Source organism: Aptenodytes patagonicus, chromosome 2, assembly GCF_965638725.1.
Source record: "Aptenodytes patagonicus chromosome 2, bAptPat1.pri.cur, whole genome shotgun sequence".
NCBI classification, from domain to species: domain Eukaryota; kingdom Metazoa; phylum Chordata; class Aves; order Sphenisciformes; family Spheniscidae; genus Aptenodytes; species Aptenodytes patagonicus.
Window position 1 is genome coordinate 148,174,627 of NC_134950.1, and position 144,179 is coordinate 148,318,805.

General features: G+C 40.7%; 1 protein-coding gene across 4 annotated transcripts; it reads right to left on the reverse strand.

Moving 5' to 3' along the window:
- Nucleotides 1-10,571: 10,571 nt before the first annotated feature.
- On the reverse strand, nt 10,572-98,660 carry FAM171A1 (family with sequence similarity 171 member A1). 4 transcript variants are annotated; one of them, XM_076331610.1, is made up of 8 exons: nt 98,323-98,660; nt 47,753-47,980; nt 42,237-42,329; nt 37,013-37,171; nt 31,775-31,951; nt 17,882-17,998; nt 15,268-15,322; nt 10,572-14,616 (listed from the first exon to the last, which is right to left on the reverse strand). In XM_076331610.1, the coding sequence occupies exons 1-8, from the start codon at nt 98,414-98,416 to the stop codon at nt 12,915-12,917; spliced, it is 2,625 nt and encodes an 874-aa protein (XP_076187725.1). In that variant the 5' UTR covers nt 98,417-98,660; the 3' UTR covers nt 10,572-12,914. The 4 variants fall into 4 exon arrangements, with proteins under 4 accessions (XP_076187725.1, XP_076187724.1, XP_076187726.1 ...); XM_076331609.1 differs by having other exon boundaries at nt 15,268-15,382; XM_076331611.1 differs by lacking the exon at nt 47,753-47,980 and having other exon boundaries at nt 15,268-15,382.
- Nucleotides 98,661-144,179: the final 45,519 nt, after the last annotated feature.

Genomic DNA, 144,179 nt, shown 5'->3' on the forward strand with positions numbered 1-144,179 from the left:
GCGTCCGGTGGCTGTCTGACGCACTCGTAGCCGACATCTGATCCGCGCCCCCTGCCTTCCCCGGGCCTCGGGTCCCCGCGCCGGGTCGGCGCGGCCCTCGCAGCCGGAGGCGCTGCCCACCGCCGCCGGGGGAAGGCCCGAGGCGCCGGCCCCAAGGTGGCCGTCCCCGGGCCGTGGGGTCGGGGCTTGCAGGCAGGCGAGGGCCCGCCCGGTGGGGCGGCAGCTGCGGGGCCTCAGCAGCATCGGAGCGCGTTTTGCCAGCTCCCTGTGTTTCCTTCTCACACCATAAATACTTCGACGCCAAAGTTGCCGCTGGTAGACGCTGGCGAGGCTGCCCTGGCGATCCCCCTGCACCGCCGTGACAACCGGCTGTTGCAGCACTTGGTGTTTTCCCGAAGCCTTTTGTATTTCTGCAAGCTCCATGCTAGAAAAACTGGAGTTAAATGGTAATGATTTGAACCCAGGAAAACAAATAAAGAGAAACTTGTATTAATTATTTGAACTCTTGTGATTTCCAGGGTCGCATCAAGATTTCTGGATGAGATTCAGAATTTCTGAGCGCTTGGATTGGCAGTGCTGCCAAACATCACATTAAAATGTAAGAACAGTATGCATTAGTTGTAATTTCTCCTTATCCCTACTGCCCTTCTGAAAGTCATTTAATGTGAGGAAGATGCTGCTTCCTCCCATTTTGACTTAAGGTGGTGATTTCGATTACTTTTTCCTATTTTTGATTTAAGGTGGTGTAATGTTTTGCTCTATCAGATATTGCAAGTGACATGTCAAGTAAAAGATCTCACTGGCCAAGCAGAACACAGCTAGGTGTCCCTCCAGCCGTGCCCTCGCAGTCAAACTCTGAACCTATGCGTATTGAGCACCAGCCCTGGGCCACTCTGTGTCACGCTGCACTTGGTCCTTTACAACATGTGAGTTGCCACAGGAACTTGTAATTCAAATGCATAAGATTTTTGAAGAGTCAGAGGCAGACAATGTAATCATAACAAATCCAAGGCCCAGGTCACCGTCAGCTGTACTTCATCTATAACAATTCTCCTAAACTACCTCCCAACTTCTCTTGGTCTAACCAAGTAGTCAGTTGTATCATATAGAAAGCGCTGCCCTTGTGCTACCAAATAATTACCGAATATTTGTTTCCTGCCGTAGATGGACTTGTGGAATCCCCTCCTGCTTTGTTGTGAAACGACAGAGGGAAAGACAATTCTGAATGGGTAATGGAGTATGGGTTTATCAGCCGTATGATCTATCATGGTACACTCTGATGTCTCGTGACTACGTTCAAACCTTCAGTAACTGCAATCTATGCTGGACTTCCACCACGTGACAGGTATTTTCTGTCTTGATGGTTTTGAAATACTAGCTGCGGTGATTGGAAAATTCAAGGGTACTAAATCAATAAGGCTAGAAAATATTCAACCAGCATATTCCAAATAAAATAAACTGTGTCATAGCACATGTATCTTTAAAAACAGCAGTTGTTCTGAATATGGCTAAATTGTTAAAGTGGTGTTGATCTTCCACAAATGAGTGAAGGGAGAGAGAAAAAAATTCTAGACAGGTGGCCTACCCTCAACTACTGCAAAACTGATGGAGTCTGTAATTAACACTTGGCCAAATACGACCTCCCAATGTCAAGCTGTCGCTGTAGTTCAGAGGGGAAATGTGCCTACCATGTTACCACAGTTTGAAATGACCTTTAGAAGTAAACCTTTAGTCAGTTGGAATGTATAGGAGAGAAAGGAAATCTCAAAACAAAGGCATAATACCCAATAGTTTTCAATAACAAAAAACAATTGTGAACAGCTGCCCCATAGCCTGGAGAGAAGTTAATCCAGTGATTACTAATGATTTTTTTTCCCCCTCATAATAACGTGTAGGAGAAAGTGAAGAACAGTATGTCAATGACTAAACAGTTATATTGAATCATTGTGTTGAAGAAACCGGGGGTTTAACCATCTTCTGTCCTTTACCACAATTTTCCTCACTTCATTGAGACAAACAGACTATAGGAAGCCTGGATCCTGACTCCTCTTGCGATTCACAGTGATGATAAAAGAGGCAATATGAATCACTCCCAGCAAGCTACCACTTGCTGTCCCCTGCTAGAAGGTCTCCCTGGAAGGGAGATCAGGAAGAGTATAGCTGCAGAACGGCTGCTATTCTAGACTTCATAGCATGCATGAAGAATATCCTTATGGATATTACAGTTTATCTCCTGAGAGGCACAACAGAGATTATACCCCAGATTCGACTGTTACACGGCCAAAGGACAACACTGAATTGTGCTTTGCGTTCCATGAATATGCAACTTTTGCTTATACCACAAGTAGGGAAGTTGACCGGAAGCGAGAGGCATGCATCTGTCCTGCACTGAGGATTTCTGATGTAGCTGTGCATTTCTGAAGTTACCAGATTCCCAGACTGTTTAAATTCACTCTACAGACACTGCTCAGCAGTTGCACTACTTGATAGATGTTGGCTATCGCATGTATAGATGTCTTCCCAAAATAGGTGAAAAAATGTACCCCTGAATTTCAGGAGCCCACATGCTCAACCACAGTGAGTTAATGGAGTATGTACCATTAGGACAGTAAGCAGCATGGATGGCACCTGTACTTCCAAGACCTCTGTTGTCGCAGGTGGGCATGTCTGGTAACTCCCCAAACTGCTGCATATGAGTGATGCAGATACAACCCACACACTCACACCCGTCTAAGCAGGCCATAAAAAGCTATCAGAAATGTTTCATTTTAAAATTACCAGGTAAAGAGCCTGTGTTTGTGAAGGTGTGAATTTACTGTTTTTAATTGATTAAAAAGACCTTTTCCTAGATATACTGGGAAGATAAAAGCCTTTTATTTTATGAAGATTAAAAAGAAGAAAGCACAGTCATTTTACACAAAAGCTAAAAAATGAATAATAAAGGAGAATAGACTTCCTAATCAGGAGATACACTCAACTTAATACTAAACAGCATATCATGAAATAAATTAAAATAATTCCAGCATTTGATGAATTACTCATTGGTTGGTTGGTTATTTTCACCGGTCTCCTTAGTGCTTTAGTAGTGAGTCTAGGTTTGCTGCTAGATGTAGCCAAATTATCCAGTTGCTTATGGCAACAAATTGGAAGAAAGGAAGAGAGAAAGGTCAGTGAAACACTACAGATGTAGCTCTGCCTAACTGCTCCCACCACTGTCAGCCACCGTGGAACAGACCAGTGTATAGGGGAGCCTCTACACCACCACAAATCCCAGCTTTCTGGATCTTTCCCCATCCTACTTCTTTTTCTAGGTTCTGTCTCTCTGCTTTCCATAACAGATACAGTCATGGGCCTGTCGTGGCTACACAAAATTAACCTGTGCCTACAATTCTGAGAGGCTTTGAGCCAGCTTGAATGTATGCATGCGAGTACAGGCCCAGATCCACAAATGGACTTCAGTGTTGCCACATTTAACTTTTTCCTAGTTGACTCCCACAGCAAAATCCAGGACTCAAAACAAAGCCCTACCAACACTCAAATAGTTGGGGCGTTTCAGTGGCCAACATGAGTTCAAAAGAACCCTAGGCTACCAAGGGAGGAGCCATCTAAGCTTGGCGCTAAGAAATACTGAGGATTGGGAAGCCTTCACACACACACCTGTAAGGGGGTTTGTCAGATCTTGCCTGTTGGATTAACCGTCAGGTGAGACTGTCTAGCACGTGGTCAGGGTTGTACCCTTCTCTTTGCTCTTCTGCAACTGAATAAAGCCAGCCAGTCACAGACACAATTCCCCTCAAGCAGCCAGGCATAATCTAGACTTGTTTACCTGCCTAGTGATACGTATTAATTACAACCCAGTGAGCTAGTGATATATAATACAGCATTCAGGCTATTGGCATCATCTGATTAGTTTATGTATTCTGAGTATTAAACACTGCAGAAGAAAAGTGCCTGAAATTTTCATGCAGCCGTAGGACTGCTCCTACCTTTACATGTCATATTAAAATATTCATAGCATTTATAATTTAAAATGGATTTGATATTGCAAGTAATAATAATAAAAAACTTGCTGTAAGCTTTTTGTAATCTTGTAAATAGGAAGCAAAACTGATCCAATTTGAAAATTAGCTAATAGTTTAGTGTTTTCTCTATTTTCCTAATAAATATTTTAAAAAAAAGTTATGGAGCAAACAAATATGTTTAGACTTTGCTTCATAGAAGTGCCTACTAGTACTACCTCACAATGTTTTTTTTAATTGGCTGCTCTTTATGCTGAGAACTTGAATACTGCCTTCTTCAATCCTGAATGAGATGCAAGGGTAAGAGAATACAGATTCAAAATACGCTGAACAAATGCACCAAAACACATCTGTGTATTTGTCACAGCTAACATAAGAATAGGTAAAAACGGTTAGGGAGTGAAATGAGCTTGTGATCCCATATGTTGCACGCTTGTATCCATGTGAAATCACATCTCTGATCTTTATGGTTTGTCTCACCCACTTTACATATTTTTAGCTTCCCGCCGCATACCACACTTTGTGAGCTGCAGCCCTGCCTGTCTCCCACAGCCCACTTGCTGCTGGCCTGTGTTGGCTGCAGCATTCAGATTGCGGGACAAGCACTCTTGAAACAGCCCACTCTTTCTGCTGCACTCTGACATTCTACTTTTTTTGTTGAATTCTGTTTTAAAATGTAGCTCATACCATACCTCTTCTATTTTACATCTTACCTTTTGCACTGAAGCATCTACTTCTCCATGCTGGTGCCTGCATTGGCAAGGTCCGTGGGCTACACAGCATTAAAAAAGGGTTAGACATTTACAAGCATAGTGAAAACATATCGTAGCATTAAAAAATGTGTATGATAAATACAAACCCTCATGCTTAAGGGTATAAGCGATAAGGATAGGAAGACTTTTATCCTGTGCGGTTATTATCACTAGTAGAGATTTCTTCCCCAGTTTTCTGAAGCATCTGTTTTTGATGATTGTTGGAAGCAGGATATGAGACTTTGATCAAACACAGGTTCAAACTGGTTCCGGCATTGCAATTCATCTGTTCTTAGGTTCTCTAGCCCCAAAAGGTAAAAAATAAATAAATCATGTTTTACATTACAAGATATTTAATTAACAGAACTGACTCTTAAATAATGATTATTACAAATATATACATATTTTGCATTTCTATGTCTATTTTTTTCTAACTCTTTCAGACCCTTCTCAAACTATATATGTGAATGAGAATTAGTGGTGACAGATTTATTGACAAAGATGGTGCTGACACTGGTGCTGCAGGAGCTCTGACCAATACTCAGCAATTACTTCTGTACATCCAATCTCCAAATCAATCCAATTTACTGCTGTCAGCTCCTAAATCAGTTCTCCCATTAGCCTTTTACAGTTCCTCAGTATCAATGCACCTGCTGTTTCCTTGTCTTTGCAGGGAGGCTGCAGGTACCGCCAAGATGCTTGCTTTCCCTGATTCTGGATGAAGGGAGCGATAGATACATGAATTATTCTTCATCTCTTGACCATTTCAGTATTTTTCCAAAATGAAAGTTTTCAGAGTTTTCTTTTTGTCTGTTTCTGATAGTTCTTTATCCCCAAACAAAAAGGCACTCTCTCCTGTGATAGATGTACATTTTTTCCTGATAGAGTGAAAAAGCTACAGCCTGACTACAACTCTCAGAGCATTTGTAACAGACTAGAACTATTAGGGTGCTCCTACATGTCCTGTTTGCCCTAGGGTATTTAACATTGTTAGACACCCTGAAATGGAGACTAGAGTCTGGAAACCTTGAGAATATCGAGTAGGATAGTTCTCAAAGTTTAGGTCCAAAGAAGGAAACCTGTAAGTCTTGCTATCGCCAAACAAATGGTATGTCTATCAAATATTTTAGTATTCATTACCTATTTCCATTAGCATAAACCACTTTTATTTGGAAATAAAAGTCTCTTCCAGTCTTGGAAGATTGCAGTCTAAAGACAAGCAGGCCTTGGATGAGAATAGTATTTTACGACAAACAGAATGCTCCTTGTGGTGACAACCTGCTCAGGGACAGTATGTTGTTACTTCTGGGTAGATGCTGTATTTCCCACATTTCCATGATAGCCAACAGAAAATAATTTCCAATGTTCTGTAGGTTGCTCCATCTAGAAGTATCCCATTAACTTACAAATCAGATAAATGGATAATGCCAATAAAGGTTCTGCATACCTTCTGGGTGGTTGGAAGCAGATTAACAGCATTGTTCAGGATGCACACCTACTGCATGGAGAATTACATTGAATTAAGAAGTGTCTCATGGACACAATGTCTTCCCTATGAAGAAAATGGGAAATCAGATTCTATTATAACTGTTCCATTTCTATGCAAAATTTTTGGAGATTTTACAGTAAGATTTTACCCTTCAGAATTTTACAACTTTCTGCAAAAGAAAAGCCTCTGTCAAATGTTGCAACACTTGCAGAGTAAATTACTTAAAATACAGACGTTAGACAAGCTTTAATCACAAAATTTAGACATCAGGTCTAGGCTAGTAGGCAAGTGTGAATAAATCTCATGGAAGTCGAGGGCATAGGCACAGCAGAAACTCAGCATCAGGCATGGCTTTGACCCTGCAATGTCAGACCACAAGGACAATTAAGTTAATTAATACAAGCCTTTATGAGTTCTTATGCCGGTTCTTCCAGTCAGCCTAGGTGAATGACCTTTAGCATCGCTTGATGTCGAAATGCTGAAAGTAGCATTTAAGCCAGCTTTTATATTAAATACATTTATATACATACATGTGAACGTGCATGCATGCACACGCACACATGCATACATTTATGTAGGTATACTTTGCTGATTTCAAGGAATAAAAGACCGATCCAACTCTCAAAAGAAAAACACTCCTCATATGGGGGAACTTGGCTGTCGCGTTCTGCTTCCCTCCTTATTGTGTTGTTTGATATAGGATTATGAGGTGTTAAATTCAAGGTAGAGCTAATGGCAAAGACACAAAGAGGCAGATAGCCTGAGAAAGCTCACTCTCACCAACACCTAAAAATAGCTTTACTGAAATGTCATTGGAGTGTCACATTGTATGTCCCATCGATGTTGACCTCACAGCATGGCACAAAACTGAAGGTGGAATCAGGGGGTTGGGTTTATAGAAGGGGCATTCCCTGAAGACAGGGGAGAGGGAAGCCAAGATCTGTAGCCTCTCTCATCTCCAGAGGCAGAGGACACTGGGAGAAAGGCCCTGCCCTAAGCACGTAGCGTGTGGGTGCATCTCCTGCTGTGTTACTTTCTTTTCATGCAGATTTTCCTGAGTTTGAGATGTGGTTCCGGCCTCTTCCTTTACTGAAGGAGAACTTCCAGAAGAAATGTGTAGGGAACAGAATCTACCTGGAGTCGCTTGTGGTGCGTACGCCACAGCCAGAGCTGTAAGCTCCAGCATAAGAGTTAGGACAATAATGGATTTCTACCCAGGGAGAGGAGAAGCTCAGGGGCCAACACTGCGGGAAGCGTGCTTGTGAAAATCTGGTGAGGGCTGGGGAGAAGACAGTCCTGAGCTTTTTTAAACTCCCTAAATCAGTAAATCACCAAAACCCTTTAAAACCAATGCTTGTAACAGGAGCCCTTTGAAATAATTTCTTCCAGCTTTGATGTCCAACATCTCTTGCAGTAGAACCAGCCATTCCTTTAAAAGTGGGATTTCTCATTCCACAGCAGTATTTCAGGCACCATTTCCTACCTTCATAATATAAAACTGGCAGAACCATTCCTCGGTTGGGTTTATTCAGGAGTCTCTATCTCCAGTCATGTGAACACAAAGTCCTTCTCTCCAGAATTACAAAAATAAACTGTAAACAAGTATTTCATTTGTACCTCCCTGTTGTCATCACTTTTTCCTTCCCTGTGGCTGTAAGTTTCCGAGGCAGAAGAGATATTTAATGCTCAAACATACTAACTGGCACTGTTTATTCCTAGAAGAAAAGCACATCAACAAAACAAGAAGTACTTCAGTTAAGTGGTAATAGACCAGGCACCACATTTTGCAAGCTAATAATCAGTGGATACCGGAGGATTGCTGCTAAGAAGAACTAGATAATCTTTCTGTTGTCACTATCAAATAGAAGACAGTACCTGGTGTCAGTTTATCAGTTGGAATTACATGAGCAACATAAAAAAAATGCCCCTCTAGTCTGAAAATGGCACTTGGCTGCTGCCTACTCGTCTACCCGAAGCTCCAATTCCAAATGATTTGCAGCCTGGAAATGAAAATATCAGACACACATCATGAAAATATCATGGTATCGTGAAAATATCATGTGTGTGTATATATATATATCATGATATAGGATATATTATCATATTATATATATCATATATATATGAGTAAGGTTAGCACTGAACCTGCCAGCTTACATTTGTCTGTAAGCAGAGGAACAGGAAAAGAATAATAATTGAGTTGCTCTTATTTTTCTCAACTTTTGAAACAATTAGTAGTTAAAATTGTTTTAACTATTTTAATCTAAAAACAAGGTGCTATTCAGGAGGTGAGAGAAAAGAGGCACGTTTACACTTGAAAACACTACGCCGCCATCAGCGATGATGCATTTTGATTTGAATGGATGATGTAAGCTGAATACTGCCTCAGCTAAGATGCTGGGCAAGGTCTCTCAAGCTGACAGGGATCTCTGCACTTGGACTGACAGCAGGCCCATGAAACAACTGATGATCTTGTGCCAGCTGCCTGCTGGTGTTACTGAATTTATAAACTGTGCTTATACTGAAATGATAAACTGTGTTTTATACACAGTATATATGGAGAAACGGTTCACCACCAGGTGGCAGATATTCCAACTTTAAGGATTTCAAATGCTAAAGAGACCCAAATCGCAGCACTGATTCAAAAAAACCTTACCTGTGGCCCATACATTTTAGAAAAGCAAACTGACATTCTTCTTCTCATTTGACCAAGTCCAAGGATATACTGGATGGATGCTACCGTGTCCCATGCTGCAGGTTACAGCCTATTGATAGTTTAAGAGGTACTGTGTTATAACAAGCTTTAATCCTCAGATGAATTTTCCTTGGTTAAGAAAAAAATGCTGCCTTTTTTTGGTTCACTAGGGACCTTCCTAGAGAAAGAGTAAATATCTAATCCAACACTTGCTCATTTACACCTGTACTATTCTATAGGCTAAACCCTACATGGGACATTGGTAATTTCTTACCAATTTCAACCATGTTGGTTTAGGATACTGACATAAAATTGGTCTTCCAGCACATTCATGGATAGAATGAAGGGCAGAAAATGAAAATACTGCCAAGGTATTTCAAGAGTGTTTAATTCACTCTACTAAAGCTACTCAGTCCTTCCCGTAAGAGAGAAAAGCATCACGAGCAATTTCTAAATGGTGGGGTTTCTTTGTAAGCTGTTCATCTAAGCTCAGTACCACAATTTTGTATATTTGTGTAATGTGTTAGCTTGCAAATGCTCTGAGGCAGGAACCATTTTTTTTCCTCTATTTGTAGAGGTTTTAGCATGCTGGTACCCTGACAAAGCACCTAATCAAATAATAAAAGGTCATTATCACAATGAGTCAAGGTGCTTTACAGACAGTTTAATAAGCTTTAAGAAGCAAGTATTTCAGCAGGAACAAAGTGGGAGCTGGGGGAAAACCATGAAGCGAATGGACTTTTAATGAGTGTATTAACTCCAACAGACCCTATGATATAAACGGTCTTTGGATAATACAACCTAAGATTTAAAAATTATCTTTACTCTTTCACTCATTATCCATTTGAAAATCCTGATTGCTGGTAGATTAATTGAAAACCTGTTCCTAGTATTTTTTTAAGTCCAATATATTTTCATTACTTTTGTAAGCTTTGTCATTACAATCTTTTGCATTTTTTCCCCACTAATACTTGCTGTCAAAAAATAACCTAGAAAAGCAGTTGTTTTGTTATCTTCTACATGGACTAAGATCACTTGGAGCTGCTGATGCCAAGACCTATGCCAGCTATACTTTGTTCTCTATGTTTTATAACCATTATCGGTACTTGCTTCAGTGTGCAACTGCAAAATATAAGCAACAAAATGTCTTCATATTTTACCAAAGTATCTTCCTCAGTATGTTTTTGAAAATGAAAACTCAGAACTTGGCACTGGACTGTAAGATTAGAAAAGTGTGTACAATGGACACACTCTAATCTCAACCCATAATGTGATCTGTGTTACTCTGTTACAATTTCATTTAACATGTGGCTCAGATGTGTTGGACATACTGAGAATTACATTTCATAAACTATATATTCTGCAAAATCAAACTACTACATGGCTGGTGATATCACAGCAATTTAAAAAAAAATGCTATTTTAAAGAAGATTTGCAAAATATCCACACTGTGTTTGTTCAAATGTATTTGCTGTATTAGGACCACAAATCATCAAACCATCAACCTATGTGTTTTGAACATAAAACCAACACAATTAAAGAAACAAACCACTGCAATTTAATAGCAACAATCTCACTTTACAAGATAATAACGATGGAAACTTTGCAAAGAAATCTGAAAAAGAATGTAATTAAAAGTGACAGATTTAAGACAACAGAAAGTTGAAAATTAAATAGCATAATAATTCTACTGTGCGGAATTTTTAACCAGAATATTTACTTGATGCAGCATTCTGATTAATAAGTGACGCTGTGTTACCAGCACTCACTGACATCTGATAAATACTATTCCTTTAAAGTAGTATTTTTCTGTTCAGCGACCTTGCACAGACTGACAATAAGTAACCCAGACCCCAAAGCCAGTTCACATGTGGTCAGTAGCAAAATTCCTAAACAGAACAGGAAAGGACCTGGAACGCATGTGATGACTAAAACATAACTTACTGCTAATACGGTGATTTCAATATTCAGTGCACTCCACAAATATTATTTAGATTTCTTTTACGACATATACCACTGCCAAACATGAATTAAAGCAAAACAGAGGCGATGTGGCTTTATGGATGGAGAGGAGCATTGGACTGGGAACTAGGAAATTGGGATTAAGTTCCTGGCTCGAGCCCAGACTCCCAGGTAAGACATTCAGTAAGATGGAAATTACAACACTGGCCTCCTAAGAAAACCTTGAAATCTACTGAAAAAAAAGAACAATGAATCCGAGTCAGGGCTTATTATTAAAAATTAAATAGGAACTATATAACACTTTCTCTAATCACTTTAGAGATTACATAATAATTAACTTTATTAAGCATGACTGCTGCTGATGCTGCGTAAAAATAATTGAATGAAACGTGATAAACAATGTACACAAAGGATTCCACAAGAGTGGAAGTCACATACTTTCCCTTCTTTGAACCCAACTCATGAAGAAGTGAGAAGTATGCAGTAAGTGTGAGTACCTGCAGAAATCTCAGAAAGAAAGCTGGTCCCACAGGAAGCGTGACTCCATAGAGAATTTTGGTGATACCAGGATTTCATTTCCAAAGTCTTCAGTGATATTTAAGCAAATAGTTACGTATTTATCAACATAGGGAGGATGCTTTTCTGAAAAGGGGTCTAAATTTCAGTATTGACTGAAGTTCATGAGAACTACATAAGAAAGTGTGTTAGTAAGTCACACAAGCATAAATATGCACAGCAAAAGTGAAACCAAAGTATTTTTCTTATTAAATAATATAAAATAATGTGATGACCACCAACAGAGGAAAAAATCCACAAAGATATTTTTTGCAGTTTATTTTCAATTATAATTTTTGGATAGCCAAGCAGCTCTGTATGGAGAAAGCACAGAAGAGTCATTCTGGCACTTTTGGATAGTACATTTCCCCCCCCCCCCCAAAAAAAAAATTTTTTTTTCTAGACACATTCAGTCCACTTGCTCGGTCTATAGTCCATTTTATATGAGCATGATTAGCTCATATGATTCCAGAGGAAACTAACAATATATACAGTCAATGAAACTATCTTCTTGGCTACTCTGGGCCCTTTAAAATGTCTTCTAAGTCTATCCTGGCTAAACAGAATCCACAATATACATGATAGCTACAGAATACACTGTACTGAAATGAGAAATGCTCAGCACAAAATGGGACTCTTGGCATGCAGCTTAAAATAAAAGGTAGAAGTTCAGAAGTTTATAAAATCCCAAATGGGGTCAATTAAAAGGAGTTAGCAAAAGAAGGGACTGTTCATTGTTACTGTAAAAAAGGCACTTTGAGTAAATGGGACCAGAATTGGAGGAATCTTAGTCGACACAAAGTTCAGTTTGGTTTCATAAAAAGGCTTCAATGCTAAGGGATGCTACTCAAGTTTCCTGCAGTTTTACATTAAAATAAATTGCTGAGTAGTTTATAATAAAGGACATAAAATGTTTACAACCAACTTGTAAAATTAAGAAAAGCATAGTATAAGCAAAATATTACTAAAAGCAGCAATGCATAGCCTTTCGTTGAGATAATGCACAATTTTGGACACCATGTGTCAAACTCTTGTTTTTAAGATACTTTCAGTAGCATTATCAACATAAAATTGGCCTACAAAACAAAAGCTTTACCAGCTCCCATTCATAAGGAGATTGAGGTCATAAACCAACCAAAACAATTTGTCAGTATTTTCAACATCCTGGATGACCAATATCAAGTATATGGAATAACAATCACACTCTTTGTTCAGCTATCTCACTGGAGGCAGCCGATAAATCAGAGGAATGATTTTAATTCTTTTCTAACATTTACACAGTAATGCATTTAAGTTCTTTCAAATGTTGCTCACCACAGTTTGTTTTTCTCTTTTCTCTCCACAACAAAAAAAAAAGAAAAAAAAACAATCAAGCACTTCCACAGAAAGAATATTTGGCAATTTTATACTGAATCCACTGAATGGTGGATTTTCACAATAGCTCACTTTAGATTGAAAGTCATTAGTGGTCTTTCCTCTCGTTTCTGCCAAGGACTCTTCTTATCTTCACCTTGGTCATCTTCCTCATCCTCCTCATCCTCCTCATCATCTTGAACTGATGTTCCGTGTTCAGGACTAGTTAATGGCTCTGGTTTGGCATCCACAGTTCTTGTTTCCTCCTGCAGACTGGGCAGCTGCACACCACTTCTCTTACTAGTGCCTTCTAGTAGGCATCGTAGAGCATTGTCCTCAGGGCTACAAACGGCTGTTCCACACTCGCTGCCACTTTGGTCCATATCATCCAAGTATACAAGTTGTGTGTAAGCTGTGCTATCTGAAACCTTCCGCTCTCTCTGCTGGTGCTCTTGCACTGGTGGGTGACTCTGTGGCGCAGACAGATGATCTCCTCTTCCCTTTCGGGCAGATTTTGGTTCATTCATGTCAACACCAGAGTCCAAACTGGCATCGTTACTCCCATTCCTACCAGCTCTTTGGAGATCGATGTATGAATGTCTAACGTGAGCATTTGAACGTCCATCTAGAGAAACAAACCATGCTCGAGGATGAGGCAATGGCTTTCCACCTCCTAATTCCATCAAAGCCTTTTCTGTAAGAAGCTGTACTTCACTATTCATTTGAGCCAGGGATGCATCATTAAGTGAGGCAGGAATGGAAATAGATTCAGACATGGAAGCATTTTGTTGACTCCACTCAGCTGCACCTGCATCTTGCAAATGTTGCTGAGATATTGCTTGGGCTGCTAACTGTTGGGGTTGCAGCTGTTGGGGGGGGTGTGGAAAGAGCCGTGCATGAGGGTTAGGAAGCTCAGCCTGAAGTCTTTCTATATCAATCTGCTGGTCAGCTGGGACAACCAGTGGCTGGCTAACAAAAGGGTGTTCTCCCGGCAATTTCATGTAATGACCTGGGATGACCAATGCAGGCAAAACTTTTCTGTAAACACTGTCATTGACTTGGTCAACAGAATTGCAGCAGATTAACTGACCTGGTCGAGGGAAAGATGTAGGTCTTTCAAGGTGGTCAACCGAACGAGACATCATACAATCAGTAGGTCTGCAGTCCAGCAGCTCTTTTTCAGGGGCTGAAGGTGTGGGGTATATTTGTTCCTGAATATTGTATTTACTTCCAGTAGCAACATGGTTCATAGATACTTGAATTTCTCTCTCTTGCTTTTCAAATAAAGGCTGAGACAACATAGCATTGTAACTTCTCCTATACTCATCTTTGATAGGGGACTCATAGCCTTCAGCTGTTTCTGTAGATTTTCTTGGCTTTAAAGGAAAACTGTCTGCTGATTTGTGGTAGCCTTTTCTTAGAGACCCGCTGGGAGTCAGGTCATCCAAGGAAATTCTGCTCTTGTCTTTCTCCTTGTCAGAGAGCAGTTCCTCTCGGGAGCTAAACTCCTGGGAAGTACTGAATGAGTGTTTGAGCATAGGTGTATGTATATCTGCTTCTCCAGTAGGTGATACCATCTCCATGTGAACAGCACTGATTAATTCCTTTGCACCTGAGTTTTCAGTGTGTCCATTGCTAGCAACAGACAGCCCGCCAGGAAACTCTGACTCGCGACGTGAAAATATTAAATTTATATGAGACATAGAGGTTGCTTGATCCTTCTTAGAAGTGTCCAGTGCTGTGGAAAGTTGCAGTTTCTTATGATGCTGACGCGGTCTTAAACATTTTCTTCTATAAAAGCCGGTAACAAAAGAAGTTACACATTTATGACTGTTGTACACAGAAACAAGAACAGCAAGTGTGTCTTAATAGGAGATTTTTAAGCAGTGATTAATATTAGGGGAATTGAGCTTTTATTACATAACCTAACAATTAAAAGCTTATCCCAGTAGCGAATATAAAATTAAAGAATAACTAATGTCAATTGGGAAATATCTCAAGCACCAGTTACAAACTGGAGCAAATGTCTGGAGGAGGCAAATACAAAATCACTCATTAATATACACTTGCTGATAAAAGTTTAACATTCATTTTAACATAAGACTAATAAAAAGATCACTTGCAAGTGCAGAACAGGTACAGTGACAGAGATCTTGGACCTATGCCTATGTTTGATAGGAGATTTTAGAACATCTTACAAGGAAAACACAGGTACAGGTGTGTGCGCTTCATTCAACTACCATCTTACCAAAAGCAGCAACTGTCTATGCCGCATGTAACCAGGAACATAGGAAATTTGATCTGTTTCTTTCTTTTTCAAGTGCTTACTTGCTTTTTTTTCCCCCAAGTAAAAATGTTTCAATACAAAATCTTTTAATTTCATGAGCACAAAAATGCTTATGTTTCCAACGTGAACTAAGTAACCAGAATGGTGAATCTTACCTGCAATAATACAAAAGCAGACACAGCAACACTAGAAGTATGAGAGCCATCCCTCCTAAAATTGCCAAAAGAAACATTGTGTGATAGCTGGTAATGTCGTGTGTTACAACGGGACCTGGAAGGCCAGAAAAGAGAATTTAGACCTGTAGCAATCTGCAAACAGGAAGAGGAACAACACTCTAAATAAAGAGAGGGACATCTTCCCCTGTTATCAGGGTGCTAAGTGAGCAACGCTGCCACCCATAGCCCTGGTGCCTGTTGAGCAGACCATCTCTGGCGAAGGGAGCAAGTTGTGGAGAAAGCATGTGCTGGTTTTCATGACTGCAAGTCCAAATAGATCATTCTGTGGAAAAGCAGTTAGTTTCAATGGGAGCATGCATCAGTGAATGCTGCCTTCCAGGTCCTGATGCCGACACAGTGCGCCAAAGCTCTCATCACTGGAGAAAAGCCATCACAGCATCTTCCAGCACTGTAATGCATGTAGCAGCACTGTGGCCAACAACTTCTCATTAACATTTGTGATGCTCTGCACTAAACAGTACATACAGTGCAGTACAGGATTCATTGGAAGATGTGTTGGTGCTCTTAAGTCTAGATCAAGCCAAGCCAAGCACATCTTCAGTAGCTTTAAAAAACAGGCCACTAGTGAAACAGCGTTGTAACTCCAGGTTTCAATAATGCTTAGTAACTGTTCTAACATACAAAGGAATGCACACATGTGGACAGCATCTGTTCACAATTACGCGTGTGTAACCCTGTTGGTTTGTAAAATCCTTATCATGATTTTGAAATAAAGGCCCGAATTTCCATCTGCAGGCAAGGAGGTACAGCACCAGCTGGCAGAGTAACATGCATGTACTTTGAAGGACAGGAAACTTGGCCGACATTAAGGTTCTAGATCATGAGGTTTGTAAAACCTCATCTGTGGATCTTGAGTGGTCTGTAGAGCCACTGCTAGGAATACAAAGCTCATTTTTGTCCATTTTTTGAGATAAGAAATGAAATAGATTCAATGAGGAGATAAAATAAGCAAAAAGACATTAACCTGATTAAAAATAACATCAAGTATATTGCATTTGGGAAGTCTAAATATTTATACATTCTGTCCCGCCACTACCTTTACATAATTGATTGATACTGTTGCTTCAGGACATTAGGCAAAAAGAAGAAGAGATAAATCACTTGAATTTTTCATTAAAATGTTGTTCCCGTTGCAACAAAGTTTTAGGAACCCAGATCTAGCTCTCAGAAAGAAGAAAAAATAAAATACAAGTAGAAATTCTGCCATACAAGTTAAACTGCAAGGACAAATAAGCCTTCTCCTGTTAGAGTTACAGGCCTTCTAACCTTGGAGTTACAGACACAATTTTATGACTAGTGTAACTTCCTTGCAGTCTGGGACAGAGCTGTACTGGGAAATTTATGGCTCAGAGCAGTTGCTTTTTCTTAAAGTACAATTATATTGTAAAATTCCATTAAATTCAATATGATAGTTTATTCAGATCTGCACCTGCCTCTAAACTCTGTTCAGCAATGAATCAGCTGAATATTCCAGCAGTTTCATTTAATATAACCTCAAATAAAAAGCTTGCATAAGGTATAATGCAGCAAACCCCTCCAAATGCTCTGCAGATCATGAAACAACTTCATGGCACATACAAGCAGACTTTAAAAACAGTCCTCATGTTAGAGTTTGCTTTGTTGGTTAGATAGAGTTTATTTAGCTTGCACAGCCAAGGCAAGAATGTTTTCATTCCTACTGTATTTGGTTTTCATCCAGAAAACCTAATAAAGAAAATCTGTAAGAGGAGGAGTTCTTTGATTGATTGGCTCTTTTATACACAGAGGTATCTCTGATTATTGGTGCCTGAAGAACTAATGTTAAGAAATCTGAGGCAGCCACAGACAGAAAAAAGGAAGAGCAAGCTGCAACATTAATAATCTCCACAAGCATAGAAGTACATGTAATGCCTAGTTCAAAGTGATTTTCTACAGTTATGCCAAGAGGCTTGCAGATGGCAACCAGTCAGCTCATCTACTAATGCCACTCTGCTAACACATTTCCTAGAACTTCTACGCAAAGTTATTTGCAGTATAAATTAATCAGTCACCAAGACGATGCAAAGCATAAGTCAGGGCAAAATGGGCATCTTCAGCGTAAAAGAAAAAAAAAGTTACAATCAATCAATCCATTAGGAAACGTCTAACCCCCGATGATGTTCGTCTTACGTGAATCCTTTTCTTTGGAAGTTCCTGTACAGAAACTTCACAGCACGTATTTTTCTACCTGCTGGAACACTAATACACTGATGTTATAACTCCCCTCATTTTCTAGCAATGGCTCTACCAGGCAGTGGTGATATAAATGCATCAAAGCAGGAACACTTTAAGAAGTTTTCCATTGAAATGACTCAGAGATTTTGAGCACAAGAGTTACCCCCCACAATCCCCAAAAGATTTTAGCCCTTTACTTTCAGATTTCTGTTTTCTAATAATCCATTATTGATCAAGCTGTGGCATCTCAGATGAGGTCATTCTGAAAAATATAAATGTTATATATGAATAAATAATCACTCAATGCTGCGAATAGCAATAAAATTCAATTCCATCTTACCTGGAATAGTAGGTGACATAGCTGCAACCCAGTAGCCCAGCTGAGGTGCAATATAGGTCCAAGTCAACTGATTGCCTTCTTGTTGTACAAGGCCCAAACTACTCTTCAGCCATGTCCCTGTAAATGTAAAGGTTGTAGGAAGGTGTTACAGATAAGTCACACCTTCCTCTGCAAACAAGTGGAAAAGCAAGCAGTAACAAAACCTATCAGTGTGCTGCAGGGGTTGTGTACATTGCTGCGAAGTGGGAGATCGTGCCTTATTGTCACTGGCATCTGAGAGCTCCTGCAAGCAGTCATCCCCGTGGCCTTCTCAGAAGCTTTGTATACAAAAAACATTTAAGATTAAATAAAACTAATAAATCTTCAAAAAGGGTTAAAAGAAGATAATTATTGTCATATTAGATTCCCTTTTTTTGAAGAAGGATATTCCTGAAGCTGATTATGTGTAGACAGCCCACTTAAAAACTGTATTTCAAGAGACATCATATCTCCCAGACCACACGTGAGTGCTGCACGCCACCTGTCTATCAGCTCTGGCTGTCAACTTCTAGAAGACTGAAGAAAATACTTCCTCAAAATGTTGGCTTTCCTATGCAGAAAACAAGCTTATGAATGTTACTACATGTATGTTACTACAATAAATGTAGAATTAAGTTGCACCATCACTTTGATTCAGCAACGTTAGTCATTCAAAATGTGTATACATCCAGGAATACTGTTTGGTAATGGATGATGAGTTTTTAAAAACATGTTTCTCAAAGGAAATGTAATAGATTTTTCAGAATTATCAAATGATCATTCCAAAATAAATAATATTTACAATTTTAAAGCAATGTGTTTAAGTACACATAACTCTTAAGTAGTCCAGATTGACAATCTGCACTAGTTGAGAGCTGTTCTACTTTCAGAAGATAAATTTTGTTGCAAGAATTGGGCTATGAAAAACCTTTACAACTCAATCAGCTGTATGCCTTTTTGTAATTCATTAAGACCCCTGATTCTGGCGCTGTAGGAGAAAAAGTTCACCTTAGTTTCTGATATATTAAATGTCCAGTATGGCTTGTAGACTGCTCCCATATTTATTCTCTGTGAAAGAAACACAGAATTGCTGGCCTGGACACTGAGGGCAGTCGCTGGGAAGCCACCCCTGGCGCCAAGCAGTGTTTCCTGAACCTGCAGTCCTGGCTTGGCATCTCCAGCGGGTGCCGTAACAGAGGGCATTAACTCACTAAGGAGGTTCTTCACACACTTTGGTGGCCACTACCAGTATAGCTGATCTCTGTACAGAGAAGGGATAAACCCCTCTGCACTTCTGTAGCGCAGCTCTGTATTTCTGTGCAAAACAGGGACAGAATGCTGCATTTACCTTACTCAGCTTCAAATGCTCACTTTAAAGGCAAGCTGCATCTTGTACTTGTGATTCCCTTTCCTTTAAATAGTCTCCTGCATGTAATTCTGGAAACGGTGCTTTTCATCAGATGGCACTCAGGACTAAGCACGAGCATTTGTGGATGACAGTTGTCTGAACCCTTAGCAGTCAGTGCAGAACATACAGAAGAGATGCTGTTGTTGTTTTGTTTTTCTAATACCACTGAGATCCTGATGATTTCCTCTGTGTTCCTTAGATTATCCATCTGTGCAAACCCTGTACATATGAGAATGGCTTTTCTGAGTATTTATTTCCTCTCTACTACTGATTTTTCCTATGTAAGTACACCCTTAAAGTCCACCATCTTTGGCCAATAATAAACCCATCTGAATATAGTGAAAGGTTTAGAAAAATACACGTTTAAGAGGATTTCTAGATCTAGGTGACTATTATTGCCAGATAGTGACTCTGTATTTGCAACCAAACTGAATTTGTAGGCAACAGGGGAAAGGAATTATTGACGTAATTTTCAGTTTTCCAAGTATCATTTCCAGTCTGTATAGGGTAGCAATAATCTGTTATTTCACAAAGAAAGTCACACAAGATAATTTTAATTCACAGTACCAAAAGGACCAAAATCTGTATACACAGATTTGCACGTATGGCATCCATAACTGTCGTATCAGAACACCTTGATGTAGCCATTAGTTTACCTCTTTTAGGGAAACATTATCAGGTTGATTGATAATGATTCAGTAATGATTGAATTGTCCAGAGTTACGTGTGAAGTTTCTGGAAAAACTAGGAAAAATTAGATTCATTTTCTCCACTAAGATGGCCACTGTCCCTTCAGATTTTCTACGCGTGCACTTTTGAGGAAGATGTCATACTAATAGCCCTGAACCACAGGGTGAAAAATAGCCCATAGGTCAAAAACTGCTTCTATCTTGTGCCTAAAATGCCATTTGGTAAGAAAACCCCTGTAAGCTTAAACTTTGCCATTTTTTTTTCTGCAAGGTTCGGACAATGAGAATATGCACCACCTATTCAAATACGCAACTATGTGAAACAAAAGTTTAAAAGAGATATAAAAGTGCTGATGAAAAAAAAAGAATGGAGGGACCCGTGTTATGAATTCATCATGCTTTCCATACTTCTCTTACCGTCTCTTAAGCCATCTAAATTCACACACAAGTAGAACACATGCATATGTAATTTAGCAAAGTTCATTATCTTCGTAGTCTATTTTTATAGTTACCTCCTTGAGGTGAAGCTATTATTGATTCCCTCACTAGGGGGAACTTGTGTCCAGTTTGCCTTGTTCACATTACACTGCACTCTAATGAACACAATCCTCCTAATGCCTCTTTAAAAGCCTTTTGCTCAGTAATACCCTGCTTGCATAATGCAGCGATCAAGAAGCTAACAGAGGCTGCACTCTTATCGCTGCGAGCAGAGCTCAGCTGCCATCCTGTCAAACAAGCAGCAGCTCAGATTGCTCATATTTTAGCAACGAAAGGAATCCCGGTATTTGCAATGGAAGCAAACAATAGAGTCTACTGCACAAGGTCAGTCAGGTTTCATGCTTGTCTTCTGCTCATTTAGGCCACCCGTTTTTGCTAACCACTGGGTATACTCGAGGAAATGTATTGGTCTGTATAACACTAGGGAAAAATGTAATTCCCTCTCTCTGTTATGGGCAGTTAAGAATTTCAAAAGTGTAAGAGATGTATCCGATATTGGTCATCTTTAAACAAGAGTAATGAAGCTTTTGTTGACCATACCCCACACATTAGTATGTGATGACAGCTAGAAAATAATTACTTTTTAAATGGCACTGTCCCAAGTTCATTCATCAGGACAACACCAAGTGTGGGTTCCTGGGAACCACGGGTACACAATCTCATCAGCTGCCTTTTTTAATACTTTCCTGGTCCAACACTTTGGTGATAAACTCACCTCTTATACTTCCACCATCTCTTACCAATAGTCCACTAATAAAACAGAACATCCTCCTGCATGGTGGGATGGAGAGAATAAAGAACTCCATCCTTCACAGCAACAGCAGCAAAACAGGTTTGAGTGGAAATAGTCAAAACACAAAGTCCTGTATTGTTTCTTGTAGCCGAAAGCCAACATAGTATTACTAGAGGGAACTGATGTGCCTTCAGTATTCTGCAAATCCATCGGGGCATTTCCAGGTCTCTCTCATATTTCATGCTTTATAGGTTCCGATATCCTGGTCGCTTTTCAACTATCATTAAACACCAAGCAGTGTTCTTGTAGCTCCCTACATGCAATGCCTTGCTGTAATGACCTAATGTTGGACCTTCTACTGAGCAAAACCCAATTGCATTGTATTTACTCGCTATGCTCCTAGCATTTCAAGCTGCCTTGAGTAAGCAAGGGTTCATTGCTGTGCAGCCTCAAGAATAAATTCCCTATCTCATCCCAGATTCTTCCTTGCAGTGGGAAACAAGATGTTTTCCTGTTCTAAAAATGCAGCTAATCACCCTCTTCTGTGTCCTCACATACTTGCTCTTGTAAGCAAGGGAGGAGACTGAGGGGCAGTGAGTAAAGAACTTCTTCCATTTTTCTGTCCTTTCCTATCCACTAGCCTGCAAATGGAGTAAGGGCAAGCAGCATTCATTTTTTACTATGCAGGCAGGATTACAACTGCAGGAGAACTAAGCAGAAGGATTTAGGAGGGAAGAGGGGTCTTACCTCCCTGCATGGCTGTTATGATAATTTAATTTGTTATTCTCCAAATATCCTATAACATCTACTTCCTCGCCCCACCCAAGTCAGCACAATCAACTAGCTTCACTGCTTATTAAGTTTTATACATGATGTGCAATAACTGTTAAGTGACAAGCAATACAGGATTATAAATAAAAAGCAGTACAAATAACTGGGTGTAATGGAACTGATCATTTTTGTTCAAGACTGATTATGTAGTTCCAAAGAAAACACGTCAATGCATCTTTGGAGCAGAAACAGCAAGTTCAGTATAGTTTGTAAGCACTGCATGATTTGGGCCAATTTGACATTAATTCTTAAAGAGCGTCTGGTGCTTCATGGAAAACTTCTATATATAGAGACATTCTTGCTTATAGATCATTTTTACATTTCTCTTCCTCTTTTTCCTCTATTACTGCTCAGTGGAGCCAACATGCTGATCCAGGATTCAAGTCAGGGGAGCTGTCTCCTGGCTCAAACTAATGGCAGGGGGAGAACCAAGAAGTTTCTTAACTCTTTCCTCACCAAAATTATATTTAGTATTACTGACTTTTTAGAATAAATGGTGTTGTTTAACAAATTTCTTCTTAAAAAGCTTATAAAACAGCTACCCGGCACTCCTTTGTATATGTAACTTAAAAGCAAGGTAAGAGAACAACCATCATTAACACTACAAAGAATATAAAAATGAGAGTACTTTAAAAGAAATACAAATCAAAACACAGATAAAGAAAGCTAAGCTCCATCTGGCTGCAAAAATACCCAAATATCAGAGACAAGCTGACGATTTCAACAGAGCAGGAGAAATAAATTGCTAGATTTATTTAGAAATAAGATGCTAGAGAGAAGCATCTTAATACTTTGCAGTAACTTTGATTCTGATGACCATGCTTATTTATCTCAGGCAGCTTTTAGGTCTTGCCAATGGGGGCAAGAGGGGGTTATCATGAGTAAATTTAACAGCAAAAGGTTTGCACATTAAATCTCCATTTCAACACACATTCTGCACTAAAAATGCCTTTTTGTAATTTAGTTTACTTCTAAATCAGATTGAAAAATGGCACTTTCAGCAAGGAGAGTGTCCAGACAGGCAGCTATTGCAGAAAAGCCATTACAGAACAGCTATTCTAGACTATTTCCCTGCACAATCAGGTCACTGCAGATACGGCCAGTCTGCCCAGAAAAGAGACGTCCTATTGTCTTCAAAGACACTAACTATTCAGTGTGACAGCTTGCTGGGTCCAGGCAGCACGAATGGATCTGCTTTTGTAGTCTAGATGCACGATGCCTCCGAATAAGACATTACTTCCATACTTTAAAGCTACTATTTTAAATTAAGCTGTAGTGAAATCCAGGGAATTGTACGCCTTTCTGGCTTCCATGCGCGTGACTGTGCATGCTGACAATCCCGTGCTGCTCCGGCTCGAGCAAATGGCAAACTTCCTACTGGCCTACGTGAGGCAGGACCGTGCTTCGTTCAGGCAGGACTGCCACACCAGGCCATCTGCTCTAGAGAGACCCATGTGACTCCTATTAAAGTCAAGAAGAAAGGAGACAAATTCCCCTCTTAGCTGCGTGTGCTGGCTGCGAGAGGAGTTTGCATGCTGGCACCCCAGCACAGAACTCGGCTCTCTGGGAGGATGTATAATACTGCTTACTTCAGGTTTAACTTTCCAAGCTGACCATTTCAGAGCCTCCCAGGTCATTACTCCTGCAGTGACTTCTACTGACTTTGATTCTGTATTCTTCCTATCACTGATCAAAACAGTTCTGGTAAATGACTGTCAGAGGAGTGTGCTGTAGCCAGCAGCTTCCCCTAAGGGCAGTCATAAAGTCCAAATATTGCTAGTGTTTAAATATATGGTAGCTATGGTGGGTTTTTTCCCATAAATTACTTTTACATGTGAGCTTTTGGTAGAAAACTCTTCCATTGATCAAATACTGTTCACTTTTTATTTTGTTTCTTTTAACTGGCGATAGGATCATCCAATCCCACTCAAGCAGGGAACCAAAATTGTGCTATTTACAGCATGAATTATTTCCATCCAATAGGTTTGACAAACAAGAGGGTTTAATTAGCCAGAGAGCAAATTAAGCATAATCCCGTTATATGAATTTATTTTTATTCACAAGATTATCTTCTCTGGACAAAAGAGTTTTGGAAAGAAAAGAAAGATAATTTTAACTGTACTACTTAATAGCATAGATGTTTTAAATAAATATTCCTTAATGAGAAGTGCTTTTCTTTCAGCACAGATCTCTTCTGTGATGTCTACGATGTCTTGTAAGATTGCCCTGCTTAGGCAGAGATTCACAGTTAAATGGAGATATATGTGTCAAAAGGAATGAGGCAGGTTGTTATCAGACAGTGTGGGACAGCAAAGGATATTCAAAACATACTAACAGTATTTCTAGAAGTAATTGATTTCGACACTTCAAATGGCAATGTTATTATGGAGAGTTAATCAAGGGCAAGTTTGTGAAAATAACTTCCTAAAGCATGTTCTGACATACATAAATTGCAGCTTTTCATTCTACCAGCTGAAAGCTGCTTATCAGATTTCTTCTTCCAACTGAAAATCACCTCTAATCTGCATCGGCATGAAAGTTTTACTACAAAAGGATGGGTTTTTTGGTTTTACTTTTGTTCATTTTCTAAAAAGCTAAAAGCCACTGAAATTGGAAGTTGAAAAATTCCTTCCTGAATATTGGTAGAGGTTAGTCTCCTCCTCCCTTCCCCCTAATACACACGGGTTTAAAAATTCATAGTATTTCAGTTAATATTACAATTTTGTTTTTGGAGTTGCTAGGCAACATCAAAAAATAAATGTCCCTGCTCTGAGCTCATACCTTCATTATTCTTCCACTCTTACAGAATTTGTTACACAAGCCTTCCAGGGCTAAATCCTGCTACTGTTTTAGCAGCACCACCATTATTTGGTGTAATGTAAGGGAAACGCTTTTAACATCATATCTTGAAGATTTTTGCAAGGAAGTCTAACGTTCAATTTACTACTAGTGTCTGAGAAACTTTGTAGTTTTTGCCATCTTTACTCATTTTTCCCCTTAAATCACCTGCCAAGTGTTCAACAAAAGAACATGCCAGTTTTCATTATTTAATAATTTTAATTACGCCTGGGCAGAAGGCAGGGCACATTGTACAGAGAACTGCTTGCATTGCTTTGGTCCCCTCAGCATTTCCTTCCAGAATACCAGAACAGAAGAGACTTATTAAAGAAAATTACTTCCATATGTAATTACTGGTTAATAATTATATTTCAAAAGGAAAAGCTTAGTTATGCTTGCTGGACCACCATCCCTAGTTACCAGTGTACGTGAAAGATACTGCCTTTAATATTCGCTTTATGACATTATTAATCACATTCAGTCAGTTATTGACAAAATTATTAGAACAAGTAATAAATAAAAGCACAAGGCGATTCAGAACACTGCATGCCTTTTCCTTCATTCAGCCTCACACCACGCTCACGTTCAGTTTCTGTTTTTCAAGCTGGAAGTGGAAGCAGACACACACTGGGATTTGATCCACCATCCCAAGGCCGCAGAGGAAGACTGTCCCAGGTCCTCCTCAGCTTCTTCCAGCCCCACCCAGACACTTCACACTCCTGCTCTATGCACTCTTGCCTGTATTTCCACCAATCGCCAAGTCCTCTCCAACTCAAGCAGCTGCACAAGCACAATAGCCTTTTCTCCACTTCCTGAATTTTGATGTCCACCTCGTCCCGCCTTCTGCTGCATGGCTTCTGTAGGTGGAGCTACAGGGCCATCTACACGATACAATGTATAGTCTGTTCTTAAAACCTGTTCCCAGAAGCCATACTATTTGTTTCCAGTTTTATTTCCTTGACTACATAATAGTAGATTGTTTGCATGTATCACTACACTTTGGCACTAACCTGATTCCTTCAACGTCCTCTTAAGCTCCACCATCATGCCATCCCACGTCTGCTTTGCCACAAATGCAGCTCAGATGGTATATGAGGTGGGGAGAGGATCAAACAATCCATTCACATAATTTTCACATGTGTAAGCCACAACATCCATTTTAAAAACAACATACATGTTGATAAACAAGCACAACTGCCTCCTGTGATCCACTACACCTCTCCAGAGCAATCATGACAGAGAGAACATACCTCAGTGAGCTACACTGTGAAGCATCGGAGGAAGAGCTTCTTTTCCTTTCAATGCTGAGGTCTATCTACTACTCTGCAATTATATCTGCACCTATTATGTAGACATCGTACACGGTAAAAAGCTGGGTTTGGTAGCTGACATTTCTATGGCAACACACAAAATATGAAATTCTTTGAGAGCAGTTAGTTAAAAATCTGTATTCCTCAGTGTATTTAGTCTTTAAGAATAATTTAACCTTCACAGCTGAGATGAAAAAAGGAAGTCAAAATCAAATTGTCAAGCAACTTGTAAACTACAGAAATAGCGTAACTATGAACTTTGTGGAGGCTTGGTCTTCTCCTTGCAATTTGCAAATAAATCTCCGTATTACCAGTGAATCTGATCTAGAACCAAATGTTCTAGATCTGATTATATTAAATTCAAACTTGTGGGGGCAGGGAATGTGTTTTCCTGAACATGTCCATTTCTCACATGTAGAAAACCCAGTAAAACCCATGGAGAAGTGCATGAAGTCCCAGGCCACGTGCGCAGCTGCATGTATTCCAAATGCAGGCCATCTATCCAAGTTCAGAGGCATGTATTCACACCCAGTGTCAGATCAAGCAACAGACTGCAAAAGTTTTTTGTTAAATGATTATTTTCTGTCTGTCATGCAGTGTATGAATGCGGTGGCAATCAGAAGTTAACCAAATTCACAACAAAAAGGAATAAGTTTTATTTTTAAACTACAAAAATATAAGTCAATCTTTTCTTTGGGCGAATAATCGTTGCTACCACATGGGAAGCTTAAATCAGAGACTTTTATAAATCATCTTACTTACAAATAATGTGCAGTGAACTAGACAAGCAGATGTACAGTAACCCGCTTACATTTTCTGCCTGACAGTAGCTGTCGCTCTCTCCCTATAAACACTATGAACAAAACCCAAGCATCATTTCACCTCCATGAAATACAGCAAAACCATATTGCAGTCACGTTTAAGTAGGCACCAATACTGTTTATACATAAAAATATCCTCAAGACTTCTTTTGAGCACAGAAAACATTATCTTCATTTTGCTGAGGAAGGAACATCAGGAAATTCTAACTCTACAAAAATCAATGGAAATTTTACCACTGAAGGCAGGACGTCACCCAGAAAAAGTAAGTACCAGACTTTCAAATGTATTTAGAAATCTATTATGGCATTAAATGCAGTCAGAAAGCACTGACCAAGCACAGCAGAGTACATAAAGTATTGTGCTTTATAAAGCTATAAAAAGAGTTCCCCAAGATACTCTTCTCCATATTCTGCCATCACTTCACATTAATACATGGTTGTGATTTCAGGCACTGGGGAAACATCCTCCTCTGCAAAGCAGCTAGTAATTTAAAGACAACAAGGTCACGTCCAAGATGTACACCAAGTGTTCGGGGAGGAGGAAGAACAGAGAAACAGTACTCTGAACTTCATTTACACGTAGTGCACAAGAAATAACACATTTTAAGGAGAAGCAGCAAAAGGGTGGAGGTTTAACCCCTTCAGTCCAGAGTCCTTTGCCACACAAGGTTGAAAACAGTATTGAAAATATTTTCCTGTTATTTGGTGGGATCAATAGACCAGCAGCTGCATCGATATTGTCACTGAAGAATAAATGCCATTTCCATATTATGCGCTCTGGAATACTTGGTAACATTTTGAAGTCCTTCATACAGCTCTTGATGTGGATCTATAGGTCTAGGTGCAACATAATGCCTCCATACCACATGGGATGAAACTGAGGACTTAAAATGGAGAATGCTGGTCTTACAGGTTTGCTCACTGAATCCAGTGAAAAACAGACACCTTAACATAAAGCATAAACCATTTAAATGGGGGCTGAGGAGAATACAGCTGAGCAAGTGCTGTGTTATTCAGTCCAGCTGGCGGGACCTGGAAATGATACAGGAGGTACAAAGTTTTGTTTCTACTGGGATCTGTAGTACTCATTTCTGACTGAAGAGGACAAGGCCAGAAAGAAGTCTTGGACAGAAATTTGGTGTCCAAGAAGAGAGAGATTAATTATATTGTTGTAAATCCTACTGACATCAAGGCAAATATACAGGGAGGAAGTCATGATCCCAACCATCTGTTTACGGATAAAGGAAAAAAAAAAAAAAAAAGTTTTTCAGCCCCTTCAGATTTGAGAAAAACAAGACAGCACTTGGGGGGAAAAAAGCCAACAACCCAGAAAACCCCACTGAGCAATCCTGATTATAAAAATGAGAATCCATATCTCTTATGTTCAAACCTTTAAGCGTGTACTATGAAATAAAACCACTCTCCCATAGTTGTGTGAAACACAAGAGATATGGGTATGTCAACAGCACAGAATGATTAAGTTGCGTTTTAGTGTATATGTCTCCATAACATCAATGCATCTGTGCTTATTATTACCAACACTAAGAAATGCTGCAGAGAAAGGTGGTGGAGTGCATCTCCAACAGAAGAACAAGGTTGGACGTATTCGTTTACCCTAAAACTTCTCCAGGGCACAGATAGTTGCTCTTCATTTTATTAATTATTCAAAAAGGTGTTACTGCTTTAATTTGCTTGCTGTGCACACAAGGCAGCAAGTTTGTTTTGTAACGAAAAATCTCATTTGGAACAGTGTAAAATAAATGCAGCAGATTGCCTTATTTTGATGTCAGCCTGCTTCTTCTGGCTGTCTGTTTCATCAGTGTCAATGGAGCCACCCTCAGCCTTAAGTAGACTATGCTGCTTCTCCCCCTTCTCTCCCCAGTTCTCTCTCAAGGACAGAAACGGTGGTAATGAAAATACAGATTGTTTATGGTAAACATCCTAAAAAGCCATTAATTATTTTTAGCTGCCGTAATATGCAAATACGCATAATTTCTGTAGAAACTATGAAAATCTCTGCACTTCCCATCAGATGGCACTGGGTTTATATTAGTACATCATAAGCTCAGCAAAGTGTATGAGATTCTAAGGATTAAAACATATTTCTAGTATTTCTGTCCCTTCTCCACTCCCTCCCCTAAAAGTGAAAAGTATTCTGCTTTTTAGAGCAGAAATTATACTTCATGGAGTAATGATGACAACCACATGGATTCTAAACAAAAAACAATAGCTTGCACTAACAAGCACCCACTGTACTGCTAATATGCTAGAGAGAAGCTCTGCATTATTGCCTGGTAATACAATCATAGTTTTCCATCTCTGGCATTTACTCATTTTTCAGATACAAGTGTGAAAATTTAAGCCACTGAAAATCTATTAAGGAGAGACCACAACATAACTAGCACTGAAAAAAGCAGCTCCTTAAATGAAAGACAAAATCAGAATAATGAGGTTAGAGGGCTTATCCTGACAAGGCAAAGATCTGGCAGTGCAAATGGGTTACAACAACTTATTTGCCAGTTAAGGATTTCTCCAGCACGGAGCCATCCCAGTCATCATCCATCCCTCTCCCTTCACAGTCCAAGCACAACAGGGATGGGGAATGACAGGGTACTACCATGTTTGCACTACATATGATTCGTCTGACAGCCCTTAGGGTGCTAATGTAGCCCACACAAGATAGAGTGGCTGCTCTACTTATTCAATTAGGCTACTCTAATTTAAATTGGTTGGGATGTGGCCAAAGTTCTGCTAGAACTGGCATGCTGCAGTCAGGGCTTAAATGCACCTTTGTTCAACATCTTCGGCTGCACAGAAAGATGCTTACTTTAGCTGAAGTGTGAGCTGGAGCCTAAGCGTAACGTCTTCAATACCTTCCTCTCCATGGCTTGGTGAAGCTGAGTGGCCTGACAAAAACCCCTTTTTGTTCAGTGGTCCTCATGCCTTTCCCTCCCCACAACACAAGTGCTCCAGCACTTTATCATGAAGCAAACAAGGTTGAACTTGTCTCAAGATTGGGAGCCTCAAGCCTGCAACACTAATTAACTAACCCGTACTGACCTATACTAATATGTACTGCACACAATAGGGTAACTAGCTCTTTATATGCAACAGTAAAAAACATATTCCACAGTAAGAGAGAGCTTTTGTGGCCCCACCGCAGCGGCATGGAAATTTGGCCATAAATGAGAAAGCTCCATAATCAAAATCAGAACCATTTTACTAGCAGTGAGTAACTAGCAATGAGGCGGGCTGCAGCTATAACACAGCTGACAGGAAGGGTTGGGGATGGACTGCTTCTTGTGGAGCAAGTAAACATGAGTCAGTCGTCCCCATCTTTTTTTGAATGAGGGAAAATAAAATAGTTTCTAGAATCACAAATCAAAATCAGTTTCAGGAAGAATGTAGTGAAACTTACTACCATGGCTCCACACGAAAACTTGACGTTTCCACAGTTAAGGAAAACCCTGACTCCATTCATCGCACTCTTTTTCTACTATTCAATTTTATATCATATTCAAATTTAGCCTTTATTAAATCCTACTGCTTTACTCTCTAACACAGCCAACTTCTGACAAAAGATTTATCAGGCATGTTGTTTGAAAATACATCACCTTTTTCAGCAAACAGAGGCCGGAAGGAAGCAAAAATGTTATTTCCCCCTTCACCTCTCTCTTCCCCCCTCCCCTCCCCTCCCTCCAATACGCTGGTTTCATGCTTGTTGTTCTACTTCTGGATGTGATCATAAACTGGCTCAAAACGTTTGCCTTGCAGGGACAAAACCCCACTGACCGCCTACACAGATCCACATTTCTGGCTCCTTTTTCTTCCTCTCTTCCTCACAGTCTCTGCCTTTCTCACCTTCCATTCTTCTTTTTTGACTTCTTTTTCTTAACAACCATCTGGTACATACTTCAGAGGGCACAGTGGAATAACTGAAGGGGAATCACCAGGACAAGACTTATGCACCCCTTACTTAATCCTTTACACTTTGAAGGTGTAAAGAAGGCCAGCATGGTATACCAACTAAGCAATGAAAAAAAACAAGCCAAAACAAAAATAGAGAGCCTAAACCACATATTTCTGGAAAAAATCCTCTTCACAACAGCAAAAGTTATCCTGCAATGTAAAAAACTGAGTGCATTTTACAGCTTGTATTGATTAGTCATTCTGTCCTTTCAAAATATTTCATGAATTTTGCTTGCCTTTTTTTTTTTTTTTTTTAAATCATTTACGTATACTTTCCTTCTTGATAGTTATTAGTCAATCTCAAAGTGATTTACAAAAGAAGTCAGTATTATGTTTCCTATCTGACAGGCAGGAAACTGAGCTAGAGACAAGAGATGGACCAAAGGTCAGATATCTGGCTGCTGGCAAAGATAAGGCTAGTTTCCATGTCTCCAGACTTCCAACTCAATGCCACAGAGAATATGTCTTTCTGCTTCTCAGTCTCTGGGTGAAATCAAGTCCTCTCAAGATAGTTTTTACATAAAATATTTAATAATTGCAAAATATTACATTTACAAAAAATTTGTCTAGAAGTAGCACACAATGCTACTCAAGTATATTTGCATAAACACTATGCATTACTTGATCAATAAAACTCAGTCTTCCCTCCTTTTAGACAGAAAACAGATTTCGGTACACTCCAATGAAGATCTTACTATATTAACATAATAAATGCAGCGAGACAATTAGTTTCAGACAAATAAAGCCATCTAGGGAATCACAATTACGCATTACCTACCAAATTTTTGGTCAAACCTCCATGCTGGAACGTGTGCATTGTGCTTCAAGTTGCTGTTTGTTGGCAGAGGCACTGTTACATAGATGGGGCCATTCACGGGGATTGGAGTCCCATCGCCGTTGAGGAGATGAACGCTGACTGCAGTGACAGGGGTGAGGTCATACCTAGTGCTGTTTCCTACAGAGAGAATGAATGAACATCGAGACTACAGAATTTCCCAGAATTTAAGATACACCCATGTGGTTCAACACCGCAGTACTGCACCAACATATTTCTCCAGGGATGGTAGTAGCAATCCTCCCTGCCTTACAAAATTCACAACAAGCAAGACGTATATGCTTCTGAATTTTTCACTTAATTTTGGAAAATTCTGGAGACAAGAAAACTACAATGCAAAAATCTCCTGTACATATATTCTCATCTTAAATAAATACGTAGAAGTATCACAGCCATAATCATGGCAAAAAAAAAAGTATCTCCCGAGCCTTTATTATAGCCTCACATGCCCATATGATAACTAACAAACACCCAAACGTGCAGTGACACTGCAAGGATGATCAGTCCTATGTTTAAGAACGCCAAGATGTATTTCCTTTGGCCTTTCACTGAAATAAACCAAGATAAATGGATTATTAGGATACACAGCGTTATCTTCTTATCTATGTAAGATAATAATTATTCTTTATGTTTAAATTGCATGCCAGTGGATGCTACTTCATGAAAACTGATTTAAAAAAGCGTTATAACCCTTCAACCATTTAACCAAATGAATCAGTGACAGGGAAAAATATCACAGATATATATATGTATTCAGGGGAAAAAAAAGTTGATGTTTAAAACCAAGGCGATCTGGAGCTCAAAGCAATAGCGGTAGTAGTTTAAATCAGAAGAGATAGAGCTTCCAGTTTTGCAAGGGGCTTTGACCCACCTGGGTCCACACTGCTGCTCAGGGCAGCAGCCCTGCTGCTTCCTTTGTGCTGGCTCCAGGGGTCGTGCAGCCACTCATCCTGCTACGGGGCTAATCTGAGCGAAGGAACAGGGGTGCCTGGCTGGCAGAGAGAGGGGTACTGCCCCTCCTGTAATCCTGGTGCCTTACATCAGCATAAACTGCTGTAAAAGCACATTCGCACCCAACAGTGGTATGCCACCTGCGCTAAGGCACAACAAGGGGTCCTGAGGAATACGCAGTATCTCAGCACCAGTGTCCATTAGGATGAGTACATTCGAGGGAACAGTGGGAAAGCATTAAGACCTTTATAATTTCTCTTAACAGTGGGTAAGTCTCAAGGAATGGCCTTTAAATTCGATGTCTCCGAGTAACAGCTCACCGAAATTAAGACATCACCAGGAAAGGGGGGAGGGGGGGGAGTGGCAAAGGGAAGGGAAAAAAAAAAAGAGACAAAACTCCTCAGAATTTTAAATTCTTTGGATTTTGCAAGAGGTGCCAAACTGAAGACACGGAAAATAACCAGAAGTAACTTTGCATGTGTCTTATTTACTATAGCATCTACTCTGACGCACATTTTCCCCAGATTTCAAGGCGAGTGTCACTGTTGCACAGCTGACAGGCCAAGGACGGATGAAAGCACATGCAAGGGGCATACGCTCTGCTTTGATCTACTCTGAACTGAGGGGCAGAAGCATATCTTCCAGAGGGATTAAAGTGCTGAGAAAACAGGCATTCTGAAGATGGCCATAAGAAAGCCACAGAGCTAACTGAGAGAAAAAACAGAAAAACAAGGTTTGGAAATTCAGCTAGGGCATAGGGGAAGGTTGCCAGCCCGCCCAAGCATTTGTATTACAGGCTCCAGTGGTGCACAATATCATCCCCTTACAGCCTTAGAATATAAAACAGAAAGACAGAGGAGGGAACTGGTGGGGAAAGAGTTGTTCCTTTACTCCTGATCGTTCAATCCACTGCCTCTGCCATGCACCTATAACTTCCATCAGATTGATGCTTGTCCCCAGGTCACTGGACTGGGGCCACTAAGTTTCTCAGGCTGGTATCAGAGAAATAAATTCTTGTAGCTAAGTATCATAACCTGACCACGTTCTGGCATATACAAATTCCTAATGACAAAAGGTATAACTTCAGATTTTAGAAACGTTTAGATTGATATCTAGGATTAAATTATGTTTTATATTTTACTTATTTTTAGGTATTGGAAGTTTTGAATTTTTCTTCCATTACTGTCTTGATAAAGCATATCTGCCTAATATCTGCAAAAATGAGTTTTCAGCCCCAGAAAAAGCATTCTCATGGTGAAACACTGTTTGCATCTTTTCTACTTAAGACACACTGACGCTTTGCTCAGTACTGGGCTGAACAAGTTATATTAGAAGATGAAGAAATTTCTGAAATCCACTGACATCTGGCAAGAAGAAATAATCCTTCAGTTTGCCATCTTGCACAGTATGTTAATGCTCATTAAAAAGATAAATTCTTCTCTTTTCTGTTGTGAATGTAAATTAAAATCAATGCTTATGAAACTCTCACACGCTATAAAACTGATAAGCACATGCACAGATTAAATGGGAATGGACTTCAATAAATGTCAGCTTTCATTTATTTCTTGTCATTTTTGACATCTGGTGACCTGTGAAGAGCTCTAAAAATAATCAGAGGAAAATCCACTGTGACTTAGACTTGACTCTTCATAAAGAAACAAACAGCCTACAAAACCAGCAGGAGTAATGGTTATTAGCCAGCTTGGTCCATTACTGCAGACGATGGAAAGTTTTGCTTAGTTTGGTTTAAAGGACAAGATTTTGTGAAACCATCCTACTGCTCTCCAACTGGTGATTAATACAAACAATAAGCTAACACTATACAGGCTTGTCACTACTTGCAGTTAAATTCTTTGAATTTTTATGTTTGGAACATGCTGATTCATGCAATGAATTTTCACTGCTCCATATCACTACTTCAACACCCAGCTGGGATTTTGTGAAAACTGTTAAACTCATAGAGAATAGGTTTTAGTTAAAACAACTGTAAAGTCACTTTGAATAAATACTAGCCAGAGAACTGAGCTGATTGAAACAAATGGGAGGACCTCTCCAAAACTGTACAGACATGTAAATAAACCGTGAAAGAATTGAAATGTAACTGGGGGGGAGGAGAGGTGGGAGAGAGGGGAAAAGGGGCAGTGTTCAGGAACACTCCAAAATTTCCCATGCAAATTAATGCTAAGTTTTTTCAGAATTCTAAAATGTGTACATATTTTTCTTTCTCTCTTGAGAACAGAAATACTCAAAAAATCCCCAGCAGGTGGTGATGTCATTTTTTATTCCTTCAGAAATTTTTCAGGTGAAATCTTAACCAAGTCGCTTGGAGATGAAGAAAAGGCAGACAATCCAACTTTAGGATTTTAAAAAAGTTTAATATTTCCACAGCAGGAGAAACTTCTACTAAAAATAGAGGACACTTCACCTATACTATAGTGCATATACAAATATATTGTATTTGTAGTCTGTATTATACTGTACTTAATACTACAGTATTCAGAAAACAAGGCTCTTCTCAGCCTCTTAAACCCCATTTCTTTGCCGGTCACTTTGGTCTTTTGTGACATACTTTTACTTGAAGGCTAATAAAAGTCAAATCCAGGGCTTCCATGCTCAAGTAGAAAAGTTCCCGTCATGCAAGCATACAGAATACTAAAAAGACCAAGGGTGTGTTCATCTGTTTTGTAGCAGGCTAGGAGGTAAAACAGGAGAAAGATGATGTCCTGGTTGTGTAGTTTCCATGACAGGCGATCATCTGAAATCTTGGCAATACCTGTTTTCACTAAATGCATGCAAGGGTGGGAAGTTGGGTTGCAGAGTACTAAGGAAAGATTTGGGAGAGGAATCCCACACACATTGTCAACAGTTTGTTCAGTGGGTTTAGAGATAAAAAGAAAGGAGATGAGGAAGTAGACAGATGAATGAGATCAAGTGCATTCCTTCGTTTTAAAAAAGATAAGAGATATTTGATCATGTCTGAGTATGAAGAGCCCGAGAAAACTGAAGGTTGAAGATGAGAATAGAGAAATGACAGAGATATAGAATGAGACAGGACTGGAGCAGACAGAAGGATTGGAGTAAGGTAGCAGACACATTTCTAATTGTAATAGAAAAGGAGATATTCAGACTTGTACAAAGGGAAGGGGAAGTTTATTTTGCCCGCCCCCCCCCCTTTTTTTTTTTTAAGGAAAAGCTAGAAAGCTCAGTACATACTGTTTACACACATGAATTCAAAGTCACCTAGATCAACACATCACAAGTAAATGCATCCTAAGAAACAGCAGGGAGCAACCTCAAGGAGTTATTTAGCCTGCTTCAAAGCAGGCTCAGCTACGCCTGTGCCATCCTCACCAGTGATTGTCTAACTCTGTCCAACACCCTCAAGCAATTGATTCTACAGCTTAAACTATCCTCACCATAGCAAGGTTTTCCTAACCACTAGTCTGAATCTCTCTTGCACCACTGCAAAGGCCACTGCTTGCTTTCTAACCCAATACGGACACAGAGAAAACATTATTCTCCTTTTCACAGCAGCATTTTAAGAATTTGAAGACTTCTGTGCCCAATTTTTCTATTTTTCTGTAGCCTACACAACACCAACTATTTCAATCAAGACTAAATGAGAAGTGGAAGAAGACTAACAGGCAATTGTAGTCATAAAAATGTATTACAGCTTTGAATTTAACAGTGGTTGTGTTTCTACTATGAATTTTCATTGTTTTCCCTTTGGTGCTAAATGAATTTGCACATTTTTGGCTTAAGCTAGATTCAACAGTATTAACAAAGCCACTGAAACAACTCTTAGCTGAAACAACAGAGTATTAAGTCCTTGATATCTAGGCATTTTATTTATTTTTAGAAAAAAACTGAACAAGAATTTATAGCATCCTCAAGTTAAACTTTCTTTTGTCCCTTCACATCAATCTCCATTTTTGTATGTGCACATGCAACACATTTGGAGACTTAACTCTAAACTACAAGTGTAGCAAACTCTTCTCATCTCCCAAGGCCAAGGAGTCTTCATCTTTGCTATTTCGTGGCCCCATTTAAGGGATAGCGAACCTTGCTCTCTTGCTTATTGGAACAGCATTTTGGTAGGGCAGCTGAACCTATCATGTCATCCAAATTTTAAAGAATGTTTGCTGGAACAGGGAATGGAAAAAATGATATGGTCAAAAGTTGATCCCTGGAGCAAAATGAAATCAGAGCAAAACCAAAGTAGTGGGTTACCTGTTCCATTTCCATCTAATCCCTGCAAATAAGGAAAACTGTCCACTTCCCAGGGTGAACTGGCTGCAGTTAGATATGCTGTCAAATCGCTGTAGCTAGTGTTCTCTGGTAATTTCACAGATCTTCTCTGAAAGTGAACTTGTGGCTGAGTCCGTGCACCTAAAAAAATTAAAAGTGACTTTATATCCAAGGTGGGCAGCATATTTAGGTGTTCATATTTATGGAAGCACATTTACAGGTTTTTTTCATTATAAATTGAAATAGCTTGAGAAGGACAGAGACATCAGAAGGCTATTACAAAAGAGGACGAAACCCAGTATTTTTACATTTATTGCGCAGTTGCTATTATTTTTCCACAAGTATCACTGAGCAAAATTGTGAAAGCATCTAATGTCAGAAGCTTTTCTGACCATGTTATTTCCCAGGATCACCTCAAATTTCATTAGATGCTTCTTATAGAGAATATAATTGAAACTAAAAGCAAGTTCAGAGGTAGGGCATGTGAAAGCTTAGAAAAGCATCCATTTCACTGTTTTTGTTTAAATTTAGTTTTTCTTGAAATAGCAAGATAAATTTAGCTTACACTCATTAAAGTGATTGTCTAAGAGACTACAATTCTACCTGTAGTCCCAATTAACTTGTGTAATTTCTGTATTTAATTTTTACAAAGCTTTGGCCACATTAACTATCACTAGTACTGAGATAATAGTCACTTTTTATTTAAACCACTGGATAAAAAGATTCACTTGACAAAGCCTGGGTGAGAAGAGTTTCCATATTTTCCCACACAAAGAACACATCTAAACAGAACCAGATTACTTGGCATGTAAGATTTCTCTCTTTTCCTCTGTCTTGTACAGTTTTAGTGTTTTTTTCAAGATCACTAGGTGTTAATTGAAGGGTCTTTGCTGCAACATGATTTAAGACTGTCATGTACTATTGCATTTCATGTCTCATTTAAATCCCAGTTTATAATGTTTTTTTCAATGGATGCTCGCTATTAATACTGTTTAGCAACACACAGCAAGACTCCATCTGCAAGTTTGTGTGTGCAACATGCAAATTAATTTTTAAATCAAAAGCTATTGTATTCTCCAGAGCTCATTTTGAGTACTCACAGAACACTCCCCACACAGCACAAAATCAAGAGGCAAGCAGGTTTTTTTCTTAATTCAGATTTGACTATGCGGTTCAAAGATGTCAACTCAAAACAATTTTGCTTCTTTTCCCCTATTAGTCTCTGGCAGCGCTTTTAGGTTACATGTAACTTCACTGCGAGAAAGATTACAGAGCTTGACTCAACTCCTAAGCTTTTGTAACTGCCAACGTCATTAACCAGGAAACTGGAATCTTTTCTTGCATTATTTTCTAGCAGGAGCTCTAGCTATGTGAAAACATAAAATTCTACAGAACAGACTTTGTATTGGCCAACAAAAATTGCTATGTAGGCGGGTAAGTATCTCCAAAGAGCTGATCATTGTCTAGCTGTCATTTCTTTGGTAATTCTGCAAGAAAAAGCTATAAAACCGCTTTTCTTTTTTAATTTCCGAAACATTTAAGTATTTACAGCAGGCTCTCAAGACTGGCAGTATCCTTAAATGTTTAAAATAGTCATTAAACAACACCCGTGTGAAACAGGAAGAAATCTTCCTTACCCAATTTCTAGGCTTAAATGGAAACAACGTGAAAGACTAAATAAATTGACTGCACTGAACTCAGGGAAGACTTATCTCCCAAGTGCTCTGCAATACCGTAGTAGTTTGCTGTACCTCAGGGACAGATCTGCTCAAGCACTTGGGAACCTCTGAATGCACTGCTGAGCGGGCTCCTACGGCCCGTAGGGATAAGCATCCACAGTAACGAACCAGAAAAAATCCACAACAAAGAAACCTGCATTAAGATTATCACTAATAGTTCAATGTAAAATTGTCAGGTTTTCTGCTGTCTAAATCTCTGCTTAAGATGAATTATTTAAGTTACCAAGAACCGGTATTATATTTCCGAAGAGCTGAGCTAATTAAGAATTAAAAGCAAAGTAACTGTTGTTGAGTCTGTAACACAGTAGTTTATGTGGAGGCTCTGGGGTTTTCTATTAAAAAAATGGTTGTTTTGTAGCACTGGGAGAGCCACGAGCTGCCAAATTTTAACTAGATAGGGAGGACTCAAAGCCAACCTCAGTTTCTTGAATCCTACAGGCAACACAAAGCGTTCCTATGGCTGAGCCCCAAACCTGGCAGGAAACCTGCACAGCAATCAACTTGGATGCAAGTTTTAAGGTGGAAAAAACAGCTTCCTCTGTAGATAGTGCATATACATACAACAAATCAGTGCAGAGTAGTTAATTCACACCCTAGATTAAACAAACTCCTTGATTTTGATATTCACCTGAAACCTGCTACTCACCCTGACTCTCCCCTCAGCTGGGTCTCCCCAAACCCGGCAAGAGACTTCAAAGGGGTAGAAGACTAGGAGCTACCAGCGAAAGGCTTGTGAGGGAAGCAGCTACCAAGGCTTTCACCTTCTCTCACCACCTTGCTAGAAGATAATCCAACGTACTCCTTTAGCAGAGGTCATAGAGGATTTTGGGGCATATGTTTGGGAATAGACTTATTGAGGGAACTGGAACTGGTAAAATGAAGAGAAAGACTTGTGCTGACCAGACTCTTAAGAGTATTTTTCAACAAGTCAACACTTATCACTGGGAGTGGATTATTATTATTGCTTCTATTACTGAAGATATCTAGTTTGACTTATGAAACCCAAACAAAACCCAAACCCATTCAAGTATAAAACTGGCATGTAAGCTCTTTCCACCTGGCGAGTGCCATGAGGTAAAGGACTGCTGAGCACTGATCTTATCTTCTTGAAACATCCTCTTGTCAACACACTGGCCATGATGCAAATGCTGTCAGCTCCAGTTTGCCAGTGCACACCTGAAGATGTAACCATCTCAAGGAGTCCCTGTAAGGCACCTCTTGCCATGCCGGATGCGTGACACGTGGCACCACACCGGCATCTGAGCTTCAATCTATGTGAAGTAACGTCTCAAGTATCATCAGTTCATGCTCTGATTGCTCATATGTCAGAGGGAGATAGAGGGTACCCATACAGTTCCCATTCACTGAATGCTGAAGTTCAGCTCGTCACTGTGCCAGTATTAAATAACTTAAATGACCCAGTAGTTGGCAAGTCCATCCCTCACAATTACTGACAGAGCAGCGGATTGTAATGCCATCATGAAAATGAAGCTGGCTGCATCAACTCAGACAAACTTCTCAATTGCATAGTAAGTCACTTGCTTCATTAATTATTCAAAAGCAACCGGTAACTTATTGTACTAGACAGGCCTTTCTTTCCCTTTGACTGGTGCTTCAAACACCAGTGCTCCCAGTCTGTTCCTGGTATAATGAGTTCTGTTTTGCTCTCATTTTTGCACTAAGGTAACTCCCCATCAGCTCTTTTGAAGCAGCGCGAAGTTACTGGGAAATAAATTGGAGAAGCAACAGAGAAAAACTAGGTCACAAGGATTTTGGATTGAGACTGGAGAAGCTCCATTCAAACGCTGGTACAATGTCTAGGCTGTCTTTCATTTAGGTTTCATCACAAGAGAATTTCCAAGAAAAGGACTGTGGGCTGGTCCCGTAAAATAGTTTTTACTGGGCAAGACTGAGAGTTCAAATTCCAACCCTCCGAATACTCCGGGTACCATGTTCTTCCGTTAACCTCTTTCTTTGCTATACCAGCAGAACCAGTTATATTATTCTAATTTAAACATATTGGGAACACCTTGGATCAATTCACTGAAGGGAGCAAGATTATGTGGAAAATATTTATGAGTGTCACTCAGCTGTTACATGTCCCTCTAGCTCTTTAACATCCCCTGTTTTTTGAAGGAAGCTGTAAACATGAAGAGATTGTTCTTTTTAAGTTAATTGCATAATATTAGCACATTTGCATAAAAATAAGAGTATTTAATACACCATGCTAGTAGAATACTGTTGGTAAACAACATTTCATGTTTTGTCTAATGGAATCCCTCGTGGTTTAACACAGTTCTCTGTCCATCTAATTTGCCCCATAACGTCAGCTCTCAAATTGCAGAATATACATACGGCAGCTGTGCTGTTCTCCAGCTCCTTCTGAGCGTTCTGTCAGCTACCTAATTTGTTTAGTGCTTTTTCAGCTCCGGTCGTATCCAGTGCTATCATTAATGAAAAGCCCATTGTGTCTGGATGGTTTCTAACCGTAAAAAAAGATGTCAGGAAGGCATAATTGTATTATATTCCCTCAGATAAAACAAGGTTATCTTGGAATATTATTGAAGGTAGTATTCCCCTGTTTATTAACTATCTGGTAGAGTTTAAAATGATCATAATCATAATATATGTGAATAAGACACAGTTTATGCACAATAAGAGTGCTCACAGGAAGGACGTCCCCTTGTTTTGGCTCGTCAAGGTATCTTTAAAAGCTTCGTTTCTTTTGTTAACAGACTTACCTCAGCTATCACATCAATTGGGCTAAGATAGGTCAGATCCCTAGGTCAGATGAACATTTTATTCTTTACTGTGCAATTCAGAAAACAGTGTTCATCTGACTGATACTACAGTTGCTTTAACTTCTGTGTTTGATCTTATGAAAAGGTGATTCAAACTTTATTCTTCTAATACAGGGGGTTTCATCCTGTAGCATGTGGGTTTGCAGGCAGTCTGATACAGGGCCCACAAGAAGTACTTAAGAAAAGCAAGTTTATATAGGGTATACAACAATGCAGATATGAGAAATTTTCAATTTTTCTATGCCCTAAATTTCTAAGGCATCCACAGTAGGAAGCAAGAAACAAAATAAAAACAGAGAAAATTCTTTGACAATAAGAACATCAGAAAAAGTTTACTGCAAGGATGGTTAAATGAGGCTAGACGAAAAAACATCCAACAGATAGCGAAAGAAATTTAATCTCTAGCTCTCAAATGGCACACTAAAGTCCAAACTTGTTTATTACCAAGTAACTCGAATTCCCTAGTCACAGCAGTTAGGGATGAACTTAGCTATTAATCAATTTGGTAAAACCATCCCACAGAGGAGCATTCCCCGGGGAACTCAGAAGAACTCCCCACAAGATACCAGTCTCACGCACGGGATAGAGTTCAGAAAGCATCAGGCTGTCAGGCTTTTTGTTTAGTGTCACTCAAATTTCAATTCCAACTTCCAAAAACCAGCATACCTTGAAATCCTGAGACTATCTGGACTACATCATCATAGACCATTAGAGTAGCTGAGCGTTCAGGAAGAAGGCCGAGACTCAGTGAAGAGAACACTGTGGGAGAGAAGTGGTTTAAGTGGGATATATTTGGATTCTTATAAACATAATCCAACAATAACAGCACTTACTTTCTTCTACATTTTTGCAAAAGCAGGCCACCCAAACTATTAAAATCATATTGTATACGTGACAGAAACCACGTGCATTTTCTAAACCAAATAATTAAATTGCCAAGGTAATTATTATTGAACTAAACAACATGTTCTATGCTTTGACTCCTGCAAGTCATGCATGGTAGCTCGAAGTACAGAAGAGTGCAGTGTAAAGCAGGGTTTCGGGTTATAATTCCCAGCTCCACAGAAAGACTTGTCGTTACATAAAGAGGAGTGAAACACTAACTCAGTCTGACTGAATTATTTGTCTGTGAAACTGCTATACTTCTTACCTCAGGAAGATTTTAATGAAACTTAACTTTTAAATACTGTGAGATGCTTACATAAAAAGTCATACAGAAAGGCAAAGTATGATGAATAAGTCTGAATAATCTGCTTTAAAATACAGCATGTCCTTACTGAGTCACCACCTACACTACAGAAGTGCTATATATAGCAGAACTACTGTCATTCTACCAGTGGTGCGAAAAGGGACAGATAAATGGTATTTGCTGCAAGAAATCTGCCTGCAAGGACCTCCTTCGCCACTGGGTACTGACATTCCTTACAGGGGGCTGTGTCTGTATGCACACACATCTTTGGAGAGTGAAGAACATGATATAATTTCATGCCAAGTTCTTCAGACCCAGAAGACCAGAAATATGTATGGAATTAGCCACCAAGCACACCTGACTCCCGCACCCATGAAAACAGTAAGAAGTAGACCTGCCTGCAGTCCATGCATGGCTTTCAAAGATAGGAGAGGAGGAGATTAATGCAGACTAGTAATTTTTGGTAACTGGGCAGCATCCCACATTTGCACGTGGAAAGTACTCATCCCATTCTGAAGTGACCACAAGCTGAGGAAGACATTTCCAGAACCGATTAATAAAAGAACAGTGCAAGCTCTTCTGATTTTCTGGAGCTTCATAAATTTCCTCTAAATTAATATGTATTACTTAATCCAAGAGACCATATAGACGTTAGCTACGAACAGGGAGACTTTACACTATTTCTGTTTTAAGAAATATATTCTCTTTTTAAAGATCAGAAATTTTAGTATTTGGGAGAAATACAGGAGAAAGAAGAAGAAACTAGAAGAAACACACTGATAAGAACCACCATCTAAAAGCTGGTCTTAATACCATATATGAACATTAAAAAAAAAATCATGTTATTGCAAGTACAGCTGAGAATTTTCTTTCCAATGTTCTACATGTGAAACAGATCTACACATCAGGCAACATAAGTAAGAAAGCCTAGTGTAAGTAGCACTAAGGCCACACAATTACAAAATTTGTTTGTCTTTACTCCAATAACTTAATTTGTATGAAGAAAGCGAATATAATTTAGACACCCTGGGGAGCTCAACAGAATAAACCATGCCAACATCTTCTTCCATATATGCCAGACTATAATGCATATATAACCTTTAAACTTCCCTTGGGCTTTTCTACACAATCTTTTCTCAGCATGACAAAGGCAGAAAGTCATAGTTTTTAAGGCCAAAAGGATGACTGTGATGATCCAGTCTTACTCCTGTATAACTACAGCCTTCCCTGAATTAATTACTGCTTCAGATCCAATAGCTGTGCTTAAACTAGAGAACTTGTTGTAGAAAAACTATCCAATTTTCTTGTAAAGGTGTCCAGTGGTGAAGAACACACCGCGACATCAATGTTCTAGTAAATAATTACGAGGGCAGTTAAACTATGTGCCTTTTTACCCATCAAAATTTATTGAGGTTAGACTTCCAGCCATTTGATCTTCTTTTTATATAAGTCTGCTAGACAGAAGAATTCTCTCTTACCCGTTTCCTGTTCTCTATGCAGGTACTGACAGACTACGATCAAATTACCCCATGAACTTTCTCTCTGGTGAACAAGATAAATTAAGCACTTCCAAGTCTTTCCCTGTAAGCTGTATTTTCCAATCTTTTAATCACTCCTGATATAACCCTGCAGTTTTAAACATTTTTTCTTGAAGCGTGGATCCAGAACTGGATAGACATTACCCTGAGTGGCCGCACCAAGGACAAGTTCTGAAATACTATACTCCACCTTCTCAGCCTTTACCGTATTTTACAGCCAAGGATCGGATTATTCTGCTTTCTTGCAGTGCTGCATTGGGAGGTTATAGTCAACCGTTCATCTACCATGACTCACGTCTTCTGCAGAGTCACTGCTTTCCAGATGAGCTCTCCTCTCCCACGAGCATCCTCTGCTCCTAGAACTACATTTCACCACAGTGAATACCATGGTTTGCTTTGACTGACCCTACCAGCTAGTCTGAACTGTGCTGCCTCAGCAACTTCCCTCTCTTCATTGCACACACTGCTCCAAAAACATCCTCTTAAATATGGACTACCAGTCAGAAATTTTTTTCTTCCAAATTATTTACAAAGAAGAATTTATGCGTCGCTAAGAGCAGATAGATGAGCATATCTTCCATCATGAACACTTCAACTCAAGTGATGTTAAATTAATGAACTGTTAATAAGTGGAGTCATGGCTCTGCTGATAAATAGTTTAATGGCGAAAGAGATCTTAATCTTTTCCTCCTACCATTTATCACTATGTAAATAAATAGTCCTCCTGCTTAAGTGGTAAGGAGCTAGTAATTATTTTGGTTAATATAAGAAAAGTTCATTTCTGCTGAATTATGAGAACAGAAAACCCTCGATGCTTACTCCTTAAAGCTATTAATGATAATATCACGAGTTCAGTGGCTGCACAGCTTTTCAGTGTAAGATTATAACTAATGCATATTGACTGTGATGGAAGAATCCTGATCCTTCGGCAAAGTCCTGTTATGGCACTTTAAACATTACCACCCTACAGGTCTCAAACCTACTCCCTGCTCATGATTATCATTTCCACATTTGAAGTAAACGTGTCCTTAGTTCATTTACCACAGCACACAGGACAGCACATTAGCTTAAACCACTGATGTGGGTGGAACACTGCTCAGAATGATGTATCTGCTCTGTCGGGTGACTACTACTAGTCCTGCTAAAAGGCATTTTTGGGAAATGAGGATCCCGCTGTACGCCTGTGCCCAGACTGCTCGCTGCAGAATCAAGATTTAAATATGCTGCCTGTTCCCCATCATTCAACCTGGATTAAAAATAACAACAACAACAAAACTTCCATGGTTTTCAAAACTTCTATACTGTGCTGGTTACAAGCATGATAGGCATTTAAATACAAGGCATTTAAATATGAACAGTTCTTGTAAAGTTTTTTTTAAGGAGTATAGGCAACTTAGTCAATACAAAAAAATAACAGCCTAAGTATCTTGGGCCTGAACTTTTATGTCATGTCCCTTTTAAGGAGTAATTCAAAGAACAACCCTATTAAATCTACATGGGGTGTATCAAGTTGTAACTTGTTGTTTCTTTAATCAAAGAAAGGATTAAGTTCAAAGTACAGAAAGCAAAAGAAAGGATTCTACTCCCAATTAAATCAATGGCAAACTATCTACCAGTTTCAATAGGGGAAGATCAGAGTTGAAAGGAATCTATTTTCTGAGTTAAGCTCACATTTCAGCCGTGGTAAGAAAGACTTTGTGGAAACTGTATACAATTACTGCTCTTTAAACTTCAATGACTTACGAAAACAATAATGCCTTGTTTGATTCCCTTTCCTCAAAATCAATATTTAAGAAAAAGCAACAAGCAAAAAACCTAACCAAACACACTCCAGGCCATGGAAGAGTAGGTCACATTCTGACTCATACCCTAGATCTTTTGAAAGACACGAGACATAAGGCAAGAAAAGGGTATTGCATGCTTTAATCATATATGATTTGTCTTAAGGAAGTACATGAAGTATGCTGAGGAAGCTGCACCTCATCTTATTTAAACAGAAAACAACATCAAGGAAATTTCTAAACAGAGTCACAGAACAATTATGGTTGGAAGGGACCTCTGGAGGTCACCTGCTTCAACCAAGCAGGGGGGGTATCCAGTTGAGTTTTGAGTATCTTTAAAGATGGAGATTTCACAACCTTTCTGGGCAACCTGTTCCAATCTTTGACTACTGCTGCTGTAAAGAATTGTTCCCTTTTATTTATTTGAAACTCTCCTTGCTGTAACTCATTTCAATGGCTTCTTATTCTTTCACTATGCACCTAAAAGCCTGGCTTAGTCTTCACTATAGCTCCATTAAGTAGCTGGAAAACATGGCAGAATACAGTAGAGGAAATGTGGAAGAAGTCACTATCTTATCTGAAGCAAGCGAATGCAGATTAGTCAACAGCATGTTGAAATACCTAAAGCATAATTCTGGGTTTGAAGAGATTCAAGTTCCTTTCCCCATCTGAAAATACATTTGCTGCTTGACCTTGCAGCAAGTCACACAGTCCCTCTGGCTATGTTGATATTATTAAATAAAATGGAGCCAAGGCATGGGATTGAACACTGCCCTGTGATCATTTAGACTATTTAAATATTAATGCACTTAAAACCTGGCATGGCTTTGGCCTGGGCTAATTATCAAATCTGAGGTGATATTTAGGTGTGATTTGGGTATAATACAAGCCTGGGACCATTCCCAAACTACTCGGGACCCTAATTGTGGCTGGGGATTAGAGGAAAGGCAGATGAAAACTGGGGATGTGACCTTCACCTAGATGTTATATCTCAAGGTCTGAAAGCCACCCTCAATCTGTTCTATTTAGCAGTACAGAAATAGTCTGCATGACTCAGTTTCCCCTCCTGTACAGCTAATGTAAAGTCTCCCACTTCCCATAAAATTTTGAGGCATTCTGATAAAAACTAACATGCAAGTATTATTGTTATATTTTTTTGCCTGCGGAAGAAACAAACCATGCTAATTAAGTTAGAAAAAAATCCTTACATCTGGATAACATAACTGCAGATTAAAACTGTCCTATGGACACAGCAAAGAACTGAAAGGCCAGGACTCTTTTTGTACACTACAGCCTACGGTGCAACAGTTGTTGCTACACCCTGGGAGAGAAACGAATGAGTACATCACAGCTGCTGAAACAAAGCACTTGGAAACAGAGTTCCCATAAAGAAAAAGATCTGGAATAGATTTGTATTTTCTGTGGAGCTGTAAGAGCACCAACAGTTGTTTGAAAACTGACGTAGCACTGTATCAAGGACAGCCAGGAGAAGAGCGAATCTCTGCACAGCCCTGATGCCACAGTTTAACTGAGAAAGAAACCTTGCTTTTTTTGAAACGCGCAGATGTTCTTCCTCCCACCCAGGATCACAAGCTTTAAAACACATCATACAAAACTGTGTAACTTCCTTTAGATGCAAAATCTTACCTCAGAACAAAAATAAAGATCTCTTACCAGGCAATCTTACAGGTTTCCATGGTGCAGAATTTGGCACATATGCATGTTTACTAGCAGTCACTATCAGTTGATTGCCCAACTTATACTGAAACTTGAGGAAGGCAGTGCCATCTGCTCCTGAGGTTCCAGATGCAATGGAGATCTGGTTGGTAAAAATCTCAATGAAGGCTTCAGTTACTGGCTGATGTGTGCTGGCATCGCTTACATGGACCTTCAGCGTTACTTCTGTAATGACAAACAACCACAGCAATTATCGTCCAAAAAGCTTCTGCAGGAGGCAGCAGTTAGAACATGCTAGCACACTAATGACCAAAAAGACACGGGGCTCAGTGCTAACCTCTGACACTTTGATGCCAAATATGACCTCTTGTCCCAGCCTGCAGTTCTCCATTTCAGGCAGTCACTCTTTAGAGACACTGCAGATTCTGCCACAAGCCAGACCAGGTCCTGAATTATTGCCCTACTGCTAACTCCAGCTGTGGAGGTATCTGTATTCCACCTATGACCAACATGCAGCTGGGCAGCACATCTCCAGGGGCAGGCAATACTCCCTTCGATGGGCAACGTCAGTCTCACAGTAGCATCATAATTTTCAATGTGTGTGCTATCGAACATCATGTATTAGTGATGGATAGCATGGCACCATAACTCTCTGTAAGGTCCCTGCCTCGCTGTGCCTCTGCTCCAGCCAGCCTTCTCCACCAGCAGTGGGGAGAGGGAAAGGCTGGAAGTGGGCTGTGCTCCCTTCTCCCCTTCCCCAATACATTTCTCTCTTTGTGTAGCAAAAGAACAGAGGAAATCTGCTGTGATGGAAGCCCGGGAAGAAAGTGGGCAACGGAGCAGGCTGTGTTACAGTTGGAGATTTTGAACCCCAGTGGGAGACATTGCCCCAGCTGGCACAGGACTTCCCTGGTGATGTCTAACCAAGATGGTGAAATCCCACAGGATCAGGTCCTTGTCCTCAAAGCACAGGATGACCAGGTGGGATGCAGAGTGCTAGCAGCGAGGAACACTTCCCTCCCTGCCTCCCTGTTCACTGGCCCTTTTTCTAAAGGGGCAAAAATGTCACAGCCCCTAGTGATATCTGCTTGTCAGTTCTGACACTACTGTATTACCTGTCCCCACATACAACTGGTGGGTATAAGAAGCAAAGAAGTGATGATTAAGGCAGTCAGGAGAATCATACATCTTGTAGACATGCAGTCAGAAGCTAACACAATGGACGGACTACATTTTCCTTGAGTAATTTGCCGTTTTTCCAGAAACCAATTACTTCTTTAAATGTTTCCAGATGTACAATATTTGTCCACTCCGGGGCACTCCTATGACTAAACCATGCATTGTGTCACCAGGCTTTTGTTACATAAAGTGGAGTGGCTTGTGCAAGACAGTCCCTCTGGAAGGCATCCCTCTATACCTATGATTATTTTTCTGCCCCTCCAATAGTTCCTCTGCCTCATGCACTAAAGTAGCAGCTGTTGCCTTTCTTCAGTAACTATGACTTAAATGCAATGCTGTGTTGAAAAGACCCAGCAACGGTCCAATGCCTCCACCAAGCCACTCCTTGGATTTTTTAATTTACAGTCACCTTGTTCTCCTAAATGAGTACCCACCTCCCCCTGTTCTCTTCTCTTCTCTCCCACTCTCTCCTTTCCCTCGTTCTTGCCCTCATCTTTGGAAATTCTGTTGTTCTTGCATGAAGTCCCCTACCTCAGCTTACTCCATTCCCCAAAGTAGTAGACAATATTTTGCAAACTCCCTTTTTGTGTCAGGGGAATTCAGCCGCTAACAAGCGAGATGCTCGCACTCCACGTGCAACTGATTTCTTCATGTGCTGCCCAGAAAAGAGAGCATGACCTCCTTTTCATATATATTTAAAAACAATACACTGATTTCTACAGAACAGTATTGATGGTACAGTTCTGTTATATTACTACTGTGCATTAGGATTTTAAGAACTTATTTTGGTGTAAGCCCTGAGCCATCAAGACATAACACCAAGAACACCAACTTAACAAAGTCTCTGTTGTGAATTTCAACAGTGAAATGACACAGCTGAGTATGCTGAGAAACATACTGTAACAATATAAAATTTTAAAAGGATGTCAGGATCTAATACAAAAGTATCAGCACCTCTGTCCCAAGGGCATTTCAGCCAGAAAGATACTGGGCCCTTTTATAAGTGGAGACCTTCTGTCTGAATCCTACAGTACAGAAAATATAGATCTCAGGCAGCCCTGAACAAAAACCCCATTAGAGAAATTCATCATCATCGCAGCCCTCACTTTAGAACTTGGCAATGGAGGATGCCAATTTAGAGGGGATCAGCATGAAATACATTCTAGCTAGTAAAGATTCTGGACTTGTTCCCAGTTTTGCATTTAGTAGTCAAAGAAAACAACGTATATTGAAAAACAGTGTCCATACACTCTGGTGTGCATGTACAGAATGCCTCCTTAGAAACCTTGCCTTGACCACCAAGCAACTCGTGAAATCTTGTGCATGTGAAAGGCAGCCACATCAAACAAAGGAGGAACGCACATGTATTTACGTACTTAAAAACTGTACATGTATTTACAAATGTGAGGGCAAAAAGCAGTATAAGTTTTTATTTTCAAAATGTGCAGGAACAATATGCTTAGATCCAAAGCCAGATAGCTGTGCTGTTAATGTTTCCCACTTTGAATTGCCTAGCAAAGAATGCTGAAGAACAGATGCGGTTAAGAATAATGGGTCATGCATTAAAGAAAAAGCAAGGAAACAGGACAAGCTGAACATTGTGGTTAGCAATTTCAGTAACATGAAAGTTTAGCCTTTTCTAAAACAACCACATATAAGGAGGAACCAAGGAGCTCTGGAATATTAAATACTGATCAAGGAAGAGGATAAGAAAACAACAGAAATATCAAAACTATTTAATTCCTTATAGGCATCCAAAATTCTAGAATAGAGACTACTACTAAAATTGATCAAGAGACAAAGACTGATAAACAAAAATTTTCCTGTATATACAAATCCAGCTCTCTTCCCAAACAAGAGAGCTAGCCATGGGTATCTCCAGTAGGAAATTCTTTTATCCTTCACTCTGTAGCTATATAAGGGCTTCTGTCTGCATCCTTCTCTCATTCTGATAAGGACGGACAAGGGTTTCCAAAATCCTGTTTCCAAATGGAAACGACAAAGGCCATCACCCAAGATGGAAGACTGATGTCCTGAAAGGCAACAAACTGGAACTGCTGTTCCAAACCACAGTCCCTAGATCTGACAGTGGGCTTTTTTTCTCCTCCTTTTTTAATATTTAGACTTGTTTTTTCCTGAGAAGAGAGAGAAAATCCTAGCAGCCTGAACAACCCTAATTCCTTTTCATGTGTTATCTTCCCTGACATACGTGTGAAATGTATACAACTTGCTTAATTCAGGGCGTTCTCCCATGCAACAGCTCCTTTTTCTTCTTATCTAATGCAGCAGTGAAGTCATGAACACTAAACCTGCATTATCACAGTAATCTCCACAGCAACAGAATGATTACAAGCTTTAAACTGGAGAAAAATTGTTGAAGAAAACCTCCTCTTGAACAGTGAGAGTGATGAGAACAATCTACAAAGAGAGACTACTATGAAAACTTAAAGCTATACAGTAAGTTTCAGAATTGTTAGGAGACATTCGGGCACTTCTTGAAGAACAGGACTGAAGAAGGGAAAGAAGAGAGCAGAGTAAGGACAGCAAGTGATCCAAGATCAGTCTGACCTCAGATTAATAGGGAGCTCTTAGATCAAAGCATTAGGTATACTAAAAGAAGTATTTAATTAGAAAAAGCTGCTTAGAAGACTCATTATTAGCTAAGGAATAGAGTCTTTAAAATATCTGGCAAACTTTTTCGTTGGTACTCTCAGCAAAACAGTGGGGATAAAGCAGATAACTTTATTCTTGAGTTTTACAGCCTACCACAGCAAGGAGCTCACACAGAATTAAAGACACATGGACTCAGAGAAGGAAGGACATCTGCAGTAAGTGGGGAACACAATGGAGGCAGGGAACTGAAAGCACCACAGAAGATGAACTCTGAGAACGTGAACTGCTGAAGAGAAGCGTGCTTCACTCTTTCACAGCTTTGTGATACTGTTGTGCTTTCTATTATTTACTACAGCAGGAATATTCAATTACTAAGTTCTGAAAGAGCTTTGCTCTGTGCTACTAGTGAGGTCCTGGAGGAAGGAAGGGGACATAAAGGTGCACAGTGCTGACGTTTCCTCACCACAGAGCAAAGCAGAGATGGCTAAGATGACAGACCCCAGGTTGATGAATTCACTCAGGGCAGCTGTGATCTCTCTCACCTCCCCAGACAGGCCATCCACATTCAGGACAGGCTATGCCTGAGCCTATAGCCCTGCCTAATATACCTGGCTCCTGACCAGTGTGGTGTGAATGTGACTCTTTCAGACCTGGGCTGTCTGGCATGTGGTTCCCTGTTGGGCTTGCAGCGCAACGCTGGTGGGCACAGATAGAGCCAGAGTAATTTGCCTGCACCACTAGCACATGTCCTGCCATTATATTCCTTTGTCTTCTTTCAGCAGTCTTACTTGTTTTTCAAATGAGTGCAAACCAAAACTACTAGTTACAGTGAAAACAGCTGCTTAAGGGTAACTTCCTCCCAGTTTTCTAGTACTAAATTTATTGTTAGCTGTATAAAAGAACCCTAGCATCTCCAAGGTTATAATTTGGGACAGTGAAATAAAAAAAGAAAAAAAATCCTTACATGTTAGCATTCCAATCCAGAATCCCATCTGTCTTCTTAATCTGATTTTTGAGATTTTACCAAGTCTAAACTTTCTCTGAGCAATCCTTCCCGTGCTATCTGCTTTATGAACCATACTGCCTCCTCTGAAATACAAGTAACCTTAAGACAACTATTTCTGCAGTCGCAAACCCTCTTAGACTCACAACTGCTCTTTATATTGCTGTGAACTCCCAGTTTGGGAACAGTTTCCTTCAGAACTGGTATCATCAGCGTTGCCTTCTATAACCAAACTCCTGAAAAGTGAAAAGCACTGTTTTGTTTTGCCTTTTTTTTTTTTTTAAATTAAGACTGTAATGTTACATAGAAAGAAAAATCCTGAGCAATCTGAGTGATGGCACACTGTCAGATCTCAAATACTGAAATAAACAGAGAAGTCATGACACAGATTGGAAGTCAAAGATCACAATCTTATTTAGATCCCAATCCTGCAATTTGGTTTCTGTGCACACACCCCTCTGTCAGGCAGACTCCCACTGACGTCTGCTGGACAGATGATCTCTTTTGGGAACAGGCTGACACAAGGCAGCCGTTATCACTTATCTTTTCCTCTGGGGGTCCCCTATCCATGCACAATGTCAGGATATTACCAAAGAAAGAGATATTTAAATTATCTAGGTTTTGATTAGAGAAAGAAAACTTCCTGCTCATTTAAAAAATGCCATTATGAACTTTATTTAAAATTGTATCCTCCGCTCTGATGGAGCTTACTGGCAACATGCCTCGTTTTGAATCCTACATGCCAAAGGGATAAGCCTTTCTGCTTCTTAACCTTTCGCCCATGTGCGAGGTCACTCCTCAGCCAAACAATAGGGTTTTCATTTATCTAAAGGAAAACATTTTCCTAGAAAAAGGAGTGTTCCCCATCCCCTAGCCACAGATGCCAACTCAAGCATTTACATATCATCATATCTTTCTAATGTACCACATTAAGAAGGCTCTACTGACAACCACGCTTCAAAATTGTAGCAAAGTTCATATGAAGAAAAAGGAAATGTGTATGTAAAACTCCTCCAGAAGCACACTGACTCTGATCTTCATTGATGTTGTCACCTGAAAAGTAAGTTCACAAGTACCACCTCAAATGGCAAACTAGGCGTGTTTGTAGAAGATTCACAGCAAAGACAATGACATTCTCTGTTCAGAACAGGCTCTTGTCTATGTTACAGGAAAACCAGTGGTGCTACACAGCCTTCCCCTCCACCACAGGTGACCAAGGTTTCAACTGGAGTGAGCATCTGCCACTGATTTCCAGGGAACCCATCCACGCAGAGGGTGGGATGCGGGAGGTCGTCTTCTGCTCGTTGCCTGTTCAGCAATTCTCAAGATTATACCAGGGCTGCTGCAGTCCCTGGCATCAAGCAGGAAGATCCTTACTTCTGTCCACAGCACTGGTCAGAACTCTAGTAAGGACCACATAACAGGGCTTGGTTCTCAGGCCCAAGCTTGAAGGATTTAGAAAGCAGAGGGGTTCAGAGAAGAGCCAACTAAAAATCCAGGGGACAGGGAAGCAGCATTGGGACTGGACATCTGAAGGACCCAACCTCTTCAGTTATTGCAAGAGAAGGCTGTATCACTGTGCATAACAGGGAAACTGCAAGAAAACAAGTCAGCTGAGGAACTTTAGTCTTGCTGACAGAGATAGAGTATGACCCAGCAGCTGTACACTGAACTTAAGCAAATTCAGGTGTCATTTCTTAGAACAAGAGAATAGCTTACTAGATGGCAGATTCACTCGTGCTGACAGACTATGGGAAGATTTATTTTCTTTTTTTTTTTTTTATAGCTTTAATTTTAGTTCTAGGTGTTTAATTAAGGCTTACAATTATTGTTTAATTCTGGAGTTAAGAGAATTAATGTTTGATTCTAGGACATTTATGAAGCCAGCCCAAATGGTTGTCTGCAGTGCTTCTTTTTAGCACTGCAATCTGAATTTGCTGAACACTTTTCTGCTTTACAGGTCATGGGGAAGACTATCAGTATGGTCCTCTGCACACTCTGAGCACTTGTAGTGTGATGACTATAATTAACTCTCACACCTCAAGTCAAGAAGGAACTTTTTTCCCCAAATGCACAACTGACTGATTTCTGAGTTTTTCTTTTATTCCTCTCCCTTGTTCTTCCTCAGAAACAGCAGAGATCTGATGCAATGGGAGCTGCACAGTCCAGTCTCTTAGCTGGCATAGAGAAGCCCCTCTGTGATGCCCGATCAATGCGTCTTGCTCACCTCATATCAGCGGACAAGCAGGATCCGGGGTTGTGGAGGAGGCTGCTCTCGGGTGGCACTTGTGGCTTTTTTGCCCTTCTCTGCAGCACAGTTTGATTCATCTGCATTTCTCATCTAACATTCCTTGCCACTGCAAGTGCCTCAGGCATTGCTGGCACTGTGGCTGGTTCCTCTACTGCACAAGAATTTAATTTCCAGGCGACTGAAATGGTTTATCTTAACTAAAATAATTAAACTCAATCCTCAATATTCAAATAAAGCACAGTGGTCTGTGATATGAAAGTCACACAGGTGCCCTACTTGCCTCTTCAGGTTTAAAAATCTATTAAACAAAGCATTTGGAAATTAAAACGATAAATACGTTAGTTTATCTCAAAACACATTATCTCCTAGTGATAATGCACACAAATTTTAATAAAATGTCACAAAAGGAACTCTAGTATAAGAACTAGAGCAATTTATGCCATCTCCAGTGACAACCAGGCTACTACACAACCATGTACTCAAGGGGGAGGGAGGGGCAGTTAAAGGATATTAAAATAGAGACATTCATCACACAACTGTCCAACATTTAAAAGAGGATTTGCATATCCTGACCTGTGAAAGCCTAGAGCATTACCACCAAAATTAATTTCTTGGGAAAAAAGGTAGGAATTTGCTTTAATTAAAAAAAAAGTGTGAGCTATATGCATAATGCCCAGATGAGACTCTGATACCCTATTGTTAAGTGATTAAACAAGCATTTATAATTAACTTGAAACTCACACGGCTATGAAACTCATGAATAGCAATAGTTGCATTAACAGGTCTGCCTTTGATCTCTACAGGAACTGTGCATGACACAAACTAATTTCATTTCCAAACCTTGTCTTTTAGACATGGAATTATATAAAGATACTGCCATGGAGCACAGATGGAAGTTGAGTTTCAAAGCTTTAGCTTGCCACACGCATAATGCATTCTTTACAAGACATGAAAAAATAATCCCTGCTTAAAACCTTCTTTTTTTCCTAATAGAGTCCTTTGAAACTCTGTTTGGAGATCAATATGGAATGAAAAGTTAATGCACTGATATTATTCAGTTGCTGAGCATTAGAGTTCTCCACCGATTCAAACAAGACCATGGCTGATTTTGCAACATCAGCTCTGAGGGTAACACCACATTGAGCTCAGCCACTGCATGGCTCACAGGGATTTTAAGCCAACTTTATACCTACTGCATCACCAGTCTAGTTTGGGGGAGGGCAGAAAGGGAAAGCTTGGATTTGCTTAGCCATGAATGGATGCATTACATTTTCTCGGAACAACTTTTTCCTAACTCCATTAATAACTGTATGCATCTGATGAAAACAATTTAAAGCAGATGTATTCTATGTTTAAGTGAACCAGTGTATGTGTAATAGTGCAGGGAGAAGGCAAGCACTTTTTTTTTTCCCCTCATTTCCAAGTAGCTTTAATCTTAGGTTTAATCGCTACTTATTTCCAAAACCTGTTGTGAAAGCAAAGCTAGATGTCACTTTGGAAGAGTGTATTTTTACTTGAGTTGTCTTTTTTTTTGTTGTTTTAAATAAACCACTGTAACAATTCAAACAAACCCAACTCAAGTGACTCTACATTTCCATTGCAGTCTGCAGTGCAGACTTCCACTTTCATCTCAGTACTCCACTGACATCAGCTAATACAGGTACAGAGGCAAATACTTGCATTAAAATTTTATCTAGGCACTTGCACGTTCTCTTTTTTTCAAATAACTACATAGTCAATGTATATTCACTTCATTCCTTGAAGAGGTTATCCCCAGCTGGCAGACAGGAAAACTAAGCATAGGTGAAGCTGCACATGGTAACAACCTCATTCCTCCAGCCCAGCCAGCCTGAGCAGAAAGCTCCGCAGGGTGATGAGGAGCTCAGCACTACTGCTCAGCTACTCCAGGGCAAAACCAGGAGCATCCCCCTTCCCCTCCCACCTCCATGGCCTGGCTGTGGACTCCTGCTCCTTCTCTTGTGCTGCTCTGCTGCTCCTTGGACCTGTCACCTTGTCAGTTCCATTTACTAACCCAGCACAGCACCAGCCTAACAAAATGAATGGCTTGGTGCCAGGTTATCAGGTTGAACTGCTGAAGCAATGCAGCCCCAAGTGCCAAAATCAGCAGAACGGGCAGGTGTGGGGGCGGAGAGGCATGAAGTCTTCTGGCCAAGTGCAACACTGGTGGAGGAAAAGAAGGGAATCAGGACCACCCCTGCTGGTTCATGGGCAATTAGGTCAGCTCAGCTGTACCACTGAACCACACCCTGAGAGTCCTCAAGTAACTGCACCCCTACGGTCACTTTGGAAGTCTGCCTGTCCCTCTCCTGACTTAGACAAGCTTTAGGTCAGTATTTGAGATGAACAGTTGAGGTAGACCTTTATTCTGTATTAGTCCCAAATCCCAAACTGAATTCCAAATAACTTCCCGACTACGGTACCTCTACCACTGCATACCAGCACCACAGCAGTAAAATCTCCTGGCTCCATAAGGATAAGATGCTTGTGACAATGCCAGGGAATGGCTTGATTTGGAGCAGTGAGGACTTTCACACAGGCACTATGCAGGGTTTACAACCACTCTTGAACATCCAAAAACCTCTACAGCCACAGTTGGCATTTCTGTCTGGGTGGACGGAGGAGGTTACTGTTGGTTCCTCCTGACCCTAAAAAGCATGCTTTCATTAACATCTCTACATGCCAGTTGCTGTGACTTTTGTTTTCTCCTCACTATGGCACTAGGCTTAATTGCCCCCCAACTTGTCTATATTGAAACTTTCTTATCCTCCAAAAATATTTATTATATTTCCAAGTTTTTGAGGTTTTTCTATTCAAAACAATGTTTATACTTCCTCATTTGGAATAACTAAAAATATTAATTAACTTGTGATCTAGGTGTTCTTCTAGATAAAGAATAAAGACTTTAAATAAAATAGGACCCACTACAGTTCCCTTCATCCTAACACTGTAAAGCATTCCCAGCTTGACACACAGCCATTTGTCATTACCCTTTGTTTACTCCTTCATCCAATCTCAGTCACACAGAAGAAGCCTTCTCATCCAAGTCAATTAATTTTTCAATTAATATTTTTGAACCAGGCTACTGTACTGTCTGTATTTCAGCTATGATGACTGCATATATATGCAGAGCATAACAACTGACTGAGCGACCAAAACTTGCTTCAGTTTAAATTATCATAACAGCCATGGTGATCTTAATTCTTGGCAAGGGATTAATTTTAGGGCTGTTAAGATTTCATGAGAAAAAAATTTCTAATCAGACTAAAATTGTGAATTTTAAAAAAATACTTTCTATTCCCCTACACTGGAAGTCAATTATGTAAATCAGAAGTTATTGGCTCTTCCACAAATTCACAATAATATTTGGAAAGTACAGTTATAGTTAGACTTGCAACATTCATCTTTCTTACAGACTCATTTTATACAAAAAACGCAAAGCGACAGCGACCAGAGTTTTGATACGCTGCTCATCCAGCTTATATTGCTTTCCATGATTGGGAAGAGCACTGGAGCATACCTTTATATTTCTTGGGTCACCTTGCAGCTCTGATTCCCAGTGGTGCTTATTACAGTCCCAGGACTACCACGGTAGCTAGGAGGTCCCTGGTCCAGGCTTTGGGAATGTGTGAAAGTGACTTGAAGAAGCAAGTTTGTTTAGGTTGTATAATTGCCTGCCTAGGGGGGGCCTGAAGGGGAGAGCACTCTGCTGAAGAACTCTTCAGGTTCACAAATCAGAATATTGAAAACCAAAGAACCACAGCAGAAATGACTGATCAAACAAATCGGTGAATTATCTGTTCTCTTTTGAGATAAATCTCAAAGTAAAATGCTGTGACTGGCCTATAAATGATGGAAGAAGGCTGAGAGATGGGCAAGGGCAACATGCCCTGAAGCTCAGGGAATAGTGTAAGGTGTGACTGACACAGCTGCTGCAAACAGAGCTGACTTTATCTCAACACAAATGGGACCCGAGGGTGGCCTTTGTTTTAGACGAACAGCTGTATCAGTTGAGTGGATTAAATCTTTCTCCCCATTCATTAAAAATCTTTCTCCCAGTTCATTAGAAGAGTGAGAATGTCTCCCAGGCCAGCATGGGGAGGGGGCGTATACGTGGCTAAGCCCAGCATAGAGTATAAAAACTGAATGACTAACAAAAGAAATAAATACTTTCAAAGAGAGCAATGGACTGGAGCTGGTTTCAACCCATGTATTCCTTCTCCGTGGCTGGTATTGCCCAGCATCACGATGGTGAACATATTCTAGAGATCAGCAACAGGGATCACGTTGGTGGTGACACTGAACTGTTATTGCCATTGCTATATTTCCTATTTGCTAAGTGCAAGTTACATTGGTATTGTGATTTCAGTATATTTTGTGTCACTGTACTAAATCAAAAATCCCATGTAATGTTAAATATCTCCAAACAAGTACATCTGATATTAAACATTATACCCTCCACGTGTGGCCTACCTAAAAGAGCCCAGTCAGAAAGTACTGGACTCTGACAAATGCTCGTATTATTTACTAGTTTGTCCATTTGACAACAGAAAGGGGTAACTGCTTACACTCTGGCATAAAACCATTTTAGATATTTATAGCTGTAAATATCACTCTGCTTAAGCTCTCTCCCACAGCACAGAATCCCTCAGATTCTTTCATTTTACCTCTTCTGTTTCTTATACTCATGCTGCAAAACACACATCTGTTTAAAAGTAACACTATCACGAAGGGCTGCTGGCATTCTTAGTTTGACAAATACATCCACTTTCCCATTAACAAGCAGATACGTAGAACTGAAAACATTCCAGCAGCACTCTCTGCTTCCTTGGCGCAGACATCAACATGAATATTTTGTAGGCCATTTAGTCTATACATTAAGTGAGCATTTTAAAGTAGTATACAGGTTTAAACAAACAGCTGTATGTTTGGAAAGTGATCTATTGCATACAAGCAATGTTTAAAGGGGAAGGAGAAGGAAGGAATTTCTAAATAACCAAATCATACAGACACTAAACTTATATACAGAAGCTGCATTGACAGGATGTGCTGAGGAAATTTGCTGGGAAGCAAATGAAAAAGTACATATACAAGACCAATGGTCAACTTCTGAAAGGGCAAAATATGCTCTATTATGTTGTGCCTAAGATGAATATATGGTTAGCAGATGAAGGGTTTGTGTATGTGATGCATACATGTACACATATACGTATGCTAAATTAAACTGAAAATAAAAGGTACAGCTAATCACACTAAAAATGACAGCATTTACTTAAAAGTTTCCTCAACACTATCAGTCCATATCACTGCCCTGAAACCCATTCTAAAAAGAAGTTTACAGCTACTTTCTTGAAGTTAAGAAAATAGGTATTTCACACAGGGATATAACCTCTGGGGTTTTTTTGTTTGCAATTAATTCTTCTCTCACACTTACAAAGGAACTGCTAAGAAAAATACCAGTATACAACAGTTAACCAATATTTTAAAGGAACCATCCCAATAAATTTAAAACCTGTTCTCCCATATTTAGTCATAAATACAATTCCAGTGAGTACTATAGGAGTGCTAACCACCTTGCAAACATGTATACTAGAGATACCAGAATCCTCATCTTTCCTTCCAAAATTTAACAGCTTTAAGAAATCTATAAATACCAATTTTTAGCACTGTCATGCTACGTATTATTTTATTTGACATCCACTTCTCTGAACTACTATACACTTCATTTTAAAGTTCAGATAATTTCAGTATGTCCTGGGATTTGTGAAATTAACATTCTGCAATACAAAAATAAGGTATTCTTCCTGCTTTGCTGAGCATATGTTCTAAATCAAAATTGCTCTTCACTTCCCCCCTCCCCCCCTTCACATTAGGCCCTGGGAAAAAAACCTAAACACATAACCCAACGTATGTGTGTGTGTGCATACACACACACACACACACTCACAACCCACAGCAAGCAGTTTTACTGCTTTTCAACAACTGGTCTAATAACCCAAGTAGCCAGTTGTTCTCTTGAGGTTACAAAATTACTTAAGGGAAGAGTGAAAGGAGAGAAGATTGCCATTATTGCTCAAAGCCAGCCCGAATTCCCAGGCAGCCTCGTGCTACCGTACTAGCACTACGGAGACTTCTAGCCATCAGCTGACAGAGCACAATATGCATCATTTTAGAGAGCTTTCAAAGTAGAGAGGTTAGGAAATCTAGCAGCACTCATCCAGTAGGAACTGGATGTCTACTCCAAGGATGCTGATGATCAGCTGAGTTGCCTTAGATGTTTACAAAGACAAAAGGACCTTTGGGTCCACTGCTGTAGTACAGTATCAGCCAATGCAGTGCAGCAAAACAGTGACAGTTCCAATGCTACGTAGTTAAAACAAAATTATGCAGGCACATTAACATCCTCTACCCACACACATGTGGATGCAGTATAGGAGAGACAAAATAATTAAAAATCAATTTCACATTGCCTTAAATGGCAATGTAAAACAGTGTATCTGCAGACTCAAGTTTCTCCCAGAAATGGCTGAGTTACACTAATGCCAAGATGTTCAGTGTGAGCAAGAAGGATTTTAACTTTGGCTTTGGACCATTCAGTCAGATACTCCCATCTGAGTGGGTAGTTAACTAAAGAAAAAGGGTGGCAAGTAACAATCATTAGTAGCTAATGTGAATGAAACAACCTTTAATATTTGACCTTTAAGTTCATCTTTCTGGCCGTTAAATGAATATTAAAATTGGGCTGAAATTATTTTGTGGTTATATTCACACTGACCACAAAAACCCTGGGATCACAGCATGCAGTATGCAAGATAACTCAGGTGATTCTTATGTTACCTGCAGTACCAAAGCCAAGCAAAACACATTTCGTATTCTTTTAAATGGGTATGCTTATATATAAAACATTGCTGTCTACTTTGAAGGCTGCTTGTGAACTTAATTTTTGTTATTGCCATGTTAAGACTGTAGTAAGGTGGGTGGAATTTCTTAAAAATCTCTTTTCAACTAGGAACCTCACCAAACGTATTTTCGAGAGCCACCGCTCCAATTCCCTTGGTAGAAAGGACTTTTAGAAAATCAAATAGGTACCTGTGAAGCATAATGGGTGAAATTTCATGATTCACTTAGGGATGCAGTGCTAAACTTTCCATCAACACAGACAGCGGTAGGAGCAGATGGCTTTGTGGGCCACAAGCTACTTTTGCACCATGCCTACCCTTTTCCACAAATTAGAGGGGTTTCCTGGCAAAATGCCCTAGGGACTACCTGTTACACCAGCCGTAACAAAGCCTGGACCCTGAAGACATGTGGCCTTGGCCTTAATGGTTCTCTCATTTCTGCTGCCCAGGCTACATTAGAGGGCACGGGGAAAGGGTCTGCGAAAGGTAGCTGTACTCCAAGCCAGGAAGCCTCTCTGGCAGGCAGAGCAGTTGCAGAGCATCTTCCCCAGCCCAGGTTCCTGGAGCAGCATAAGAAGGTGCACGAGGCTGATGGTCTCACCCAGGAATCCCAGTCTGGGGATCCACTCTTGTGCTGAAGTCTTAGAACAACCTCGGCTTAAAACAACCACTTCTTTGGCCTGATGAGCTACTGCTGAAATAACTTGGACAAGATGACAAGACGTGTTTAGTACCTCAGCTATGAATTTTCAGAGCTGTTTGTCAAACACCTTGCTTCATATTTAGGTACCTTTGCCTTGCTATCCTCCCACTCCAAAATTCCATCACTTACTGATATATATGTTTTTAAAAGGAAAAAGAGAAAGCTCTGCTAGAGATGAATTCAATCAAGTGATTAAAATTAAAAACCTGAAAAAAATGCATTTACATTACAGCAATATGTCTTGTTTAAGCTTAGTTTTATTTAAATAGCAGTTATAGCCAATTACAGCAAATATGTTTGAATAGAAGTCCTGCCACAGTTAAAAAAACGTAACAAAACATATATTTTACTTGTGGCTCTCTTTGCAGAAGTTTGAGACAACGCATCCCAAGTTTCACGTGAGATTATACCACCGTGCAGAGAAAATACGTTTCAGAAGTTCACGCTACAAAGTGCACAGGAATTTGAAACTGCTTTTTAAATTAAGACTACTCATTTTTCAACAGCTTAATTGCAATCCTTGCTAACTTTGCTCCTGAAAAAAGTCCTCTTGAAAATACGCATCCTTTTTAGATTGCTTACTGCAGTGACAGCAGGCACGCTGATTCCAGCAAGTGTGGCAGCTCAGTTCTGAAGTTAACAAACGTTTTTCCCAAATCAATGAAATCCAGAGTTAAAAGCAGCCCACAAAATCATGTAGCACAATATTTTGAATATTTGGAACATGGTATGACCATGAAGTTCAGAGCAGCAGGAAAGCTACTTGATACACCAGAGTCCTGGAGCTCCCACATCTAGGGTGAGGAAAACACAGGTTCCAGAAGACTCACAACAAAAACAGCATCTTCTTCGCATTTTGTGTGGGCAGCCCTAATTACTCTTGTATATCACTCATTTGCAACAGTTAACAGATGGGTACTTGACCTATTCCCTTTCAAGGAAAGCAATCACCTACTGGTCTATTATGTTTTTCACTGCAGTATTTTTCAGGCTCTGTACAAGGCCCTCGAACCTACAGGTTACATCAAGAAATTCACAAGTGATGCCTGAAAAAGAGCAAGTCTTAAAAAAGAAGCCATGAGGCTTACCGGTGTTATACTGGCATTTTTACTGTTACTGGAATTTTTTATATTTTTAATAGGATCCATAAAAGCACAAAGGCTGAAAACTATTGCTGAATCATAAAGGAAGTCTGTTAAGATGACAGTGGGTTTGCTTCTTGGTTTTGGGTTCTGAAGCAGATACTCACAGACTCTATTTAGGAAAAGGAGCTTCAAACTAGGAGAAAAATTGTACAATAACAGAAGGTGAAATGTAATGAAGATAGGCTTTAGTTTAACTCATGCAAAAGCTAGATGCTGCCCTATGAATAAATTTATTCTAACAATTTGTTAGCTTGCAGAGGATCTACACAAGGTTTCATGTTCAGTGGGACTTTCACCTCATATTAGATAAAAAAAGATGAGTGAATGTACCCTTGTGAAGGGAAAGGCCTTTGGGCTAAGTTGGTGTGAGCAATAAATGGACTTTAACACCCACAGGCAGAGACAGCTAACACAGCTGGGAGCCTGCCCGGTTACCTACCATGTCTGTCAGCTTGGGTAGGATGGGAGGGGACAGGAAGACATGGGAAGAGGTAGACATTCTCCATCCACTGCAACAAGGAAATGAGAACAAGGAGATATGCTTATGGGAAAGGCATAGGTCTGCAGATGCTGTCCCTCCGTCTTGCTGGAGTATTTAAAAAAAAAAAAGATTTTCTCCCTGAATATTGGAGCCTCCTTCCTTTGTAAGTCTTTATCATAGTAATTCCCATCAGTTCTAGATTTGACTGTTGCAATTTGCTCTTACTTGGACCTGCCTTAAAATTGATCCAAGAGCATCAACAGAAGCAAGACGCAGAGAAATTTTTTTTCCTTGGTGTGGTAGTAGAAGTGTAACACCCACAGGCTAGAGGCCCTGATCACTGATACACTCATCGCTCCGTGTTCCTTACCTGCCAAGTTCTTCAGGACCGAGGTGTAAGGCAGCAGGGGCAGGGCACAGCTATGTTCCCTACAGATAGCAAAGAGCAGCTGGGCTTCCTTAGTGCTCTGCGGGGGGGTTTGCCCCATCCCCCACAGCTGGACCTACTCACTTCATTGACATCATCCAAGACTCACTCCTCTTCCAGCATGTCCACCCTAGATACTGCCAACATCTGCTTTGGGCCAGAACACCTCGGTCTTTTGACTCCCATTTCCCCTTTCTCTTTGGGATCATTTGCTACGTTTTATTTATTACAGCAGCTGGCTGTTCAAGTTTAAGATCGTCCTACGCATGTGGGGTTTGTATACGCAAAGTATCATCTCCCCCTGGATGTGGGAGCGTTGGGACAAAAAAAATAAATTTGAGTATTTCAGGCTGCTGTCTTTGATTTGCACAGGACTACATTACTGCTACATCCCAAGACGCTTCAGTCCAAGGGCTGTATGCAGCCGTGCTGTCGTGGAGCCAGGCTGCAGAACAGGGTAGCTCTGCTCAGCAGCTGGCATACTCTCCTGCAGGCCCACCGGGTCATTTTGGCCTCTTACCTCCCACAGATACCACCCTCAACCCTGCCACCTCAGGGCTGTCAGCTAGCTGGTAAGGAAGTGAGGTGGAGAGGGGAGAAAAAAATAATCCAAGGCTCTGCCTTCTCCCTTCGCAGCAGTCAAGACAGGCTCTAAGAGATTCAAACACTTCTCTACCCACACACTGTGCTCTGATGGTGCACAGGGACTGCAGGAATATTACAGACATCTCCCCCTCCCTCCTTCCCCCCAGAGACACAGAGTGACTCATACAAGTACTGACTTCACATCATGCAAGCATCAAAACCAGCAGTAGGGTACCAGGGGATGGGGGGGAGGTTTGTCGAACAGCATGTCCTGAAACCACCTGAGTTGTGCAAAACCACCAATTCCAGTCTTCCGCTATGGGACCTAGGGAAATTTCTTGGCTCTCAGGTCTGTATGCACTGCTTCAGCTGATCCCAGTCCTGTGCTGGGAGGAGACTGAGGAGTATGCCATCCCCTCTGACTCCAGCAACTTGCTTTCCACAAGATGAAGTTTTGGAATAGCTGTAAACCATCCGGGTCCTGCCCTGGCCAGAACTGAAAGGCACATGATGGACCGCTCTCCCCCCCTGAAGCTTTGGCATAGCTTGTGTGACAGCACTGAGCATCTGGGGCACTTGCTGCAGTTTGCAAGGTAAAACCAGAGCAAGCTGCAATGAGAAAGGCATCTAACATGGCTCTTGCAAACACTTAAGTAAACCGTACGTTAAGGCAGCTAAATAAGTGCTAGAAGATGATCTGCACATTGCTTTATGGAAAAAAAAAACAAAACAGTCAAATGGAACAGATGTGTGTCACAGCGATGAACGGTGGTGGAAGACATCTATGCATCTTTGAAACACATCAGCAATCAGATATGAAGCAATATCTAAAGTGAAAACTAGTAAAAATAGTATGCTTAAATGCAAAATATGTGTCATAGCTGCTTTTTCTATCCCACCTTAACTCCAAAAATCTGTGGTTTTTTGGATGTGAAACGACTGATTATTTTTTTTGTAAATTATGTTACTCATGGCCAGTAAAATTTTTGCTAGCTTTTACACAGAAATTTTCCGCTAGTTTTATTTGAAATGCTCACTGGTGCTGCAAAGGACAACTGCAGGACACACTCCCTTCCAGGTTAAGCTACTTCAGAAACCGCAAGCTTTAACAAGTCTGGAAAAGGAAGTTTTCTGAGTAGTCTGTATACACCTCCACAATTCCAGAGGCTGTAGGGATTTGCGCTCCTATGTCACCAGCACACCTTTGGGAAAAAGTCAAGGAACATTTGGAGTGCAAGGTTAGGCTCCTATTTTTGAATGCTCTGACACATATACATCTAACAAACTAGTTCTGAATTGTTCAAATGGTTAGTACACGAAGAAAGTAAGTAGTTCTTAACACTAATGCAATTTCACTTTGAAGTGCCAGAGACCGTACAGAATATAGAAAGCGTTTACCAGGCAGTTCTTGGTTCTACACCCTACTCACATCCAGCTACCAGACTACCATAAATGAGCACCCAAAAAAGCAAACTTTTGAGGTGCAAGCACATGGACAACACCACCAAGGTCAACAGTACTGGAAGTGTGAGTAGCATTGCCTATCATACCTACGTTCTACGGACTCATAGGTTTCATTTGCAGTATTTTGGCTTTTGCTGTACTGGGATTTTTGAGATATTCAAAAGCACCATTAGTGAGGACAGCTTATTAATAAACAGAGTTGTAACTCAGCCTTGTACACTACAATCTGAAGATTTAATCAACCTGTGTTTTTAAATAGAACACACACAATACATTCATAGTTTACAAAAGAGCTTCAAAAAACCGACACAAAATAGCGTATTTAAAATTATTCTTACTTATATCTGGTCTGAAAAATCCTCCATTCATATTTACAATTCACATCTAGTACAAAAAGACTCCTTTTTTAAAGGTCAAGTTCTGTGAAGAAATAATAAAAAACCTAAATCACCTGACGTCTATGAAACTTAATTCCAAGAATACCACTTTAATAGTAGCTTTAATGTAGGAAAACCAGCTGTTAAGTTCACCAAGTGACCAGAGCCCTCCAGTTTCCAGCCTGGGTTCTGCCCAGACTTGGAGACAGAGTCAGGTAGAAAGGTGACTGGCTGAAGTTTTATAAGGAAGAAAGCATAACAAGCACTCCTGGGGTTTGAGGGAATAGACTACGGGCAGACATGGAAAAAGTTTCTCAGTTCTAGATACTCCTTCATACCAAGGAGCCTGACTATATTGCACGTCTAGCCAACATGCTCTTTCCCACATTGCTCCTCCAGGGAAGTGTGACAGATGCTACAGTATGACACATGGGACCAACAGAGAACCAGGTGACTGCAGGGGAACAGATCTTTCTATTAACCTTTTTTTTTTTTTTTTTAGTTTTTAATAAAAGAGATTGATAAGGGCTTGATATTTTGTGAACTGCATGGTGACCACATGGAAGTATTTCTTCATTGTGCTGAAGGGGAGACTGCCTCCCCAGCAAGTATGTTCACAATGTCTCTTTTATTCAAAGCTAGCTCAAGACGGCTCACAATGGGGTGAGTGGGCTGAAGATGACAACCTCCTTGTGAGAACAAGCAGGCATCTGTTGACGCACTAATCGCTGCCTTGATTTTTCACTGCAGAACCCCTCGCGTGCCTGTTTCAGAAGCCAACTCTCACCCTGCTCTGCTGCCACAGCAACACAGGAACCATCATATGGGAGTGCTGAAAACGGATTTCCTTGCATTCCTGAAACCAAGAGACCCAGCAGCAGACAGGGAGCCAAGAACTGCTCTTCTACCACCTTGTGGGCTCACCACACTCAAGTCCCAAAGACACAGTTTGAGGCTCTTCTTATTCACACACACACACCCTGCCCACCCCCCACCGCCACCAACATGAAAAATCTACTAAGTTGATTTCTACCTGGTAATGTTTTAGACTGGGTTCATTTTGATCAGTGGTTATTGTCTGATTTGTGGGCAAGGATGAGTTGCTGACTCTCTCTTTTTTAAATTTAATTTGGCAAAGATATCAAGAGAATAATAAAGGAGTTATTCTGGGTTTATCATAAACAGAAATAAACATTTCTTTATGCAAATCTTCTCAATGAATCAGCCTCAGCAGCACATAGAGCCCCAGGTTACACTGCAGAACCTGGCAAAAGGAAACAGCCATCCTGAAGCCAAGGCCATACTAGACAAGAAAAATATTCTTGACTTATTCTCCTTTGAGGAGATCAGTGCTTTCACAGCAGGGCCTTAGGCTGACTGGAAGACCCATAAACTTACACAGCACCTCAACGGAAAACAAAGGTTGCTATTGGGGTTTGGGCCAGCTTTGCACAGAGATGCTGCTGCCTCTTTTCACTTTACCAAAAAAAAAAAAAAGTGGAGGGCAAAGAAAGGCCATGCAAATCACTGAGACATCTAATTATGCTTTGCTTTTCTTACTTGTAATAGATTTGCAGCTTTTTTGACACATCTACAAGGATACAGTTTTTAATTTTGCATTATAAACTTTCACAGTCAATACCTTGACAGTTAGTGAAACAGATAATAGGTTGCTGACATTTTGCAATGTAGAAAATTCAATCTGTGGGTGGTGTTTTAAAAGTAGCAGTTTCCCTTTGAGAAAGTTACTATGGCATCTGTGGTTCTAGGGAGAAGGCAACAGTTCACCACAGCAGGACATGCACTAACAGCCCACTGCTGCACACCAAGTGCGTTTGTCACGCTTTATGCCAGAGGCAGAGTAAAACCTGGCTGCCACAGGAATTCAACCTATTTTATTAGTTACACCCTCATATAGTTTACAGCTATTAGTGATACTACCACATTGCCTATCTTAAAATTATATTTTCATGCAGAAGGAAAGAAAGCTTAAGATGAGTCATTTAATAAAAACGAAACAATTAAATGGGAAATTTATAATTTCCTTCAGCCTAGACACAGTAGAATGAAACATCTGAAAATTAGAATATCACTTAATTTCACTGCCTCAGTGTATTCTCTTAATTAGGAGATCATTTTCCTGCAAAACTTTGTGGGTTTTATGTATTACATCTTTAATAGAAGTATTGCCTCAAATGCATAAAGGGCAGTGAGGACTAACTTCCTTGCAGTTAATCAAGAAACCACAGTTTCCACTTCACGTGGGCTTTGTTTCAGGGCTAGAACACTTCATCATATGGTATTAATATAGGGCTAAGAAACCCAACCAGAAAGGCCTTAATCATACTACAATTTTAGGCAAACTTTAGTTCAGCACCATTCAGTCTGACAGTCATTTAATTGTAAGTGGCAAGCAAAAACTTATTGTATCTGACATTTTGAGGACTGGAAGGTTCTCAGTATTGTAGCTCAAAACCAGAATATTTATTCAGTACCATATGAACACAGTATGTTTAAGAACTGAAATATGTCACACCTCAGGATGGATCCAGCAATGTGGTGTGGCTGCTTGAATGCATGCCTTGCAAAGCATGCCCACTGATAAAAAATTACCTCGATGTAAAATCCTACTGCAACAGAGCCAGAAGCAGAACTCTGAAGATCCACCTTTCCCCCTTGTCAACCAGACACCATGTACCGGCAGTTGACAGTGCTATGAGTGGCTACCCTCCAGGCCTACTGGGGTTGTTCCCCATGACTACAGCTCCACAGGGGCTCTGGAGATTTCATCACCAGAAGAAAACAGGACTATTCAATGCAAGACTGCTACTCCCTGGCATTTGACTTGCCTTTCAGATCTTTTATCTTATTCTGACTTCTTTTCTTTGCAGATCAAAAGTGCTGCAATTATCAGATAAAGCTCTAAGAGTGTAAAAATCCTGCACTGGAGACATAATGAGGGGGGTTTATATCATCTGTTTTAGGCTGCCAGAAGCATTCAAATCCAACACCTCCAAGGAAGGTCATGACAATGCAAAGAATACAGCATGCTTATTTGGGTACTTCAATTTGCAAGCAAGTTAAATGCCCATACTAGCTTAAAATTGATATGGAAGAACATTCCATGTACCTACATGAAGATTTATGCAGCAAAAGCACGTGGCAATTGGAAAAAAGTTTGTAGTCAAACTGTCTCTCCAAGAAGTACTTGGTAAGCAAAGGGGAAAGGGAGACTGATTAACAGAGCAGGGTTCCCTTTAGTTGACTTAAATTCAGCTGTATTCATTTAACAGATGTCAAAGACAGAAAACCATTATTTGTCAGTTTAGAGCAACTTCACAAAGCAATATTTAACCCTCAGTGGTATTATCTCCCTTTGCTTTCTGACCACTACAATGTAGTTCATCACCCTGTTATCAATACTGATACCACTATAAGGGTGAAAGCAATGCATAAACCCCACATAGTTTTCTAGGAAAATTGTCTCCTAATTAAGAGAATACACTAAGACAATGAAATTAAGTGATATTCTAGTTTTCAGATGGTCCAATTCCAGCTTTCCTAGAATCTTCATTAAGTCAATCCACAAACATATTGGTAATAAATAAGCCTGCCTACAAAATTAGGACTCCTGCATTTTATATGCTCCCCTGTCCTTTTAGTTACACCTAGAGAAGAATGGTGTTGAGACATTAGTCTAGATGTCCCATATCTTGCAGCCCTATGTTTTTTGCCTGCTGTCTGCTGTGTTTAAAAGAGAAAGCAAAGTGGATGCCATACAATTTTATATGGCAAGAAACACTCCCCACTCAAATTGTGCTGCAATAAATTACCTTATTCTAAACCATCTTCAAAGAGCAATCTTGCCAGAAGATGTCCTTTGAGAAAATACAGTGAAAGAGTAGTATGGAAAAGACATAACACTAAAGCAGCCTGGAAACTGGTTTAAGAAGCAATCTGTTTTTCCTCCATGCTTAAAAGAGAACATTATCATCATCAAGCCACTTTTTAAAATCAATTGGATTCCATTTCTCCTTGGAGTGCTTTCATTCCTGATGCCTCCTCAGGATCTTTTCAATAATGACTGCATTTACACCTCAATTTCATTTGACATTTGAGTTAACATACACATTAAATGTTAGTTGAAGGTAGAAAGTACCTTACTTAACAGTTCCTATATGTGAATATAATGGATAACCCCTTAATTACTGCCAATCCCCTCCTTCCAAACAAACAAAAACAAAAAAGCCCAGCCACAAGCAGAAGCCAGAGCTGTAACACTGCATTAGTTTACCATAGCATTGGAAACAAAGGATAGTAGTGGGCAAGCTTTCAAAATACAAATTTTTCTACTGTGAGAGTCCTCCTGTTTTCAATCTGTTAGTTAAATGCGCATGCTCATTAAAAGCATGTTTTGCACAAACAGGGCTTGAAGAGCAATGAAGCGTTCACTTTCAAGTACAGTTAATATGGTTGCTCACAAGTCAACATGATACAAGCAAGTGAAAAGGCAATATGGTGATGCAAAAGCAACACCACTTACCTGCCAAGAATAACATAAATCAAACCTACATTGCTTAACCGTATTTTTTCCAAATACTGCATATAATCTTTCACATTTAGCCAACTTAAATTGGCTTAGAGCACTACCTCATTTTTTGTGGGCTTTTTAGAAAGTTTCTTTTTTAAGGCTGTTAGCTGATTTAAGCATTACGGTAAATGACCAAAACTTCCACAATTTTGGTAAATATTTACGGAAGTTACTGGATGGATGCTTTCAATTAGACTTTCTTGCTGAATGTAGAAAAGGCTCACTAACCACTTCAGCCTGTGTTTATAAGCTACATAGTACATGTGACTTCAGACAGCCTACTTTTGGTAGAGGGGAAAAAAAAAAAGCTACGTGAGTGAAGAAAGAGCAAATTTATATCTTCAGAAAATGTCTTCAATGATCTGCATGAACATTTGACTGAAGGGATGTTTTTTCCTGGATATACAACATACAACAATACTGCAGCTCTCAACCCCTTATTCCTCATCTGCCTTTGTGCATTGGGTTGGGGAAAGGGACAAAAGGAAAGAATATGCACAGTTTCCTTCTCCTGAGGACAGAAACGTCCTCTTGGCATGCACCACTGGAAAACAGCATTGATGCAATTATCACGTGGAAGTAAAGCATACAGGATTTTGAGGTATAATTCAATTACTTTCCCATTTTTTAAACTGGTTGCATTTTTTCCTCCAAGATATTGATGACAAAAAGCACAAACCCAATTGGCATTTTATGCAAGTTAACTTGTAATGGACAGAACCCCGTATTCAGCTGTATCAGAACTATTCTGAGCTCCTTCTGCAATAGCACACAGTTGCCATCCAGTTTGGGACTCCAGATCAGGCAACACACACCACAGAAAGGACAAACATCAAGAAAATGAACCATTAAGGCAGTCCTTTTCTCTAAAAGAAATTTGGTTAGAAGGATCTAGAGGGTCTGCAGGTCTGTCCATTCAGCACGTGCCTTGCTCTAACTTTATCAATGCTATCTGAATATGACTATACTATCTGGATAAGAGGAGGAAAAACTCCATTAAGAATGTTAATATTCATGGGTACTTTAAGTAGAAGACATTTATCCTTTTAGTAGCCTCATAATCCTATGAAGTGATTCTCCAGCTTTACAGGAAGTAACACTATGAGGAGAGCTCCACATCTTGGATTCAGGAATGCCGGTTATTACTTTTTCCAAGCCCTGGCTTATTTCTAAAAAGAGTGAGTGTGTGTGTTTGTAGGGGGGGGAAAAAGAAGGAGGGAAACCTGCTATGAATACTGATGCATGATGACCTTCATGAGGTTCCAGATGAGATTCCGACTCAGTCTAAAGATCCTTCATTTTTTCCAGATAAGAAGACAGAGGAAATAGCTTATAGTTGGACATAGAAAAATCTATTTTTTTTTCTACTTCTTCGCAATATCATTTACATAAAAAAGCAGCAAAGAGTCAAGCTCTTCCTTGGTTTTACTCAAATTGCTGCTTCCCTGGTGTCGATTCTACAAAGAAAGCCCAATTTCTGTACTTTAGGCACATACATATTACCAAGAGACAAGATGGGCTCAGTATCACTGCAATATCTACAGTATATCCACCAGAGCTCCAAAAGAGCCGAACAGTTGCAAGGATGGGCAGATGAACAGTCATTACAATTAACTTCAGTAACTTTCAACTCAACACCTGGTTATCAGAAAAGAATCCGAAAAAGTATCTGATGGGCTGCACCTTTGATGAGCTACACAGATAAAAATGTATCAATAGTCCTCATGTGTACTCTGTAGATTTATGTCCCTGTTATGAGCCATGATAGCTGTTTTAGTGACTTTAAACATCAACTTTTCCATATTCCACATCCTAATCATCTTGCCAGTGAATGTCTTCAGCAGGTTAGAGCACAAAATGAACACTTTTGCTGGTGTAAGGAGACAGCTGGACATCCCAGTTCCAGTCACTGAATCAGAGTAAGGTTGTAGCCTCTTGAGCCATAAGATGTTTGAAAAAGGCTTTTTCTCAAGATAAGAAAGCTATCCCCCAGGCAGTCCTAGGAGTGTATGAAGTCAAGTTCAATGTAAGTCATTGTCAAGCATGGTAAGTTATACCTTGACAGCAAAAGCAACATCTACAATGGAGCATGAATTATCATCAACCTCCTCAACTAACCACTTAAAACCAGATATCCTCTTAACTGGCCAGTCATTTTATATTTGTCAAGGTATTAACAAAAGTGATGCAAATTATTAGAAGTAAACCAACTCCACTATTGAATGAACTTTTTGAAAAATAGAACTGTTTTGTCCTCAACAAAACAAATATTTGCCAATTATTCCCCTACTATAAGGCAGGGTACAGTGTCCTTTAACTGACAATATGCAAGGCAGAGAATTGACTAATCCATTGATTTCTCTTTGTGTGTTTGAGATGGGTTTTAGCCATACAAGTTTAGGGTTATCCAGAGCCAGAGGGTAGGTACACAGTCCACCTGACAGATCCTCTGTGACAGAACTCAGTCATTGCTTTGACTAAAACCAAGTATCAAAGCTGGGAAACAAGGCTGAACCACTAGAATGTGCCTTTGAGCAGTCTGGGTGTTTTTTATGGTAGCAGCAAATATTAGTTTACAGATCAGGGACTCCTGAGTGATGTATACGGGCTGAACTTGAACCAGTGATCCTATAAACTGCGTTATCTGTTGTTGGGTTCTGCAATTTACTAGTATGACTACTGAAATAATTAAACCTATTCACCTGATTAAACCATTATATTGACACTCCCAAAGGCCATATACTCCTTCTATGCTTTCAGACACAGCTTAATCTACACTCAGCCTCAAAATAAACAACTATTACAAAATAATTAGCGATATTTCACTGTGGTTTGGATTTAGGTAAGTCAGATCTTACGCTAACAGATATATTTTAAAAAAACCCATTCATTGAAGACTGGAAATAGGGTTTGCCACACCAGATCAGGCCACTACTGTATCTAACACAGTATTTGCCTTTGGCATTGGCTCAATACCACAGATTGGCAAGAAAGTGCCAAAGTCAGCCTAATTAATGATTAAAAAAAAGTTGCATAACATACATATATGAAAGTGAAAGAGTAAAGGATAGGGGAAGTGTACTGTCTTACATAAAATCATGTAATAAATTATGCCGTTTCCCAAGAGTTAATTCACTGTTCAAAGTTATAACTCTGCAAACAGTCCAAGGAACAATTAAGAACAATGCCAAAGTGTTCTCACAAGCACTACAAGTGAGAGCAAATTTAGAAATACAACAGATAATGGTATAATGACAGATGGGGCTCCGTCTGCCAAGCACTTATATTTGATAAAGGAATTTTAAAAGAACTGATGGAGGAAAAGATTTTTCCAGTGGGTGCAAGAAGAGACCTTCTTCAGATGTGGTTCCAGAAGGGACTTACCAGGGTACAGTTGCACTTAAAGAGTTTTGTAGGGAAAAACTCTGTAGACCTTTGATTCCCTCCACTTCCCCACATATATAGGCTGGTTAACAGACGCTAGTTAAAAAAATTTGACTAAGGAGAGGATTTGTTTTTAATCCAGATCAAGTCACTGACCTGGTGTGGTGGGTGGTAGTGGTGCCAGTACAGCCAAAAGGTGGTAGAGAAGACAGATGAGTGATTGGTGTCAAGAACAGTGGAGTTGTACCCTGATTTTCACGTATGCAGGAATACCAGTATATTCATTTTTCTTACTCAGTTTTACATTTTGGAAGATGAGAAGAGTTGCTCACAACATATATCCTTTAAGATGTTTCATGGTTATCGAGAAACTCCCCATAAGGGAGTTATTTGGATAACCAGGAAATAATTCCCACATACATTTTATCAGGCTTAAAAAAAAATATATATATATATCTTGGGCAAAGAACTGCTCAGTTCAGACTGATCTTGGTTAAAAAAAAAATCTACCTTTCTTGTAGATAGACACAGCAGCTATGGGATGGCACTGTGTGGTCTGTTGAGGTCCAACAAAATTCTGAAGCAAAGGGAAAAAGAAAGAAGACAAAGAAACCAGAAAAAAACCAACCCATCCCCTCAAAAAAGAAAAATCTAGGAAACTGCTTGAGAGAACTATCCAGGAAAAGATCAACTTGCAGGCAAGTCATAGTGGACTGTATATACCACACTGGAGCAGTAAACAACGCACAAGACAAGGCCACACAGCAGAAAAAGGACTTGTTCCCGGTATCTACTTTTATTGCCATTTCACTTGGGATCGGTTTTCAACTAACAACTGATTTTGTCAAACCAACTGTAGAAACAGAACATTCTTTGGCTGAAAAATAGTTAAAACATTAAATATTATTAAAACAGTTAAATAGTTATTTGCAGTAAACTTGGACAGACTTAGCTGTCTGGGGGACTTTGTGAAGAAGGGTATTCCATAACCCAGTGCATTCTTGCAAAATACCAGAAGTACAATTCCCACCAAGAACCATGCAGAAAAGTTGAGCTAAAATAAAATATGATTAATTTTTAAATGTGGATGTGAAATAAAGACAAAGGAGCATGGACACTAGACTGAATTTCCCAGGACAAAGTACAGCATTTCAGAGGGAAAGACTGACATCAGCTATTTCCGAGATCATGGTTTTCCATAGACAGAAACCAGATACCTCTGTTGCTCTTCTGTGACACTCAGCAATACAATGCTCCCAAGTCAATACCTGTCCCAGGGTCCCATCTTTGGAACTATGAATGGTGAAGAACAAGTTACCTTCAAAAGCTTCTTGAAACAAATCAGACTACTTCCTCTCAAAAGCAATTTGATTTGTATACTAAATGAGCTGAACTTTATTAAAACTTTAGATTTTTTTGATGCAAAATGTATAATGTTTCTAAAATTCTGAATTATCTTGGTTGCTGGTCATAACATTGAACTACAGCTAAATACTGCATCAATTAGCTCTCTAAACTTAGAGTAGCTCTCTGTTCTCATCCAAGTGTTGAGAATACTTGGATAGTCTATTTAAAGATTCAACTTTTGCCACTTTATCACCCAAGTCTTTTACTCTACAAATAAGCACACAAAGAAACCCACAGACTGATGTTCTGCAAGCAGGTTTGCTGAAGAACACAGCCACCAAATTTAATTCCATCTACTCATTAAGACAACATCTGCAGTAGTCACACCTTTGTGTTGCCATAGAATAGGCATTTAACTGCCATTTAACTTTTCCCTAAATTAGGAGCTGCATTTACAAGTTTGGTTTGTTTTTCATATTCTTCTTGCTATCCAGTGGTAGGTTTGTATTAGTGATTAACAACCACCAAACCCACCACAAAAGAAAGCAAATTCTTCCATATTCAATAGTCATTCAAATCAGCACTGAAATGCAGTTACAGTATTTTTCCTTTCAGTCCCTTATCCACACATTAATGACTTTCCATGTGCACTGAGAATAAAACTGTAATTATTTTCAACAGAGTGTGAGTTCTCTTGAGTAAGAGGGGACAAAAATGACTTATGCTTTAAGGAAAAGTAATCTGTACAGAAATTACTGAGAAATACTAATATACAATCCCTAATAAACTGCAATACAAGTACAAAAGGAAGTGCAAATCTAAAGAAATTAGAGAGTCACTTTTTCAACTTCTTGTGTTGGTTTTAGTTTTTTTAAATACTGAGTCACCTCAGGCCATTTTTACAAAAGGATCTTTTTTCGATATTCCACTGAAAAACAGAAGCAAAAAAACAAAGGAGAAATATTTTAGCTGGATCTTCACTGTACTATTACATCTTTTCTGTGTTTCTATTCTTTTCACTTGTTCTTAGTAGGAATGTTTTAAATTAGAATAAAGGACACAAAGGAATCTTGTGGGTAGTCAAATCTAGGCCTCTGTCACCACAAGAAACATACATAATAAAAAAAGCTCAAGCTTTTTTAAGTTCCATCTTAAAAAGGTAATTACACATCTTCCACTCCTACACAGTTGGCTGCTGTGTCAGAACCGCATTTCTCAATGGCTACTTCTTTTACCTGCATACTTTTCTCATGGCCAAATTGTCAAGTGTTATTCTTTCCTTAAACAGGTCCTTTCTATACCTGCAGAGAGCAAATCACATTTCCCTCTTCGTTTTGCTAAGACCCCTTTTTTTTTTTTTTCTTTGTTCTCCACTAATTGAGATACATCTTCTTTTCCTTTCTCAACTTAAAAAGTATTTTCAAATGTTTGAACTAATCTTTTCCAAATAAGAAACAGAATGGAAGCCAGAATTTCAGAGGTGCTGCCAATGTCTTTACAACAGCATTAGTATCACCCTTTCTGCTGAGAACTCGCCCAACACATTCTGCAATCACATCTGCTTTTTCCATAGCAGAATCACTTTGGTGGCTCATAAAACACTCTGATTGACCAATACTCTTGTATCCGTTTCCTCCTCTGTAACTAACAACTGATGAGCCTCCAACTTAGAAATTCTTGTTATTGGTCCCAAAATACACAAATTCGTACTGTAATATAGTTGCCTCATGTTGTAAAGAATGTTATAAAATTAAAGCTTTAAGTGTTGTTGTTATTAGAAGCGTGAATAAAAAACCACTAGTAAAAATATTCAGTATCTATTCCCAGGCTAGTGTGTTTGGTCACACAGGAATACTTTTGCAATGCCAAATGGAAAGCAAAATCCTTATGAAACATTACTAACAGCTTTGTTACTGCAGGTACAGTAAGATTTGGACTCCATAAGCTTAAGAGGAACAGCACTATTATCCCATTCAATATTAACAGAAGCTTATGCGCAATGTTAACATGTTAGAAAGAAAGATCCAAAATAGCTTTTACAAGAGTATCTAAATTTCAGCTTTGCAGAAAACAACTGGGAAACAGTCATGAATCTTCTTTGTCACAGCCATTTTCCGACTCTTACAAATAAAAGAGCAAAAGTAGTATAAAATGACAGACAATTTCCCTAACAAAACCCCCCCAAAACCACCAAAAATCCCAACAAAACCCCCCAAACCCAAGGCATCAGTTCTGGAAGTCTAAATACAAATGCAATCTGAAGACATGTTGAAGCCTTTATCAAGTTAAAAGTTAAATTTTTACTCGTAATCTTCTACCTAAGATTCAAACTTTGCTAAAAAGTGATCCTGATAAATATGATGCTTTCTCACGTTAGTAGGTTACTGCACGCACCATGAAACCATTTATTTCAAGACCAGTAAAGTATATACTAAGTGGAAGATAGGGATATGACTGGATATATTTATGCTGTTTAATATTAATATTATGAGGTTCATTTTGTGACTGCCATTAACAAAACAGCATAAAGCAAGCACATACTTTGGTAATCAACTTTGAAAAGAGCATTTCAACTCCATAAGAAAAGCAGAACTGTGTAACTGAGACCACAGAATGTGAAGGACGGTAAGGTAAGCAAAAGAATACAAAGATCTTGGGATAAAAAGGTTTAGGAAAGTTTATATGAGAATTAGCTTCCTATTTGTAACAACTGAACGTACAGCATTACAGTAAAAAATGCTGTAAATAGGTTGAACTGTGATGTTTCCATGAATACAAGTCTTGGGGATTTACAACCGATAACAAGAAGAAAAAAGTGCTTTTAAAAGGTGGTCTGGTCTCAAGAACTGCAAAGGCAGGGTGTAACCCTGAGAGAAGCCCCCCGTGCCAGGCCATCCAGCGGCCGGGACACTGACTGAAGTCCCTGGCTCCATGCCCAGCACCTGAGATGGTGAATTTCCAGCTAAACCACCTACTCTTGTGCAGAGGCAGTGACAATAATTCCTACTACGCTCAGGAGCTCAAGCACCTGCTATTATCCAAAATCTTTTCCAAAATTCTTCAAGAAAGGCAGCAGGTCATATGGATTAACCTGGGGATGGCAGGGTCTGGCCTTCAGACAACCAGCTCGATTAAGAAATCTTCCCCCCCTCCCCCTTTTTTTTTTTTTTGAGGGATAGACAGCTAATTTTTGCAAGCACTGGGATGCAGTGTTAGGTCACAGAAAGCTGAAAGTCAAAAAAGAACGCAGTGATATACTCTGAAATGCTGATACAATCTATCATATAAAATTTATGTGAGCAATCTGTACTAGAGGAAAACTAAGTTAATTATGCCATGAGAAAAAAAAGTGTGATTGAGCAAGTTCATCTGTAGTTCAAAAGCTAGGTAGCAACAAACACTATACAAACAAGAAATGAAGTTTAATAATTCGTTTATTATCTCCAGTCATCACACACTGATGTTTAGATGATTATTCAGGGCCTGAAGCGCCTGTTTCCTCCTTTCTGAGAAAGGAGAAAAAATTGAATGTAATGGAGCTGTGCCAGGTGGCACAAACTGACATCAAGAGAATAAACATAGTCCCACATGGCTTCACAAAGCTGTGAGCTCAGGCTAGCAACAGCAACCTTTTCTGTATAGGTAAATAACATTCACTTATGATTAGCTAAAAGAATAAGACTGCTTTTTGAATGGGATCAAATACTGTTATAACAGCTACTCACCATGGATACCGAAGGTGTATGAAACGGTGTAATCACAAACATCAGCAGCAGATGAAAATGCTCATACCCAAGCTGCCTAGCACCATCCCTCATCTGCATATTATTACCCCTACAGCTGAAGGATTGCAGAGCATTACTTGAGCACACCTCATCTATATCAGTGCAAAAGCAGCCAGGCAGTGACTCTATCCACCAATACTGCTGACAGGTTTTTGGTGAAAATCAATTCAAGTTATCCAAACTGTAGAATAGCAATCTTTAACTGCTGCAACATCCGAAGTCAATTCTGCTAGATCTGGAAGGATAATATGATCATATCTTAACTGTAAGGAGGAAACAGTATAAGGAGTATTTGATAAACAATTTTATAACATAAGATATAGATGCCAACACATACGGCACTAAAAAAAAAAACCATACAAGCAGGGTACTACCACAACTCCCTGTATATGAAATTCTACATAGCCAGAGCTCTGGATAGACAGATGCAGTGTGAAAACACTGTCCTTGAGACATTTTAGATCACAGGCAACTGTTAAACATCCAAAATTTCTGGCAGTCCACCTTGTATCTTTACTGTTCATGTTTTAACAACAAATGCTATGAAAGCAATACAACTCCACTCAAAACAACCTGGCATACTGGCAACTTCTTGGCTCCGGTATGGAATTAATAATTTTGAGGAAACATGCAAGGCTTGATTTCCAAGACAGATATCTTCTACTGAATGAATAATTAGTAAAAGTTTTGTGTTTGAAAAATTATCAAAGTCTTTCCACCCTTTCTGGTATTTTCAGTAGCAGCACCTTCCAGCCAAGTTCAACTTGGAAAAGACAGCTTTGAATGTGGCATAATTGTGCTAATACCATATGTCACAGTTTTTCCTCACTTCCTACTTTATTGTAAAGAGGGCAGAGCCAGGCTCTTCTCAGTGGTGCCCAGTGACAGGACCAGAGGCAGTGGGGGCACACCGAAACACAGGAGGTTCCCTCTGAACATCAGGAAACACTTTTTTACTGTGAGGATGACTGAGCACTGGCACAGGTTACTCAAAGAGGCTGTGGAGTCTCCACCCCTGGAGATACTCAAAAGCCATCTGGACATGATCCTGGGCCACTGGGTCTAGGTGGCCCTGCTTGAGCAGGAGGGTTGGACCAGATGACCTCCAGCGGTGCCTTCCAACCTCAACCCTTCTGTGATTCTGTGATCTTAGCCCCCCACTATTACAATGCCTTCCTTTCCCCAATTTGATGGATGTTAACCATCCTTCCCCCCCCTTCAACTTGTCTCAATATTAACTTAATCAAATTAAAGTCAGAGCAAGTGTACTGAGGTATGTACAGTTGGAAAGCCAACATTATCTGAGACATGGATAAAATCTTTATGCCTGCAAGCTTGTCTGCTGTTTTTCTATTTCACAAGCTGGTCTAAAATATTATCGTTCTAAGAAACAGGACAACATGCAAGCTACATTCATTTGGATAAGACTGGAGAAGGAAAGTATGAGGGATTATCAGGTTCAGACTAGCTTACCACTACAGTTCAGTCACCTAAGTTCTCATGAATACCAACTGGATGGGAATTAATTGCTTTCTTCTCTGAACACTTGTGGCTCTGTACTGCTAAGGGTTTTCAGCATCGCTGTTGGCAGTGACCCCATGTGCCCCATCTTCAGTTTGTAATTTTTTTTTTTTTTTTTTTAAAAAAAAAAACATTTGTACAACTGCGACTTTCACTGAACTCGGATCAAGCTGTTGGGTCACTCATGAGCTATGACCTAACTATTTTAGTTGCTGTTGCAGGTAAAAAGTATTGGAAAAATTGCACAGGATAGTACAGTATTACTAATAACAGTGAAATGCTTTGAAACATCCTCTGATTCACAAATGGGGGAATCAAGCAGAACTCAGTTTTAAGATGAGGTCAATCAGATTCAAGAACAGCTCACATGGCACCTGCTATAGAGATGACAATCCAGTCTGTTCCAGTCCCATACTCCTACACTTTCATCAGGCTCACAATTCATATTCAAAACCACATTCCAAACATATTTAGGTCAAACACAGAAGTTAACATATTGCTGCACTTCATTACCTCTCTCCGTCTACAAAGAGTTGTGGACACACCACCTGTAATTTCTGTAGTAATATGTTCGCAGATCGGATGGCAGAAGGGCTCTTTGGTATGATCCACAATATAACACTAAGGAATTTCACCTAGTCCCCACTTCTTTTTTGCATACAAGCACAAAGTGCAACCATGCAGACCAAGCTACTCATTCTGAAAACAACATGCAATCATTTTGCACACCAAATAGGAGAAATTAGACAGCCTCCTTTTACTTTCAGCTAGCAAATATTTGCTTTCCATGTTCTGCAGTTAATCATCCTGCTCCAGGCTGAAAGCAAAGGAGACAAGATAAGACCTATTAGACCAAAGAAGCGTAGGGAAAAAAGTTAAAAAATAAAAAAACCCACAGTAATCCAAAAATCAAGTACAGGCTATTGCTGGTGCTTATAATAGCTTTCAGAAAGTCAAATAAACACAGATTACTAGCAAGGAAATCTGAAGTTTATGTAATACACAAAATCTTGAGACTATTACTGAAAGTTATGAAGTGCTCCAAAGACTACAAATGGCCCCCAAGGAAATAATTCTAAAATAATAATAATAAAAAATTAACCAGAAATCACAAATCGCATTTATTCTGGCATAAGACCTGTATATTTCTTGGAATTAAATATCTGTCTTTTTATTAAAAACATCCATGTCTGTTCATGCTGGGTTTGAAACATGAACAGAAGACATTTGCTAGATTAACACCCTTGCTATCATGTTTTAACTCTTTAAAGAATCACACAATAAAAAGTTAGCATCTGAGTCTTATCAGTTCACAATGCAGTCCAAATTTTTTTTCATTAAAAAATATTAACTTTATTCCTCACTCATAATATAAAACAAGACAGAAAGTAAAGAGTTAAAGTTGTTTGGCAGCTGTTACTTAAAACTCCTTTGGGTTTTATAATTTGCAGAGCATGTCAGTTCCTCCACCCTGGAACTTTTTTAAAACACCCAAGCAGAGGAATGTCACAGCACGATCATCTGCCATCAGTACAATAGTCAGAGATACGACACAGCAGAGGACCTCCTCCTCCTCCAAATCTGTCACTTGTAATAAATTACAGTGTAGCCAGCAGCTGAGTGAGACCAGACAGATAAATCAAAATTAAAAGAGTATGTAGAATCGGATATGACCTATATAGAAGTGATGGGTAAGGCTGAAGAGAGCAGTATTTCTTAGAGGGAGAGGATATGCAGAGAGGAGGGACAGGGACAGAGCCAAATGGCACTCTACAGTGAAAGGGACAAACAAGACCATAAAACCTTGAGCACTGTTATTAAAAAGGAGCAGTTTGAGGCAGTATTCAAGCACACAACACACCAGTTTCTTGTTAAAGGTGCTTAGAAAGTAAAGACCAATGTATAGCACTAAAACCCAGCCACAGTGAAATCAGATCAGAGACGAGGTCAGCATTACAAGAGCTGAAGGGCAAGCGCCACATAGCAACCAGAGACTGTCTTTGAAGAGAATACCTAAGACAGAAGCTTTTGCACAATTGAGTAAGAAAGAAATGCTTGTGTTTATAATTCTTCAAATAAATGACCTTTTTCCCCATAAGCTCCTCTTTTCTGCACGTATGGAGAAAGGCTATTCCATCATACAAACATCATGTATCACCACATCAAGCCCCTATATCTGGGCAATACAAACCCCCTTAAAGCAGAGAAACCCAAAGCAGATAGAGAAGCTAACATTTAAAGATAGATAAACTGCTACTGCATCATTTCATAACCTTGCACTAAATTTACTTCCTCTAAAAGTATCCACTTCCACCAACCCCAAGCTGTCAGCAAGAACTAATGAACAGTAAACTACCCACCAGCTCCTACCCAGTATTGCAGGATAGTAGTTCTGAAGCAGTCCTGAACACATCAGTCTTTGGCAAATAATGGTGGGCACATTTTTCTCTTACCAGTTTAGAACAAGCAGCCAAAGCCAGTAAGACACAGATGGGTACCTTTCATGTATCTGCTTCTATTTTGTTTACCTCTTCCAACTACTTGCATTTTTGTATGAACTTCTTTTCCTCTGTTTCTACCTTATTTGCCTTGCCCTACTGCACAGCTTACAGCATTAGAAGGGGTCACAAAGCAGAACTTCTGCTATTTAGCTCCCTGGCAATGGAAAAAGGAAAAAAAATGCAACAACTTGACAGGTTACAGCCCAGCAGAACCCCAGCCACAAGCTGGGGTCCTCATGCACTACTGCTATTTGCAGATATATAATAGCCAAGTAAGAAGTTACAGCAGTGGTAGGCAGTGCAAGCCCAGCATCTGCCTCCTGCAAGTACTGAGAGCAAAACAATGAGACATTTGTTCCAAGCTCATGCAGCAAGGCAAAAACAACTGCACAGCAGCCACCGTTCTTCTGAACGGAAGCCAATAAGATGATTGTTTTTTTCATTTCCCCCCAACGAGTTCACAAAGTGTTCATAAGAATCATCCTTTTCTTTTAATTATTGCACAGATCCATATGATCTGGATGCAGAGTTACTCAAAAAGAAGCAGCAGTGGGGCTGGGATGAGTGTGAAGAACATGAGCACAGCCTGCTCGCTGCTGTATGTTCTGCCACACCAGCCCATGCTGAAGAAGCTGCAGTTTAGGATCCTCAGTTGGCAGAAAGCCAACACAACAGACTTAAGTCTGGACGCAATGTGTCAAAAAGAATACAAAGGACCGGCCAACACCACAACAGTTAGTAGCCATGAGATGCTGCCATGGCTGTCAAGCTAACCAAGCTTCCCTCAAGTAGGAAAAGCACACACAAACACGCTGTTCTAGCTACAGCCCCTTCTATGCACATCCCTGCATGGTAGTAAAGGCCAGCGAAATGCCTTATTCCACCTACACATTCAGCATCTCTCTTAAGGAACCACTGAGCAAACAAATCCTTATCAATCACTTCTGATGGGGATTAAGAATCTGGGAGAAGAACAAGACACATGGATGAGAGTATTTCAGAAGCTGAAATGCAGCTGTATTTCAAGCAACTGGAAGGACAGGTTGAAACATTGCCAAGTTGTCAAGGACAACTGACTCATGAGTAAACACCCAGGTAATACAACTTTTATAATGCACAGTTGGAAACACTGGTCAGAGGCAAGTTCAGGTGAATCTGACAAAGCATAAAATGTCTCCAGAATTGCCACGAATTGTTTCTGGACAGCCTCCAGAAGCAAGAATCAAGAAACAACTAAGTAAGTCTTAGCACAACTCCCTGATGAACTATGCATCTTTTTCATGCTTTGTGCTCCTTGCTCTGAGGGAACCATAGCAGCATGCTGAGGAGGACACATGTTCATCTCCTCTGAAAGTCAAGGTGGTCACAACTGTGTGAAGAAGTCACTGGCCACTCCACCAAGGCCAATTTCTACACCACAGCTGCTGGCAACAGAAGTCCTCTTGTCAAAAGTGACAAGTGTGGCAGAAGATTCAGCCACCAGACATATTCTAAAAAGATGAATCAGTGTTTACAAACTGTACAAAGAGATCAATGTAGAAGACACATTATGTTACCTAAATATGCATAATTTTATTCGATACTTTATATTTCTGATAAAGAAAAACGACAGCATGTCAGTTCCAAACAGGTACACCGAGAGTACAGGAGTAGTTAGAAATCAAGGACCTACTATCACTACCAAAGAGAAGAACCTACTAGTATTGATTTTCAGTAGCATAACTTGCAGCATAAGACATTATTCTTTCACTTTTACCTATATTAAAATATCCACAAAATTCCCATTCTCTTGTTAGAAGGTATTATGGCTTTAATTGAATGTCTTACCTTACATAGGGGTAATATAATCTCGGAAGTATGTGGTTTTTTTTTCCCCCCCTTTGGTTACAAAGCACCAATACAGAATCACACAGGCTCTAGCATAAAGCACCACTGAGTTGGGAAGAAGAAATAGAAATACATGGAATTCACTGGTTCTGGGTAAACACATTTGATTCAACATCTGGCCAGTTTTTAGGGTATCTTAACCACCTCTGGAACCCTACTAATCTTAATACAGATAAAAAGATATAAAGCAGGTCAGGTCTCCATTTTAATGCTAAGCATATTTGTGTTTTTAGAAAGAATAATTTTTAATAGTATCGAAGGCACTATCACAGACTAAAAGTTGAATTGTCTTGCGCTACTAGAATGAGAGAAAAAAATTCTAAGCAATATAGGTTTACATAAAAGATTTAAGAGTCTAATATTAAAATCCGCTTTTTCTGAGAAAGTTGGAAGTTTGTAAGAACTCCTGATAATAGTATGCAAATGAAAACTGCAGGAAAAAAAAGACCAGAAGCCAGTGATGCTTAATTAGAGGCCTCAGATTGTTTAAAAATCTTGAACAAGGAAGTACACATACTCATACACTCAATTAATTCACATGCCTTCTACCTGCTAGCAAGGGTTTATTTCAAATCTATTGCCATGAACAAGAAAGAACAAATACATCTGTATACGTTTGCAAGCCAAAGCTGCTTTGAACAAAGCAAGTGAGCAGAAAAGACGACGCAACTCCTGGTGTTATTGAAATAGCCACAGCAATCCAAGAACAAAATTGAAGCCAAGTATCCTGGATAACACATTAATTTCATAGAATAATGACCATTTACAAAGGACAATCACTCTAAGTTGTTCAAAGTACAGACTATCATGCCATGAACACATAACTGAAAATGGTGGAAAATGCATTACAGTTTTACTACTGTGAGGTAAGCTTTGATTCATACCATATGGACTTACAAGACAAGCATGTGTGCAGGTCTGCACATGTGTGGAAGAACACTGAGGTCTCCAACCCACAACTGTATCCATCCCAGTTTTCTAGCAGAAGTAAGGAGAAGACAGGAGGATTCCAGTAAACACTAAATTCAAAGTTTTTCAGAGTCATTCAGGAAAGCTAATCATACTGACTCACTATTTATGTCTCAGAAACCTGGTAATTAACACAAACTGAAATAAATTAAGGTGTGAAGATAATACCTACTATCAATATAATACCTAGTTAGGTTTGTATTTGTTCTCCTCTTTACAAGGCCTAAAAAAACCCCCTTAAAACCCAACAAAACCAATCATACTAGTATCTGAATAATTCATGACAAGGAAAGGGATCAATGGACATAACATTAAGTTCTTTTCTTCTCCCATATTCTGTTTAACATGGTATAAAACATACAATATTTTTATTCTCCCTCAGGCAAAGAGGTCCAGTGAATGCAACACATGGCTACCTCAAAATCATGGGTCATCAGTCTGGGTTTAAAATAAAAAAAGCTAAGCCAAATATTATACTAGGAGCACAGAGAACATTATTTACAAGTTCAAGTAACAGTGAGGCAGTGAAATTTCTGCCCCACGTCAGCATCATGGTCAGGAAACACTGCTGTGCATTTGCTCTTCCTCCAATTCAATATATACCTTCTTGGAAATGGTAAAATCACCACAGTTTTGTAAGGCACAGGCACGCAGATTAAATAATACCTGGATTGAAGAAACACCTGAGGGAGTTTGGCCATAAGAATTTGAGCTTTAATATTTTCCAGCATGCTATTAGGCTAGCGGTAAGGGAAGATGGCACTTGATCATTCTGAGCAGCTGATGCAAGACTTAATACTTGAATGCATCGGATATTAAAAAGCATCATTGTTTATGTGCAATCATCCATAGTAAACAAAGATTCTCTACTGCTCTGAAGGAATCTACAGGGCTATCACTTATAAATAAGAGTTTGATCTTGAAAGCTTACATACACTCTGTTTTGATTTTTCTTCACCACAGAAGAAGTTATGAAAGTATGGAGTATTCACTTAAAAGCATGCATTAACTTGCACATGAGAATAACCATTACCTTTCTCAGACACCACCACAAAAACTGCTCTACTGTTACCTAGCCCCTCACCCCTCAAAACCCAAGGATTTTTTCTGTGCAGAAAGTTAGCTTGTGACATGACACTGCTTCGATCCACTTTCTAATGACAACATCTGCTGAGAAGGCTCACTCAGCTCTTTTGGCAGCAATAGTAAACTATGCTTTAAAAAAAAAATGTTACTGAAAGATTAACTACACACCCACAGGTAAAATTACTAATTAAAACAAGATCTCCAGCAAGATTTTGAACATAGCTAAAGAGTGCCAAGTAGTTTTTGCTGAGGTAAAACTTCACTGAGCAGATAGATACTCATAAGGACTTCCTTCTTTAGATCAGTTATCTAATCAAATGTCTGGAAAAACTAATAGTTTTCAACAAGAATTTTAGTACATCAGGTTCTCTTCCTTCAACAACTGATTTTTAAAGTACTTTTACTAGTTTAATATTCCAAAGCCTGCTGAAGTTATAACTCAATAGCTTGCAGCAATAAGTAAACTTGAAATTCATCCCATTAGAAGCTCTTGCTCCTACTGCTTCAGGCTGCTTGAAGTGAATGTATTTTAATTTTCACATAGACTGCTAACAACAATATTTACATCAAGTAAGTTTAGTGCCATAGTTCCCTCTAAAAAGGTTTAACTAGCAGCATACTAAAGAATGAAATAACTATCCTGTAAGACCAAAGGACATTTTAACTTTTGAAGAAAACAAGCTTCTTCATATTAAAGTTTTAACAGTAGGGAAAAAAGTGACAGTCCGCACACACAGGCACTCCGCAAAACAATGAAAATACAGCCCTCATTTCAAACATCTGCGTTCCTGGCTCCCGTAATCATGAACCTAGAGACTGGCTCAAACTTAAGTTATTTGCCAGGACTGCAACTGCAGCACCACACGCTGAAATAAGCTGAGTTGCAAGAATACTCTGGGTATTAGCAGTAAAGCTAAAAGAGCAAGTATATTGCTGTGCTTCACTGCGTCTGTCAACATTATTACCACAAGTAGCTTTTTAAACTACTGTAATATTTGTCCAGGTCAGCATGCTACTCAGCAGGTTTCAGAACTTGCCAGGAGCACAATTCAGAGGGAAGCGAACAGAGCAACTGTTGCTCCCATCTTGAGCTGATGCCACCCATTCTGCAAACATAATGCAGCGCCTGGAGAAGTTTATCGCCCTGCTGCCCAGTGGCGTGTTCCCACCCTTGTCCACCTCACCCCCTGCAGACCATCAGTCCTGCCTCCAGAGCTCCTGGACCCATTTATTTCCCTAGCAATGCTTGCCCAACTCAAACAGAAACAAGAAACGGCCATGAACACTCCCCAGCAGGCTTTCCTGCCGGTCTGCAGCAAAACCACTCCAAGCCTTTCAAGATACAAGAGGGCCAACACAGGGACAGAAGGAGGAAGAGTAGGATAAGGAGTGAAAACTTCTAATCTCTCAGCAGACACCCTGATCTAGGAGATGTCAATGCAGAAGTGCAGTAACTAAGGAAAGCAAGGCAATTATCTGGAGGAAAGTGGGAATCGCTCTGGCTGACAGACAGTTCAGAGAGGAGTGACCAGTATCAGGCATCATGCGTTAATTATGCCAAATCGTACATTCACAGTTAGCTGACAAAAGTTACCCTACCAGAATGCTATGCTAAGTGCCCAGAACTGCCCTCCACATTTCTTCAGCGTTTAAACCAGCCAAAGTGCATCATTTCCTCTCAAGCCATTTGGGACATCCGGAGCGCAGAGAAAAGATGACTCAGGTACTAACCCACCCGTTACCCTGCAACTGGGAGAAACACTCATGAGCACTACATCTCACAGTTCACCTGAGCTGAAACTGTGGATGAAGCTCTGTTTAAACTACCATGCAGGGTACAGACTGGAGTATCTGAGGCAGGGACAAAAACCTGTCCTGATGGAGACAGAGATGGTCACAGCTGAAAGCTTCTCAAGTCATCTGCCAGTATGGTCTGCCAGTATTCACTGCTCTAATGCAGTTTTTTTTGTCTACTGTAGGCAAATTCTTTATGCTTTTTCTTTGAGCAATGGGGTGGTATCACATTTGCAGACAATAGCCATCTCCTTTGAGCAGTAACTTTTAAAACAGTTAACTTGCTAAATGTTGTGCCCTACATCTTATGTTACATTCCACAAACAATTTAATCCTGCATCAACTGGCACTGCTGCCATGAAGTCCTTGTTTTCCCTTATCAGCTCCTCTCAGACCTTTCCTCTGCATTTTTGTAATTCCCAATTAATCCAACCAGGGAAGTGATCCAGGTGAAGACTGAACTGGTGCATACAGGAGTTTTCAGTTGGATAACTTCCTCAATCTGGTTTGCCACATTGCTACACAAATGCCAGTAAGAGAAAACAGACAAAGGTGAGAGTAACAATGCAGCTTAATCCAGAATAAATCAACTCTTGGGAATACAAAGCTAGTTAAAAACATGGAAAAAACATGTAGACAAGCCCAAACAACTCTACAAGCCTCCTTACTTGTTTCTAAACCTTTCTTTTTGTTTATTTACTCTTGGGAGTGAAACACTTAGGCTCATAAGCATAATGCTGAAAAGACAAATGGTTTAGAAATGTAACTAGACAATAACTCTCGTTTGAGTCTTGAGAAATGCAAGATAACCCAGCCAGGTAATCCAAGAGTGTGTGTTCTTTCACATAGCTTATTACATGGTATATATTCAGTAGCTCTAAGGATGAGCCAGAGGGCAACACCGTGCTGATGGAACTTCCAGTTACAGTATCTGAGGGAGGATTCATCTGACTAAATGGCAGTACACAGTGTTGTCTAGGCTGCCATGCTAGTCAGTGGAGATCCACACAGCCCCATTCATCTGACCAGTTGTGCTTACTCTAAGTGACAGGAATGACACTCGGCTCCATTAGCTTCATGTCTGTAAAAGGACCGTGGATGACTAGCTAAGATGTAGCCACTTGCAGACCGCAGACACCCGAGTTAGGCAAGATGCCTCCTACCCTGGATGACAATTGCATATCCCTCGCATGAAAAGTCTTACATTCATGTATCAAGTACAGACTGAGAGATGAGATGTTTGGATCTTAATCCTTCACTTTGCACAACTGTTCATGGTATGATGGAGAGCAAGAGGGCTGGACAAAACTACTGATACATTAATTTCCCCCCAGCAGCAGTCCAAATACAGCATTTACCTTAATTTGTTGCTGCTTTATTATCAAGCAAGTCTCACAACATCATTTGAGAAATACTTGTTGCTCTATTAGTATATGCCCTTGCTTATAAAGGATGAAAGACCCAATTTTTTCAGTAATGACAATCACAAAGGTGGGATGAAACAAGAGGGAGCTCCCAACACTGCTATCACCTCTGTTAATTACTGCACAAAGAAGAAAGGCCTCTGTTTTCTTTAACAAAGCAGGAGTACCTTATGCCTCTACCTCTTATTTATCTCAGCATTTACTGACTGTCAAGGTAAGCTCCCCTTTACTGTTAAACACTGCTATTGTATTACTCACACCTACCACACAGTACAGTAGTTCTCAGCACTTTTGCAGCTAGAACTTAAGAAAACTGGAAGCATTTTGCACCTTATTGGATTCAGCTCCTTTGTTGTCCCCAAGCCAAAAGGATGCGGCTACTTCCTTCCCCTTGGCTTCCCCCTGCGCTCCATTTCCTCCCTGCTAACTGCAGTTGTGGCTGCGTCTCCTCAAAGCCTGGTTCCCACAGGGCAGAGAGGCTGAGGGTGGCCCCTACAAGAGTCACACCGAGTCCAGCAAGGCTTACGTGGGGTCCCCTCTACTGTTACGTGCTCTTGCCTCCCCATCTGAAAAACAACCATTACAGCAGCATAGAAGAGTTTTCCATGGTGCAGGTTCCTACTCACAGTGACAGGGAGGCTTCACCTCCTTGTGCATGAGGTGTACAGACAACGGATAAAGACAGGCCTTCACTCCCTAGTATGCTTCCGCAGTATGGCACAGGCAGTGACAGCTCACAGAACTGCAAAAGCCAAGAGTAGGAACAATTAAAAGATGCTTCAATGTTGAATTTCAGGGGACTTCTGTGCCCTGCCTGCAGACTACTTCTATTCAAAACATACTTTATATCCACAGCAGTTCTGTTTAAATATACCCAATCCCCCAAGTAGCTAGTGAGGGAGCCAAATTTACAGACTATACTGTACATAAATTAATTTTTCCTTCAGATCGTCTCAAGATCTGTTGCTCTTCAAGCTAGCAAAAATGTGACACAGGTATATCTGAAGCAGAACACTGGCATTTTACATGAAATGAAAGTGTAGCTCTATGTTGAAATATACTCAAATACTACTTTCAAGGGCTCAGACTCACCATTATGTCAAGTATGATTCTGTCTTAATATTTTAAAGTGAAAGATTCAATGCACTTATTAAAAGCAACAAGAAATTACAGTATGTTCATATTCTTACAGCTCTGTATTAACAAATATATACATATCTTCCCAGTTTCCAATAAAACTAAAGATGGTGTTTGTAAAAAGCATGTGTGTAATGCTTATTACCCATACACAACAAGCCAGATATTACATTAACTGAAAACTTAATGTAAACCAGCTTACAGGAAAATGTTTCTGGAATTTCTGAAGGAAAAAAAAAAAGCAGCACTGAGTTCTCTCTGGTATTTCCCAAAACAAAAATGTTTTAGTGTACATTATTAGCATGTATTACATTTAGTATTATTAAACTCATTTGTTCTAGTAAATACAACCCTTTACACAGGCTTCTTGCCTCCCTTATTTGTGCTCCCTGACAGGTAAATGGTAAAACCATTGAGACGTGTGGGAAAAGCAGAATACCGACAGTGCAGCTCTCTCAGAAGTTGCCTTTCTTCCTATCTAAAGGCAGAACTGATACATACTGGAGCAAAGGGAAATTAATATTACAAAAAACGCAGCTTGCATAAGGTAATCCGTGTATAAGGTAACAGAAATACTGAAAGTGCACACTTTGAATTCAAGTTGCAGGTATTTTAAAGAGATTTAGTTTGCCTTTGGCTGACTGGAAACATAACTATCTCCCTAAATTATAAGCTCAAGGTACGTGACACAACTGTATCGATCAAAAGTCCTAGAGTAATTTGAGATATGTGGAAAAGAAGCATCATTCCCAACCATACTGCTATCCAACAGCCAAACTTCAAGCAGTGTTGTTAAGAAATGCCATTAAAGCTGAACCACCAAGCTGCCAGGTACTGTGCATACTTAAACTGACATGACCTATACATTGAGTTTCCTTGCCATGCATTTTCCTCTCAGTTTTCTTCACGCACCAAGACTGTGGTTAGTCATTGCCCACAGAAGACGAGTAAAAAACTAAATGGCAGTTTGTACTAACAGGAGGCAAAGTGACATTTCTGCTCCTCCAAAACCATTGGAGATTTCTTAAGTTTTCCAACAAACCTAAAAGCACAATCCTTCTTCCTCCTCTGCACACAAATACATATACCTAGGCTTCTGTCAAATTAACAAACATATGGTAAAATTTCATTTCATTGCTACCAGAAACCTCTCCTGTAGAGAGGGGACTGCTATTTGAAACCATTCACTTGGCCAGAAGTTGGCACAGAAAGCAGCTGTCCCTAAAAATGTCATGAACCAGGTTCTAGTCTCAAGCAGTAAGAGGTGTCAAGTGTGAGTGTAAAGAAAAAAAAAGACAAGAGAGGGGAGAGAGAAGGTTGTTTTAACCTTTGTGTTAGGTAACACATGGCAATTAACACTGTCTCAAGAGACAAGTGGACAAATGACCACAGGGAAAGCCAGCATGTGAATTTGCTGTCACTTGACAAGTGCATACACACATTATTTAAGGTAAGTTGAATCACTTTACTGCAAGGTATTACAAGCCAAAAGGGTGAACACAAGTGTTTAGCAGGAAAAGACTACAGTTTTAAACCCTCAGCTCACCTAGGTAACTTGTTCATCTGACTGAGAGAAATCAGTTACTAGCATTTGCAGGCATTAGTAGTTTCAAGGTAAACATGAAAAAAATAATAAATGCTTACCTGGATCTGATAACTGATAAAACCAATTAATATCTCATCCTCATTAAGATTTTACAATACTATCTAATAGTAAGTAAACAATTTGCTCCTCCACTAAAATAAAACACCATCTTTTGTACTGCTTTAGAGCAATTTAGCTTCTACTCTTATGAGTCCATTTGTGGTCTCAATGAGATGAATGTTTGTATTTGAAGGTCATTAGTAATTTGCAGCTGATTGAGAAGAGATAGTACAGCAGTGCAAGATGAAAAAGACTTTATTTCTGCATCATCTAAACTTTATCATCATGGCTATAACTGCAAGCTTGGGATAACTGGCTTTAAAAAAGCCAAGAACTTGAGGGTCCCCTCACAGCTGTTACTGTGCTGTCCAGAAAAGAAGCCTTTACAAAATGTCCAGCTGAAATGGTTGTGAAATTCGCTTTCACAATGTCAACTAATGTAATGGCTGTTTGCAGGCAGACAGGCAATGCCAAACAGCAGCAGTCAAGCATCAAGCCTCCTGTCCTCCATGCACACAGAGGGAGAAGATACTGCGGATTCTGACTAAGTAGCAACAGCTGAACTTTTATTCACTCACCCTCATACTAGGAAAAAAAAGTATCTGCCTGATCTCATTCTGGGATTATGAAGGTGGGATATCCTGAGCATATTCATCTACTAGTAGACTAGTCCTTGAACTGGGTGCTATTTATTACTCAATTATTATTTTATTATTCATAACTTCTTCATTTTGAACAACTAATGAAATACGAAGACCAATGAAGACATGAATTAAAACCAATACCCACTGCAGCAGACAAAAGTCATACTGGATGTCTGCACTACAACACAATATTCTAGGATTTCTCTTAAAAGAGCCTCCCTAGCATCTACAAATGAATCATCCTCATCTTCTACTGCGAAGCAAAGTTTACAGGCGACAAAGAAATGTAACCGCTTCTAAAATGACACTGATTCTGCTTACATTCTCCCTGGGTTAGTGTTACCTCTTCACATAACTCTTAAATTCCTATTTGCCAAGGGTCCCTAAGTTTAAAAAGGGATCTGTTCATATGAAGAAAACTCACCGTGTATTTTGTCTGTACTCGGACAAATCACCAATTCCCAATAGGAATGCAACTTAAGGGTTGGTTTGTTTTTTTGTTTTAATTAAAATTTCTACACATTTCAGCATTCAAACCAATTTTAAGTTCTGGAATACCTGATAGAACAATTAAAAAACAATCAAACACACACCACCAAAACCCCTCAAAACCATAATTTAGTCCTCATCTGAAACACTTGTCAGGTTTTAAGTATTTGAGAGAAGTTAAAGAGGTAAAGCCTTACCAATCCTAAAGCATACCTTCATGGACTTCTAACCACCACACTGCTGGGGCTCTAAGCATCAACACTGACAAAAATGAACAACTCATCTGTGTGGATTTTAACATATTGAAGAAAATAAGTTACTGAAACTTAGAGGGTACCTCCATGACCTTCAGAGGCCACAACAGATCTGCATAATGAATCAAATAAGGTAACATCGTGCCAAAGTCATCCAATTTTCTAAATAGGGCGCTAAATGCAGAGCTTAATTACCAATACTTTCCATATTCACGAATTATGTAATCAGTCTGGCCAAGCAGAATTTGAATCTGGGCCTGTCTGAACGTACAGCTGAGAGCAGCGAAAGAGAGAAATGCTTGATGCAGAGCATCACTCCTCATCCCTTCCTTAACCAGAACACTGACTACAAATCCCACCTTCAAATAGCTCCAAATCCAAGACCTGTTTATTTGGTCTGTTAACACAGGCATGAACATCTTAACTGAGTCTCATCTGATCTGTCCCACCACGAGGAGGGCTCTCCGCCCTAGTCTCTTGCAACCTGTCCAATAATAAATGCTGAAGCAGTTACTCCCTGATGGCATCCTCTGGCTTTCTTACCTCCAGCTTTATTCCAATCCCTTCGTTTTTCACTAGTCTCTTCCCAGCCACAAGGGGAAAGTCAATCACCTGCAAACATCCCTGAACTTTGGCAATGGCCCTCCACATGTACCTACAACTATCACCATGGTGCTAAAAGGGCAGGAGGGAAAAACAGTTGGTTTAGGTTTTACAACCATTTAGCACTTACTGTGCTCAGTATACAAACAAGGAATGTGCCTGGTACTAAAACTCGTTTCCCCAGAAGATGTTCACACCTGATGATTAGGAACTTATTCAAAGCTACAAGCTGGCATCACATAAAATTTCAAAAAAAGACTCATGGTAACTAGTGAGCAGAATACACTTCAATATGAGATTAGCTCTACATATTCACTTACCAATGTACATGTCCAAAGAGTAAAGATTGGGCTCGTGGACTTTGGAAAATGATGCTATCTATGAAAACTCAGATGTTCTTACACGGAAGATAAAATTAGACCGTTCTATTTAGATAGAAATGTTCTCTACTCACTGACATAGCTGCTATTACTCAAATAATCAGCTATCAGGCTTGATATGGATGTAGCAGCTATAGAGACAAGTCTTTCCACATACCATGAATTGAGCTTGACAACAGAAGACGAGATTGACAGGGCAGTTGAAAGGCACTTATTTTGCCAATTCCTTACCACTTTGATCACATCTATGGAAGGGATTTTCCATATGAAAGGGATTTTCCATATGATACAGAAATTACAATAGATTGTTATCACCTTGGTATCTGAAGTGCTAGCTTCAAGGGATGAACACAGTTCTGTTTTTCTGGCACACTTATCAATAAACTCAGTATAGTCCCAAGTTTACTGGCCTTTGACTTATAGTTTAGTACTTCTTATTCCAGAACTGCTATTGTTTTGTCCTTAAAAAAAAGGCAGAATCTGACATTACATTTGATGTCAGATTGCCTAGCGTGGTAGGTTTTGCTACGAGATACCAATACCTTTTGAACACTGTATGAGAGCACAGGCCCACCTGGATCTTACTTAGTTCACCGCAAATACAACCACAAAAGAAAGAGTTCAAAAAGGTTACTTTTAACATTTTCCTTCTTGTGGCAAGCATCGCTTACTGATTCTTACCAATATGCGAGACAGGAAAGCTTAGAGGAAACAGGACATAAGCGTACTCTTCATGTGGTCTACTTCCACCCCACCGCAGCAGGAAGGATGCTGCCAACCCATCGCCACGAAGGCTAAGCCGGCATACGATCTCTCATCTGAGATGACACATTTAGCCACTTGACAACGCACACCACAAGGCTAACACTGACCATGGGGGAGGACATTTCCTCCTAGCACGTTTCGTACCCTTAGGTAGACAAGTTTTCTGCTTCCTAACATAGCCGTGGTCCCAGCAGGAACGATGCTGCCGCAGGATCCCTGTCGGAGCCCGCTGGGAGGAGGCCGAGGGAGGGGCTGCCCTCCTGCCACCAAACGCAAGGCCGAGGGCAAGCGGGGCACGGGGGAGTGTCTCCCCCCGCCGAGTTTCCACACGGGGTGAGGACTGGAGGACAGGTGCACCTCGCCGCCGAGGGGACGCCTCACCGCGGCACCTGTGAGGATCAGGGCAGAGCAGCTCACGGCAGGACCCTGGCCCGGCCCAGGAGCTGCTCCAGGTGCCGGTGGAGCCGCCGTGGCCTCCCGAGGGGCTCGGGCGCTGCCCCGCTGCGGATTCTGCTCCCGCCCGAGCGCGGGCGGAGGGAAAGGACGACCTTGCCCGGCCGGGGAAATCTCTCCCCGGCTGCCGAGGGGCACAGCGGCCGCCCGGCGCCGTGACAGGCCCCCGCCCGGCCGGCGGGCAGCCCACCGCGCCGAACAAAAGGCCCGGCCGAGGCCCGGAAACGTCCCGGGGCGGCGGGCCGAGCCGCGCCGCCAGCCCGGGGGGCGAACCCGCAGCCCGACAGCCCCGCACGGCCGGGGGCAGGGCCTGCGGCCGCCGGTGCCCTTCAGCCTCTCACCGCCGCGTCGGGCCCTGCAGCGGGCACGGCGGGGAGGGGGGGGGGGGAACCGGGGGAGAAGGACGCAATGCAACAGCTCCGGTGGCGCTGAGAGAGGGAGGGGGCAGCACAATGAGGCCAGCAGCAGCCCCTGCCCCTTCCGTTAACAAAAGCTCCCCGGCCGCGGGGCTTGCACCCGCCTCCGCGCGGGGCTGCCTTCACCACCCCGAGCACGGGGGGGGTCTGCAGCGGGCGGCGCCCCCGCTGCGCCCCGCAGCCGACGGGCGGTGGGAGCCGGGAGAGGTCTCGCATCGCAGCCCCCCCCCCCCAAACCCCCGGCTCGGCCCCCCCCAAGTTTGCCGCCACCCGCACAATGCAGCCCCCCGCCGCCCCGGGGGCCACCGCACAAAGCGGGTCAGTCCCGCCGCCCTTCCCGCACCGACCTTGAGCCGCCTCGGGCGCCCCTAAGGTTTTGGTCACCGCCTTCCACACGTTGCAGCCCAGCAGGCAGAGGAGAAGCGCCGCCGACCTGCTCATTTCCACCCGCCGCCGCCAGCCGCCGCCAGGGAGGGAATCGCCGCCGGAGCCGCTGCCCGGAGGAGGAGGAGGAGAAAGAGCCGCATCAGGGGCTGGCCCGCTCCGCGCCTCCCTCCATGTTGCCGTGCGCTGCCCCTCCTGCTTTCTCCGCCTGCTGCATTGTCGTCCCGCCGCTGCGCCCCGGCCTCCGCGTCCCGCGCTGTCCCCGCGGGCGGGCGGCGGAGGCGGGAGGAAGGAGAGGCGGGAGCGCTCCGCGGCCCCGGCTGCCTGTCTGGTTTTATTTTTTAATTTTTCTCCCCCGTTTATTTTTTTCCCCGGTCTCCCGGCAGGGGCAGCCAGGCTCCGCCGCCCGCTCGTTAACCCTTTGCGGCACACCCTGCCCCGCGCGGCGGGCCCGGCGGGACAGCGCCCCCTGCCGGCCACGCCCAGCCCTGCCCTCCCGGCCCGCGGCGGGGCGAGGGGCCGCGGCTCCCCGGCGAGCAGCGGGGCCAGCAGCGGGGCCCGCCGGGCGGCCTTGCCGGCCCCCGCCGAGCCTCGTCGCCCCGCGAGACCGGCTGCCGCCCGGGGGCAGGCGCGTGGCCCCGGCGGGCAGCCCGCCCCCCGCCTCCGCCAGGTGCTGCCGCGCTTACCTGCCGCGGGGGGCCGGGTCGCGCCCGGCCGCGCCCGCCGCCCTCTCTCTCTGTCTCTCTCTCTCTCTCCCCCTCAACGGCTGCAAAATGGCCTCCTCGGTGGTACTGGCCCCCGCCGCGGCGGCTCGCTCGCCTTCAGCCGCAGCCCAGCGGGAGGGACGAGGGGGAAGACGGACGCGGTGGCTTATAAAGGCACGGCTGAGACGTGTCGAGTCACAGGGTCCCCCGCGGCCCAGCTGCCGCGCGCGGCCCGGTCCCCTGCCGCTGATGTTGTATTTAAATTGTTTTTAAAAAAAAAAAAAAAAAAGACAAGCAAAGAACAACAGAAAATGCATCCATCTACTGTTTTTTATACAAAATTGTTTCAAAAATGCTATTGCAAACTGCACAAGAAAGGCAAACTTCGGGGTTGAAATGCTGGCATTGAAGGCTGAGGTCCGCCACGGCTCTGCCACGGGCTCACAGAATCCCCGGGGATGTGGCAGTGTGGTGGCCTCCCACCGCCGCACCGTACAGGGCATGACAGAAGCAGCACTGTGGAAACTGTAGCAAGGGCAGGGACAGTCTCCCTAGGGACTTTCTCACTGGTAGATTTTGCACCATCCGTGAGAGCATCTCTTGGTGTACTTTTCTCCAGGCCAGCGGAGACAGAATACAAGGCCACAGCACTCACTCCTCCCTTCCCGGGCTCTGCTGAGCATTATGCGTCCTAGGGGAGGGACAACAGGCGCTCCTCATGTTTCCTCCAGCGCAGAGATTGCTGCTACAGACAGCTATTAATGGCAAGTCTTTACACAGCTGCGCAAAGCCAAAGCCTCTGCCCCACCGGCTCACAGATTTCCCACGATCTGCTCCCAAACACTGCCAATGCTTCAGTTTGCCTGTAAGACTGGAGTTGTATACCTACAAGTTTAATCTCCCACAGAGGTGTCTTAAAGCTTCAGGTTTTAACTGTAACATCTATTTTTAAATAAAATCTGCCATAAAAATGCAATGCATTATACATTTATTTTTAGAAAGCAGTACAGTTGTTTACTTTGTCACTTCAGTATTTGACCAGAGTAGCTATACGACAAGGTACAGGTTGTTCCTTTCATGAATTTTACGAAATTCTTGTGCCCCAGAAGCGTTAAAATTGATTTTCTGGTTCCTTTTTAGGGACACTCCAATTGATTACAATATATTTCACTCTGGTTTTACCATTAAGTTGTTCAAATACATTTTCTGAGAGTTGATAAATACGGTGTAGACACTGCAACTTTATCTTTTTATCCCGAGAATTTGGAGGATTTATTTGTAAAGCGTGGTCCTATGAGAAAAGTAGGTACAAAAAGGCCATTCAGTTCACAGAGGAGACCAAATGAGCAAATATGGATCATCTGATCTTACTCCTGCTTATCATAAAACGAAGTTTTCAATACTGTAAACTCATGTCATGTCTAAACGGTTATCATGTACCAAGCATGGTCTGAAGAGCCCAGCGGATTTATAACAAAATTGATCAAAGTTTAAGGGCTGTTAGTGACTGTGAGGCAACTCCTTCCTAAAGAAAGAAGGTTGGACACCTAGTAAATAATGACACATTATATAGCATCTTTTTTGAGATCCCATTTCCCTTTCTCTGGATGTCCATGCATTTAAATTAGCATAAATAAGATGAGCGCATAGCTAGAAACTTATATAAAACCTATTTCTGTCCATAAGGAAAGCTAGACTAATCTGTTACAAAGGAATATGCACTTTCCTGAATATAGTTGTATTATTTTTACAGAAAACAGATACCACGGTCCTTGCAACATCAGTGGATAACACGTAAGGATTGAGCCTGGAAAAGAAATGAGATATTGCACTAAGAAACAGGATATTGCACTGAATTTTGTCCAGGATTTACATTTAAGAAAGCAGAAAGCCGTTTACACAGGCCCTTCCCTTAATCATCTTTTATAAAACGGGAAAATTTTGCTTTATCACTAGTAAACAAATGGTCTGTTTCAAGACAGTTTTGGCTGCATTTGCTCACTTGACCCATTATGCAATGGATTTACAGTTCAAGCAAAGGATGTTTCCTAATTCATACCACAAGCTACAGGCATATGAAAGGTTAACTTTTCATCATTGCCTTTTTCCTTCAGAGAAGAAAGACTACTTGGAGCCACTCACTGTAGCACTTTCCCCTCTCCCGTGGCTGTGCATTGGGAACTACCACAACTCCTTGGAATTACAGACTGCTTTGGCCTTCCTATGTTGTTTTGCTACCTAACTTGAATAAGCTACCTTAAAGTTATGAAATTCAACTTTATTAGGTTGGTGGTCTCATAGCTTTTGTGTTTTATTTAGCCTAGGAAATATAGCTCACCTATATGGATTCCATGACTAAGAAATGTCATCGTATGACATCTACCACTTCACAAAAGCCGATTAGACATGAAGAAAGGATAAAAGCTTTTCCGGAAGTGGTATTCACAAATCTCTTATTTTCAAGTTATGTATAAGTTAATATCTAGATCTTGATATTACAATATCCCATCTAACAATAACATGGCAGAGGATTAAAAGAAAACCCATATTTTTTCATCATATTCCCATAAATATTTTGACCTACTGAAGTGAGATGTGGATACCTGATCCTGAATAGGCTATGCAGATTTTGAAAACACAAGCTATATATAATACCACACACTCCCTGCATTAGCCCTCTTTATTGCAGCCCAGATATACTTAAAGACCATGCTGGGCACACAGGGCTTGTGTCCTTCCTGAGTAAGTTAAATTTATAGATATAATTATATGGTAGCATTCTCATAAATGCACCCATTCATGTCATGAAACTGAGCTATTCCTCCAAACAGCTTCTCTTGAAATGATCTGTTCTCCCTTGCTTTAACGAGCACTGAAGTATCAAACACTGCCATATTGGTAATGCCATTGATTCCTGGATGAACACTCCCGGTGACACATGGGATAGTTCACGTCTTAGAGCTCGATTCAAATCCTATTCAAACTTAAGCAAATATCAGTTATACTCCGGTCACATTTTCATGCCTTGTTTGCTGATACCCATTGGCTAGACACCTTTAAAGAAAAAAAGGAGCCAATTTACTGCAACCTGAGTAAACACCACAGGAAGGGTGTCAGTAAATAACATTAATACAATAATATGACCTAAGTCAGCCTCTAGTGAGAGCTCAGCTCTAACTCAGGTCATACCTGAGCCAGCAGTGTGCCCTTGCAGCAAAGAAAGTGAATGGTATCCTTAGCCGTATTACACAAAGTATTGCCGGCAGGTCAAGGGAGGTGATCCTTCCCCTGCACTTAGCACTGGTGAGGCCACACCTGGAGTACTGTGACCAGTTCTAGGCTCTCCAGTACAAGAGAGACATGGACATACTGGAGAGAGTCCAACGAAGGGCCACAAAGATGATGAAGGGACTGGAGCACCTCTCCTGTGAGGAAAGGCTGAGAGAGCTGGGACTGTTCAGCCTGGAGAAGAGAAGGCTCAGGGGGGATCTTATTAAGGTGTATAAATACCTGAAGGGAGGGTGCAAAGAGGACAGAGCCAGGCTCTTCTCAGTGGTGCCCAGTGACAGGACCAGAGGCAGTGGGCACACACTGAAACACAGGAGGTTCCCTCTGAACATCAGGAAACACTTTTTTACTGTGAGGATGACTGAGCACTGGCACAGGTTACTCAAAGAGGCTGTGGAGTCTCCACCCCTGGAGATACTCAAAAGCCATCTGGACACGATCCTGGGCCACTGGGTCTAGGTGGCCCTGCTTGAGCAGGGGGGTTGGACCAGATGACCTCCAGCGGTGCCTTCCAACCTCAACCCTTCTGTGATTCTGTGATTTCTATTCAGAAAGAATACTTGAGCCCTAGCACTTGAGGTGCAGTGGGAACTAGATGGCTGGGCCTATTCCTACCCCCAGGTGGGAAAGGAAACTTTTCCTTTCTACAGCATTTCCTATTTGTACAGTCCATGCTGAGGCTACACATTGTACATTTTTACATTGTACGAACAATGTAAATTATATTTTAAATTGTACAAACAAACAAATTTCCAAATAGTTGACCATTCAAGTAATGCATACTAATGTACTTACAACATGATTAGTTATTAATGAGGCTATCTGTACCAATCACTAGTAGATAGACATGTTCAAAGAGTGCCTTGAAGAGTATATGGCTTACTTCAAGGTTAGGCTTATAGTTAAAATTTTCAGTTTTCTATGGTGAGTAGTTTCACAGACACTTTTGAATGGAATGCTGAATATGCTTAAGCAAAAATTTGGGCTAATTAATTCTTTTCTATTCTCTCTCACAACTTCTAGTACAGTTTTTCTTGTGGTATTATTTCCATGTACACAAATGTAAACTATGAAAGCAGGCTTTCAATGACAAAGCCAATGACAAATCTATAATCGATTAACAGTTAAATATTTTCTATATAGCAAGTGAATTCAATGAACCAAGAGGTGCAAATATTTGTAATAAAGACATATCTCTAGCAAGCTGTTATCTAGCCTTTCTGGTTGGTAGCACTGGTCTGTGCATTTGAGAATGGCTTTGAAGTACTTTTAGAATTTCCAGCAGTCCTTGTTTACCAGTGCACAAGTTACTTTACATATGAAAGATTACACAAAACTAAATCTAAAAAAAAAAAGTGAATGTCGAGTACAAAGCCCTGAAGATTATTTTGCAATGCTCCTGGTAAGCTGAGCCAGCTACTGATTATGTGGTATTCAACATTTCACATAAAAACTATAGAAGCTATTTAGTCCTGGATCTTTCAAAGAAAAAAGCAAAGTTTTATGGCCAGGAAAACAATAACTTCCTATCCTTACCAGAAATCTAGCAGTGTTTCAGTACAACTGTTTTAGTTGTAGCATAGCATAATGCTATCTTTGGCATAAATATCTTTTACCCTGAAAATCTCAGATCATTTAAATATTGACATACACATGCTGTGCTATTAATATGAAAGTCAACTAGTGCCTATACGTGCTCCTAAGGCAAAGAAATGTTTGCCTAAGCAAGACCTAAGTACTTGTTTACATAGGGAGGTCAGTGTGGAACAGTTATGAGTGAAATACATCCCCATAGCTGACTGCACACTAAATTCCTTGGTAGACAACTGGAAGCTCAAGGCTTCAATAAATATTAGAGCCAAAAGTAGGTTTCACTGCCCTATTTCTATATTAAATAAAATAATATTTATCTTGTGGGAGCTACCAGAATAGGACTAGGCTGAGATTAAAAAAAAGATCTGTAAGCATTGCCTAAAGGTTGCAGAGGAGAGGCTAGTAGGGAGTCTTGAACTCAAAATGAGGGTTTTAGGAGGCTGGGCTACAGCAGCTGAGAAAGGACTGGGAGACAGCGGTAGATCTGAAGCAGGGATGAAAGGATGACCGAGGAGCCAGTGGGCTTTGGGACAGGGGAAGGAATGATGAAGGAAGGGCTGCGTGGGGTCTGTGGAGCTTTTGGGAGCTATGGGAGACATCAGCATCTGTGAGCTTGTGCCTCTCCCTCCAGCATGATCTGCTCAGAAGATGAGCAGATCCCTGCTGTCTTCCTTTCCAGATACCTTCTCCCTCTTAGCAGAAAGAGCAGCCTCTGCTCCTGGCGAGGGAGACGACACATGAAGGTGAAGACCAAGCTCAGGGCCAAGAGCAATGGAAGGGGAGAGTGGCACCAGGGAAGAAGCGAGAGAGTAGTGACTGCTGCTACCAGCGGATTGCAGACTACCCTTCAAAGTGGCCACTGTCCCTCCCACCTCGGCCCTTCCTTTAGCAGGAACAGCAGCAAATCTGGCCCTGTGCATAGCTACAAAAACCAGCATCCACTTCTGGGAGCAGTGAGCTCTGCTTAACCCTGTTGGCAGGTGAGCTGTGAGGAAACATCTGTCCCTTACTGGGGTGAATGGCAGCTCCTGTGGATTGCTGCCCCGGGCAGCTGCCTACATCAAAAACTAGTTTACTCTGTTGACACTGTTTGTGCAAAGCCTCCTTAGAATAGCTGAAGCACAGTGTTTTGTTTTCTTGAAGACTGAAACAACTAGCTGAATGATACTCAATCTATCTTAGGAGAAGAAAAGGTCTGGACTGACCCCAAAGACTCTAAGGAGTCTAGGGCAGAGGTTTTTTAAAAAAAAGTGCTCTATATACTGCTGTCCAGCTTTTCCCAGAGGGGAAAATGCAAGTTCAGAAATACTGTACAATAACCTGTCACTTTTTTGAAGCAACCCATACTTATGTTGGAAAAACATCTGGTGGAAGCATATGATGAAAAAGGCTTCCAGACATTAGTCTGCCAGTCCAATGTAGAAATGCCAGTCCTGGTACCTAAATATTTCCCAGTGATAATACATGTCTTGGCAAGCCAGGCACGGATACTTCAGTTTGCAGCCACTGAGTTAGGGCAGAATATATTCGAGTGTGCAGCAACTGGAAGTTTCTCTGTAAAACATGGGGAGATGCTAAAATCCACACGTGGGGATACAATCAAATCATTATTTTATAAACAAAGAAGTTTTATAAGAGCAGAGGACAGGCCAGAGAGGGCATATAGCCTTGTGGACAGCTTACTAACAACAAACAAGCAAGAACATGCTAATGCTAGGCTGCAGGAATTTCATTTAATTGAAAGACAAAACTTTAAGATAATGCAAAATTAGAACACTGACAAGCAAGTCAAGGTTTGACCACAGATGCTCTAAAACAGAACTGTAGTTATGATTCTTTTTAACCTCTGCCAGTTCCTGCTCCAGTTCTCATACAAACATACAAAACGTTAGTCTTGCTTAATGCTGAGAGGCTAAGCATGTCCTGGTCTTAAGATTCAGTTCTTGTATACCCAAAAGTGTAGCACTATGTATAATGCATCAAGTGTGCACGCGCGTGCGCGTGCACACACACACACACACTTGTTTTCCTTACTCTTTACTGCATTAATTTCAGATTTTCAGTATCACTAATCCTAAATGTCCAACTAAAAACCAGACACCTCACCTCCTCCCATCCCCAAATGGAATTATTTTGCACATTTTGTAACTGGCAAGGGCTTTTTTTTAACCTCTAGGGCAGTTAGGTTTTCCAGCTTTTTCCTGCATTTCTGAAAGCTGAACTTAAAACAGACAACAAGTATCTCAAGAGTCCCAGAGGAACCCCTGACTCTGAGAACTAAGGGTTTAGTAAGAACACCAACATAACAAAATTCTCAATAAAGTAAGAAAAGGTGACAACATTCATACTAAGGATTGTTATAAGATAAACAGACTATAATTAAGAGGAAGTTGTTATTCAGCTCAAAAATCCTTCTTTTCCCTTTTCTGTTATTTATGGCTCCATTTAGCTGGAAGGATGACTCTATCATTCGGATACAAGCTAGGAGAACTTAAAACTTTCTCTGGAGGAGGCTTGATTTAAACTCTGCTGGACACTACTTAAGTGATTGTCTGAACTGCCACAAAGCTCTTATGATACAACAAAAAATATGTCAGATTTAAATAAACTGAACTATCTTTGTGCTACATCAAAGGATGGCAAAAGCATACCAGCAAAATAGAAGCTTTCTATAGTGTCATTTTGGTGTAATGCCTTACTAAAGCCACTGTCTTCCCTAGAGCTCTTAATGGCTTTTGACTAAATTTAAGAGCCTCCATTCTCTGTTTAATCACCTTGATGAAATACACTCAAAGCAGTTTAGATCGGAGTTCCTCACCACTGAGTCACACCGTTGCTCTCAGTTGTCGTCCCCCCACCCCCCCCCCCCCCATGCCACCACAGCATACAGCTCTTCTGGAAGTTGATGGAGATACAAACGCCTGTCCAGGCACAGCTCTGTTCGAGGAGTTTGTGAGTGCCTGTGCTTCCCTGTGCCTCCTGATGACAGTTCCTTCTGTTCTCTCCCTTTGAGTCAGCAAAAATAAAATGCAAGAGAGTCTTGCTTAATGGCCTTGAGCTGTCATTAAGAAGTTCTGTACAGATTTTAGTCTTTTTGAAAGGAAAAAAAAAAGAAGAAACCACTTTATAAATCAATACAAAACTGGCAAACATTGTTCTCAGAAGCCATAATCTTAGCAAGGTTTTAAAAACTGAATTTCACTAAAGTTCTCCAGTCAGTTGTGTCAATCACCTTCTTTCTGTGGCTCCCCTTCCTCCCATCTGCCTGTTACATCTGCTCTCAGACTTCCTCTCACCCAGGACACTTCACTTATTCTCATGGTTTCAGCTACTGCCTCCATTACCAAAATCTCATTTATCTTTCTACTCCAACTTTTTTGTTACTTCAAGCTTTTAGTTTCAAGCAAGCTTTATAATTGGAAATTATAACCTTCTCCTCAAAAACCTTGTCCTTTCTTTTCTTTTATTATTTTAAACCTGCTTACTGTTACCTCTCACCCATACATCTAAACAGCACTTCCATTTTTTTCTTTCTCTTTCTTCCCATCTGTTTTATCTCATACATTTATCCCAGTTTACCTTTCTAAACTTTACTTTATCCCAAACATGCCTACTGCCACAGTCTTGTTCAAGCAGTTTTACCTAATCTCGATTACTACAGTCCCTCCCCATCCACTCCCACCTTCGTACTTCAACCTCTTTCCTTCTTTAATCTAAATTGAGGAATGGTTGTTTTTGACCGATCAGAATTCACCCCTTATCTTTGTTTGGTGTCAATACCCCCGCTGATTCAAACAGACAACACTGCATCTGTTTGATTCACCGTTTCTTCCTAAGAACTGTAGACTTACCATTTTTAAAGTTAAAGCTCAGGTTTTTTTCAAATGCAATTATGCAGCAGCTTAAAAATATTTCACAGTTATTGGTAATTTACAAAGACAGAGAATTATATTGTAATCCTGGAACCTCTGTAAAGTATAACCTTCCAGGGTCTATCTAAGCTTGATTTTTAAAATATTTCAGGTATTCATTTCACTGTATTATGCCACCAGTCCTTAATGGAAATAATTTTTGGAATATTTTAATTTTATCTACCTAGTTAAAAACAAAATATCAAGGCAATTATTGATATAATTTTTCTCAAATGACTGGTCTGCTGCATCTGATTGCCACACACATCCCATCACAGCTTAGTAATCTCTTAGACAGCTACAGCTGTGCCAGCAAATACAACTAGTTTCTTAGCTCCCAAGGGCCCAGCTTTGAATTAGCTAGTGCTAAACAGTGTCCCTCCCACCACAATTAACGTGATGCACATTGCGACGTTATTCTTTTTTCCTTCTGTCAGTAAACTCAAGCTCATTATTAATGTCTTCAAGCTCACATAGTGTTTGCTACCGAGTTGTTTCATGTGACACAAGTATTAAATTCTACAATATTAATATGTGGCAACTGCTTGTTTTTTCACATGTATTTATGCTTATAAACGGTTCTGATGGTTTACTTGTTATTATTCTGAGTCTTATGATTTCCAGAGCTCACTGTCTCAGGAAGCATCTTGGTGTACTTGTGCCTTTTCCTTGTCCTGCCATCTCCCATTATTTTGGAAGTAACAAAAAGCCAAACCCATCAGCCTTAAGATTTTGCCATTCCCTGCAACCTTTACGCATGGAAGTGAAGATAGTGACAGTTGCGCTGTTTTCAGGTTGCCCCTTGTCCTGGTTTCGGCAGGGATAGAGTTAATTTCCTTCCTAGTAGCTGGTACAGTGTTTTGGATTTAGGATGAGAACAAAGTTGATAACACACTGATGTTTTAGTTGTTGCTAAGCAGTGCTTACACTAGTCAAGGACTTTTTAGTTTTCCATGCTCTACCGACTGAGAAGGCTGGAGGTGCACAAGAAACCGGGAGGGGGCACAGCCAGGACAGCTGACCCAAACTGGCCACAGGGACATTCCATACCATGTGACGTCATGCTCAGTACATAAACTGGGGAAAGCTGGCCGGGGGGGCCGCTGCTCGGGGACTGGCTGGGCATCGGTCGGCGGGTGGTGAGCAATTGCACTGTGCATCACTTGCTTTGTGTATTATTATTATTATCATATTATTATTATTATTATCATTTTATTTCAATTATTAAACTGTTTTTGTCTCAACCCACGAGTTTTTCTCACTTGTGCTCTTCCAATTCTCTCCCCCATCCCACCGGGTGGGGGGGAGTGAGCGAGCAGCTGCGTGGTGCTTAGTTGCCGACTGAGATTAAACCACAACACCCCTGAAGACCCCGAGCGTGCCCATTCTCTGTGCATAGCACAGAGGGAGGAAGCGATGGAAATGAGAGAATACATGTGAAGCAAAGGGTCAAAGGTGCATCTGGCAGGGAAGGAAGGCAATGTCAGAAACCTGTTGGAGGAAGGTGACCAAAGGACTGATGAACAATGTGTTTTTGTCAGCTAGGGGAAGAAGAGATGACTGTTTTCTTTGCCAGAGTTTAGGAGAGAATTAACTTAGTCCCCGCTTTAGTGAAAAGGAGACAGCAGCTCTTTCACTATGCATTTAAAATACAAATGATAGAATTGAAAATGAAGGGGGTTCACCTGAAGACCAAAAAATTAAAAGGCAATTCATTATTATATTTAAATACTCTTCCTTTCTTTGTGGTCCACTGCTTTTCTCTTCTGAGTGCACTGAGACTGAACATTTTATGTAATCTAGATTCAGCCAAGAAGTTAATTACCATACTGGCAAATATTTATACACTTGTGCCAGGACTTTTCCAGGTCAGGTTTTGCATATCTTCCCTTGTATTTCCCTGTACACTTATTAGAAATGCACAGAACTCTGTCTGCACTGTTCTCTCCTTTTCATTTTATCCCTATATTTGCCCAGAGCACGTAGATATGGCTGAATAGTCTGTTCGTTTGAACTGCGATACTTTTCACTGTAAGTTTGCATTATACTTGATATACAGTAGATCATATTGACTGAAGCACAAATACAGAACCTGTCACTGACTGCTAATTAAGCTTGACATCTCTGCTGTTGATTACAAATGTACCAGAATTGAACATTTGCTGAATTTTTTATTAAATGACATTAAAAAGATAGGAGAGCAGTTATTGTCTCAGTTGCTATCTGAGAATCAGCTCTTCCCATTCTTTTGGAGGACTGTCTGTCTGAAACAGATGCCGCCACAGATTTCCGAGGGAGGGGACCATGAATGAGAGAAGGAGCATCTGCAGGTGGTTTTGCCTGAATTACTCATCATCTGGAAAAGACAGAGCTTAAGTAGCATGCAAGATAAACACAGTGAAATGCGAAATAGTGAAATGATGGGCAGGACTGTATTATTTGTCTCATGAGTGAATAAGACCAGGCATTGTAATTCATCATAAATGTGACTGGCTGGGAGGGACTCGTTTCATGATTACTTAGGAAAACATTGAGGCTTCTCAAGAGGCACAAGCCTCAGGAGATGGGGGCTGAAGCGTTGTGAAATTGCTTTTGTGTCTGGCATTCTGAACCCTTTGAAGACTGATATGGGCAGGACTGGCTCTGAGAAAGGCAAAGTGGATAGTTGCCTATCGGAGCAGACTCCTGGGAGCAACAAAACGCTGCTGTCACTGAAGCAGGGATCAGCTGCTTCTAGGAAAGACAGCAAACTTCTGGCTTTCCCAGGCCCTTCCCCTTAGCTCTGCTCACAGCCGCTGCCTGATCTGTTGGTGTTTCCCACCATGCTGACACACCATATGCCTGCTCTGGTTATGGATTACCCAGTTTAATCTTACACCAAACCCTGTGCTGCTTCCTGAGGAATATTCACAGCCCCGCACTGAGCACTCCTACACCTCATGCTGCTCCAGGAACAGTCCTCCAGCTGAACGTATGCCTTCTGTAAAGGAACAAAAAAAAAAAAGAAGTGTTATTATCAGCCCCTGCGTCTAACACAGAGAAAACTACTGAAGGCAAGACAGTTTGTGGCCGTATGTTGGGAAGACAGAGTAGACACTAATAAGAAATCTAAAAATCTCTTTGTTTTCCCCAGGAGGGAAGAAACTTATGGGACTGCTGAGTGGAGGATTGTGGAATAATGTCCATAGATAAGAGCCAGGCTATCCCCGTAGTGCAGGGCTCAAGGACACAAGGACTACTCAGCTTCTCTTATAACCCCTGTACACTGCAAAAAACCAATATGGGAGACAGGAACTGGGAAAATATGTTGAGCTCATCGACAGAGATGGTATGGCCATCAAACAGATTACAGAACCAGTGTGCCACAAAAACTGAGATGCAGGCTGTTCCTGCTTTCAGCTGAAAACGTTATGCCAACTAAAAGACATCCGTTGCAATGTGTTTTCCAGAGCATGATGAACGTAACTTTTCTGGGGAAACCCAGAAAATGAGATGTGAACTCATTACATGTATCTTATGATGCTGTGATTTTATCTAGCTGGAGAAAATGAAGATAAAAATGAGTGGGTTTGGCCCAAGAAAAGTAGACAGGCCCAAAACTGGATCACATACTTGCAGAGAGTGAGAGGTGCTCTGGAAGCTCTGTATTTGGCCTGGTTGCAGGGACATTATTTCGGTGTGAGTGTGGCTCAGACCAGTCCCAAAAGCTATGCTGTCCAAATGTGCGCTGAATTTGTCTGCCTCTGTTTCAGACTGGCTTAGAGCATGCCAGCCTGGTTTTGAGATGCGCTGGCTTTGGGTTGAAGGACTTTAGTACCTCTGACTGTCAGGCACAGTGTTCTCAGGAATGTTTAGACACACAATTCCCATTAAAATTAAGGACTCAGGGTGGTCATAACCTACATAAACACTACTGAAATGTTGACTGTAGGAAACTGGAACTCTTCAAATGTTAGGCTTAACCATGTATGCATGCACATGCATGTGGATACACACAAACTGTTGAAAATGGAAATCCAATAGTACCAACATGGAAGTTGTACAATTCAAGGACGCTTTTCTTGTATTTCCCCTCCATGAAAAGCATTTGTTTATGTGTTTGCAATGTCACTGTGGAATACTGTCATTTTTCAATCTTTATGTATATATTGTTAATGTATACATAGACACATATCAAGACATAAATACATTTATGTATGCATACAACTGTATCTGTGCATGCCACTGTGTATATACACACACGCACATATATATAAAAGAAAGGTATTAACTGAGTAAAAGGCTTCCATTCCTTGTTCACTTTAAAGTCTGTGGAGTTAGTATAATTCTTTAAAAATGACTGTACTGTGTAAAGGCACACAAACATTACACATTCAGCAAAAACATCTTGACAAAACAAAAGCCTATTGGTAAAATCTTACAGCTTATGTTCTTACTTTCCAGTCACTGAGGTGTGCTTCAGAATAGAGTCATGACACTAGAGGCAAAGCATGGCAGTGACTGGAGTCCAGGCTAATAAACCCTGCTGGGATAATTAGCATGACCTCCCTGCTATTGCCGTTAAGAGACATTAAACCGAGGGAGAGCACAAGGAAGAAAACAGAAGTGGAAAGGACCAGACAGACAAAGATGAAGTCTAGGGACTGGGAAAGTGGAGAAGGTGGCTGCAGGGAGTTCTGGCTACAAAAATTTGGGAACAACAGATTCATAATCTGTAACATGATCTAATGGTCCCAGCTGTCCCTAACTCTGATGGAAAGGCTTTGCTTAAGAACTATAAAAACTTCATTTTTCATAAGCTATGAGTGTAATCTAGGAAGAGAGAGAATTTGTCTGATCCAAATTATGTGGTCTTTGTTCACATTGTATTCCTTACTGAATCTAGGGAACAATATGAGAGCCCTCCTGTGGCCAGCTGAACACCTGTAAATTCCTTGGTTGCAGTCAAAGACAAGACAGCCCACTAGGTAATGTGTCTGCTTTCTTGTTCAACAGGAGTAAGTTGTTATTATCACACTATTTATTGTGTCTACAGTGACAGGAGTGTGCATAGCACTCTCGACAGTAAATCAAAGGTGACTGGACTCAAACACCTATCATCTAAGTTAGTGCACAGACACAGCAAAGTGAAACACAGAGGTAACACTTCTATAAAACATAATGCCTTACTATCTATTGCTGTAAGTTGGCACAACTCCATCAACACAGACAAAAGAAGATAAGTGGATTGAAGAGGTAGCCATATGGAGCACTTTAACAAAAGGCAGTGGACCTGAGGTGGAAAGGATGGCTCTGAGCACCAGTCTGTATCTTCATACACAGTGCACAGACATTTACACCAACATGGAATAGATGTGAAATTCTGTGCACTGACTGGGTATTTTTTGATAGATCCCTTTGCAAAAGTGTAGATACTGCACAAACTATCCAGCAGGATTCTTGATAAAAGTCTCCTATTTCTACACAACTCTGACTCTACCAGGCTAACCCTCATTCACATCGACTTGGTTTACAGCAGTATCAGATCAAAAGGATTCAGTAACATATGAAAAGCTGAAAAATCACACTTTAAATATCAGTAACCTTTCCAGTAAAAATTTTCCATTTGCTACAGAGGAGACAAAGATTCTATGCAGCCTCTTAAAAAAGGGAATAGCTGGTCTAAGTACATAGAGACCTTGAAAGGTTGGAAAAAGAACAACTGATATTATAAAGAATATGAACCAAAATAATCCTTTTTAAGCTAAGAAATTTGACATTAATTTAGCACTTTCATAACTATGAAAATGCCTTGCCATGAAATAATTTTTAAATTACAGTGAAATTCAAGAAGACATACTGAGAAGCAACAGCTTAGCTCCTCCTAACAAATGTGCTCTAAGCTTAGCATGAAGAACCAAGTGTGTCCTCTGTACAATGTAATGCATTACATTACTGAGCTCTTTAAATGGATGTAGATAGCTTAATACCTTGGAAGAGCTGTCAAAGATCATTTACACAATATTTCTGATGATTTTCATTAGCATGAGTAAAAGTGCAGGAAGAGAAAGCAGGTTTTAATCCTTTCAGTGCAACATTAATCAGTGTTGCCTACCCTACTGTCACCAGTTTTTCATGATTTATAAGTCAAAGCAAAACGCTGTTCAAATAACCTGTATCTGTAGTTTTTCCAGCAGTAGCTCAACTTTATCCAAAAAAACTAAATAGTTGCTGCCTGAAATTTTTCAGTTTCATGATTCTTCTAGACTCCTGCATTTAGCTGTCCTTGCTCTCCTTTTCAGGCATATGCAACATGTGACAAACGCTGGTTCAGTACAAGAAGTTTAATGTGTGAATTAAAATCTCTGCAAATCCAAATTGGTCTGAGCGGGGGCCGCTGTTGGTAGTACAGCCAGTTGATCAGTAGATGGCGGTGGTGCACTGTCTCCTGGTGCAGTTGGCCAAGGACAGTACCTAGCTGTTAAACCATTTTTATTTTAGAGTAGACCAGTAACAGTCTTGGAGTTGACTGGATTTTTGATATATCAGAACATTAAGAAATGAGAAATGCTAAATATCTGCCTCTGTTGAATGATGGAGAAGTTGTATTTTCATTTTTTTTCCTAGAGTTTCGGGAAACTTCTAAGCTTCCTTTTCCAGCATCCTGTATTTTTATTCTGTGGGAAGAGAATCCTTTAGCTTTTGCTGTTTTCATATACTAATCAAATGAAAGAAGCAAGGAGAAGTATTATAAAGAGTGGGAAGATACCTAATGCAATTGTCAAACTGCAGAAATCCTGCCAACATGGTTATGTGGCACTTCCCCTCCCACATTGACTTTGTCACAGTGGCATCTATCTGGAGGTGAAGAAGGGAGTGAAGGAGCTGGTTTCAGTCTCCTCTCCCAGGCAGGTGGATGGACTGGAGGAGCAGTGGGGACATCCACCACGTGTTTTATAGCAGCTGGTTCATGTATGGGGTTCTGGCGTGCCTTTATCTCAGAGGCTTGATCTGTTTTCACTGCAGCAGGTATTTTAGACCTTGCTCCTAGGGATATATATGGCATTACGCATCTGGAGCCAGTGTGTTTGTCATAATGATGGACTGTATTGATCTTGGGGCCTCTGCTGAGAGTGGAAGAAGTGAGGTGTTGGACCAGGACCACAAATGAGTGGATTAGAGCTGCCTTTCTGAGCAGTACAGGCGCTGAAGCTTTATAGCAGGACCTCTGGTGGGAGTGACATGCTGAAAGCGATACCTAAAATATTGTAGACTAGGGGCCACGTAGCAGTGGCAGATCAGATTTCCAGTTAAACGTTTGCCACCCACTGGCCAGGCTGCAGATTTGCCTGTTGCTGCAATGGGAATCTGCAACTTGTATTTACAAGTATTTACATATGACAGATGATTAGGATGTAGAAAGCATAGTTTAACAGTAGAGTATATTTGAATACTTCTAGGCTTTTGTTTACAATTTTAAATGTAATGACTCCAGAATGGGGCAGTGATGGGACCATAATAATACGTTTAATTTGGGGTTCACATATGCCATCAAAAGCAATACTTTTTCAGTTCCTAGGTCACACTGACTAAGAAGAGGGGGAGAGAGAGAGGCTACCTAAATGACGGATTATGTGCATGAACAATTAAAGCTAAAAGAGCAATTTCATTTGGGCTGTGCATAAAACCTATTATGAAGGTAAAGACAGGTGTAAGTCAAAGTTGAACTAGTAACTGAGAGCAGGGTGTGAAAGCTGATCCAAACTGTTCCTTTTCCACAAGCATCTGGTGTCAGAAGAAGAATCTGGTGTCAGAAAAGAGAATTGAAGGGGGAAGTCCAGAGGACTTGGCTGAAAGCATCTTCCCACAGTATTTGTTCCTATTCAGTTTTGGTTTTGGTCCTGTCTTCACCCAGAAACAGAACTGCATCGTGAAGGTCAATGAGTCTTTGCCTCATCTCAAAAGCACTAGTAAAAGTTGGGCAGTGAAACAGAGAAAAATGTGCCCGAAGACTAGCAGGCCAGAAACAAGAAATGACCTTTTCAGATTTTCCCACCATGAGTCAGATTATTGTTTTTTCCCCTTTCCTCCCTCCCTACTTTACTGTAATTTTTCTATCACCTAGAAAATATAAGAAATGCTTGTTTAAAGATGTAATATAAAGACTAATTCCCATGCTGCCCCTTTTGGATTTGAAAGCTGGTAAGAATTTATTGCTCAGTAAGTTAAACTTGATAATATGACATTTCTGAGGGCAATGGCTATGTAAATGCATCCTTATACTGTCTCTGGGGTGCCACTGCAAACAAAAACCACAATCCCCACAGGGTAATGATATCACCTTTATATGACTGAATACAGAAAATGGAAAACCATAAAAATAATCTTTTATGAACAGCTTCTCCTTTATTAGGTCCAGGAAAAATGTGTATTGCTTCAAAAGGAAACAAAGCGGTGAAAGAGTGAGAAATTTAAATAATTTTTCATGGTACCTTCAAGTATTAAAAAGGGAATACAATAAAATACAAAGGAATTGAGAAACTCATCTCTGATTGCCCAGACGTAATTAATTTTGCACTATGAAGATGTCAGTGCAGAAACATTATCCATGTCAGAAAAAAGTCAAGTCTTAAGATAAAATTAATATCTTAAAGAAAAATCATACCACAGCTTGTACTGTAAGGCTTAGTCATTAGTGAAGTTATTTAATATAGCTGTTTCATCATGCAGTATAATTAAAATGGTAAGTTAACCAGAGTCATGACAGTTCTTCCTTGATTAATGTATATTATTCTTATAGTCTGGTGGTTTTCAATCTTAGAGTCATGAACTCTTGGTAAATTGGTCCTAGAACCTCCATATGAAGTCACAAGGTTTTTCATGCAAATGGAAGTTCTAACACTACAAAGACTGAAGAAAATTTACCTGTCTAAATTTAAATATCTCCAGTAACTGGATGGAGCAAATAGTCTTCTAAGGAATATGAAAGTCATGAATATTGCAGAAGGAGAATAAATGTATATTTGATGTGTGTATATATATATATTTGATGTAGTCTGAATGTTAGTTCTCACACATATTCATTTAACATGAAATCTATTTTTCTTGGGCAGATGCATGACAAAGGATTCAGGGACAAGACACTACTTAAAGAAAAATATCACCGTCAACATTGCAATGAAAAATACCAAGCTCCCTCCGTTCCTTACCATGTTATAAGGCACAGTACTGCACTCCCTGTTCCTGTAGATGATGCCTATCTGTAAAGAAAGGCAGACAATAAAAGCCAAAATTTGGTCTTTGACTTGAATTCAGTAATTTATTTTGTGCAGACTATTCCCTAACAGAATGTTTCAAAGAAAGCAACATTGTGTATTAAAGGTAAGTTTCGTACTTTCCAAGACACGCTATAGGAGCTTTCCTGTTGCCTGAAGAGCTAATGAATTTTTCAAGACAATACTTCAAAATGGCCACTCAGCTGATTACCTTTCTGCTGCTGTTGATAGACTTATAAACAGTACTGGCAAGACTTCCAGTACTGGGAAGGACTCTGCGAGGTTGCTCTCACCATTGCTCTGCCTTAGGCTACGCTCGGTCTCTGAAGCCCACTCTCAGCCATCCCCGGTGATCAGGACCGTATGTCCCAATTCACTCCCCAGGCAATCTGATTTCAATGCTGTACTGCCCTGCTGTTCAGAAACACTTTCTAACATCTAACCTAAATCTCCCTCAGTGACATATAAGCCTCTTACTTTTTGTCCTGTCCAACATGAACATGGCAAACAGATTACCTCCTTCCTCTTTGCAGCAGCAACTTTTTACATGTTTGAAGCTTATTGCTGTCTCCCTCCTCAGTCTTCTCTTTTTTCAGCTGTCAGTCTTTCCAGACAGCTAATCATTCTTACCGCCCTCCTTTGGACCCCTTCCAGATCATCCACATTCTTCTCAAAGTAACTGGACTTGCCAGACTTCCCTTATAATGTGGGATTTCCCATGTTTAAGCCTCAAATCTCAGATGCCTTATTAAAAACACGTGATATATTGCCTGCTCTTGTATTTCCTCTTTATTTTAATAGGGGACATGGGTTTTGAGGTTGAAACACAGAAAAACCTGCAGCTGCTTTCCTGCCCCATTCTTCAGAGCTGCCTTTAGCAGCATAGAGCCACGACTTGGATGTGGCTGTGACAGAAGTGAAAGCCGGAGCATCCCTAAAGGAGCTGGGGAGGTCTGAAGGGCAATACACACCCTGAAGCACCAGGAAGGCATATCAGTGTTTTAAAATTCAGAACTCAGCAGCTCTCATATGCTGTCCCACATCAGATGCAATCTTCCTGCCAAGGACTCACCAACATAATAGGAGAAGAAATATTCCTATGTTTTGTAGGCAATGCTTTTGTTTATACAGCTCAAGAGATGACATTTTAGGTCCATGACTTATGTTCGACTTGGGATTCTCTATGCTCTCTCCTCTGCAAAATGTTATCCGGCCAGCCATGCTCTGTCCTGCACTTGTTCAGTCACTTTTACCTGATTACCTAAGTACCTTGTCTTTACTGAACTTCATCTTTTTCTTATCAGAACACTTTTTTAATTTGCCAAGATCATTCTGACTTCTAGTCCTGTCCTCCATTACTCTTGCTGTTTCTCCCAGCCTGGTTTCATCTGTGAATTTAATAAGCCTACTCTCCTTTCAAGCATACAATTTATTAAAAAAAAATAACTACTAGAACCAGACCTTGGACAGACCTTTGAACTGTATCTGATATGCCTTTAATTTCAACAGAGAATCATCTGCTCTGTTATTTGGAGCAAGTCAGGAGCAGAACAGACTCTCCTCCACAGACGCCATTTCCATGGATACGATGCGACACAGAGGTATGAGTTTGCTTCTTCCACTTCCAGATGTGTGGAATTACTGTGTTGCTTGTAGAAGCCAGTATCAGCTCTTGTCTCTGGAAGGAAAGACTGGAGAGGCAGCCTGAGCGTCCTCAGCCCTCTCCGCTGCAGCAGAAGCACTGTTTCATAGACATCAGTGCAGATCTAGCTGGAGCAGAAGATCAGATCAACCCAAGGAAGAACCGTCTCCTCTCAGAGCTGAGAATGCCCTAGCACTAAGACTGTCCTCTGCAAAATATCTACTACAACAAATAGGCATGGTTTGTCTGGGGGTCCCTAGGCACCTTGATAATACAAGAGAGAAATTATAAGTACCTTTTATAAGATCTGTGACATTCAACTGCAGCAGTGTCCATCACTTCTGAAAATTTAAACCGTTTTTTGCTTTTACTGGCAGACCCCAATTGCATGAGAAGTATTTCCCTCAACATCACCAAAAGGCCTGGGATCTCTCAATTTATGAACAGTTTTAGAGGTATCTTTTCATAATTTTCTATGAATATGTATGAATCTTTCCAATCTGGGGCCTACCAGGCATTTGGGAAAGATTTGAGCCTACCTCACTTGACTTTTTTCCCCAGTACTCAGACTGATGACATTTCAGTGTAAAAGGAGGCTTTGCAGCTGGTGCAGCTGTCCTTCCTATTCTTGTCAAGGAGACCTTGCAAGCAGCGGCAAATTCTGCCATTCCACAAGGTGAAAAAGATACTGGTCATCCTTATCCAGTCTGGACGCCTTGGCAGGACCAGGAATATACTTCTAGGTAATTCAGTCCCAATGCAAAGCTTCCAATGACTAAAGTGGGTGGAAGGGAGGGAAGAAAAGCAACCCAAACTAAGTTTTAAAGTTCATTTCACTCACGCTATTTCCAACTTAATTTCTAACTTTTAAACCAATCGTCATTATTTGCCAGACCATTAAAAAAAAAAAAATTCCTGTTGAAAATGGAGAGGGTGGTTTACACCATCCACCAGCCAATAGTGAGAACAGAGGTGGCTGGAAAGATATGAAATGTATAGCCTGTGCTGATAGAACATGAGCTCGCAGGATTTATACGCACTCAGGGACCACTTACAGGACTGTTTTGTGCTTGTGTGGCCAGACATGTGAACGTCATGGGGTAGTTTTTCTTTGCAATGATGCAAGGAGGTAATAATTCCCACATTTTTCTCTCAGTGTCATAGGGAAGGTAGCTTGAAGAGCAGGAAGGCTGAGGATTGGGACCTCTAGTTTCTCTAAGGTGATATTAAAAGATTCTTTAACTCCAGACGCTTTGTATTACTAAGCTCCTTAAAGATTTATAACCTTTATGACAATCATTTTCCCCTGTGAAATTTCCCTTCTGCTTAAGTATTTACAGGAAGAAAAAGTTTTCCTTTTTTTTCCCTCAAGTCAGCAAAGCTTATCCTGTGAGGATTTCTGAATGAAAGGGGGTGATTAGTGTTTCAGGAACATACTTAACTCACTTTAGAAGCATTTACTGGACTTCCTGCCGTGCCTCCTGTCCAGCTGGCTGGGCAGCCACTGCCCTGCCTGCCTCTGTGCATGGATCTTCGGCTTTATTTTGTGGGAAGGGATCGGGAAGAAAATCCACAAACAAGCTTTGAGATGCTTTACATCATAAAATCCCACTCGGGATGTGATTGTCTTTGACTAAAGGAGGGAGCTTCACTTAACAGGATTAAGGAAATTTCCAGCTGCTTAGAGCCTCCTTTTCTCTGCCTCTCATTGACAGGGAAAAAAGTTTAATCATCATAATTGTATTGCAGGATAATGCATCCAGTGGCTATTGACTCAGTGCCCAAGGGTAGCCTTACGGCTACCACTGCCTGAACTCTACAGAAGGGAGTGAGCCACCCTCAGGGTTTTTTACCAAGACCTATTTCTCACCAAGACAGAGAATATTTATTTTGGTCCTTAGATGCACCTTGACATTCGCCTGAAATTAACAGCTCCTTTTTTATGAAATACTGTCCTGCTGGGGCTGTTTGGAAAAAAATGCAAATCATCTTCTTTTGTTGAACATTAGCTTTTCACAGAAAATCACATCAAACTAATTTCCTTTCCTATTTCTTTCAGTTTTGGAGTACGTTTTACTGTGATAGTGATGGATCTGCATAATGGGACCACAAGATTATTTTGTCAGTACAAAGTAAGCTGTAGAAAGACAGGGAAACACAGCAATCCAGCTTAAAAATAATAAAAAACCCCACACCACTGCACAAACTACTTACATTATGTTTTTGAGATTAGTACAGTATGTTTCAGAGAGTGAGGCATCTTTACCCTTTCACCCCACCTTCCAAGTTTATCTGCCTTCATAGCTTTGTTTCCCTGAAATGTTTAGAGGGAGTATTAAAAAAGAGCTATTAGGCTATTTTGAGATGGAGGACTACATGATCAGTATGCTGTTACTGGGCTTTTTCAACGTAAGTAATCTGTAGATGTACTTTTGGCATATATGTTTTGTTAGTATAATTGTATCTTGCAGTAAGCTCATTGTTAGGAAAATACCCCTATCCATAATGGTTTCTAAAATAGAACAGGTCACAGAGAAATTATGTACTATTTTAAAAAGCAGATCAGTACTTAATTATCTGCCAATATATGTGTAGTTATTGAAGGTTATTTGCTGCTTAACACTATCATTGAAGTTTTATGAGGGGAAATTCTGTGCCCTAAAGAGCTTGTGAAAGGTTGCATCAAAAGAAAAAGATGCAAGCGTTCAGTAGTATGCCTTATTCCAGTTTGAGGCAGAGAAAATATATACAATGCTCTATGTACTTCGAACTTTTCTACTTTATATTCTACTGTCCAAAATCTGTTTTACCTTTTCATTTCTCTACTGGAGTCTGTTGTGCAGGCCTATCTAAATGACAGTCTGTCCTCATGGAGGAGTAGAACTGGTAATGCCAATCATCCACCGGGATGCTAAATCCACCTGCTGCATGGCGTGGGTGGGCACTGGGGTCCTCACCGGAGCAGCTCACTCTGCATTTGGACCATCTCCACCATGGAGTCCTCTGCACCCTCTCACCTCTCCTTCATTTATGTGTCTTTATATAAATACTCATGATTTCTGTGTATGTGTGTTTAATCTTTGATGTTTAATTCAATTTATGAAAAGATTAAAGAAATACAGTGGTTTTATTGAGTACATCAGATTTTTTTTTCTAGATGGACTTGCAGAAAACTGGATAAATGGCTCTTTTACTTTACACATTTTTAATGGAAACTTTTATATTTTCAACAGAACATAAAACTTTCACAGAAACTGTTTTCAATGAAGTGAGGTATTTTCTTCTAAATAAGTTTTCAGTTTTTCCTAAAGAGTCCAAAATGTTTGCCTTAGAGAGATCAAGAAAGTTGAAATTAATACTCTTTGATTTTGCTGCAAGACTTGCAGGAAGCCTCAGGGATTTTTATTAGGAGCTCTGACACCTTAATTGTATCATTTTTACGTAAATGAAGCTCTTGTTAAATGTTAAGTAAGGTTAAATCATGCTCTGCAGAGATTGCTAAGCAGCTTGACTTAAAATTGCTCTCTCCTCTTGATTACCTGATTTTCTTATGAATTCATCATTTCACTACCTCTCCAGTTGCCATAGAGCTTAAACAGCTTATTGAAATGAGCCAAAATTCCCAAATAAAACAAAACCTGCAGCAAAATAGAACAGTAAAGTGAGGAGAAAAGGTCCTGACAGGGTAGGTAGAAAGAAAAATTTCATAGTGTATTCTTTAGAGTGTGTCCCACTCGCACATCATTCTTTGAATTAATCAATGCCATATGAATACCAAGAAAAATTAGCCAACCTCCATGCATCTAATATAATATTTTGTTACATTTCATTAATTTCATTATTATGTTACATTTCACTGCTGTCTCTTCACTGTTTGTTTCACCATTTTCTCTAGCTTTCACCTATAAGCCTGCTAGAAGGGCCACAGGACTCCAAAGCACAGTTTGAATGCTGCATGAATCACTGTTGGAGACTTAGAGACTTCATTTTCATGCTGGCCCAGTTCCTTGGTGCCTACATCACTTAAGGACATTTTTAATCCAAGTATCTCCCAAATGTTTTGATACAAGACTTGAAAAAATCCCATTTTTGATCTCTCTGAAGCCCTCCACAGATTATATGCTTCCCAAAGGAGGAGTTTTGTTATTTACTCCGTGCTAACGACTCTTGGCCAACAGGAAAATGTATATCTGAACAACTTAGGCTATGTCCATACGGACAGGTTGAAAATTTCTTCAGATGTTGGACAATATCATATCCAAAATGTTCAGTTTCCATACTGCAGCAGGCTCACGCCCAGTCTCCCCAGAACACAAGGAGAGAAAAGATGCAACAGTAGCTTTTTACGTAGAAATATATTTGGCAAATACACAAGCCTGCTGCAGCATCCCTTGAGAGGCTGAACAAATTTAAACTTGTAAGTCTCACACAGAGCTCCTTTAAGATGTTATTTTCTCCCCTAAATACCATGTTGAAATTCCACTTTTAGCAAGTTTAAAAATGTAAGTTACATCACGTTTTCAAAACTGAAAAAGAAATCCCTGTGAATAAATAAATCTTGAGAAGTATAGCTACAGGGCAACAGACAGGCATTGTACCACTCAAAAGTTTCAAAAAATACAGTGTTTGAGCTTAATAAACCCAGCATCACCTGCAAGCCAGATTAGTAAGAGGGTATGCTCTCCTGCCAAACTTGAGGGAAAGCTCATATTTTCAAGAGTTCATAACTCAGTTGTAAAATGTTAACAACTGTTTTCCAGACTTCTCTTTGGTATACAAGATTGAGCCCAGAAATCCTTCAATTTCATCAAGTATGGTTCAGGTTAAGGGGAAAAAAAACTTTAAATATGTTTGCAGTGTTTTTTTTATAACACTAAAGTTCTACCAAGGTGGGAACTATTGTAAGCCACAGAAAACAATTAGTTATTTTTATTTGTACAAATTGAATAAGCAATGTTAATTATATGAGCGCCTAGTTTTGTGTAATACTTTTCACCAGCAGATTTCAAGAAGTCAGATGTCATACCCCATGTTAATTAGATGAACACCTAGTTCTGTCTAGTACTTTTTACCAGCAGCTGTCAAGAATCCAGGTTTGAGGCCCCTGATCTACAATCAAAGAAATGAAGAAACAAGTTAAGTAACATATAAGCTGATCTACTAGACTAGCAACCAAGCTAGGAAAAAGACCAAGAGATCTTTAGTCCTAACTGGACTTGCTCACCAGAAAGCAAGTTACATGTACAGTAAAAAGTATGACACACTGCCTACACACATGAACAGTGTATTAGAGTCAGGTCTGTAACACAGCCTGCTCGCTTACCCAGGTCCAGTTGTGGGCATAGCCATGGGTTGCTCTGGCAGAGTGTGATCAATAAACCTACACGGCTCCAGGGAGGGTTTCATTTGCCTGTCAGGGGGACCGAGCGTCTGCCATCCATGTGCTTTGGAGTACGCCATGCTGGTATTTTTCTTTAACAGTAACAGGAGATAATTATTGTACAGTTATGGTATCCTAAGAAACAGGTTTTAGACAGAGCTTTTGCAATTGTCCTAAATACACAGATATCTGGATATTAAACCTACAGTTTTTAGTGGTACAGAAATTCAGTTCCTGCTTGTCCCCCTGAAAAACAAAGCAGGGAACAAAATCAACCAGTATTATCCTTCCCCTGAACACCTCTAATGATAATAGCTTTGTAAAACTTTCTTGTACACTATTTATTGAGTATAAGCATTGTGGTCTTCATACAGCAATGTGTCATGTGTGAAATTGTCTTTTGTTGCAATTTGTGTTTCTTAGCCTATGAAAAACTTATAAAAAAAGGATTAAGTTCCTAAAAAATGAAATAAATAGTAGTGGTCTGATTCCTTGCTGCAATATAAAGCTGAAACTTCAGTCTTCAGTCACCTCTGTGAGCTTATTCATACCCCAGCCCAGGCACGCCTGTGACAGTACCGTAGAAACATCTATCTGTACAGAGCTTACAATTATTACCCATTATGAAGACAGCACTGGAACAGAGATATAATTAATTACAGTAAATTTAGCACCATGAATTGAAGGACTTTACTCCCATTAGCAAACAGGGGAGGGAAGCTCAGCCGGCAGATAACATCTTTTATAGACAGTGATCATATAAATGCCTATTTCACACTTATTTAATCTCGCAAAAGCACTATTAGGAAAAAAAAAATTTGTCCCTGAAAAGCCAATGAGCTATTCAAAGGCATTCAGACACCCCCATACAGAGTCTGTGTTCAAGAGAGCCGTGAGCAGTCTGGACAGCCCTGAGCAGCCAGGACAGCTCATGATCCAAGCTGGCAGACCTGCTGGGACAGGTTGCAGCCCTAAGTGCCCCCATGGACAGATGCACAGCAGTGCTGCCGTGGGCGCCCACCTCACCCCTTTGGCTGTGTGTCGAGGTAAGGATTCATCGGCATCCATGCTCTGCACCATGACTGGCATACGGTGCCTACAAGGGGCTGCCTGGGGTGGAGGGTGCCGGATGGGGCAAGGAAAGGGGTGCAGGGCCATGCAGGCACCCTGCCCAGGGTTTAAAACCTTCAGTAAAGCTCTGCAGTGAAAAACACTACAGTGAGTGATTATTGGCATGTTGCTATCCTCTGGAGATACCAGCAGCCACCAGAGTGGGTATGTTCTTGTGAAGATACCTGAAAATGAGACCACTGTATTTGGGCTAACAGTGTTATAACATCTTTCTTTTAATTTTCCAAGTATGCAGCAAGACTAAGCAGAGAACAAGTTACTGGAAAAACAGCAATGGCTTTGAGATGGAAGTGTAATAAACAAAAATCAGAAAAAAGCCCACCCTCCCATAACTAAAAACCCAACCATCTGAAACTTCTGATATATGGACTGACTATCAACTGCTCCAGCTAGGTTGGAGGCTAAATGTTGAAGTTTCTATACTGGGGATACAGATAAAAAATATTACAAATGCAGTCTTTACCCAGGACTGACTCTGAACCACAGGCTGTATCAGAAAAAGCAGAGCAGGAAATACTCCCGTGGATGGAAAGGTCTGTTACATTCCTTAAAATATTGTCATCTAGTGCTGGAGCCTTTTTCCTCTAGTAAGGTACAGTTGACGAGAACAGCACTGCCCTGAGGCAGGTCCCCTGCACTCTCTCTGCAACACTGTTGCCAGGGAAGAACTGAGAAATGTGTAACTGCTGAGCCTTTGGTCCAATACCGAGTAATTGGTACTGAGGATACTGGTAATGTCTGGAGTAGGCAGCAGTACTCTGGTTTCATATAGTCATTTCTTTCATTGCCTGCAGGCAGGAAAACTTTAGTTTAAATCTTATTGATAACATAAAATAGAAAAAAGCTATTGACTTTATTGATTTTTTAACATGCAAGGTATTTTTACAAATGATTTGGAACCTCTACCTTCACAGGTAGCTATATTTCTATTTTGCTTGTTAAAGAATATAATTTAGGTGCAAAATATTTCCATTAATTCCTCTCTGATACTATTAACTTTTTCTTACTTAAATCTGTAATGTAAATTGATGATAAGCACCACCAGTTGTGGAATTCTGCAATGTACTCTTTAGTTACTGGAAATACACCAACAATTCTCCAAATTATTGCAAGTCATATAAGCTAACCCTGTGTGGAACTGAAACTTGGAGACTGGGGATTTTGTCACAGGGTCTAAGTGTTTGTTAAAAATGACAGAAGGAAACAAGACATGGAAAAAAGATGTAAATTCAGAAAACTAAAATCTAAATGCAACACTTGATATTAGTCCCCTGAGACTTTAAAACCATTGTTTCATTTGGTAGTTTTCCCAGGATATCAGTTAAAAGTCAGTATGAGTGTGCACTAACAAAGCACACATCTTGAAATACCTCTATGTCAGAGTCTCAGCTCTTAGCCCAGGCAGTGCCAGGGTAAGCACGTTAAATGGTTGTGGCTTTAGAGATGACACTGTCCTCCTGATCTTTCAGCCATGACCCCCTTGCACAACCAGAAGGACCGCCAGCAATAACAGTTCCTGGCCTGGGAAATGTGTTGTCCAGACCAAAACTTCTAAAAACCAGTGCTAGTGATTAGAGGGAAACAGCTCTGCACGGAACCGGCTTTCACCCTTTTCTTTATCGTCAAGGGCTAAACAAGGATCAGTGTCTGACTCTACAACTATTTTCATGGACGTTTTATAATTCAGACATAGTTCCCCCCAAGAACCTGTCATATGGTGGTCATGGAAGTGAAAAGATGTATCTAAAAGCCTGTTTCTTTATGAAGCACTTAAAATCATGTCCTGTGCCCTATAGCCGCTTTCAAATACTTCCAGGTGAAGTAAAACATATGTAGCAAAACCAAACTGGGTATGCGCAATCACCTGTAGGTTCTTCAGGCAAGGCCACCTCAGAGAAGCAAGAACAATAGTCTAGGAAACGTTTAAGAGACTTTTTTTCAGCCAACATACACAAATCTACAGTTACTTTGTTCCCAGGGGCCAATTTTCCTGTACCACATCATGAACATTGTTGCTTAATTTGGCCTGAATTTTGGCGTATGTTTAACACTGCTTCCCTACTGTCACTGTTCATCTGAGGCTATTATAAAACATCACTTCTAGCTTGTTTCATCCCTGATTACATTCACATATTCTTCATAGCACAGTTTTCTCCAACAATTCAGGAGCCACCATCCTGCTAAACTAGACTGACAATCCAGTACAATCCTTCCCATCCTAACAGTCTGAATTTCTTTCTGCAGGGTTTCACCATCAGTTGTAGCCTTGGCAAATCTTATCTAACACTGTCTCATCTAAGGAGTGTTCTAAAATCAGATTCATGCATGTATAATCTAGGTCTTTTGCTTGGCTTTGCTGCAATTTCTGTCCCATAGCAGAGATAGCATTTGTACTTCTGACAGCTCTCAGAAGTTTGTACCTTGTTTGAAAGCCATGCATTTGCAGATGGATAAAAAGTATCTCTGTATTTTAATTACAGTGTTTGCAATGCCCCTTGTGGCAATGGCAACAGTCAGTTTCATCTAAATACACTTTCCTATAAAGACATGAAATTTTTATACCCATAGACTAACCTTTACTTACCTGAGTAAATTTCTGATAGCACCTCTGGCATACATACTGTTAATGTCCAGTTTTTACCCTACTACTGTAGGAGGTCTGTGTTAACGCGGTTTCTTGGAGGCTACTTTAGACAGCCTGGGTTTGCCCTTACCATTGCTGGTGAATCCCAACAATTTCGTCAAGCACCCATCCCAGATTTTCCACAGTTACTGTCATTTTGCCACTTCATATCATCCTGCTCATTTTAAGGGACCCACCTTGAGTTTAAATCTCAAATTCATTGGCAAAGCTCTTACTACCTTCAGGAGCTCTGTATTAGGACCTAAATGGTTCAATTAATCAGGCAGCTAATACTAAGCAAGTCTCAAGGTAAGGATGAATAGATGGGACCCCAGGGGGACAGCTGTGCAGGAAAGACTACAGCAGAGGCCACAGTGGGCTGGAGAAAGAGCTCCTGGTTGTAGGCTGTCTGCAGCTCCCGGAGCCCCGGCTTTTCATACTTGTTGAAGAATTGCAGCTGCTGATACTGTCAATAAGCCACAAAAAGGAGCAGCTGCAAGAGAGGCAGGAAGGGAGAAGGACTGTGTAGGACCTCCTGACTTGATCCCACACTTCTGTAGTGTAAATTTTTCCTCCCTGTCCTTTGCCATACTTCACCCATAAAAAACTTGATTACTATGATTTCATGCAGGTGAAGTGAATTTCACTTTTAAGGCTTGAGAGTTGTTTCATTTTCAAACCCTAAGGGTTTACAGTGAGGGAGTGGGAAATGAGCTCTGAGAGATCATGGGTGTGATTTTACATGTGTGGGTTTTTTGGGTACTCAGGCTCAGGAGCTGGGTTTTTAACACTGCTGAAAGAACTCCAAACTGAGGATTGCAAACTACCAGGTGAATGCCATAAAATGAAATGCAATCTTTGCAGGAGGTGGTTTGTCTGTGTTAAATTTCACATCTGCTAGTCGTAATAGCATCCTTGTAAATCTAAAAAATTCAATGTTCATGTTATTTTGTGTTTAAATACAAAACATTAATTAAAAACCTATTTTAAAGCCTGTCATTTATTGATTCATGTCTTACAGAATAAGCTATGAATCCTCAGCATATAGAGTGACTATAAAAGAGAAACTGTAATTTCCTATATAGTTAAAATTTTTCCTGAGCCCTTATTGCTTATCTAATATAGTTGGGTCATCTAATTATTACATTTCCAAAAGAATGTGTTGTTTCAGTAACTGAGCTCTTTATTGGATATTTCTCTTGTAAAGCAAGTCAGAGCTTTCCGTTCTATTTTTTTTCCCTACAACATACAACTGCATAGATTGGGCATATAATTGGACATATTCATATTCTGGCAGATAAAAAATTTGGATTTCTATTTTTTCTTCAAGAAATGAGTGATTCTTTTTATTATTTAAAATATGTTAAACATATTTTGTAAACAACTTTACAGATGATTTAGAAAGGCCTGTAAAAAGACCCATAGCCCTTCATGACAGCATTATGCTTTGGGGACCCTGTGGAAGGCTAGGGAACAAGAAGACTCAGTTGAGCTCAAGACTGTGGGCTACTGGGACCACAGGGCTGCTCGGACAGACCTTGCTCCCAGCTGGGCCAAAGCACTGCCAAGTCTGTGAATGGCTCTTTGACATCGGAAGCCTACTGGCAGTACATGAAGAGCTTGGTTTTGGTAGCTATTGTATGATCCAAGGCTAGACCAGGAGAGATGGATGTGAGGGGCATATTGATCCCTGACTGTGGAATTGGCTGGCATACTCCCACATGGGCTTCAGTTTTCCTTCTTGCAAAAAACATGGTGTGTGGCAGGAAAAAGAGGGCTGGTAGGACATATATCCATGGCTCAGACTGGCAAGAGACTTAGCAGTCTGGATGCAGGAACTTTTTCAAGTCTGATTGTTCAGATGTTGCCTAAGGACTATAGAGCCCTGCTGTTTCTTCCAAATTCCTCATATTCCCCTGCATCAACAAATTTCAATCAGTCCTTGAAAATACATGCTGGAATCTTTCACCCCAAGCCCTCCTGGCGGTAGCTGACAAGGGATGGCCACTGCTCTCTGGCTTACCGATTCCTTATCTAGAGGGAAGCTGTCCTGAAAGCTCTCTGCTTAATAAAAACATGCCATCTATCACACATCATAAAAATGAAATAGAGGGACATCAGACAGCAAATATAAACACTCCCACAGATCTCCTGCCACTGTAAAATAATTTATGGGGTCGGAGCTAGACTGGCATACTGTCCCTGATAACATTCCCACTGGCTTACCAGCACCTGTAGTTTCCTTGGCTGTTTGCAGAACAATCCCAGCTCTAGTTCCAGTTCAGTAAGTGACTTTGTTTGCGCCCTGCTCTTAAGAAAGTCTCAGATATGGCCAGCTCTCCCTCACTGAGCAGAAAACTGTGTTCAGCTGTATCAGAATAGCCATAATTAAGCTCACTTTAAGCTCTGTGGCTTTTTATAGAATTGTCCCAAAAGAAAAAGTCTAACTGCTACCACCTCATTTTTCCCCTCCTGAAATGTCTCACACAAATTACTACGAAAGGTCTAGGCAAGAAAAATCCTTCTTGGATAAATAAGTCATAACAGAGCAAATAAAAATAGGCTACGCACAAAGTTTAACATAAACCCCAATACTCTTCTACCCCAAAACCTGTAATTTTGTGAGATCATGTGTGAAACTACCAAAATGTCCATTTTTTCTCCTATAGGTGGCATGTAAGAGTACAGTTTTCAGGGGGTCCCACATTTTTCTTGCCTTATGAGATCTTAATAACATTCTTATGGGTCTCCCATTCACAAGAATTTTTGTGTTAAGAATGCTGATAATAGGTCCCTAAGAAAGTCAAGTCTATAGGGGAAAACCTGAATGGAAAGAGCAAAGAAGAGGGTCTTTCATCACTGTAAAAACCTCTTCTGAGGAACAGCTCTGAGTCCAAAAGAGAAAGCCTCAGGCAATAGGTAGAGGAGTGAGTTTGCATATATTGAGTCCTATGAAAGATACAGCTAGATGCGGTGCCAAAGAAATGTCTATTATTTTCTACCAGAATTTGTAGAATTTTTCCATTCTACAAATGGAAAAATTGATGATAAAGAATGAGAGAGAGAACAATGATACAGAAGGAAGATGCTGGTGGCAGACTGGGCCACCAGCAGAAGAATACTGGTATTGCAGTCAGGGATTCAAAGTCACACAGCAGGATAACCACAAAGTATATAAAATGTTTATGCTGAATTTATTCTCTGCTGGTTTTTGAGACCATCATTGCAATAGCCTTTTTACTCCCATATGGACACAAAATCCATCAAAGAACATGAGAGCAAGAGGTCAACAGAAAGCACTTTTATACTTGAGTGGTAAGTGCTTTACACTGAGACACAACTGAAAGGCAGTTCTCATATACAGCATAACATTGGGCTTTTATGAACATAAATCTCATGGATACACAATGCAATGTTCATTACAAAATCTACATCACATCAATGGGCTGCTTTTACCTGAATGCTCTTTCCTAGCTGTGCATTTCTCTCTATTTCTCTATTAAAACAGTGTGTGGCTGCTGGGAAAAGCTTTACTGCTGAAATGAATTGCAGTGTGCGTAATACCCACTGCTGTATCATTGCACATTTTTCCAGCACTAGCAAGAGAACACTAGAATAAGAGTCCGAAAAGAATTGTGTTCCATTATAAACTCATAAACTTAGAAGCTCAATTAGTTCTTCAGTCGTTGAACTCTGTTGCAAAAATAGGGCTGGATCCAACGTGCTTTGGACAGAGGAGGAAATGCATTGGAAACATGTCGTTGCAGAGAGTGTTTGCTGCACCAGAACAGCCTGAGGTGGGAGGTGAAAGCCACACTAGGTAAAGGATCTAGGGAGAGGGAAGTATTTTATAGAAGTCATGGAAGTTATGATCAGCAATCTGGATCCAAGTCATAAAGGAGCTATCTTCTCAGTAAAACCTTCTGTAATTAAAATCACCTAAGTTCAAAAGGAAAAAAGAATGTCTTACTACATTCTTAATGAAAGCCAGGATATTTGAGTGTAGTTACCTGAAAAAAGCAGGCTGAAATTTTGAAAGCCTCTGGTGTTAAATATAGAAGTCAGCTTGCAGTGAGCCAAGACCAGACTTTCTTGCTGATAATACAGTTAAACAAAGTAATATTTATTTGATTAAGTGTGGCCTGGAATTTTTTCTGTTTGCATCTCTCGAGTCACATAAAAATACACTGTAAGTTAAAAATCAGAATAATTACAGTAATGGCTTTATTTATAAAAGCTGCCACTTCTTTTGCCAGGTCATTTGGAGTGTTCTGCAGCAAAATAAACATATGTTGAAAATATAAACACACTAATATGAAAACAGCCTCTTAACATTTAAACAAGGGCCATTTGAGAAAAACACAAAAAAGAAAATAAAATAAACCATCAGAAAAATGGAGAAGACAGAGGATAGAGGCAAAAAATGATAAATCATGGATGAAATGTGACATAACTAAAATAACTCTGACGCAGAAAGCGAGGACAGCCAGAATTGCCCTCCAAGATGCTGTCTTATGACAATGGGTAGGAGAGGGGGAAAGCAGTTACTGGGGCCAAGACAGATGCCATCCAGTGCTAAAACTCATGAGAAAAAACCACCATGAACACCTCCTTGGGGTGTTCTACCTCTATCATTCTGAAAAGAAAGAAATGAGGAAAGATTAAGGTTTTCTTCCTTGCAAAGTAAGCCCTGGCACCCGCTCCGCCCCCAGCCTGCTAGCCTGCTCTCCAGGGATGTGTCGCTGCCACAGCACAAGGAGAAGCAATCTTCACAGGACGCACCAGTCCCATCTATGCCCTATCCCCAAAGGAAAGAGATACCTCAAGAAAGGTGTTACCACCTGATGGGGACTGTCATGTCCCTTAGCCCCATCCTACTCTCTGTTCCTTTCCCTGCCTTAACCTGTAAGCTGCAAAGCTGGAAGAGGGACAGTCTGATCCAGAAAATGTCCGATAAGAATTCAAGACTACAAGGATTGGGACCAGGTGGCAACAGATCATAGTACCCTCAGCAGGTAGGAAGTCTCCACAGCTCCAAAGGCTGCTGAAGCTCCTAAGACAAGGGTGAGCTACCAACCTGCTTAGCATTGTAAACTGCACGCGGAAAACCTCCTATGACAGAGAGCTCCCAGCATCATGGGTCTACCACCAGTCATGACGGTGCACAGGAGCTACCCCTGAGCTACTCCAGAAACTGCCTGAAATTTCCAGCTTCAGATGTCGGACTTAAAACAAGAGCAGAAAACAAACAAACAAACAAACCAAACATATTTTCTCCTCTTACATAATTCTTTGGTTTTTCCTCCATAACTTTAAGTCTTCAAAATTAACCACAGAAAGTTCCTGTCCAGGAATAAGCCCTAAGCTCCTTCATGACACTAAACACCCTCAGCATCACTCATTCACCTTTCCTTAAAAGAGAAACAACCCTTGTATGTCTCTTCAGTAGTTCTGTGAGGCCTGAGGCTCCCACCTCACAAAATATTTAAGCACTTGCTTAACTTTAAGCATTTAAACTCAGATGGGGCCCAGAGCAGTACCACAAAAATGAGTGTGCAGAGTGAAATGTAACCCTTTGTGCAATAGGTAAAAGCAACGTATTGTTTTGGTACAAACTCTGGCAAAGAACAAATTTTTAGAAGGAAAGGAAAGAAAGACCAATATTTTGAAATGAAATTAAATCCAAATCTGAGTTTGATTCTGTGTTCAGATACACACATAAAACTCTAATGAAGTGAATAAATGTCATTAATGTGAGTGTAACACTGAAATTAAAAGACTGTGTGGAGATCATTTAACTGCCTCCAAAGAGAAATTGAGCAAGTGCTTTCTGGCTTTGCTTGTCAATGTAAGCATTGAACTAAACATGGGTATAAAGTTATCCTCATCACTGGTAATACCAAAGCACAACAGGGTGTTGAAAGACATGTCTGAGCTATGGGTAGAAAAGCCCGATCAATGGTATCTTGATAGAAGCTGTTCAAGCTCTCATTAGAAGGAACATCGGGTACCGAGTGTACTGAGGCCCGTACTGAGTGCAGAGTTTCTGGCTTCAGAAGTTTAACTCTTCATAAAAAGTTAACAGCACTCTTTTCGTTGGCAAGTACCTGAATGAAACCTTGGGTAGCCTGAGGATACTCAGAATAGCATGCAGTGTCAGAGACATCGTTGTACTTTTAAAAAGCCTCACTAGTCTGGACACACAAATTAGGTTTTCTTCCATTTATATAATGCCTGAAAGATATGCTATTTAAATTTAACACAGTAAACTATCAATAAGGAGAATTCTGGGAACATTTGGTGCTCTATATTCTTGACTGCCCTCATGATAGTTCTGCTTCAAAATCATTTCTACATCTTAATCCCTCTCCCCCTCTTAGGATCACCTATTTGATCTCTCTACCCCTTCTATATAACTATGGTTACCACATACAGATTTGAGAAATAGTGAATTATCACACAATCTGAGTGGGCTTTAGCCATGCGTTAGTCCTGAGGGAGGAATGGGGGGACACAGCTATGGGGCTGTACAGCCTCCTCCCAGCTACGTGCCAGTTTCATCTGTCCCTGGATCACGCTGTACCAGGAAAAGCACTCTCAGCTGTGGAGCTCCTGGTCACTGGAGAGGTACCTGACCTTGAGCTGTTTCGTTTTAAATAAAATCTCTGCTGAAGAACAGTTTGGTGACTCCAAGAGATTATCCTTTTCATGGTTTGACACAAACAGTGACATGAACTATAGAAGAGTCCCTGCACACAGAGATCCTAAAATCATGGGGCCAAATTTATTCTCAGTGTAGCTGTATTGGCACTAATGAAATTACATCTGGGATGAATTTGGCCCTTAGCCTGTGAAAATGGAAACCTTATGAAAATCTATCGCTGAATTAATGACAATGCTGAGCAGTAAGTAATTTTCCAGTAGGTTCCAATACACAGTGGTAATAAATTTCAATAAGGAAACTGTTTTCCTTCTTTATTGGCAGCCAGCCCTGTTTAATCAGACTGCTAGAAGGTGGGAAGTGTCCAGAAATCCTAGTTGCTCTTTGCTTCTCGAACACAGTATCTTTTAGGGCTAGAAAATCTGACTGTGTGTGCACCTGTGGTGCACCAGAAGAGCAGCCTCCCCTCACAGGTCTGCTTTGCACAGCAGCATCCTGCCTCTTCCTCTGCTGTTTCCAAAAGGCTGGGGTTGGTGGAGGAAGCAAAACTGATGTCCTGACAGAATAGTGGAAAGGGATAGCTCCCTAATGCAGTATTACTTGAATGAGATATGGCTGGAGAACGACTCTCAGGAGAAGAGGAAAAGTCTGTAAGAAGGGAATCCCACTGAAACATTGCCTCTGCCCAAAATGGCAAAGCCTGGCAGAAAACCTCACCTCAGCAAGCAGGACAGGTGGAGAAACGCCTTTCCCTGGTGCAGCTCTATTTTACCCTGCACTCTTCAGAGCAACAAATGCAGAACTGGCTTTGCAGAAGGTCTGCGTGGGGCACAGGTGTGTTCACTATGTATTCACCTCCCTGCCCCAAATTCTCAGTTCTGGTTGGGTGGGGATGTGTTGCCATGTCAGCGGACTTTGCCACTGAAACGAATTTTGCTCTGACTGCAAGATACTAGGATTCATTGTGTTGGTGTAAAAAATACCAAGGGAAAAATAAAATACTTATTTTAAAAATGATTTCATATAATGTTCCTAAATATTCATGAAAACAGAATTTAAAAAAGAGAATGAAAAAAAATCCATAGGAAAAAGGTATTCTAATAGCCTTTGGTTTTTAACCTCTTTCCTACCACTGAAAACAGCAGCCTCTGTCTAACATTTAACCTTTCTTGCACCTCCACAGAAACTTCAGCTGGAGCATTGAAAAGCTGTAGTTATGTGCTGTTGCTTCACGCTAACCATACTCACATTATGATGATACAAATGAATGTATCTGATTCACAGCAGTCATCACACCTATAAAGAACTCCAATGGCAGTAATATCTCTAAAAACCTCAAACAATATAATGAATTATAAACCATTCTAGCTTTCCTTAATCAGAGTGAACCCTTCCAGGTGTTCTTTAGCCAAATCACTTACGCAGTGTCCAGGTTTCTCTACAAACAGTGTTCCATTTGCTAGTTTATGGTTTCCTGTTCTTTGCCCTCTTTAAAATGTGGGATTCAAATTGGCTGCTTCTTAATCTTCAGGAATCTCTTCCTGACCCTTGTGAACTTCTAGAAAACGTCAGTGAAAGGATTGCAGATGTGCCTTTCCTAAAAACTTACGGATATACGCTATCTGGACTTCAGGCTCTGCCTGCTTTTAGCGCATCTAGAATTTTTATAGCTGATACTGCTGTTATCTCTAGCACATGGGAAGACTCTCACCCTCCTTTTCCTTTCTGCAGACGGCTACAAATGAGCTGTGTAACAAATGTGCTGTTTTCCATCACCTAATACCTATTCCTTGCTATCATTTTTCATTGACCCTGTGATTATCCTTTGTCTGTTGTGTATATATACAATCATTTAACATTTATCACACTAACCACATATAAATTCCAGAACTGGACAGTTGTAAGAAATTATTTTATATGGAACCAAAGTCACTTACCTGCATGATTTGCAGATGTGATCTCAGAGCTGCCTCCTAGTGCAGCGGGAGGAATGGTTACTGTGACCAACAGCTTTCCACTGCATGCTGGAGCGTGACCACTGTTTGCAGTATTAGAGTCAGCCTCGGCCTCAGCTCCTAAGTAGTACAATAATCAAGTTCTGCGGAATGGGCAAAAGGATCTTTTGATGAAATAGACAGGAACACCTATTTTCAATTCCTTTAGGAAAAACAAAGGAACTAATGCTTATTCTTGGATGACTATACTCAGAAGTACATGGTGGGTTTGAGAAGCTTCCATTGATGACTCCTCTGTCACTTCATGTTGTGGTTGTCCATATAATTTCTGGAGCACTTTGGAAGAGCTGACAGTGCCCTAATTGCTCAATAAATTACTCCAGTGATGTCAGTGGCAATGGGGTTATTGTTTCTTTGCTTTTGAAAAGGCCTGACATATTTTACTTTCCTCAACAGCTTTCTGGAATTCTGCAGCCTGGGTTTCTACACAAAATACAGTGTATTTTATATTTACTAGCACCTTTTCTTGCTTATTCTCAACAATTTACCTGCTCCATAACTATAATAACCTGCGATGTACAATGAGGCTGGAGAATGCAAAAAGTGATTAATAAGCCTACTGCCACTTAAGGTATTCCTTATGTTGCTTAACAATTCACATATGCTGAAAGCTCCCTAAAATTTTGTCTATTTTTTAAAGGTATCTTGAGATGTAGTAGATATATTTACTAGACACTATAGGAACTAATTTAAAAATCATGAGCGACAAGCAAAATCATTTCAGCTCATTGTGACATCCTTCTTTGTAATAACCAGCCGAAAAACATCCCCTGTAGTAGAACTACAATTCATTATTTTCAGGTAGGAATAAGCACCAAAAGCCAACATCTTTGATTTAAATAAATGTAATGAATATGTATTTATTACTATACCTTCAGCAATGGATGTCGATTTGTGCAGTAACAAAGTAGAGATTGCCTGTATGAAATGGACCAATTCATGCAGCTCGTGTACAGCTAAGCAGCAGACACTAAGTAAATCACAGGGGTAATGCTATTCTCCTGAAATGACTGACATTTACAAGGAGAATTTCGCCTTTAAATGTTCAGTAGGTGTAAGGTGGGATATCATCACACCTCTTCATTTTTCCAGTTTTTTTCTGCATGGTTCTCCTTTGAGCTGCCCCTATATTGGGTTTGCATAATAATTACAGAAGTGTTACCATCTGCTAAGTGACCTGTTTTACAGATTATGGGAAAGTTTATTTTATAGAGATTAAAACATAGGAAAGTCAACAGATTTTAAAACAAGTTGTCCCCCAAGTTTCTCGTTATTTGATTTTCTGCAGCTCATCAAATTTTATATTCATGAAGTAAGCCATGACTTTTTCCATAGTAAAACACAGACAAAACTGGTCATAGCCTATCAGATAGACGTATTTTCCACTAGGAACGCACACCAGTGACTTTGCTTCAGGATGGCTGTTTTTCCCTGACAAACGTCCCGTTAAGTTTTCAACCTCTCAGAAACCCTCAGTTTATTTATAATTACAAATATGAACTGTGTTTTACAGCAAATATTTAAGTAAGAATGTTTGATGTTACTTCTCTGGATCAACTGGACACCCGCTAGTTGCACAGCAGGGTCAGCGCACTTTTATTTTCATTATTTAAAATTACTGAGATACTTATCGCCTCCAGAGATAGGAAGACAGACATAGAGCGGTGTTGAGAATCACTGGTCCTTGAGTGCCCTCGGTAGCGGTTATGGTCGATGTGGTGGCTCTGGTGCCACCGACCGATGGCAGGTGGGAGCGGGGCACCGGGGCCTCCCCAGCCTAGCGGGTGGCTGCAGGAGAGGCAGTCCTTAGGGTGATCTAAGGCAGAAAATTGCAAAGGTTTATTAAGTACCTCTACATAACAACTACCTTACAAAACTTACAATTCAAAGCAACTGCTCCCACTTACGTGCCCCATAGGCAAGCGGCCTGTGAGCGCAGTCTGGGAGGCAGCAGGGGGAAGACCGTTATTCTCCACAGAGGAAAAGCAGAGGCGCGAGCTCCGCCGAGGGGGCCGCCACGGCCCAGAGGGCGAGCCCCGGGACCGCCGGCCTCGCCCCGCGGCCAGGCCCCGACAGCGCCGCGGCCGCCGGGGGCCGCTGCGCCACCGGCTACGGCGCCGCCGCCGCCCGAGCGCCTGAGGGCGGGGAGGGCGCCACGCCCGGCTGCAGCCCCGTCCCTCCTCGAGGCCGCGGGAGGCGTTCGTTCGGCAGGGCTGGGGCTGTGCTGGGGAAAGCGCCCTGGGGCAGCACGGCTCCTTCCTCTCCCCTTTCACTCGGCGGAGGCAGCCGTCTTCCCACGGAGCTTCCCTGAGTGCAGTCCTGGCTCCCGCCTCATCCCCTCCCCGAGCCCTCAAGCGCTGCCTACTCAGGGCCTCCTTGAGGGCCCGGGGCAGCCCCGCAGCTGGTGGCGCTCACCCGGTGGTTGTGGACCTCTTTGTGGTATCCCCATCCTCTGTGAATACCCGGCCTGTTCCCTTGAAGCCCCAGGCCGGAGACATCCCCGTGGCCCATGCAGGGACCCACAGGGTGCCAGCTGCATGTGGCCGTGGCCATGTCGCTGAGGGGCTGCCAATGGCAGAGGGGCCGCCAACCACCGAGGGGCCAGGGTGCCTCAGGCTCCCCTGCTGGCCCTGGGCCCACCATGCCCTTTGCCCGGCCACCCTGTGGGTGGGCACTGCCCAAGTCTGATGGCAAAATGTAGGCAAGGGCAGGGGCCCTGGAGGATGTGAAGGACAGCTCTGAGCCTCAGGGCAGGCATCCATTTTGTTAGTTCTGGTTTAAAGAAAATAGCAAATTCTTTGGTCTCACTTAATCCAGTTGAAAATTATTTTAACTTTTGTGTGGTTTTCTTTTCCTCTGTGTTTTTATATCTTACTCCAAGCTTTTTGCATTTTTATTTCTACTCTCAAAGCAAACAGAAAAAGTGCTTTCTTCTGGTTTATGTGTAAGCATAAGCACCCTCTAGATATCATTCTAAATATTTTTATTTACTTCTTTTTACTTCAGCATATTTCATCTGTGTCTTATTCACAGTGAAAACAAATACTTGAATATTATGACAGCTCTTCTCAACTCCACTGCTTGACCGTGATTACACAGCACTACCCGAAACATCCTTGAGCCAGTGAAGTGGCTCAGAAGTGCTGTTTACAGCCCCTAACTGAGGCCCTGTTCCTCTTCCAGCTCTGTCTCCACAGCTGATTAAAGCAACCGTGGTATAAAATGGAGGCCGGGTTCGTTTGTGCTAGCACATCTCATTCATCCCGGCCAAACTATATTTGGTCCAGAATTAGGGAATTCTGACTTTCTGGATACTATACTCACCTCTAAGAGTGAGTTGAGAGACCCACCAGTCATGGGCAGCTGGCTACAGCTGTCAGCCTGACTGTTGGCCAAAGCTGTTGTGTAGCTTTCTATTTTAAATGTAACATTTAAATTACACATGTAAACATTTAATGATTTTTTTTTTCCCCTGAGACTTCTTGAAATATCATAAGCAGGTAGAAATGAGACTATATGTTGTTTGGTATTTCTAATCTTTAGGCACTTGTGATGAGTCTTTACTTTCAGCTGTGCCGAGGAAGCACTGACTGGCACATCCTACCTGAGGCTGTGCTAACATAGTGGAAGACAATGTCACCTAAAGGGGACATCTGTAAACTTTCTGTAATTGCGATTACCTGTGTGTGGAATAAAATATCTTTATTCATATTATCTATCTGCCTTGACTTACACTGTCAAGTGAGGACATACTAAATCAGAGAAAACATTTAGAAATATCAAGTTCTATGGTTCAATTCTGGTTTTTTTTATTCTTCCACAACAGTCATAGTATAAAATAGGGAATCGTGAGAGCTGTTCCTTGAAAGAAATCTGAAATGTCCTACAGCCACAGGAAGTTTTCTTTTCTACTTGTGTTTTACATCAGAACACCAAGTTATATTTGCTCTCTTTTTATGGGAAGACTGTACAGGAGAGTGACTAGGACTAAGCCTCGAGAGGCAAGTCAAGAGAAGGTGAGTCAAAAGAATATCCTGGAAGAGAAGAAATTTTTGTTAAAAAATATTAAGACCTTTTTTTCTTTTCCTAACCTAATATTGGCATACAATTGACCCCGTGATGCATGATGCTCATTTATTTGATGGCCTCTCAAAGAAGTTGTATCCATTTCCCACATTTGACTGGAGTTGTGGGGCCTTATAGTGAACAGTGTGTTGAACAACAGGCCTATAACAAGGACCCAGTGCTGAGAGGCGGTGTACATTAGGTTCGGCACAGTGCCACGCTAACGCGATGGTACAGCTTCCAGATGGGAGCTGGCTCCTCTCCTGCCAGCTCAGAGTGCAGGCAGAACGAACGTGTGTCTGCCTGCACCCATCTGCCCTAAGTCCCCCCACTTTCCCGGAAGGTAAGAAAATGCATTATCACAAAGAACATACAGATTGCCCCATGCGTCCTGGTTCACATTTGTGCAAATGATTTCCATGTATTTCCTGATTCATCTTTAAAACAACAAATCTTCTTCAGAGTTTACTAGCTGAAGCTAAGCTTCTAAAATAAACTGTCTTGCTGATGATATGCTAGAGTTCACGGGCAATTTCCCTTCTCCTGTAGAGTCTGGGGAACTGGTACTTCAGTTGATTTGAAGAGGCTGTTTAGGAACTGAGCAACAGTGCTATGACAATATGAAGCCATTTGTTTCTTTCATGCTGGGTGCTTGGGCAACGCAGCATATGGGTTATGCTGTCTTGTGCAATGCACAGCCACACATTAATTTACACAAAACCAATCTGAACTGGAATTCCAGTTCCCCACATTCCCATCTGAGAAACACAAATGAAGCCCAACAGAACAGGATTTTGCCCTCCTGACTATACCAATAACCATCCCACATCCTCTAGAGTGTTCTTTCATAGTGCGTTTATGGAATAAAGTTTTCCCACTAAAAATTGCTGCAGGAACATTCTGTCTTCATCAAAACATGAAACCAAGTGGCTGCTGCTTCTTGAAAAACATGAAGGCGTTGTTGTGAACATTGCTCTAGTATTTACAGGGCAATGGAAAAAGTAGCAGCCTTTTAGAGAGATTTAACTCAAATCCCCATGTGCAGCAGCGTTGCCTCCAGCCTAAAGCCAATATAGTTTTTGATCCTAAGCCTTGCAATCTGAAGCTATCCTGTGGTTCTGCAGTTGTGTTTGTTTTGGAAGATGCACGACAAATAACGAGAGGAAGGATATATGAGATATCACAGAGAGCTATAGGGAAAGGGGTTGCAACTCCAAGGAGCGGGGAGCTTTGTGCATGTGGCCTCTGAAAACCAAAAAAATGTCTGTAGATAATACTTGCTTTTTCTACACTCCCTTGGGCAAACAAAAATAAAGGGTAGAGGGAAGTGATGGTTTTTTTAAGCTATAGCCTTTGGTTACTAAAGATCAGATACGGTTTTAATCAGTTGATCTACTGAGGAGGGGAGCAGAAAGTTTTAGCCTCAAACTCCTAGAGAAGGTTGTAGAGCAGACAGGAAATCCGCACTGTAAATGGGAATCTGCTGTGAGCTGGTTGAAATGCTGAAGTTCTGTTCTGGGAAAAAAAAATTAGCCATCTGAATTTGCTTTCATCTCCAGTTGGAATGAAAAGTCAAAATTCATACTCCCTCGTATACCAAGTATTCCCCAAAGTTGAATTTTGGGAATACCAAAGTGGACTTATCAGAACATTTCATTTGACTGAAGTCAGAGCATTTTGTCTTGATGAAGTCTAAGGACTTTGTTTCAGCTTTTGATTTGGAAGCTCTTTGACACAGAAAATGATAGAAGCCTCTTCTCTGGAGGATGTGTTGCTCCCTGAAAAATCTCATGGATAGTTTTTTCAAGCAAGCTGGGGCAGAAGTAGTTCATTGGAATCTAACTCTGCAACGATGGCCAGATTCACAGTAATGCAAAAGCTACTAAAGCATTCTACTAAGGGGCAGCTTAAAAATCCTCGGTACCTGCAAGGATACTGGAATGCATCTTTTCTGTGAAGTTCAGCGAAAAAGATAATTGTAGATACTTGTAACAGAGGTAGAGGAGGACAGCCCCTCCATCTTACATGCATTGGGCACTATGCGCAGCCTGGCCAGTCTTCGTTGGCTTAAGACAGTGGTATATTAAAAACATTTTGACCAAACCAAAATAAATGGCCTTAGTATATTCAAATGTTCTTATGTCCTTGGGAAATTGAAAACGCAGCTAAAGGCACTGCAAAATACTGAGGGTTCCTCAGCTTTTGCACAGAGATGATTCAGATTCATGTTTTTACATGGCTGTTTGAATAGCCAGCTTATAAAGGTGAGAAAATGACTCGTCTTTACTGTGGTTTCTCCTGCTTAGGGAACTGGACTACTCACAAGGTTTCCTTGGCAATCAATTATAACCTGATAATTGCACATTAGAGTACTAATGGAGCTGGTAGTGGCAATTTTTATATATATATTTTTTGTGCTACAGTATAATGAAATCTATTGAAAAACTGCTATAGTTTTCAGTAACATTTTAAATGAGCATAATTAAGAAGACAAGGTCAAAGAAAAGAGTTGTTAGTAACTGGGCAGTTAATTGTGACTGGTCGTTAGTTTTTAGTTGTAAATAGCAGTTGTTATCCTGAGGTCAGCTTCCTTTAGAAAACGTCAGGACAGCCTTGCCAAGCAGCCAACAACCCAGGCTTTGGGGTGAAAACAGAAGTGTTACAAGAAATAATGATGGAAGTGTTACAAGTGGATTAAATGTTCATCAGTGGGAACAAGGAAAGAAAGAGCAAGAGAAAACATTGGTTTTGGCCTCAAGGGAATTATAAAGCAAGCAAGCTAACGAACCTGCAAGCAAGGAAGAGCAGGATTCAGACTAAGAACAAGTGAAAACAGACATATTATCTTGGCCCAAGAAGTCCATCACTGCTGGCTTTCCTGAAAATAAAATCAGATGCAGATCCTAATATTCACTAATTATTAAAGAGATGATTAAAAAAAAGTTATGTGAGTAAATGCAAGAGAAATTTCACAGGTGAGTGGGTAAGGGAGAGGGGGACTATTGGCCACAGCTGACAAAAAGCAAAGTGCACAGAACAAGCAAAAATGAAGAGGTGGGGACAATAGTGATTAGCTGCAATTGAGCTCTTAATGGAAACAGATTAATTTCAGGATCTACAAGAGAAAGACATGAAATGTGTACTCTATTATCTGTTCTGATACTGAGGAGGAGGGCAGTTATTTTAAAGGAGATTCATATGGTTGATAAGGAGGAAGGAAATAAGGACAAGTTTAAATTAAGACATGGGAAACCAGGGAGGAACAAAACAACAAACACTGTCAAGGAGATGGACTAGATGACCTTGCAGGTCTTCTCTATCTCATGCTTCTTTGCCTCTTTATGAAGACAGCAGGGTCTCAGTAGCAGATATTTAGGATATCATGTTAATGGCCAACTTCAGCAGACTTGTCCAGCTACAAAGAGTCCGCTTTTCTGCAACCTCTTTGTAATTTTAGAATAATGAAGTTACTAAAATGCAGCTCTGAGTTTCATCAAATCATATCTTTAAAATACTGACAATGAGTAGAGGTGCAGCTTTTCTCCTCTTACAG

Bases quoted from the DNA above. Each gene is read 5' to 3' on its own strand.
- FAM171A1 (XM_076331609.1), bottom strand. From the start codon at position 98,416: ATGAGCAGGTCGGCGGCGCTTCTCCTCTGCCTGCTGGGCTGCAACGTG. The intron at 15,383-17,881 runs GTAAGATGGAAT...CTGGCCTTCCAG, and splicing joins TATGTCACCTACTATTCCAG to GTCCCGTTGTAACACACGAC. The intron at 14,617-15,267 runs GTAAGATTCACC...CGGCTTTTATAG, and splicing joins CTGCTTTTGTATTATTGCAG to AAGAAAATGTTTAAGACCGC.